Consider the following 121,896-nt stretch of genomic DNA (forward strand, 5'->3'; position numbering starts at 1 on the left):
TATTTGTCTGTCATGTGTATCTACTTGTCTGTATTATGTACATGCAGCATCCACTTCAATCTGTGGGCCTGGAAGGGGACTCCTCCCACCTGTGGTCCCTTCTGAAGATTTCTGATTTTCCCCCAAATTGGGGTTTTTGAGTTTTACCTTCCCCTTCTGGGAGGTTTGACAGGGGATGCTGTACCTTACACTGAAAAGATGTCTGTATGACTTCTTTTTTCGAAAGAAGTCTCAACATGACCTCTTTTCATCTGTGAAGCCCTTTGAGACTTAGGTGATTCAGGGCTATACAAATAAAATTTGATTGATCTCTCTGGCAGGGAATAAACCTGAGCTGGTGTGCCAGACATAAAAGAGACGACTAGATATAGTCGGACTTGCCACGACACAGACCTTGGCATCTGGTAACAGTCCTCTCAAAAAGAGTTGTACTCACTTCCAATTGCACTAAATAACAATTCAGCGTACCCACCCTTTTTGGTCACATGTGCAATGACAGTAAGACTTGCGTGATTGCTAGGAACCCCTGTCGCAATCTGAACCAGATTGGTGTTTTGTTACTGGACTTCTGATCTCGTCATTGATTGTCCATGACAAAAACCATGTTCAAACATTAGTGTGTCTTGTTTGGTGTCATGTTTTGGAAACTTGGGAGGACAGAGGGGTGAAAAATAACTGTTCCCCAGTGGCGGTATGTTGGCTCTGACCTGGGGCGGGGGGTTAAGACCTGGCAGACCCAATATATTGATGGTCTGCTGGGAATATCTGGCAGAGTCCTCTCTCAGAATGAGTGTCAACTCCCACATTTGGCAGAACTTCTTCAACGTGCTGGGGGAGTTGGGGCACCGAGTCAGAGAGGATCATGTTTCGGGCCCCCATTGTCAAGGTGACTGATCAGAGTTGTGCTCGTAAGGTGGTCAGTGGCTGTTTTTGCGGCAATAAACCCCAAACACACTGGTGGACACTAGCGGTAGTGAATTCCGTCAAGCTGAAGGAGCAGTAGCATTAATCTTCGCCTAGCTGTTTTGCCACTGCAATGCAGCATTTTCTTCATCTGACCAATTAGTCTTTCCATTTTCATTGCCAGATTCTGAATTAGAGGTCCTTATTGGCTCGAATGTTGACCAGTTTCTTCTTAACTTTTGACAGAATAATCCATTTTAGTCATGACAACTTGATCAGGCATATAACTGACAGCAAGTGGAGGGTGCAATAGATGGCTCAGTCAACGACTAGATGTCACATGCATTCCCCAAATGGCACAGCCCATTAAACTAACTAGGGTGATTTCGGGCTAATTGTTTTGGCAAATATAGGACTAGACACAAAAATTGCAATTACTTATCAAGAACTCTATTTGGGACCTCCAGAGGTAACATTTTAACCTGTTGCAGAAGTTCATGCCTAAGAATTGCTGCAGGGATTTCACAGTTGAGGGATGTGGAAAACTGGCAACTGTATCCTTCCTACCATGAAGGGGGACTGGACGCTGTGGTGCCTGAGAAATCTAATTAATGATAAGATGAACTAGCACTTGGTTGACTTAAAAATTAGGCTATGCTCGCTGAGTTACTCTAACGTCAACGAAGTCTGGCAGTCATCTGCATTTGCGCTGATCGCCAAGATATAATTCAAGAAGACGAACAAGAACGGTATGCCACAAAGCAGAGAATCCATAAGGTCATGAAAGACACCTGGTGACACCTGGTGGGTGGAGAGGTCCTGAATATGTGGAACAAGGGATCAGTGGATCATCGCATTGTTGAAATGGCATAAATCCCCAACCTTTTTATCACCATGGACCGGTCAACGCTTTAGATTTATATTGCGCTTGTGCTTTTAAAAATACAGGTAACACTGTCATTGGGGCAAGGATATACAGAATAAATAATAGCATTCGGAATGTTGACCACATTGGGGTCACCAATTGTGGAAATGCAGTAAATAATGATGCAAGGAGACAAAGGCGAGACATGTGTCTTTCTTCTCCAATTCAAAGCTAATTGTTTTTTGAAGATGCAGCAAGCTAATCGTCTACATTTTCAAGTCCATAATCCCTTTGAATCCAGAAATATGAGAACTCCCTCCCATAACATGACCTGAACCCACTATGTCAGATCACAAATAAGAGCGGCTTAGGGTAAGGGTTCAAAATTGGAACAATGATGAGCCACCTCCTGTACATAGATGACATCAAGCTGTAAGCTAATAATGAATGTGATATAGATTCCTGGATTCAACTCACAAGGATATATAACAATGAGGTTGGAATTTCATTCGGACTAGATTGAGTCTGGACAAATGATATCTAGGTGAGGGAAGATATTACAACCGAAGGGACTTAAAAACCTGAAGGCAACGTAGCGGATGTGAAAGACAACTACAAATACCTTGGCATTTTACAGGCAAATAGCGAACAAAAGGAGGTAGCTTGGAGGGCATGGCCAAATACCTAAGAAGGGTGAGGGCGATCCGGAACAGCAAATATAAGATCCAGGTCACGTGAAGAGATGCAAACCACTGATATCAATCTCCTTACAATGGACTGATGGTTCCATCCTAAGTCCAGCATCCTGAGGTTATACACAAAGAATAAAGAGTACTGTGGAAAACTGCGCATCCAGGCAACTATTCAAAAGGAAACAACAGGGCTCCAAGAATACGGCCCCTTAGTGAATGCTGTAGATGATTTTTTTCTGATTGAAAAGTCAAATTTTAACGGAAATATAGACATAGTAGAAAATTACATTTTAAGAAATGATCAATTTAATCATCCAACTACTACGTGTATGAATTAAAAGTAAAATGATTCTGTCCTTTTCAATTCACTATTTCCACTACACACACACACACACACACACACACACACACACACACACACACACACACACACACACACACACACACACACATACAAGCTCCGTCTGTTATTGCAAGCGGACAAGAACATACAACACTAATGTGTGTTATGCATTGTGTCGTATGGCGTTTGGAACCCTGCTTTTTACGCCGGGTAACATCCAAGCTCGATACTGAAACGTCGCTTTAGACCAGTGCTTCTCAATTATATTTTGCTAAGCCCCCCCCAGAAAAGAGAAAACATTTCATGCCCCCCACTTGCCACACCGACCGTAAATGATTATCTATAAACATTGATATGTATTCCTAAAACAGTACCCTTTTTAACATTGAGAAAAGGAAAAAGCAATGAACTATCTTTCAACAATTTTTTAAATTTTAACAGCATTTATACAGGTTAAAGGTTTGTCTAAGCAGAAAAATCCTCAAGTATATCAAAGTGCCTGAAAAAAAGTAGCCAATCCTTATTTTTTTCATAATCACACACAAGACAGTTTCAATTTCACACAAGGGAATTGCAGACTGCAGTGGAAGTTATATTATATTATATTATATTATATTATATTATATTATATTATATTATATTATATATTAAACTTGTATATATACTCATTCTCTGTGACTCATACACTTTGGGTGCCTTAGCCAATCACGTTCTCACGTTCATTTCCTGGTTGGCCAGCTTGAATTACCACTGTAAATTAATTATTGTAAGTAAGTATACAGCCGATATGAAAATGCACATCTGTGTGTCAAACTGTCAAATCGAGCGGGGGGGAAAAAAAAAAAAAAAAAAAAGAAATCGAGCAATGACTGAGATTCTTTTTCTTCAATAGAAGTTATTTTTTTCTTGTTTAATTATTTGTTTTTGGCTGTTTTTTATTTTATTTTATTTTTTATGTTATGCGGGCAACTATATAGCAAGGCGGATGACCGGCCAACCGCGGCCTATGCATTGGGCATCCCCACATTAGGGTCTGTATTTTGAATAGTAATGCACCACTTTGTCATTTGTATATAGGCTATGTCATTTGTAGATACAACATTCATTATAGATAACATACCTGATGTGGCCAAGTATTTGTAGGTTTCAATCAGGACAATCAATGAATTATAGCTCCCTGTAAATAGAAGAAAATGCCAATATTACTATTGTGTCACAGTAAAATTTTATTTTGGGCACTTTAGTGCCGGTGCAACCAAGAATAAAATGTTGGGTGCGGCAGCGCAAAATGTTGTAATGCACCCGATTCGTGACTTGAAAAGGATGACGATCATTGTGTCAACTATTTCATAAAATCTGAGGAAACATTGTTTGCATAATACAGTACTGTAATTTAGAACATGGTGAGCACTTGTTTGCTGCTAGGCCAAAAATACCTACAAGTTCAATTAGTAAGAAAAATTAGGTAAGCAATTTATGGAATCATACCAAAGCCAACTTTAGCCTGAAGATACCTTGCTGGAGTTACACAGAAAGAAACTCAAGGCTTACTTTAATATTAAAATTTTTAACTGCTGCTGGCTGCTCTAAAAACCACATCATCCTACTCACTATGTATGTAATATCAACAGCAGCCAGAAGCGGCGCCAAAAAACATAGATCCAGCACAAACGTATGAACTGTTAAACTAAATCACTTCAAAAACATTATTCCGGGTGCAGCCCACGCGGCTGAGTACCAGTTGATCCACGGACCGGTACCGGTCCACAGACCAGGGGTTGGGGACCACTGCTCTACATAATGCCTACCTGGACAAAGAGCACGAGGAGATCAGTCGTGAGTGAAAATAAAAGCGGCCTATTTATTTGCTTAAGAAAAAAAGCTATGGCCGTGACGACAGAGTGGGCGACCAACAGTGATTATAAAAGAGTGTGATTCTTGAGGTCACAAAAGAATCTAGAAAAACAGCTTAAGAACTGCAGGCCTCATTAAGGCCCGTGTTCAAGACTACCCTTTAAGAAAAACACTAGTAGCAGCCCTGCAAAAAAAAAAAAAAAAAAAACACTGCTATCGCAAAAGAAGACAAAGTCTGATCTTACATAAAAAAAAAATAAAAAATTTAAAAAAAAAAACACGATGATCGTCGAGACTTATGGAAAAACATTGTGTGAACTGATGAGTAAAAATTGGTGCGGGTTGTTGGGTCATAAAAGTGTATTGCGATAAAGCAAAGATGTATTGCGATATATTGGGCAATTTTTGTCAATATATAAGTCTATGGCATATATATTAATGACTGAAAAAAATAGAAGGAAATTATTAAAATAGACAAATTCTATTTAACCTTTTTCAGAACGCACACATCATTGACATTTATGAGCACACTTTAAACATTCTTTCAAAATAAAAAAAAAAAAGCATGTCCACATTTTTTTCATTTCAAGCATGCCCTTGACTGTGTTATGTCCCCAGCAGTTGGGAACACTCTTTCAGATGTCACTGATGTGGCAGAAATAAGAGTATGCCTCTTATAACGCACCAATTCATACTCCTCTTTTCCTACCGTTTTTGCTCTTTAACTGTAAACAAAAGGCATCTGTGACGTCACTTGCGTTGGTGGAAAAAAGTACGACAAAAACCAAGGAGAACTCTATTGGTATCATTTATGAAATACAGTGAAACCTCGAGATACGGTAGCTTCTGTGCAGTTTTTTTTTATTAATAATGAAAATTACTTAGCATATAAAAGAAACAAAATGAAATAGAATAAAGCAAAACTCGTGTCCCAAAATTCCCACGTCATATAAACGCAACATGAAATTCTACTGCTCATTAATATGGCTGCCTGTTGAGAAGTAGTACAAGTCAGATATTGTGCTTCTCTGAACAGAACAAAGCCTGAGCTATAACTACAACGCCTGAAACGAAGGAAATATTATCTTTGAATCATACAAGTTTTCTTTTTCTGCTGTTTGAACTCCACCTCACTGCCACTCTTGCTTTAGAATATCGCCTCACTCAAAAGGTAATGTACTGTAACATTTAATGCTGTGTTTTTGAAGTGCTTAGAATGATTTACATGTGAAACACTATTCATAATATGACAAACATCATGATACGAAAGCCACTCAAGAGTGATTAAAAAAAAAAAAAACAAGATTACGAAACGAAGGCATTAAAAATCAATATGGGATATATTGGAAACTGAACGTTGTATTGCAAAATGTGCATTACATCGCAATATATTGATATAATAGCGCAGCACTAGAGAAAAGCTTTTGGAAAGTGTGCAGTCTGTTACAGCTGGCATAAAAAATGGCATAGCATTTGATAATATGAACATGAATCCAACAAAAAAGCATGGTGGTTGCTTTGCTTCCTCTGGGGCAGGACAACTTGCTATGACAGAAAAATGAAATATGTGGTCTACTAGAAAATCCTGAAGGAAAACTTCCAGTTCAGCAGTTCATGCTAGAAAAGCCTGTTATGGCAGTGTTGAAACAATTCTGCAAAGAAGAACACCCCAAAACTCTTCCACAGTGGTGTTAGACTTATTACCAGTTACCGCAAAGGTTTGAATTGTTATTGCTGCCAAAGTGGCACAACTCACTGTTAGGTTGAGGGGGCAATTACTATTGCACAATGTTAAACACGATTGCATTTTTTACCTACCCTTGGTAAATAAAATGATCATTTAGAATCTGCATTTGAAGCATTGCTGGGTTGTCTCCATGTGGAATTAATATTGGTTTTTGTGAGTAAGAAGCTGATATAAAACTATTTTTACTCAGGTACTTGGTCAAAGTGTCAGATTACAGCTTTCTTCTTTATCCTTCCAGTCCTCTTCTCCTGGAGTGGAGAGGGGTTGCTAGATGCTGATGGACAAATTGAATGCTGCCAGACGGACTTGCACTGACTGACTGGTGCAGGTTTTGAGGTGGGCCACCTCCGTTGTTGTCTGTTGGGATGGACCCACACCGGGCTGGATTTTGATGAGGATCCTACCCAATGGAGTCTCCTGGCTTCATGATCGTCACAATGGACATGTATTGCTTTATGTGGCACAATGTTTTATTTTAGCACTCTTCATCTATTGCAGCCTGATGAGCCTGGAAGGGGGCTCCTCCCTGTTGAGCTCCCTTCTGAATGTTTTTTGTTTTCTCCAGATGGGGTATTTGAGTTTTTCCTTGCTCCTTGGGGAGCTTTGTTCAGGGGGTGCTGTTGTGTATTTGTGAAGTCCTTTGCGATTTGTTTTTCACTTGTGAAGGCCTTTGAGACTGTGGTAATTCAGGGCAATTTATAAAATAAAAAACTGACTTTAGACTTCAACTAAGCAAAAACCAAAGTAATCAGGAAGGGGCAAACCCTTCTTCACAGCACAGCATAAGTGCTTTTTGCATTTATGGGGCAGGGATGGACAAATCACAATATTTTCTTTTTTTTTTCTTTCAAATTTTTAAGATTAACAGCATCATTAGATTTTATTATTAATTTGACTTATTGTATTGCATAATGTGGACTTGTCACCCTGCCACAGACAGACAATATGACACTGACATATGTTGCCGTGTCATCATTTTTACAATGTTGCATTAAATGACTACACTGAGAAGTGATAAAAACATTATTTACATTACATAGGTTAGAAAAGAATGCCTTTATTGTCATTACACAGCAGGCATATAACATGATTGGGAGCACAGCTCTAATTGATGCATATCAAATACGACAGAGATCCCATAACTGGCAGTTAACTAAAACTTTGTGTGGATGAGGAGATCAGTGTGTGATAAGTTACCATGGGTTACATTATCGTGTATTTGACTTATTAGTTACTAGATGCATTTACATAAAGCATTCAAGAAATTAAGTTTTATGATTTAGATTTTATTTAGGATACACGCTAGCTATCTACTTGGATAAAAAAACATGTTAGCAATGATGTACTTTGTCTTGTAATCCCTTATTTTCAAACACTTTTAAGACTAGCATATTAACCTTTTGGGCGCAGGGAAAAGAGAGACCACAAAGAGGGCATTTTTGGACAAATCTAAAAATCAAAACTTTAGTCCACAAAATCTGTATTCATCATTTAGGCAAATCCTTATCCCTTGATATGCGGACCGTTTTGTCAAAGTGGTAAGGTCAGCTTTTACATAGTGACAGAAAGCCTACTGTGTATTATTTGAACATTTGCAGTTATTATTGTTTACTGCATAGACAGACTTTTTTGGGGAAGAGTTACATATGCCCAACTGCATGTGAATGCAACTGCATCTAGCATTCTTAGTGACTGAATATTTTTTAATGGCATTTAGTTGATGTTGGTAGCTGTAGGTAGTGGTAGCATCAAAAACTGGTTTTAAAGTGACAATATGTAAGATTTGGGCTGTTTTCAATTATAAACGAATAAATTCCTATAAATAAATAAAAAATGCAAATAAATATTTTCTTAACCAACAGTACGTTTTGAATATAATCATAGGTCTAGTTAACATTAAATTATATTACATGTCGGGTGGCACTCTTCCGGAGATTACCACGTTTGTTATTGCTACGGACAGCCAGAGGAGGAGTGTGTTTTGCTGCATCTACCTTAATGCCCCTAAAGCTCCCTCAGGCGCATGCGAAAAATTACATATACTCTCTTAAGAGGAGTCACAGGACGAAAATCAAGTCAGCTTCTATGCCATCACTGACAAAAAAAAAAAGACTTCAAAATAAAAGCAGAGGGCCTTTAGTGTTTATTTTATATTGCTGTTGTATTATGTTAAGTTGTTGCTTCTTCCAAGACATTTCCTGTGTTACAGTGCCCATCACATCAATACATATATGAAATATTTTATATAAAATAGAAATCATCATATTTAATTTTGTTGGCGATTACCACATCCGCCTCACATTCAATCACGAGTTCATTTCAACCTCTCTCCAGCCTTCCTTTGGGGAGTTTGCACATTCTCCAGGAGCCCGAGTGGGTTCTCTACGGGCCCTCTGGCTTCCTCCAACATCCTAAAAACATGCACGAAATGTGTATTGGACACTGCAAATTGCCCTTAGATGTGATTGGGAGTGTGAATGATTTCTCAGTGTGCCCTGCAATTGGCTGGCAACCAATTCACAGTGTCCCCCGCCTCCTGCTTGTAGACAGCCGGAATAGGCACCAGCAAGCCAGCGACCAAAGTGAGGATAAGGGGCTATAGAAAAGGGATCGATGGATCCAAGTTCATACAATCCCAGCTCAAAGAAGATTTGTTGCTCCACTACTTATCCAACGCCATGCGAGAGGATGAAATTATTACCAGCACACAACTGTAAAAATGGGCACATTGCAAGTGAACCAATTACAGTGTCGAACCCTGTACATTCTAAATGTATATTAACACGTTACCAGAAATTTATCAAAATAATCGTTTAAAAAATGACTGACATGCTTCCATTGTAAATAATCAGTAATTCTTGGAACCGCTCATTTTGTTTTTCAATTCTGATTTAAGACCTATACTCTAGCTTTCTAGCGAATATCCAAATTTCTCTTGCTTTCGAGCAAATATACTTTACATTTGAGCAAATCTACAATTCAAGTGACTTGATATAATTTGCAAATACAAAAGGAATGTTTCTGGTTCTCCTTGTAATTCTCTTTTGATACTCTGGTTTCTGTCCACATTCCGATAACATGCACGGTAAGTTTATTGTAAATTATCTATTGATGGGAAATGTGTGCATAAATTTTTATTTTAATGCATCCCTCGTGACTGACAACCAGTCCGGGAGTGTAATTTATCCTTCTGGGCTTGGCTCTAGCTCACCTTGGACCATAATAATTGTAAAATACAAATCTATAAAAATGAATGACTTTATTCAAGTTTAATGAACTGTGCGGTTCATGTGAGGATTTACCCACCGATCCATAAGTGCTTCCTATACATAATATTGGCCGTCTCTTAGCAACCGTTTGTCACTTTGATTTAAATAAACGTTAAATAATGATCAGCAATTTAATGCAGCTTTTGGATGACAGGGAAACAGGAGGATATCCTCTTGCAAGATGTGCGAGTGCCTGGTGCTGCTCACACACCGCTACATAACTGGACAACGGGTATTGTGCAACAATTGGATAACGTGGTATAAAATGGGTCTGCGGACTGTATAAAACACTTTACCTCTGAGTGGCGGGATATTACCTGACTCATGTCAAATGATTGATTTTCTATTTTTGACAAGCTCTGCCGCGTGTTTGGATTCCGGTTGACGGCTAAGAATGCTAACTAGCGCGCAACCTAGCATGCTAACATATCCAGTGTTGATATCATCCAATTAAACGACAGTGATGAATTTTGTAGTTTGGTCCTTACCGTTCAGCTGCTCCGTCTCGTCCTCGAGTCCTTCGTAGTCTCGCGTCTCAGAACTGTTGTCCTTCGTTGTTGTACTGTGTGTCGATTAGCCTCCGGACTAAAAAAATCGACTTCTTCCTTTATACTGGCGCTTCTCTGTTGACTAATGAAGCGAGGACATTAGTAGGGTATGGGGGAAATTTAGAGGCGTGGGGGTCGTCAAGTCAACAGGACGTCTTTCTCTGCTAGGCTAAAGCGACTACACGCCCGCCCTCGATAATAGTGTCACTGCTAGAACACGACCATCCTCCATCTTCTTTCCCTTTGCGGATTTTTCAGACAAAGTGCCGCAAACGTGTGTGTGGTTCTTAGTAGGGCCAATAACAAGGGGCAGGTAGTCGTGGAGAGCCCGCCCCTCTTCGCTCTATGGCGCGAATCGGCCTCGACTGCTTCCGGTCCTCCGTGGGTGCTGCTCTGTTGCAGTCGGTCCTACCTCCCTGGTATCCTGGCTGTGCAGTGCGGTCTCGACAGCTGTCACGCCTTAGGATGAAGTCCTCATCAAGATTAACATGTGCCCCTCGTGCACTTCCATACTTCAATGTTGGTGTGTTCGTTGCAGATTCACTGCTGGTGCGTTGCTCCCTTTCAGGAACCTGGTCCTTCCTTGGGCCTCAAAGGGTTAATCTGTTGCCTACCACCATTTTGTGAGCAGGATCCGCTACAAAATGGCGCAGCCTGACTTGAGAACAAGAAGTCCCCATTGGCAACTACCCCTAGTGGTGAGAATGGCTCATCATCTGGAATTATCAGGACTTTTTTTCTCTTATAGTTATTATTTGATGTTGCAGATCATCAGGTAAAGGATGATAAAATAACATGTATATGGAAATGGATTTTTAATTTTCACTAAGGAACAAAAACAAAACATGTTATGGAAAAGCACAGTGTCTGCATGGATACTTGTTTATTGCTCATCCTGTATTGCCTCAATAAAGTAAGAATGGTTGTCGTGTGTACATGAAGTGACGGACAGCAGATACGGTTTAATGTAAAACGCAAGGATCCTCTTTTGGAATTGGCTTACATTCAGTCAACTGCAAGGACTTGGGCTTTGGAGCTGTGGGGGAAGGGAGGGGTCATGGTTCAAGTCCTGCTGTGGAGAGCGCACGAGAGAGAGAAATGCTACCCGTTGCTAGTCTGCTACTTGACTACTGAGATGGTGCCCTCAAATCTGGTGCCCCCCCCCCACACACACACACACACATACACGCACAATTGCTAGCTTAGAGCTTCATAAGGCACAACACTGGCCTGTGCTCGTTTCAACCTTGAGGTTTCTATTATGTGCATTTGCAAGTGTATCATGTAGTTCTCAGTGTGGTGTTCAAATAAAAATAATACAGCAGAGTCTGCATTAAATCTCCCTTGAGCAATTATATTTATCATATTTAAAAAAAAATAAAGTCAAGCTAAATAGTGAAGAGGATAGATGAAATTCAGGGCCGAAATCTATTTCTGGAAATATGTCTGCATTGTAAATGGCTTTTAATCTTATATGGTTGTCATCAAGATAAACAGGATTGGATTGTTGAATGAAAGTGTAAGTTATATCGAGGGCCTGATGAATTGAGAAACTTCCTGACAAAACCCGACAAGTGTCTCATGCGGTGTGTGCAGAGATCAAAATGGGCGGCTTTGTATTGTGGTACGGACATCCTATAAAATCTTGTGAATACCCGCTGGTCTCCCAACAGTGCTTCAAGAGTGTCATTTTGTGCCATAGGGACGTTCAATAACGCATTACCTGTATACCCTCCATCAAACCCTTGAGCCTGAGAATGTATACAACATACAGTGGAATTTCAATTTAACAGACCCTTAACCAACGGACTTTGGATTTAGCAGACAGAAAACTGTCTGCTTCATTCAAAACACCCCAGTGTATAGAATCTGTCAGTCTGTTAGTTCCAGAACTGGGCACAACTGACCATTTGGTGCAGTGGCACAGTCATCAGACAGAGAAATGTCCATTTTTTTCTGGTATGTGACATTGTGTAACTATTTAATGTGAAGCACTTTGGGTCCCAAAGAGAGAAAAGCGCTATATATTATAAGTGAAAGTCTATTTACCATCGTCACTGGTAGCATACATTAGCCAACCACAGGCTCATGTGCCTAAGTGGTGGCCATCTTGGTAGGGGCGACGTTCAATCAACGATTCAGACATACTTGGGAATGATGTTTTCGGGGGCGATTGTCCCATCAAAGGTAATAGAAATAGGAATGGAAAAGGGACACAGTTCAAAAGAAGCACGTGGTAACTATCTTTTCAAAGCTATGGTTGTTGACTAGAGCATGGGTCCCCTTTCATCAGCATGGACTGGTCAATGCTTGAGATTTTCAATGTGGGCCACCGGGGATACAAAGTGCACCTAAACTATGACCTCACCACTAACGGGAGCCCTTAGCTCTACTGTCTTCACACAGATGAGATGTTGGGAGTCTCGAAAATAATGTTGAGGCTGCCGCCATTTGCAAGCTCATCTGTTTCGGTAACAAAAAAGGAAGAGAATCCATTCCTTGTCAGTTTGTGGATACTTTTTAGACTAAGTAGCTCTCAAAGTCCTAACTACAAGAAGTCCTTATTTCAATTAGAACTCCTGGTATTGCCAGTAAAAACTTTCTTTTTCTTCACAGTTGTAGACTCGTCACCTGTCTCTTGACAGAGCCTTTTCCCCTTCCTAAAGATGTCTGTTTTGTACTCATTCAACTTTTTGTGAGTGAAATGTTGGCGCTCAAGTGACTGAAACAAATTTTTGAGCTTTCAGACTCGGATAAGATGGAAATAGCTCATTTCAGGGGGAGCCCATACGGCCCAGTACCAGTTGATCCACGGACCGGTAACTGGTTGTGGATTGGTGGTTGGGGACCTCTGGGCTAGAGTGAGTTCTCATCATTTGGTACATATACTCATCTCATAGACATTCTACTTTTGTTAGTGTGACCTTGCTTATCATTGGGGGCTCCAAAAATACTAGAAGAAACTGAGAAAGAGAAACTGAAAGAAACAGAGAGACTGTTTTTTCCTTTTAATCCTTTTTTTGTTTCTTTTGTTAAATATAAATACATGAAATTGTTATGTTTTTTGTCTGGTCCAACTTAGGAGGAAAAATATCAAGAACAATAGTGAGGTAAACCTGCAAAAGATGTGGTCATAGCAGTTTTTTCTTTGTAAATTGTGCTCGACTTACTACAGTATCGCTGGAGGCAGCTGGGAATTAAGGCTACGGGATGGAAAATCCCCGAGCCAAGGCCTGGCGAGCAGCAAAACAAGGCCGAAAACATCTGAAGTGAGGCCGGTGCCGCCGGCCCAGAATGATGCCTGAGTTTTGGACACAAGCATACGGCATGGCTCTTCTTTGTGCTCCATGCAGGGAAGAAAGGCATATTTTGTTGACTCAATCGACGCTCCGATGGGTGGAAAGTTTTCAAAGCCAGTGCAAGGCCATCGACCCGGACTGGCCCGATTTTGGAAACAATTCAGATTTGGGGAATCGATGATGACCGAGAATCAAGTTTGAGGAGCACATACTTGTGTTTAAAAAACAAACAAACAAAAAAAAAAACCAATTTAGAGCTTCACAACATATACAGGGATTCCACATACTGCGTTGCGACACCACTCTGCTTCGTTGTGTCTCCGCTGTGTTTCTGCTGTGTCCGCTGCAGGCTGCACGACGCAGCCATGGTAATGAATGATAGTGGTTCCACATCCTGCGCATCCGCCACGCTCACTTCAACTTTACGCAGAATTTAAAAGTCTGGTCCGCTGCCATGCGCCGTGGTCAATTCTGTGGATTTCGTAACGGGGCGGAGCAGGGACGTATGCAGTGGGCAGAGGTGTGTGGCATAAGTTTCGCAATCTCTCTGGACACACTTTGTTCATTCACATTTGCTGTGTCTAACAAGTGGTACTCAAAGGAAGCTTTTTTCCCCCTCATATTGTTTGCCCTATTGCTGCACCCATGAACACCATTATGGAGTGGTTAGTGATAAAAATGGAATGAATGAATAAAAGTAAACTTACAGAAAAACATACTCTCTTCAACGTCTACATTTACTCACTGGCCCAAAAAGGCTTGTTCAGCCCAGAAAATGGTCACCGTGTCACTGTGATGCCATAAGAAAACTATAGATCCCAGAGACCAAACACCAGAGCCTTCAGTAGAAGAGTCCAACATTACCAAGGTCGGAAAAAGCAAGACAGTCAAAGTTCAAAGTCACGATACCATTCTTTATTGAAAGGGATCATCATCCATTGCATGTCCCCGCCACAAGAACGGGAAAATCAAGCAGCCGGTCTACAAAGAGATTCTGCAGCATTTGCGCAAGAAGCGAGATATATGGGATTACAACACGTCGGACAATTCTTCGCTGAGAATATCACCGTGGAGCAATTTGTACTACACCAACTGACCTAGCAACGCGGGATGTTTTCTCTCTAGGGTACACATTTTGATAAAGTGGGCAACATCGATGACCAAGATGAAACAGCAGAGGATCTTGGAAAATCCTTCAAGCATGGTGAAGAATCCTTGGAAAAGTGTGTCAGACTCCAAAAAACCTGAACAGAAACGATTTGAACAGGAAAAGTTGGGGTCAGGATTTGAAATATAGCTTTGAAATGATCAATGGTGTTTCATCTCTACAGTGCTTTTTTTCTGGCTAGAGTACTCAAGTTTTGCGCTTGAGGTGTCCAAAGTCCGAGCTGGGAAAAAAAAAGGTGAAATCACATCACAATACTCCTTTGGTCCATTGTTGCGGTCTGGATCGAAAGGGGATTCAAAAGAAAAAAAAAGGTCTGGTGAAGTTCTTATTTAGACTGTAGTTGTTACCAGTGTACTATATTCTGTAAAACGTGAGTGACGATCAATGCTCCCATTGGACAGTAATGGCGAGAGTTTCACGCGTGGCTTATACCTAAAACTGAAAGACATGGAATTCCTGTGTGCTGCCTTGCACATTTTTGCAATTCTGAGTGTCAAGTGCAGTTTTGTGAAATTGTTTGACTTTTGCAATGTTAGCAAATGTGTGCAGTTACCCGAAGGAGACAATGCGCTCCGCGTTCCTCTAACTACGCTGTTGTTAATGTGTTCAACAGAAGATGGAGGATCAGGTGTGAACTTAAGTTCATTTCTTCTGTAGTTGGTGATGGTCAGCTGTGGTTTGCATTCAGACCTCGGCGTGAACGACACTGAGTTTGTTTGGAAGCACACCAAGACCACCTCAAAAAGTGGCTCTTGACCGTGTTGTTTGATCTGCAGCAGGATTATTTATGTGCATTTATGCATGTTTATGTGCATTCACACTCGCACTAAAGTTTCGGACCAGCGTGCGAGACGCAGCTTTTCTGCATGCCAAACAGATGACTTGACTGTAATCGCACATGCCACGAGCACTCCGACGTCAACCCTAGAGTGGAGCCCGTAGGTGACCAAACATGATAACAAGGAAGAAGAGTTTAAACTTCAAATTCCAATTCATTAGAACCTTACTACTTGCGCTTCACCTTCTTACTCGCTTCACTAGGATACTGCTGCTTTTGAGGTATAACTACAGCTTGGACAAGACTGACCAGACAATCAGTCAAGACACTTGATTGGCCCTGGCACATCTTCACCCAATGAGGACAGGAGTGGATTAAAACTCCTGACCAGGAATTGAAATTGGTCGTTGTTGTGCCGGGAGTGAATCGCTTGTCTTGTAGGAGTACCCGTAAGCTTGCGTTTGCCTCCTGTTTGTAGGATGACTAAAACTGCTGGATTTGACATGTACGGTAGCCACCTTTTTTAATATTAATATCGCAGAGGATCATCTTAATCAATCGTGGCAGCCAACATCATGACCGTGACTAAAATTCGATTGTGAAGCCCTAACACACATTCTTTAAAAAAAAAAAAAAACGAAAAAAAAACAGCATGTCCACATTTTTTTTTCAAGCATGCGCTTGACTGTGTTAATATGTCCCCAGCAGTTGAGAAATTTATTGTGCACCACTTTGCAGTCTTCTTTTTCTGCAACGTTTGCTCTTCAGCCGCAAACGAAACGTCACTCGTGTTGGTGAAAAAAAACACGACATAAAAACAAAGAGAAATCTATTGTTATAATTGATCAAATATAGTGAAACCTCCAGATACAATCGCTTTTGGAATGTTTTCCTTCATATTACGAAAATAACTTAGCACATCAAAAAAACATAACGAAATAAAAAATGAGAAATCTGAAAATTCCCATTTGAAGTAAATGCAACATGACATTCTACTGCTAGTTAATATGGCTGCTCAGGTTTTATTCAGCTCCCCGGGAACACATACAGGAGCTTACTACGGATGACCTGAACACTCTGAGGAAGCCTGAGATATGACTACATTGGCAGAAAAGGAGAAAATGCTATCTTTGTATCATAAAGTTTTATTTTTCTGCTGTTTGCCCTCCTCCACTTTTGCCTTGGAACATGGCCTCAAAAGGTAATGTACTGTAACATTAAAGATGACGCTTGGAATGATATGCGTGAAAACACAATTCATAATTTGAAAAAAAAAATCATGATACGAAATACAATCGCGCGGATTATCATTGGACCCCCGGTTTATGAGATTAATCCTTTCCGCGGTTGGGCTCAAGTGAATTCGCCGTATGGCGGGCAATCCAAACCTATGTTAAGTAGCTAATGCGTGTACCCCAGGTAAAATCATCAAAAATGTATATACATATGAAAGATTGGTATCAAAATAGTAAAGTACGTGCTACTTATGTATAATGTACATATATACAATTAAATTACATTATAAAATAAAAATATCTAAAGGATTAATGTACCTTTGAGTGGAGCTGGTTATGGCCATATTCCCTAGTAAGGGTAGCCTAGGCTAGGCTAGCTTAGCTTTCTTCGTATTTGATTACCTCCAGCTTCGTTTCCATATCAATAATCTTCTTACTTCTCTAACATCATTAGCAATCATGGGACTCATGGCTAACCCATTCAAGTTTGAATTGAGCACTAAAATGTACTATGAATACGGTTCTGTAACTACTCACAATAGAACAAAGCTTTACTATTCCGCCATTTTGAAACGAGTGAGGCCGACCAATAGCAGGCCAGCATCTTAGTGTTTCCAGGACACCGACCAACAGAAGACCAGTATCTAAGGGACTCGAGACGCCGACCAATAGCAGACCAGCATTGTAGTGTCGCGTTGCACTGGAGGCAGTTTGATGCCAACAGTAAATATGAGCAATTACCTGATAACGCCTCAAGGGGGAGGCAAAACAACAAGCACAACCAACCCAACAGGTCACGACAGTTGTTGATGTTAATTGTAAGGCAGGCCAAATGCCTTAAAGAGGGAAGGAAAAAACTCAGTATTCCAGATCGTAACACGAATAAAAAACGCAAGTCAGGGATGCCGTAACCCGGGGGTCCACTGTGTATAACGAGAATAAGGCATTTCAAAACCGATATGCGATATGTTGGAAAGTGAACGTCATATTGCATTATACAAATTGCATCGCTTCATATCGCAATATATCGATATTATTGCCCAGCACAAATATATACATACACACACACACACGCACACACACACACTTAAAGCAACGGTGACCAAAAACACAAGTCTTTTCTCTATATGTTTATTTATAAAAATCGCAATGAATGATCATCCTGTTGCATTAAAGATTTAAAATAAAAAAATCAAAATATAAAAATGAACCATGGAAAGTAAAATTCTCTCTCCAGCTATTAGTTGGACTTTTCTGGTTAACTACAACGTGAGATTGAGAGGCAAAGTTCCAAACCAAATTTCAGCTATTCAACTTTGTATGTTGCACTAGCAGTGCGGAAGTGTTCAGTATTGCTCGGAGCTTTTGAAAACGCGTTCATGACAAAAAGAGATTCTGTTCTCACGCCACGCAAAATTGTACATAATTTAACGTAATGCACTTACATGCAGGAAAGCGTTCAACTCTTCAAGTGCTTAGAGGTCAAACATCATAGTTACCCATTTTTTTCTGTGCTATGAGAAGTCTGGTGTTGAAGAAATGCCTCCAGGAGCGAGAAAGTTTCAGGGCACTCAGTGCATTCGTAGACAACACTGGAATTTCCTTTATCATTTGGAGTGCGGTCCACCACGCCATCATCCTCTATTTCTGCATGACTCTCCACAGGCTTCCCATCCGTGTCAGCAGCATGAGATGATTGTTCCACACTGGGTTTTTCCCAACCGCTTGGGTGATTCTTAAGGTGAACCTCAAGTTTGGAAGCACTCACGAATTTAGCAGGACATATAGGACACTTATTGTGACATCTTTTGTGATAGCGCATGTGACGCTGATAAACATATGCCAGCCGAAATCTCTTCCCACATTCTTGACACTTATACTTGAACCAGCCTGCTTTCTTTGGTCTCATCCTGCCTTCATCTACTTTTGATGCGGGCTGCTTTTTGTCTGTATTGTGGGGCTCTGGTCGTAATAAGAGCTGTTTCATTCCTGGTTTCTTTTCTACTTCTTCTTTGTGATTCTGAGTCAGATGCCTAATTAGATCACAGCGCTGAGGGAAATCACGACCACAAATTGTACATTTGTGCATCGTACCCTTATGGTATCTCATGTGCCTAGACAAACTACTTGAATGATTGAAGGCACGTTGACAAATCTTACAGGTATGTAGTTTTCCATTTTGACATTTTGACCTTCTCCGTCGAGTCTTAAGTGTTATTTTTCGCTGATATAATTCGCTATTCTGATGCTCGATCTGATGCTCTTTAAGTGCAATTAAATTTGGTAAACGATCTCCACATAAACCACATCTGTATGGTGTGACAAAAGATGTAGTGTCAAACTTGTAGCTGCTATTCTGATCAATCCTTTCATTACCGTTCTTAAGATCAAGAAGGTTGCCATTACTGTAACAGTTTTCAAGTGGTCTATCACTATTGTTTTTGGACTTCACGTCGGTTTCAGATGCGAACGAAGCATTAGACGCTTTACCCTTGCAATGATACTGTGCGTGAATCTGAAGATCTGACAACCAAAAGAAATTTAACTTGCATTTCCGACACGGATACATTTTGTTAAACTTGTTCTCTTCATTGTTCTCAGAATTTCCAGCAGTGTCAGCGACATGACGTATTTTTTGATGAGCAACCAAAGCATATGCTTTAACGAATCGCTTTCCACAATGAGTACAGGAATGGAACCGTTCTCGTGCATGTTCTTGGAAGTGTGACTCCAGCGCATGTCCACCGTTAAAGATCTTGCAGCACAAAGTACACCTGTAACTTTGCTTTGCTTTCCAATATTGTTGGTGACTGTGTAAACTTTGCAAGCTGTTGAATAATCTGCTACATACATCGCAACGGAAATCAACCTGTGGAAGCTTTTCCTTTGCATTGATCAAATCCTTTGAGCGCTGTACATTTGGCTCAGGAAATGACTGTGGCCTTGGAATAGGAGACAAAGGTTTGACGGCAGGTGTGCAATGTGGCTGTAGTCCAGGAGATGGTGGCTTCACAGACGACTGTGACAGTGAAAGGCTATTTACAGCAGCCAGCGTACCATTTTCTTGCAGCACATATTCTCGAGGGACTTCAAATCCATTGGATGAACCATCAAAGGAAAACGATTCCAAAGGTCCATGAATGGCCATGTGGGCTAACACTTGTGTGTAGTGAGAAAACCCATCACCACACTCGGTGCAGATGAAGGTACATGGGTCTCCACTGAATTGTGTTGAGGAAACACTGTTCAACGCTTTTTGCCTTTCCATAATAAACCGATGTGGTCCATGTGCTGAAGGCATCACTTATGCGAGATGAAGAGAAACTATCCACAAAGTCACAGCGATGATTTCCATCAGGGGTTAGAAACCCAAGGTCTCAGTATCTCACTGAACACAATCCAAAAACATGTCCCCCGAAGCTGCAGATGCTCATTGGTTCGGAATCTTTGAACAGCACCTAGAAAGGAAAAAAAGAAGACCAATATCAAACTATGACAACACTTGTGGGACAAGTAATCTTTACTTTTCTGGTATTCAACAATTTACTGTATATCAACGACTGATTAAAAAAAAAAACTTCAGACACAGCCCTTTTAATTGATGTAGGTTGTTTTGAATAGTCTAAGTAGTTTTTGGACACCACGGACTTGGGTAGTTTGATTTAGTTCTGCCATTCCCTTTGCTCATTCAATACTAATAGGGAAGGATCAGAGGTACAAAGCAGATTAAGGATGGGGGGGAGGAGTAGGTGTTATTTATGGGATTACCATTAAATTGCATGATGCTCCCGAGCTTTATTTCTAACTATTTTTAAAGTTCTTGTATCGACTCAATCCGTATTGTAACCTTTTGAAATTAGACCATGGCTTTACCAGATCTCAGTAAAATAATATTAATTTGCACATAAATATAGGAAAGTGCATTGATTGAATCTTAAAATGTAATGAATGAACAAAAATGGTAAAAAGAAGTGTAGCGTGTCAGGCACTTTAATACATGATAAGAAAATGCTTTCTATAAAATTCCCCATTTACAAAGCAAATTGATTCTATTTCAGTTTGTCCCACATAATTGGACCTAGTATAGATTCCTGATCGGTCCTGTTTTCACCACTTGGATTTGACAGATCTCAATAAGTGTATAAGCAACCGTGTGTAAAAGTGTGACATCATACCATGCCGATCATGCAATACAGTGCTCCCTACAAATGGAAAACCTTATTAAAAACTGCACTATGTTGCTTTTACTCATTCAGTTTGTTCGACAGTAATACCAAAAAAGCGTACAAGAAATTGACAGCTAAGTGTTTATCTCTTTTTGTAGCATATCATTGTGCCTTGTCCACCAAAGAAGATGCAGAGAATGGCATTCTAATTCAAATGTGAACAACTGATTAAGATTATGAAGTAGTTTTTGTTTTCCCCTCAAGTAATATATTTTGGAGCTAAAAATCACTGTATAAATACAAGTAGCCAAATAACACATTTTCAATGATGAATGATCAACATTTTGATCAAAGATTTGATCAACTTTTTTTTTTTTTTTTTACCTAATCTGTGTTTAGCAGCCCACTACTTTTCTCTTCAGAAAGATCAGAGAGACAAATCTCTCTGTAAATTTGGGTCTACGAGACACATTTGTCAACTGAAACAGCACATTTGAGTCAACATTGTCAAAGTGGGATCCGTAGGAACACCAGCTCTTCCAGTAAAAAGTGCACAGTTATACACATTCATGAATGAATTAGCAGGGGTGGCCAAGTTCGGTCCTCAAGAGCCACAATCCAGCCTGTTTTCCTTTTGTCCCTTCAACTAACACATCTGATTCAAATGATTAGCTCATCAGCATGCTTTGCTGAATCCTGATAACAACGCTGATTTGAGTCAGGTTTGTTGGTTGAAGAGATACATTGAAAACACACTGGATTGTGGCTCTTGAGGACCGAACTTGGCCACCCCTGAATTAATGCTTTAATTGATAGGGACAATGCAGTCAGACATAGTTACAGGCTTGCAGCTGTGGGATGCATGTAGAGGTTAGAACTCTGGTCTCTAGTTAGGCTCTTCCATAACATTGCATTACCATAAAATCGCCAGCCTATGGGAGCAATTGAGCACTGCTACCTAGTGGCTGATTTACAGTAAGAGGCAGCTGTAACAGAGCTTGAACCTCTGGTAAACAGTGGCAACACATGCTGTATGTTAATGTCAGCGTAATTTTGTAGTTTCATAGTGCCCTAAAAAGATGAGTGAAAATGACGTGTAATTCACTCCTGCCCTCATTGGTCGATGTCGCGCCGGGAGCCAATCCTGTCTTGTGGAAGTGGCCATTTGATTGATTTTCTCGCCAGTCTTGTCCATGCTGTTGACTGTTGAGTACCTCCAGCAGCAATTTCCGAGTGAATCCCAACCTCTCCTCCACTACCCACACATTCCTCTTTGAGAAGGCAATGTTGTTGAATGTTATAGTAGTGTTGGGTGTATCGTGCCTTAATGTGACAAAAAGCTGTGTGTGGCATGCGAGTTAGAGGAATGCATGAGGCCCGTGGTTGGAGGAGTACATAAGTTGAGGATAGAAGAGAGCGTTGGGCAGATGTTACGAAGATTGCTGTTGTAATAAAGTGGAATGCTGAGTGCAAACCCTGCTTCCTCGCTATCATGTTTGTTCCACTACTACGGCTCTACACTAGATCAACATGCAAGGGCCATTACCCAGAGGGCATCTGTGGCCCTCCATATTCCCTGACTACAGACAAGGGACGGAAACGGGAATGCATAACTCTACAGTTACTGCATAAGGTTAAATAATTAAACATTTAAGTAAATGCCTGTACTGTAGTAATCTTTGTCTCAAATACATAACTGAACATACCTTTCGCGTTTTAAAAATTCTGGTGCCCAAAAAATTCCTGCGGGTGGCGGGAGGGTTCAACTTTGCAGATTTTACTTTTTGTGGAGGGGGCAGGGGGTTTTGATCTGGGTAATATGGTTAACAAACTTCTCGGGTAATGCATGTAAACATGCATTAGTGTTTCGGAAGACGAAAGGCTCATTCATCCATCCTCTATAGTTTATCAACAGGAAAGCTCAGACTTGCCTCTTCCCAGCAACTTTGACCAACTCCTCTGGGAGGATCCCAAGTCAGCCAAGAGACATAGTCTCTCCACCATAGTCTGGGTCGTCACCGTGGCCTCCTCCTAGTGGGACATTCCCGGAATATGTAACGGTGGAGGCATCCAGGAGGCATTCTGACCAGATGCCCAAGCCACCTTAGGCTGTCTCCTCTCAATGGGGTGGAGCAGTGGCATGACTTTTAGACCCTCCTGGATGACGAAGTTTCTTACCTTACCTCTAAGAGAGAGCATGGACACCCAGCGGTGGAAACTCATTTCAGCCACAGGTATCCCAGATCTTGTTCTTTCAGTTACGACCCACAGCTCGTGACCATATGTGACGGCAGGAACGTAGCTTGACTGGTAAATTAAGAGCCTTGTCTTTGGGCTCAGCTCTTTCTTTTCCACGGAAGACCAAATCAGACGCTACAACAATCCACCGGTCAATTCCCTGTCCCATCCTGTATTCACTTATTAAAAGGTTTACAAAATAGGTTAGGACCTCATCACCTAACATTTTACCGTTTTCAGACTGTGAAGAATAGTCTCAGATTTGGGGGATACAAATATTCAAGCGCATCACACTACTGCAAACCATTCCATCGAAGATTATGGCCTGAAGAAGTCAACAGCTCCACACCAACTGCAAAAATGCAGAGATGCATTGCTGAGACCCTCAACCCCCCCAAACAGGACACTCTTGACGCTTTGCTAAGGAACAGAATTGGTGACAAAGGGCAACCTTGGCAACGTTCGCTACTTGAGGTTGATTTTACTTGGAATCAGTACAACCTTCACTGAAAACAAAATCAATGTACTGCTGACAATGTGGACCAGACTCTGACATCGGTGATATAAGGATCATACAGCCCGTATCAGTGGTTTCCCATACCCCTGAAGCACGCCCCCACTGAACTCCCCAAGGGACACCGTCAAACGCTTTCCCCAAGTCCACAAAACACATGAAGACTGGTTGGGCGAACTCTCATGCTCCCGCGAGGATATCTGCTGAGGGTACAGTATACTTACAGTATGTACTTTGCGATGTTTTGGCTGCCGTCAAAGACAGAACAATGGTGGAAAGCAGGCCCATAGACAGAAAGAGGACACAACGGAGCAGAAACCTGAAAGCTATAATCGAAGTGCTAGGACTAGGACAGGCTGATTAAGGATGGACAAAGAAATATGTTCACTGGTGCCAGTAGTGTGCTGGATAGATTGAAAGAATACTTGGATCCGCCTATGAATTATTATTCTAGGGGATGAGAAGATATCTTTGGAATGGAGGAAAAGTGTGCTGGTGCCTACTTTAAAGAACAAGGACGATGCGCAGCATTCCTATTGGGGAATCAAGTTAATGGGACTCTATGTTGAACAAAACAATGTCCACATAAAACCAAAGCCTTTTTACTTTTTAGGGTATATAAAATAATTGAACTGTATTGTCAGCCACTGCTTGTTGCAGACAGTTCTTATTAGAGTAAAATATTATGGAAATCACTGTCAATCTTTACATCATATGATATTAATGTATGCAAACAGAGATGTCTATGTATCAGCAAATATGGTCATGCTCTACCTCCCGGAGAAAGTGTGTGACCAAATCCTGTGCAGTGCGAGGGAAAAACTAAAAACCTTCGTAGATCTCTTTGTTGATCTCGAGAAAATCAAAGACTTGGTACTGAAAGTAACAATGGCAATACATGAGAGTCTAGAGTGGCAGAAGTATGTTAGAGTTGTGACAGGACATGTATGAAGGTACCAGAACAGTAGCGAGGTGTGATTTCGGTGTGACAGAAGTTTGAGCTGGTGGTTGGGGTGCGTCAGGGATCGGTTCAAAGCCCCCTCCTTTTAGCATGAGTGATGACCAGTCAGATGGGGTTAGAATGGAATACCCATGGTCATGATGTTTGCAGATGATGTGGTAAAGTAAAAAACATTTAGGAGAGAAATGCTGTCCTTCCTGGCAGCTTCATCACTCTTAATATTTTTTTAATTAAAAAAAAACACACACCTCAAGGTATGTGCTAACCATCTAAGTCAGCATTAACTTTCCGACGTAATATTTAACTGGCTGTATGTCAAATTAACTCTTTTCAAATCTTATTCATCCTGGAGACTCCTGAAGAAAACCTCAACGCCCTAATTTCCAGCACCTCCAGCTTTGCCTTCTGCTGTTTTTTCATTGCCACTGTCTCTAGTCCACATATCATGTCTGGTTGGACCAGTTTTATAAACTTTCTTTCATCCTAGCACACCCCTGTCACATACTGCTGCATTTCACACTTCCCCCACCAGTTTCAATCTGCTTGGCGGGCACCGGCAGAAGCTTCCGCGTAGAAGGCAATTTCCGTGAAGTGCATGCCATGGACTGGACTCCAGCTGTGGTGGAGTTTCTGATCGCTGACATAAGTCTGCCTTAGTCGGACGTGGGCCCGCTGCACTTGCTATGTGATCCGTGTATTTCGTGATTCAACACCAGTTTGCTTCAACAATGAGAAGGAGAAAGGGGGCGAAGTCACCAATGGAAGGCAGGCATTTCAGTGTCTCTCAGCATGTTGTTTATGATAAAAAGCTTTAAAAAGAATACACTGACTGAGCACCAAATATAGCGGATTTCTGATCCAAATCGCCGGGACATGAATCTTCTTCAGTCGGTATTCTGTCAAGTGTGTTTTTCAATTTTTTTTAAAGCTCCGCATCACAAACACACTATCTTATGGTGGGCATTCAGGTCAGCACTGCCTTTTCGCGCAGTTGAAGCAAATTTGAGTTGGATGTCCTCTTCTCTGTCAATACGCAGTAGAGTTTGTTCCAGAGCAAACCTCCACCAATCAATTCTCTCTCCTTCCATTATTTCAAAATATTGAATTGGCCACAATGAAAACAAAGCGTAATGGCGGCTGCTGATACTGAAAGAATACACCCCCATTCAGCGTTAGCTAGAACAAGTTAGCACAGCACGCACCCTCAAGCTACCAGAGTACAGAGGCGGAGACCCTAGTCGCAACTAGGAGCTCAGAAGACTCCGAGTTGAGACTTAGCAGAATCTTCCCTACTTGGAACTTTTTTTTGGTGTGAACGGAAAGGGGAACTCACACTACCAGGGCACAGCGGTAGAGTTCCTGTGGTGTGAAAGGGGCTAATCTGTTGAAATTGCTGCCATAAGGCAGACACTACAGCAGCCTGAGGGTAAATACTACGAGGCTGACTAACAGCCTCTATCCACAGGCCATCAGAATTCTGAACAAATACCTCATGCACTAATTTGCACCATCACCAGTTACTTTACATTTTGCTTTACTTTACGCTTTTGCTGTATCGAGAGAATATCACAATACCCAGCACTACGCCTCCATATGGCAGCGTTGAAGCAATTCTGCAAAGAATGGTGGTCCAAAACTCCAAACTTTCAGTGGTGTGAAAGACTCATTGGCAATTATCACAATTGTTTGATTTCAGTTATCACTGCCGAAGGTGGCACAACTCACTACTACTACTTTCAGGGCACAATTACTCTTCATTAAAAATCAGGTTTCTATTTTCTCACCCCCTTTGGTAAATATCATTTATAAACTGCATTTTACTGTATTTATCCTTTGGGCTGTCTGTGTGATATTAACACTGGTTTGATGAAAAGAAACCTTTATGAGCAATAAATATGCAAACAACAACAACAACAAAACAAACAAAGAACAGGGCAGCACTGTTTACAGCATCTTTCAGTGTTTTCCTTGAAGGTGCATGTTTCTTACCATTTAAGCACTAATCCAAGTCTTAAGTTTCTACCATAGACAACATACAAAACACAAACCAAACACACATTCATGAATTCATACTTATAAACAGTCAACATTGAGGGTGACAGTTCAAGGACTTCAATTAAATGGAATTTTTTAACTCAACTGTGCTGAACTGCATCTGCGTTGCAACACTCAGGCCTTCTCTCCCTCCACCCCAAGTCCAGCACCCTGAGACTATACACTAAGCGGAAAGAGGAAGGCTGAGGACTAGTGAGTGTCAAAGCCACGGTGCAGGATGAAACATCAGAAATACAAGACTACATCAGATAGATGGCCCTGAAGGATGAACTGCTAAGTGAGTGTCTCAGGCAGCAGAACCATGAGGAGGGTGCAGAGGAAGAGGAACAGACAACCTGAAGGGACAAACCCCTATATGGCATGTACCACCTTCAGATAGAGGAAGTGGCTGATATCAAGAAATCCTACCAGTGATGACATAGTACAGGACTGACAGACAGCACAGAGGCACCAATCATGGCAGCACAAGAACAGGCCATAAGCACAATAGCCATAGAGGCTAGCATCTACCAGAGTAGACCGGATCCAAAATGCAGACCGTGTAAAGAAGCCCCTGAGACAGTCCAGCGCATAGTAGCCGGGTGTAAGATGCTAGCTGGATCAGCATACATGGAGACGCACAACCAAGTGGCTGGGATAGTATACAGGAACATCTGCAACCAGTATGAAATAGAAGTAACTCAATCCTGATGGGCCATACCACAGAAGGTGGCTGAGAACATGTTGGAGGGCCAAGGTGCTGTGAGACTTCAGCTTCCAGACTTGTAGGAACAATTTTATATTTATTGTACATTTGCCCAACCACATTGAAGCTGTTTGCAGCGAGAGACTGAACAATTAGTTAAAAGTATTAGAAGAAACTTGTGGTGGAAGAAGGTTTGGGTGGGGTCGAATTTTGCAGCTATGCCAAGGGCTTTTGGGCCCTAATCAAGATCCCTAACTGGAGGATGACGCCTGCCAAAAAAAACCTGCCAAAAGAGACGCATGAAGAGGAGTGGTTGGAGCTGATAAGCGGGCAAAATAAATGACTCAGCAAATACGTTCCAATTTGACATGTGATAGTGCTGAATAAAAAGCAAGGTGGAACAGAGGACTGCAGAACGACTGGCGAGACTATTCACTGGCTGGAGCCATTCAGTTTTCCTTGCGCAAGTAAAACTGTTTTGGTGTCTTAGCTCTTTCATTGAGTGGTGTTTTTCTACAAATGTCTAGTGGATAAACCTGACAAGACTAACAAACAGGTCCTGACTAACCAACCAGACATAGTGGTGGTGGTGGACAAAGAGCAGAAGAAGGAAGTGGTGATAGATGTGGTGATCCCAGCTGATCCCAACATCAGAAAGAAGGAACATGAGAAACTTGAAAAGTATGAAGGGTTGAAAGAGCAGATGGTCCATACAAGCAGATACAAGTGATCCTTTTATCTCAAATGTACGCATACATACATACACACATCTAGCTCCCTAAAAATGGCAACAGAACGGAGCACAAATAAAAATGAACATCTTCAGAATCTATACATTTCACGTCATTCCTTCAACTAAGGAAAACTGACATGGTTTTAAGGGCATTTACCTCAGAAACTTGTTGCTTGATGAAGAGTTCTTCCTTGGTGCGACAAGCTGCCGCCCACTTGCGCAGTGAGGAAGCAGTGGAGTTTGGAGGATTCTCAGACAATTGAAATACCCAATGGCATTAACAGATTTAACATTCAACTATTTAACACTTTTAATGTGTAAAAATTTTATGCCTATGTGCTGACTGATCATTAGTATCAATGTGCGGAGAAAAATACTAAAATAATCACACTTGGAAAGACTTACCTTACAAAATTTTTAAAATTTTGTGACCATATTCTCTATTATCTCCTTTGATTCTTGTATTGTTATGGTACATACCATGTCACCAAACAGCACACTAATTGTCATCCTTTTAATAGGCCAACAAACTAATTAAAGTTTGAAGCCATTTGGGATGCTAATGTGAAAATACACCTTGGTCGTCTGGGTGATTATGAAAAAAAAAAAAAAAAGATAAACATGATTATTATATCTAAACACATGGAATTGCAAAACTGAGAATCAATTGCTGAACGAGCTCCAGGCAGGGAAGGCCTTCTTATGGTGATAATTAGAATCTTGTGAAAATAATAATGTTTCCACTACCCCCTGCAACAGGGCCGAAGATAAATACTGACCTCTGGCAAAACCAACAACCAAGGAAAAATCTTATTATCTGTGACTTTTACATGCATGCGATTTTCTTAGACCCTTTGATAACTTACATATTTACATTTAAATGTATTTGTGAGAGGTTTTTACAAAAAACACGTTTAGGTCTCTGAAAATTAAACTTGAGCTCTTGATATATTCTAGTTCTACACTTAATTTCCATCAAAATGGTATACATAATCCATGGCGGTAGCTCCAAAATATTGCTAAGTGGAAATCCCTAGTTTAGAGAAAAACATGTTTAAAGTTTTGTACATTTATTTTTCAAATGTCCATAACATCCAGGAGTTAGGAAAAATATGTTGACCCGAAAATTTCAGGAAATTATAAGTGCCTGATGTATAGTTGTTTTATTGGGATATAATTTAAACGCAAAATAAAAAGTCCTGCAATGATAAAAAATTTATTTCGATTTCAACTAGCACTAGTGACAACAATGGGCAAGAGCCAGTATGACAGAGGGCATTAGTTTATTTTTGCAACAATGAGCTTAAGATTTAAAAAACCAACAACAACAACAACAACAAAAATACGAATGAAACCATTTAATTTTAAAATTTGTGCACTGAATATTAAACTATTTTGCGTATAAAATGAAATTCCCAAACACTGATGGTATCTAACTGTATACAGCAATTATGTTGTTTCATCACAATCTTTCCTAATACTATCATAAATTTCAGGGAAATTCAATACCACTTTTTCAGACAGATACCTTTATGAGTCCTCAGCTTGAGTACTCACCAATACGATACACCATTATCGCTAGTTTTGATACACAAAATTCACACTGCCCCCCCCCCCCCCCAAAAAAAAAGCATGTCCTATCTATTTCAATAAATATTTTAACTTTAAATTTCATAAAATTAAATTTCTATTCTTAAAATGTTTATTTTTTTTTATCTAGTTTGTGATCATATCTCGTAGAGAGTGGCCAACACTCGTATCTATACCTTGAAATAAGGGCAAGTATCAGCCCAGTACCGGCATTTGGTATTGGTAATAACAATAACGATGCTTCTCCATCTTTTTACAGCAGGTACCACTGCCTATAACTGGCTATATTGCTAACATCTTGGTAACATCAGTAGATCAACAAAGATACATTATTTTAAGTAAGCAAATCATTTTTAGACCAATGAAGCGAAATTAGATCATTTCCGGTGGCAGACCTAAAGCATTCTCACGGTAATCAGTGCCACACTTAGGTTGATAGAAAAAAAAAAAAACGGTAATCAGTGCGACACTTAGGTTGATAGAAAAAAAACAGTAATCAATGCGACACTTAGGTTGACAGATGAAAAAAAAAAAAAGATATGGGCTGGTGAGCTGTTTCTAATATACAAAACAGTGTTTTCTCGATGTATTCAAAGGATAATGGTATAATGTGACATAACCCACCTCATCCACAATACCATATGTCATTGAAATATACACCAATTCACCAAACAAAACCCGTAAGAGCTACTATGAACCACGAACTATGTTAACACCATAGAAAGACGTCTGCAGGGCAGTTAAAAAAAAAAAATCTGTGAAAATAGACCTTACCGCCGTCAGTTGAAGACTGTAGCTCCCTTCTAGCACGAACATGCCGTTCTTAATGTTTTTGTCCTATCTTCGATATGAAAATCACTTTCGAGCGTAATAAACATATTTGCAGCGAATGTGACAACGCGAGAAGAATACTGTACGCCATCTTATTTCGAGGCTTTTGTCTCAGTTTGCGATCGGGAGTTAGGCAGCGTTAGCCACCCTTAGCATATCGCCATATAACTGTCACATTTAAATAAAATACACAAGTAAAACTCTAAACCCTAAATTAGAATTAAGGCAACACTTACCGCTGCATCGATGGCATTTGTTGACAGCTTAGGGCGATTTTGTAGGTTCCCAAAAATAACACTGCTGGTTTCTAGCTGACTGCTTCCTACTACAGGCCGGAGAGCCCAACGATTCTGTGTAACCGGAAGATGGCGTCAAAATAAATATTTCCCGTCGGCAGAGGTTACGTCGCATTACTCACTACAAAATTCGCTATTATTTGATTTGAGCGAGATACTCTTATGCGCATGGTTGAAATTAAACTGGATTGAATGTGGGTACAACATTTTCATTTTACCGACGGTAGAATGTGGACTTATGTCGTGTTCACACTGAATGTTTGATATCGAAGTGCAAAAATATATAACAAAATTAACATTACATATGACATGATTTATAAAAAAACATTAAAACAGTTATACTTTCAAAATGTATTCACGGGATGTTTGAGAGATGTTTGCATGAATATATTTTCAAACTATAACTGTTAGCGTGCCCAACCTTGTAATGTTATATAACATGTGAAACGCTCGTATCGTCATCATCTCATCACCATTATCATCATCATGTAATTAGGTAAGAAACAAAAAAAATAAACATTCAATTTTTTATCAGCCAGAATGATGTCACTCAATGAGCTTGAAAAAGGAAGAAAGCTGTGTTTAAAAGTTGTCAATATGTTAACATTCAAGGTTAAGTTATAGACTTAAAAAAATATCAAAAGAGACCCTTTGTTTCCAACTAAAAACAATAGAATGGGTGGTCACAGAATAGAATAGAATAGAATAGAATAGAATAGAATAGAATAGAATAGAATAGAATAGGTCATCACCCCCAGGACTCCTCCCTTCCAGCCCTTACAATACTGTAAATTATTAATGGTGTGTTTTTGTTTTATTATTATTATTATTATTATTATTATTATTATTATTATTATTATTATTATTATTATTATTATTATTATTATTATTATTGTATACAATACAATACACAATTGAAAAAAAAAACAATGGCGGGCAACCGGTTCAGGGTGACCCCCTGCCAATGGCCCATAGACAGGCACCAGCCCACCAGTGACTCTCATGAGGTTAAGCGGCTACGGAAAATGGATATATGGATGGACATTTAACAATAACAGTATTCAGCAACAAGACAACAGAACACAACATAACATTGTGACAATTTTGTATACTTGATGCGCTGACTTTAAATGAGATTGTTATCTACAAAAATTGTATAAGTACACATAAACCTGTATCTTTTTAACATTAACAAAAAAAGCAATATAAATCAAATTTCAACAACTGTGAATTATTTATTATAGCGTTTATGCGGGTTGCAACTTAGTCTAAAACAGAAAAAAATATCTGTGCATCAAAGTGCCTGAAACCAAAAAAAAAAGAAAATGACAATTCCTATTTTATTGCAATGAAACTTCACATGAAAAAAAACAAAGCCTTTTCGCTGGGGTCATCCATGCATCATCTAACTGTCCATAGGTGTGACTGTGATTGTAACAAATGGAGACGCTTGAAAGAAGGAGTTGCACACAATTTAATTGATCATTTAGCAATGTGGCAACATGCAGGAACAATATAGCATTCACTAACAGATATTTCTGTCAGTGTTTGAACTTTCGACAACCAAACCAAGAATACACACAGCAAAAGCGAAAGGGGAAAACTTTACTCTTTTTGTGGCAGTTATTTGCAATGATTTTTTTACAGGGTCTGTTGGCATCATGTTTTTTGAGTAATTCAGACGTAACTACTTGTGTTTTCATTACCCTGACTGGTTTCTACTGTCTTTGAGTCCACATGTGTTTCGTCTTCCTGGAAAGCATGCTCCAGTGCTTTCACAAAAGATTTGCAAACCTTATCCTTAAAATCCTGTCCGATGAACACATAGAGCAGTGGATTTAGGCAACTGTTAATAAAGGCCAATCCCGTGGCTATTGGGAGCCCAAGCGTTATAATATTTTGGAATAGTGCACTTGAATACTTGTAACTGACGAGCTCCATCAGAACAAGGATGTGAAATGGAGCCCAGCAGAGAAAAAAAGCAATTATAACTGCAGCAATGATCTTAAAAGTGCGACTTCTTTGACTGGCAAGGTTAGGATTCTTTCTTAGACTTTGGATGATGGCAGCGTAACAGGAGACAATGACGATGAAGGGGAAGGCAAAACTTAGGAGGAAGCGAGTCACGGTTATGGCCTGATGGCGAAACAACCCGAGGTTAAACAGCTCGGGTGTGAAGTCATCCGAAAATACAAAGTTATTGAAGCAGTTAATTACGTCTTCGTTGAGGAAGGCCGGCCCTGTGTCCCTGAAGACGAAGTATGGAATACTTAGGATCAGAGCCGCCATCCAAACGCACACACTCACACGGGAAGCCTTCTGGACGCTGCGGTGGTTCTGGGCCCATACAGGGAACACCACGGACACGCATCGGTCAATGCTGATCATCATCAGGATGTAAACACTTGCAAACATGTTGAGGGCGCTAACTGCACTACTAAGCTTGCACATGAAAGTCCCAAAAGGCCAGTGGAATTCTAAAGCAGTGTAAGTCACACTCAATGGAAGAAAAGCTGTGAAGAGAAAATCAGCCACAGCGAGGTTGAGAAACCACACCGTGTTAACAGTTTTCTTCATCATGAATCCCGTTACCCAGATCACCACGCCGTTGCCCAGGACGCCCAGGACAAAAGCGAGAGAGTAAACAAAAATTGACATGATGTTGAGAGAATGCGTCAATCGACCGTGAGTGTTATTTGTTAGATTGCCAAATAGGTCAATTGTCTCACTGGTGTTGTCTTGAGATACAGTAGTTTGATTACTGGGAAAGACAGATGGTGTTGTGAAATCCATTGTCTTGAAACCTGTGAAGAAAAACATGTCATTTTCTCCAGTCCAAATATCCCTCAATCACTGTTCATAATAATTGCTGTTCACAGAATTATCAGTGATGCGAAATGCTGCAAGTTCCTCTGTTGACAATAAAATGGTTACTTCCTGATGTCAATATTCCTGTTGACTAACCAACAAACTGAACAAAAGAGTATGTCTTCAGATTAGGGCCCAACCATTTAAGTAGCTGGCAGATTAAATGAGTCAGTCATGACCCTTTAAACATAAAAAAAAGGCTAATGTTCATCGATTATTTTAACATTTTACCTTTATTTACCCCATCCATTCATTATTATTGTAATTAAATATAACAAATATTATAAATGATTACCAGTATTTATTTTATTAAACTATTTAACCACTATACAAATTGCAATGATGTCATTATTTGCTACACATAATTCTGTACCGTAACTTTAAATTCTTTATTACAGTATATATTTCATGAACTGTTTAAAAGGTCATTGCTCGTACCTGTCCTTCAGTTAAAAAACAGCTTACATTTTTCAACTAATGCTAATGTGAGCAATAAAATGAAGTTGGTGCAAATAATTGACTTGGCTCTCACTAGTTTGCACAAAACCTAAAATCATTTAAAAAATAAGAAAAAAAAATATAATACAACATAAATCAAACATAGATTTATTAAATGACATACATTCAACCACTGATAACACAAACACATATGGTATGGATTAATGGCCTTATAACTTCATTAAATAAATGCATTTAGCCACACAATACATTGTGTGAACCGATGAGATCCATTTTTTTTATTATTTTATTTTATTTTATTATTTTATTTTTTATTATTAATAACAATATTCTGTATTTACATTTTGCATGGATTCAGGGAAAACACAAAGATATTGAATATTTTCCGACCATGTTGAATTGCAAGCCTGATGAGCTATTACTGTACATTCTGCAGTGGTTGGGAATCTTTGGTTTATAAATTGCAAAACCAGGATTCCACAAAATTAAAAAGTAACATAGTTAAAACCAAAAATGTGTCATAATGTCATATATGTCTCTGGCAGTAAGTCAATAAGTCGTATTTACAGTAAATAATCCTCATGTTGGAAAACAAATGAAGTGGGCGACCTCGTATCTATGAGTTGTAAAGAGCTTTTTTTCTCAGCTTCAGATCTAATGATGCCGTGAATAAAAGTGCATCTAGTTAACGCAAATAACACACAAAAGAGAGATTGATGTGAAAATATACAATGTGGAACATTTAATTAACTCAAATAATTTTGATAATTTTATCTTAAGCACTTAGACATAATGATTCTTAAAGATTCACTGTCTCGGTAAAATTGATTTTTACGTGGGATACGAAACAATTTTTTTAAATACAGATTAGGTTGAGAGTGGCATTATGGAAGTGCTTTTCTATGTATTTGTTTCTTAATCAAAAGAAATAATTTCTATACAGTACTGCATATATTAAGTTACTTTCTGAATGTAACTACTGAAATTAATGTTTATTTTCAATATTCTAATGTATTGAGATGCACCGAGCAAAATATATTCTAATTATATCATATGTACAGTACCTTGCTCAAAGATCGCTTGTGGGGTCGAAATAAGACAAAAGCAGAAATTACTAAAATCCATTGCGCAAATAAAGCAACTAGTGTGATGACTCCACCCACTTTGGGTTGCTCAAATTCAGGTGCGTCACTTTAATATCACTTTTCTTGTGTGTGCAGACCTTAAAAAGAAACATGGCATGTAGATCTTCAATTTTAATGACAAACAAACATATATATATTGTTTATATGTTCAGCAAGCAAACAAAATTTGACTTTCGGGCTGTTAAATTGCAACTTCTTCCCCGTACCCTGACTTGGATGAAGCTAGGTGGCTATAACTGTTGCTGTGAAAAATTCTGCATTGATCGACTGGAGCAGGACCAGGAAAGGATGACATTTCCAGCCACACCTAAAACTATGGCACGTCATTTCATTCGTGATTACTGTTTTGTGATTGTGATTATGCTCACTCACTTGCCATCCATTGTAGCCTGACCATCATGCAAGGGGGATCTTTGCATCATTGATCTCTTACTGATCAACTCTTCCTCATTTTTCACCGATTTATTTTCTCTGACTTTTTCCTTGTTCTGATGGGTGGGTTTAGAGAGACCAAGAACTGTGGGCTTGTGAAGTCCTTTGAGACTCTTTTTGTGCCTAAGGGCCACATAAATGTACTCGATTCTTGCCCTGCTGCTTGCCTGTATCAATGCCATGACATATGCTTTCTATTACACACAAGTTTCGAGTTTTGCCTCTATCAGCCAAGCATTCCATATAAACCTTCTTGCCCTGCCTTTGCTCCTTGCCTTTTTGTGTGTCAATCATGTTTTACAATTTTAGGTCTGTTCAAACATTTCTTTGTCTAACTCAAAACAGTATCTCAGTCTTTCAAGAAAAGAAAAATCAGAATGAATAATTGGGCATTTCAGTCCAATATTTGATTTTAGTTTTGAATCTTTACTCTTGGCTTTTGTTTAGTGCATGAGTCACCAACCTTTTTGAAACTGAGAGCTACTTATTTGGGTGCTGAGTAATATGAAGGACTACCGATTTATGTGAAGACACTGATCATGTTAATGATTTATTCACAATAATTAAGGAACAGCTTTAGTAAATATGTAAATCAAGTGTAATATGTAATGTAAATGTAATTAATGTATAACTGTTTGTAAAAATTCATAGAAAATCACCAAGGTTCATCTTTTGTAAGCTAGTTGCAGAACAGGCCTATGGACTGCTCTGGTGATCTTTGGGGGCTACCCGATGCCCGTGGGCACCACGTTGGTGAGCCCTGGTTTAAAGCGATACATTGAGGGTGTATGTCTCTTCTCGAACCCTCAGTAAGTCAGATGGTAGCATTGACTCCAGATTGGTCATTATCTAAAGGGACAAAAGCTATACAATGTGCAAACATGGATGGATCATGACAAATACGTTTGCATAACAGCGAGTTTAGCAAACTTTGCTAATACTGTAGAAATTTTTATCATGCGTTTACAGTAAATGGAGATGGGCAAGTACTACAACAGCAGACAGATGGGCCAACACTTTTGAATATGAAGGCAAGTTGAAATGTTTTTGTTTGTTTCATAATGTATGTGTCTATACAGTACTTCGCCTACCTGACTGACATTAAGATATACAGTACAGATTGAAGGGATTTACATTTACACTTGCTATGAAGGATTTCACAATTATACTTGCTAGGCAATTGTTTGTTAAGACACAATAAATGTAACCAATGTTAACTGGAGTGTTTGTTAAAATCACCATGAGATATTTTCGCATTTGTGTTATGAAAAGTGTGAGTTTGTTTGCAGGAGAAAAGTGTTGGTGCTGCTTATTAACAAGGATAAGGAGGCAGGTGCAAGACGAAACCATTCTTTCACTAAAGAAAAGCTGCAGATTCACGGCAAGTTGAAGTGAACTTTTTTACTCCAACACTCGATATCCAGCGAAGGGGAGGGCACTGTTTACGGCATCTTAAGAGACAAGAAGACCACCCATTCATTCCGTGGAAAAGCAACAAAATGGCACATACACATACACGTTTAGTCACACCCTGTGGTTGAATTGTAAAAATGGCTGATTTTTGTCATCCTGCTCAGCTATCATCATGGTTTAGGATAAGTTAATGACCCAGGGCTTTGTCTGAACAACTGGCTTGCTGTTGTAGACTATTTGTTCGGAAATAAATATTGTAAATAAATACTTTGTGGTGTTGATGCAATAGATATGTGTGTATTTTAGTCCTGAGACAATCAACAAACAAACAAATGTCAACAAAGGTATTTTACATAATTGGTCGTTTACTCAAGGTGATTTTTCCTGTTCAAGTATTTTATACCCATTTTATACTGCTTTAAAATATGATTTTTACACTGTTTCTGTGTCATCTGAAGTGGCGTTGATCGGGGCTGTTGTTTTGGTTAACATTGGAGTTCAGTTTTCTTGATCAGACAATTGAAGTGTATTAGTTGGGTGGTATGGGCGTTGACCTGCAGACAGTTGTAATATCCTACTTCATCGGGTCCTGTGCAAAGGGGAAATTGCTGGGTCTTCGTAACGGCTCCAATGTGGCAATTTTTGTGGCTCTCTGTGTGAAAGAATAAGAAAATTTAGTGGTAACCATAACAGTCAACTAAAAAAAGCGAAAGTGTAACACAAGAAAATAAAGCCAGCAATGATGATCAGAAGAAGAAAAAGCCAGAGCACACATTTAAGAGGGCCAAAAAAGCAGAGCCAACACCGGACCGGAATAGATGGGAATTAGGCCACAAAGCACATGACCCTGACGGAGGCCATGGCTGCTTCTCAATAACAATATTCACATGATAGACCTTCAATTTTGGTTGCCTTAGACTTGGCAAGTTCAGACTGGAAATATGATCTTCAAGAATGGAACAAGTCTGTAAAGACGTTTGACTGGTTAGAATCTCAGCAAACTTAATGATGCAACACAAGGTATTACGGAGTCTATAGCAAAGTGAGGGGCACGCAATTCACCTCCAGGAATAACAGAAAATTTAGAATATGCAATGTAACAAAAGTGTACTTGATCCACATGATCATAAAGAGGACATGACAAAACAAGCTACATTTTCGAATCTAATTACCATTATTGTTATCAAAGTGTCACATGCAACGTGAAAACTTGCTCCTATCTATTGCCTCCTATGTGTGACGCTACTGCAGGCAAAGTGCAGCAAATTGTTCTCTTCATGAAATTACAAGAAATGCGCCACAGTGCCCCTTGCTGGTTAAATATAAACATACGTACAAATAAAACCCAAAAGCAATACAAATGTGTAAAAATGTGTTAGCGGGTCACACATTTATAAATTTTAAATACTGTACAGTAATGAGAGTAGAAAGTGGAAAAGCTGTTTTTTTTTGGCAGTGGACCCTTTTGGTAATGAGGTCATTCAGGGCTAAACAAATAAATTGGAAATTTGACTTAGACATATAAAAATATCACCACCAATTATATATAATGTTTCACAATAACTTTAAGCAATAAAACCTCTCATTATGAAATTCAAAGAAAACTTACATGGATTTATTGAGTCTGTATTGTTGAGCCACTGGAGGTCACTAGAGAGAACACATGAATGGATGTTACACACCAGCTTCTCTGAATCAATCCTGAAAAAAACACTTTTATTGTACACAATAATGTATTCATCATTTACATTTTTTATACATCACAATTATTCTTTTATAGACAGGTCATGTGCTTATATCTCCATACCCATCTAATGACTAGTTGAGTCCAGAAGGGACAAAGGATCAATTAAAATCTCTCATGCAGCTGCCATTATGAAATACTGTCATATATAATGCAGTTTAATGAAACACATGGATGGCCCTTAGAAATATCTGAAGTCATTTTTCTTGCCTTTTCTTTGGGGAAAAAAAATACAAAACAAAACAAAGACCTCAACATTTTGACAAAGCTGCTTTTTTTGGAGAGCGAAACAATGCATTTTGTATGTAAAGCGTTTGACTAATACTTATGTGGCCATGTGTAGTATACAAAGGCATGCAGGAGCTACACGGCAGTTAATTCCAGTTATAGAATAAGAATAAAAAACAGGGTTAAAAGTGCATGTTTAGTTTCGTTATTGATTTGTATTATCAATTTAAAAAAGTAACAACAACCTACATTGCCTTTGGAGTGAGGATTTGTGAAATGACAATTATTTTACAGTCACTTCAAGTAATGGCCTTGCCCCTGATAATCGTTGCCCCTCACGTTCTGTAGGTGCACCGTTCATTTTAGATGAAGGCACACCTCCCACAAATAAACACGTCTGTTTTCCCATTGGGAAAAAAAATATATGGTTTTTTTCAACTGTCGTTAACCAAAACACCAGTAGGCTACAAATGCATGTAAATACTTTCCTAAATTATTTAAAGCATATTACAAATGAGTGTCCTTTGCAGAAATATTGATGACTATACCGACAAGATCTTCAATGATGATTTTCTTTTAAGTCGACTCACCCAATAATTTTATAATTTTATTTCTTGAGAACTCAAATATTACAGTAATTCTAATTTTGTTTTGAAGTCCAGTTTCCCTTAACTTAAATTCAAACCGAGCTTGATTTCATGCATACATCTGCACATACAAAGTTGCCTGTATACAGTGAATAAGGAGTAAGGACAAACATTTGAATCAATTCTCTAGATGAATTAGACATATTATCCATTTGAGATGTGTGCTCTGAATGATGTGAAATTCCCTTCTGAAATTTTTGTTTCCATGCCGGTGTTTTGTTGAGTGTCAAAATGAGGCTGGAGAAGTCACCGCTACAGCCTAGGATTGTCGTGACGTAGCTCAACTTTCAGTAGTTGACATCACACAGTTCTCAATTATGCTGCGAACTAGCAAAGCAACAGCATTTTTTCGGTGTGGAGCCAAGTAATGCATTGTTTTTTGATTGTTCATGGCATGAAAACAACCAACTGCACCACACTGACTAAATTCTTAATCACCGCTGAATTTTGAACACATCCCTGGCTAGTGTAAAGTTGCATAGATTTCCTCTTTGGGCTGACTATACAGCTAGTCGGACACTGCAGCATGGAATAAAGATACACATATTTTAACATGTTTTCGCCTACTAATGCATCACAGCTTGGTTACAATATTTTGAACAGTCAGTGTAATCCCATTGTAAATAATGCAGGTGTGGATTAGTAGCAGTTGAGGCAAAAACTGTGATTGTCATTTACAATTACAATGGCAATGTACAATTACAGAATCTAACATGGGCAGCTTTATACCTCAGCTTCAGAAAGGGACTTCTCTTTGCTTCGACTGGTGACCATTGAGTTTGTATAGGTGTATGAGCGAGAAATCTCTTCCTGGAAAGCAGTCTCCAGTACTTTCAGGATGGATTTACGAACTTTATCCTTGAAGTCTTGTCCCATGAACACATAGAGCAGCGGATTGAGGCAGCTGTTGAGATAGGCTAGACTGGTGGCTATCGGAACCCCAATAGTGATGATGTGGTCCAATATTTCGCTCTCATAATCAGCCATGTGATTGACCAACTCAATTAGAGCCAAAATGTGGTAGGGAGCCCAGCACAGGAAAAAGGTGGCAATGACGGCAGCGATGATCTTGAACGGGCGACTCGATTGGCTGGCCAGGGTACGGTTCCTCCGGAGGCGGTGGATTATCACAGCGTAGCAAGACACGATGACGGTGAAGGGAAGGACAAATCCAAGAAAGAAGCGAGTCATGGTCATGGCTTGATGGCGGAAGTATCGCAGCTGGGTCACATGCGGCGTGACATAATCATCAGAGAAGGCAAAGTTATTGAAGCAGTTGATGATTTCTTCATTGTTGTACGAAGGCCCGGTGTCCCTGAAGATGAAGTAAGGAGTGCTCAGAATCAGAGCCAAGATCCAAACCCCCACACTCACGCACGATGCCTTCTGCACGCTGCGATAGTTCTGAGCCCACACGGGCCACACCACGGACACACACCGGTCAATGCTGATCACCATCAGGATGTAGACACTGGCAAACATGTTGAGGAAGCTCATGGTGCTGTTGAGTTTGCACATGAACTTGCCAAAAGGCCAGTGGAAATCCATGGCTGTGTAAGTCACACTCAAAGGAAGGAATGCAGTGAAGAGGAAGTCGGCCACAGCTAGGTTGAGGAACCAAACGGTGTTGACTGTTTTCTTCATCTTGAATCCAGTTACCCAGATCACCACGCCGTTTCCCAAAACGCCCAGGACGAAAGCCAGGCAATAGACGATGAGTGACATGATGTTGAGAGACTGCCTCAGCTCGGCGTGGTCATCCTTGTAGTCATACTCATCGTCGTAAAACGTGCCGTTTGCAATGTTGGCATCGGAATCGTTTATATCATAGTAAGGCGTTGCACCCACTGCGTCCATCATTGTCCTGAGACCTGCAATGGAAATAACAAATAATCAATCATAACATTATCAATTAGGAAAGGAAAAGTTGAAGAGGGTAAAGTTAAAATAGTAAAAGGAAAAGTCATAGGACCAAGTCAGAACAAGGTCTTCATTACACAAAAACATAGTAGTAATCTAACAGGAATAAAACTAATATTAGGAACATATTGTAACATTAAAAAGCAATATCGCAAACAAGCAAAATATGTAAGGAAAACTCTCATCTTTTTGCTAAAAGAAAAAGGTTGAATTTATAAGAAAAATCGAGCAAAAATTATGAAGAGCCTGAGCTATGTTAAAGTTCACTTTTCTCTTTAATGCCTTTCTCCAAATATTTTTGCATTTCTACTAAGGAATTAAGTATCCACCACAATCACCTCTCTTGTTCTCTTTGGTCCATCATCCCTGCAAGTATTTTTTGAAACAAATATTTTCTAATATCACCTGAAAAATAACATGATGATGAATAGGTGATGGTAAATAGAAAAATGCTGTTTGGTGTATTAATTTTGTTTAAAACTTTTGACTTCCACTCACAGTACAACTTTCTCTAAAATTGTCTTTAAAAATCTCAAAATGTACCTTTAGGAATTTAAAACTACTATAACTTGATCACTGTAAAGCAATTCTCACTAGACACACATATACAACCTCATTTTCAATATATTATTATTTTTATTTTTGTTGCATTTTTCATTCGAATATTGCAAGATTATTGGCATTGTTATTGTGCAACACATTTTATTTTATTTTTTTTTTAATTGTGGCTCCCAGTGCACGTTTCTTCTTAATACAATCTTTTTGGTATATTTTTCTCATTAAGATGACGTCTTTTTGTGCTTAACATAATTCATTGATGTGTGTGTGTGTGTGTGTGTGTGTGTGTGGGGGGGGGGGCATAATTGTATACAGACAAATAAGAGGTAAACTGTTTCTAAAGTTGTGCACGAGCTAAATTACACCGGTTAAAACGATGCTTAATTAACACGTCGCAATCACACCGATTACAAGTTCCAATTACGTCTTAATTGCTCATAAACAAAACAAAACAACAACATTAACAAGAACAAAAACTGTTTGATAGCTTCCTCTCTAGTGGTCGATTGTCGTCAGCAGTAAAAGAAAAAGACACAGTACCTTCCTTTGGTGCAGATGTGTTCGGAGCAGATCTCTAACTTGACTGCTCTGTGGAAGCTGCAAACCTCTCTCCACAGTCTCCCGAAAATGTCTGACGTCATCGGCCACATTGAGGCGGGACCACAGGCGCCCCTAAAACTACCCCCACTCCTACACCCCCTTGTCCTTTTATGATCTTTTTGTGCACCCAGCTCCTGTCTTGGAGAGATCAACCTTAGGATATGCAACGAAGTAAATAAATGTTTGTGCACTTTGGATGGAAGATAGTGGAAGATAGTGCTTGTGCGTGCACGCGCACGCACGCGCACACACCTACACACACCTACACACACACACTTACAAAGTATGTGAGGACAAAATGATACCTTGTCGCAGCATGTCTTTTTTTTCTCAAAAGTAAAAGAGCATTTGTTTTTTTTAGGGGGGGAAAGTCCTGAGGTAAAAACATAAACACAATCAAACAAAGTGAATCATCAGTTGCGGTATGTTGAAATGACAACCTGAAAGGATAGGGAGCTGCTGTTTCTTCGTTTGCATCAATCACGACATGTTTTTCTCATCATGGGCCAGACTCATGTTTGTTTGAGGTTAACTCTTAATTGCTGAGCGCTGACTTTGAATTGACATCTGGGCATGTAGGTAGCATATTTGTAATGTACAATTTTGGTGTGTATTTGGGAAAAAAAGACATGTGACAGGAACATCTGTCAATAATTAGTCGCCAAGCTGTTTCTTGTGAGAAAAGAAAAAAAAAACATCTTTACAGCTGTCCACTCCACTTTGGACAATGAAAGCAAAACAGGCGTGGAAGGATAAAATTATGTATTTAAGATTTACCGTAATCCTGGCGGGACGGCACGGTGGAGTAGTGGTTAGCACATCTGCCACGCAGTTCAGAGTCTTGAGTTCAATTCAGTCTCGCTACGGTCTCCCTGTGTGGAGTTTGCATGTTCTCCCTATGCCTGCGTGTGTTTCCTCTGTGCAAGCCGACTTCCTCTTACGTTCCAAATACATGCGTAGTAGGTTTACTGGACACTCTAAATTGTTCTTAGGTGTGATTGGGTGTGTGAATGGTTGTGACCTTCCTGGCAATCTGCTCTGGCCTGCTACCCCTTGACATAGGCACCAGCTGGGATAGGCATCAGCAGGCCAGTCACCCTAGTGAGGATAACTGGGGATAGAAAATACAGTAGATGGATGGATGGATGGATGGATACGTGGCTTTGTTATGAGTAGTTAAACACAGCAAAGTTTTGATGTACAGTACAAATTGATGAATGAAGGAATGAATGAACAACATGGGTAGAAATGTAGAAGGATGGATGAGAAAAACAGTAGCTGCATAGATGATAAACAAGCCAATCAATGGCTAGACGTATGAAGTATTAGGCTCATGGATATTGGAAGAATGGACGGATGACCAACAAAAAACAGACAGCTATATCATTTTATTGATAGATTTGATCCTCAATGCAAAATGATTTTGCATTGCATTTTGCATTGCATTTTGCAGCTGTAAAACTTCCAGTCCAAAGACAAAAAAAGATCTACAAAGTCGCAGGTCAGCATGTTTCTGGTCACTTGGGAACGCTTTTGTCTTCCTTAACACAACCATACATTCCTGAAACATTTGGTAGTCAAAGGCCATGCCCAAAAAGAAACATGTTGGAATCTCCAGATGGGCAGCATCCAAACAGTTCTCCGCAAACCATGTATTCCACTAAACCAGATACTACATTGGTATGCTGTACATCTGCAGGCCTCAAAACACAGCCCTCACCATTAAAAGTCCAAAAAAGAGATTAGCTTTGACCTAATTTATTTTTAAAGCATATGGTAATTCTTTCTGACAACTCACTAAAAAGGCACACAGCCTTTCTAATTGAGCGTTTCAATGTGGTGGTGTAAAAATGTTTTAAACACTATGTGGCAGAATTAAAACATAAGCGCTTGATCTAACGGATGAGATGAACATATAGAACAACACGGGTGAGCGGAATGCATGGAACGGAGTGGGAGTGTTGGCCCGGAGAGAGTGAAAATCAATCTCTTGCTGGTGTCCCTCAAGTATAGCTCTATACCTTTCTGTCAGCATTGCAGTTTAACCCTGTGGCCACACTTCCTCCCGCATACTTAGTCTTCTTGGTTTTTTGCAGCCCAACTTGCCACACATTCATACGTCTGTTTGACATGATATTGGGTTGAAGGATGATCTTTCTTTTTTTATTTTGTTTCCAGAAGAATGTTGCAAAACATGCCAAATGATCTGTTTTTTATGACTGTGCTCCAGCTACAGTATGTGATGAAAAAGAAAGAGCAGTAGTTTTGTTCGTTTGAAGCCATGATAGAAGTTTATATCACACCCCATATTCAGTCATTTCTCTAAGGGAATACAGATGAGATAATTTGAATGATTGATATTGCTTAACAATGTCAATACAGTTATACACAAAGTTCAAATGTATGTCTTAAAGCTGGCCACTTAAAAATGTAAAGTCTTGGTTTAATTTAGTAAAAACACAACCTTACAAGGGAAATCAAGTCAACATTATCTTCACAATTTGTTCTGTAGTCCAAACAAATTATTCATTTGTGGAAAATGAATTAAGTAGTAAAAACCACCTGCTTTCATTTATCTGAGGGGCGTTTATTTTGCCACTTGCCGTCGACTGAAAATGACATCACAAGCTCCCTCTGGGCTTGTATGTAGCAACCAGTAATGGCTCACCTGTTGTCTGAGTTTGGTCATGTGATGTTCGAAAGCCCTGTTTGATCATTACCTGAGTCATGAGCAGCTGTGATGTCATTTTCGGCATGTGATAAAATTTCAGTCCCTGGAGATGCATAAAACAGGTGTATTTTTTTATTTAGTTAAAATTTTCACATGCATAATATTATATAGAATATTACGTTTAGACTACTTTGCAGAATAGAACATATTGCAAATCCTGTCACCAATTACAGTGTGCGTCTGTATAAAACTTGGCAAATTATAGCCTTAAGCACAGGAACATAGAAAATGTACTTTTCCTGCCATGGTATTAAAAAATCATTAAATTAGATTTGCTGATACCTACAGTAAAGACCAAAAATTCAGACACACCTCGTTCAAAGGATTTTCTTTATTTTCATGACTTTTTAAATATACATTCTCACTGAAGGTATAACAGAGGGCTGTGCCATCCCTGTCTGATTATTGAACTATTGTTATTATATTTCTCAGGTTATCTCTAGGCATATTTTATCCAGCAATGTGTGTATTGTTACCTGCTTTATTTCTGGCTCGTGTTTTGTAAAACTGTTCCACCAATGACGATGCACATCCATGTAAAATTTAAAATGCCGGCATACAATGTTTTACAAAGGAGTCATTATAACACAATTCAGTCATACGTGTGTCACTGCATAAAAAACCCTTAAATTAGATTTGCTGATACCTGGAGAAACCCTCTTAGAACCCCCATTCGAGAAGCACTGCCCTATACAACAGCACTGTTTATTTGGCAGTAGCAGTTCAAACTCAAATTTACATCAGCTAAAAATTGTATGACTTTAGATGGATTCTTTTGAGAGGCGGGACACATAATGATGATTGTAAATTTGTTGACTTCACATCTTCATGTTGGTAAAACACAATGACACTCAAAATGGTATAATGATCAGAATTGCAAAGTAAGCTAGCAAAACCTGCCCAACCCCAAAACCAAGTCCCCCGCTAATATACAAACACAACCACACAGGAACTGATCCCTGCCAATAGTCCAGATGTGAGGGGGTGGAAGAATGGGATGGGGGGAGTAAGAAACACGAAAAGTCAAGGATTGTGTTCATTTACATGCACTCACACTCAGCTTGAGTTTGAACAACGCCCTTTTGGAGCACGTTGGAAGACTCATCAACTATTTTATCTCAGTCACATCAATAAGCGGCACTCCCACATACTGTATGCCTGCACCCGACCAAAAAGTCCGCTTCAGCAACCTCTTAAAAACTACTGTCTGCTAGAACTGAAGTCTAGACAGACTGACTACTTTGTTTAAATTAGATTGAATGCCCCTGACAAATACCAGCTTTCATTTCTGCGCTAAGATTTATTCCCCCAAACATTTTGGTGCGCAGTTGTTTCGCAGAAGCAAAAGACGTTTTACTTGTGTCTGTAGGGGATATTAATAGTCATTCCAAGGCTATAGTTTGAGGGAAGCCTTCTGAGCGCAGGGCTTTGCCAGAGTTCTTGATTTACCAACCAAACGTGCAATTATGTGTACACCACACAAATACCAATTTGGGTGTGTAGAAGAACCAGTGGAGGTTTAAAGAGAATACCAGAGCAGAATGATATATGCCGTTGGAGTATGTTGCTTTATTATTCACAATATAGAATTTGGGGAAGTGGGGGAATAACCCAAGAAGCTAAACGACAATGTATGCATGCTACTGTCTGCATGTCTTTGTGTGTGGTGCAGTGGAGCGCTAATGACATAGTGTAGTTTCCACAGTCACTGTACTGTAATTCACCCCGTACTTATCATAGCTACGCAGTGCACAACAGTTAAGCTCTCAGCGTTTTTCTTTTGGGGGCTGAGTGAGCCGATGGTGATGGAACTTCTGGATTCTGGTCACGACGGCGTCATAAAGACACAACTAGTGGGAATCTGCAGTGAGCCGAACCCTCAAAAGTTTGTTGGTCTTGTTGCGGTGCTGACTGGGAATCAGATCCTTGTCTCCCCGAGTGTGGAAAGGTTGGGGATTTTGTTTTTCAAGTCAAAATGAGTGCCAACTGTCCTTGCCCCCATTATGCCTCATTGATGTGTTCTTTTTTTTTTTTCTTCACAAAATGAACCGCACACAAGGGGAAAAAAAAAAGCTGAGCCTCTACAACCGAAACCACTTCCTTACTTTGGTCCTTATACTTTCCACCACAACGCTTGGTGCCTTCCAGCAGACCAGAGGGATATGAATAATCAACATTGGCTCCGTCTGACAGAAAAAATGCCTGGTAATGCATAAGTCATACAGTGCTTCCTTTCTCTCAAACAGTTTATTTAGAGGCGCGCTCGAATAAGATGAGGGGAGCCGGAACTGGTAAAACAGGGGACACCAGATGGTCAAATAAACACAAGTCTCCAGTCGTAGCATGGTCATTAATTCTAAAACTAACACTACAACTTATGCAGTTATCAATAATATTGGTGCTATCAAATACAAAGGGTTGGGAAACTTTCTGTTAACAAATGCCTTTATTTATTTACCCAGATTAATCACAAATTCTGCTCTGCAGATGTGTAAAGAAATAGGCATCTGGGTGTCACATGTGACAGAGAAAGTTAAAGAAACTTTTAGCACTCGGGTGACTGAGTTTATTTCTAAGGAATACTGTATTTATTTATTTTAATTTTTTGAAGCACAACATCAACTATCATAAAGAGAATATCGTCAACAATGCGTTATCTCATTGGCAACCCGAAAGCATATTTTCTCGCGCTTTATCTTGCTGTGCAGAAAACTAAAATGAGGGCAGCAGTCCATGAGAAAACAATAGCATCTATGAACTAAAATAATTGCTAATTAGCTCCATATTTTTTTTTTTTTAATGAAAACAGATGTTTATTTGTCCTCAATGGATTATGCACCACACAATAAATTGGGTTACAAGGGATGGCCACTATTTGAGGAAATAAGATAATTAGGGTATATTGTCTAAACTTTTCATAATCGTTTGTGTGGCTTTCTGTGCCCGTTTATATCTTTGCTCTTTGAACTTTATCTAGCAACAGGTGGATACATAAACAGAATCTGACAGATAGTTTAGAGATGTAGGTGACAAAGTTTGATAAAGAATGACAAATAATTTATCTTAATTTAGCAGATAATCCCCATTATCTTTGGAAGAGAAATAGGAAGGTAAAAAACAACATCTTCAGACAGTAAAATGAATAACAAAGTTCTTCAGTTTGTTGAAAATAACTAGCTCGGTGTATTCTACGATAACAGGCAAAACAAATTTGATGAAATGATTGTTTCAATCTAAGCTTAATTAAAAAAAAAAATGGCCGGTGTCTTTCACCAAATGTTAAATGTGCATATATCATTTTTATGTGTTCAAATACAATATGATATATGTGCAGACTAATGATGACTAAACCGTGACTTCTGTTATCTCTTTGTGGTGTAGTAGGGTTTTAGCTCCCACAGGTGTTATATCGCAGTTCTCTTCACTATTCGCCTGAGCAACTGGGAAGTGGTTTTGCACATTTTGCCAAATGTGGAAATAGGTTGCACATATACCCAATTGCTTGGTGAGCCACCATTGTTTTGCATATCACTGGCATCGGACTGAACCTTCGGTCACATTTGGGTACATTTAAATTGTTTTTTTCAAAGATCTATACTATTGGTCAGTGTTCTTTATACAAAACTGTGATATTATAAAGCAGTGGTTCTCAACTTTTTTACAGTGATATACCCCCTGTGAAATATATTTTCAGCCAAGTACCCCTTAACCAGTGTAAAGCATTTGGGGTGTTAAAAAAAGACTTTAAACATGCCATCAGTGTCTGATTTAGAACTTATAAAATAACTAACTTAAAACTTTACAACCTTTCACACTTCATTTGTAATGGTCTGCAAAAAGAATAATCAAACATAAGAGTCCTCGTATGGATCACAGAAGAGATTGATTATCAAAAAGAAATAACTTAATTATTTATCAATATTTGTTCACAAAATATAATCAACATGACATGTCATGTGACAAGTTGGGTCGAAGCATTCTAGTATGGGGAAGCTGGATTTCTAAAATAATGAAATTGAACTGTAACATTTGTTTAATCAACTTATATTTTCCAGAAACATTGAATGAATTCAAGAATTATTTTTAAAGTATTTGTTTGTTTGTTTGTTTTGTTTAAAATCTCGAGTACACCCTGGAGATCCTTCAAGCACCTGCGGGAGTACTCGTACCCCCATTTGAGAACCACAGTTATAAAGCTTTTAAAATGGCTTGCTGTCTTTATTGATGTAATGTTACTGACTGAATGTTAGCAATATCCGAAACATCACTCGTGGTATCATTGATCACAATTCATTAAGAGAAAAAGTTCAGTTATTTTCAGGTCAGCTTAAATTCAGAGAAATGAATTTAACAGTAAGCTATCAGTACAGTCATTAATTCATGGAATAACTCGAATAACTCAAGGTGCGGCCAATTAAAGTTGCTCTGCACTTTATTTGAGGTCAAAAACAACAAGCCATGAGCTGCAAAATGGAGACAAATGTTTATGAAAAACTGAAGTAGAACCTGCCTGTGCTGGAAGGGAATGTGTTGTATTTTAGCCTTAAGTGTATAATCACAGGGTTAGGTTCAATGCACTCTCCCATTAAGTTGTCTTCCTGTCTGTTGTTCATTATTGCCTATATGTTTATACATGAGTAACTCTTTCTGACTCATAAAGTCACCACTCAATGAATACATATTTTTTATTTAATAACTGTAAACTAAAGTCAATTATTGACTCATAATTTACAGGTGACTCACATTTTGGTTTAGAGATGTGGAAGGTAAGGTTAAGGTGACGAGCATCATGCGTGGCGAAATCGGCGTAAACAATGAAGTAGGCGTACAATAATCAGGGGTCCTCAATGCGTCGCCCGTGGTCTACCAGTCAAGCGTCAAGGTATTTTGCTCGCCTGCATAACATCACTCTGAAAAAAAAAATCTCAGATGAAGAAAAAACATCAATCAAGAAAAAAAAAGAGCATCAAACGAAAAAAAAAAAAAGTCAGTTGTCACCTGATTGTTGTTTTTTTAGTGCAGATCACATCACAAAGTTCAAACCCCCCCAGAGGAAAAAAAAACAACCCTCAAAGATAATTGGATTTAAAAAATGTTAATTACACTGTGATTGCAGGATCCGCCAGTACCCAGTGACACATCAATGAGTGTGACGTCTCATGATGCACACAAAACATAAGGTGCATTCACATGTTTCTGGCATTTCAAACTCAGGAAGATATTATGTATTTATTATTACCAAATTATAGACTTTTTTTATTAATTAATTAACAATGATTTGCTGTTACCTAATGCCTATCTTACCTGACAACAGTTGTCTAAGGAGAATAATGGCACTTTTCTCCCCACTTGTAGCACTGTTTTCAATTTCTTTTTTTTTGTTTTGTTTTATCTTGAACATGGCTGTGCTCAAACCACATCCACTTCACTGTAAACAGATAAACAATTTATGGGTAATGGAGCAGATGTCTAATGTTTGAGATGTGACGAAAAAGACCTTGAGAAATAGGAGATAAAAGCGCTCACGTTGCTGAGAGTAATAGATTGAAGTCACATTAACACTGCTGGACTGGGTGTATAAAGGGAATGAAGCTTTTGATTCTCCTTGCTCTTTGTGGAACTGCAGGTATGGTAAAAACAAACAAACAAACTTGTATACCATAGCAAAAGAGCAAAGACTTGTTACATAAATGTGTTGAATTGGTAAATTAGTGTCACCAACTCAGCCATTACCTCGCAGTATCAAACAACTATTCCGACTCCTCTTGTGACTTATTTTTCAAGGCATCTTTTGTTCTTCTTGGTAGACAACATGAGCCAAATCGTTTTTGCATAGTGTCTGTATAATAAGAGAGGGTGGAGTACAGTCATCGAGTCTATCATGTTAAACATTGCCAAAAACATGGTCCCGATTTATACGTTTCAAAAGCAGTGATGTATCGACAGAAGTCATTTCTTGATTCAACAAATCTGGCAGTAATCAGGCTTGGGTGGGGCCAGTAATACTGAACTGAGCTGTGTTTAGTTACTATTTACTGCAGATGAGTTTGGACTTTTTCTGGTAATGAATTTTAAAAAAGCCTCTCAACTGCATTTTCCATTTACTTGTGTTGCTTGAGGATCCATACATTTTTTTGGGGAGTGCATAAAATGAAAAAGAAAGAGAAAAAATACAGACATTTTTACAGATAGACAAAAAACATTTTTGAAAAGGCACACTGATGGCCGCAGATGTACAATAGTATACTATAGGTATTGAGTACACACAGCCCTGTTTTCCAGTGTTTCCAAACCCAAAATGATCATTAAAAAGAAACCACGGCACACCATCAAACAGAAATTTCACAAAAAGTGGCTACTCTGATTAATTACTTACCTCCTTCTTTCTAAAAGAGCATTTTGAGGCACAGTAGCACGTCTGCCTCATTTTTCCGAGATCGCGAGTCTGCTTCCAGGTCTGGCCTTTCTCTGGGTGTTCTCTGGGTACCATACTCAATTTAACATACTTCTCGTGTGGATTTTGCATGTTTTCCCCATGCCTCCTGGCTCTTCAGTTTCCTCCCACAATCCCCAAAACATGCATGTTAGGTGACATGCAAATTGGTGACGAAGGCAAATTGTCCTAAGGTGTGTTTGTGAGTGTGAGTGGTTATTTGTCTCTGTGCGCTTTGCGATCGGCTGGCACCCAATTCAGGTTGAAATCAACTTTTTGGAGCTTTTAACCATGTACTAGTGTTAATTCCTCAACCTAAACATTCCCAAAATATCATTTTCCTTTCATTGATGCATTTCTAAGAATTCCTCGCTTATTCTGTGCTCTCACACTGGCTCCACCCATGTGCCAAACAGAATTTATATGCACATATCATATTACTAGTTTAACATTGTGCAGTGAGTGAGATGTTTGAGCTTTTAATTTAAATGTTGTCAAGACTTTATAACTGGGACCCCCAGAAATTGACCAGGACATTAAGTAATGATTTATGCATCTTTCTGTATTGTCAAGTTGCCAAGGTTTATTAATGAAAATGTTTAATGGGCCACCTATAGCCCCTGGGCCGTAATTTGCCTATGTCTGGTCCGACCCAACAAGATATTGCTGCATTTTCCACTTACCGGTAGTTCCTTGTTGTCCTTCAGTTTGCACTCTACAAACATCACCTGTTGGACTTGTATCTGTCACTATATTCTCCATTTGTGTGGTTTGCCTCTGCAGCAGAGCCTTCTGCTGCTTGAACCCATCGATGAAAGGCACCACTTTGTGTGCCAACTGTTCTGCACTACGCACTCAGAAATGAAACAGGTCATGCAGAAAGAATCACAAATCTTGCAAATGATCCTTGATGGGGTCTTCAAGGGAAGCTGGTGACTTATTTAAGCAGTGACCATCTGCTTGGGCTGCAGGTGTATGCAACAGTGAGACCTCAAACAGACTAAACAGGTATCCATGGTTTTGAATTTGGAGCCAAGGCATTGGTTGAATGACGCCTCATCTGGTTTAAGTGGTATGGCTTGATGGCTCTTAGGGTTTTCCAGAATTTCCATGAAACCAGTGTTGACATTCTGAGTCAGTCTTTTGGTGAACTTGCTGTTGCTCATGGGGCAAAGCCATTGTTCTTTGCTCTTCCAGTGCATGGTGATGCATTTCTGGTAGAGGTTTTGGCCAAATGGCATCAAAATTGTAAACACTTCTAGGCAGATGGCGCACAGGATTTGGTCTTCACACAGGAAACTGCTGGCTGTGGTCATGTCTAATTAAAAAAATCAAAACAAAAAACAAACCACAATGAGCTCATTTAAACATCCATTCATCCATTTTCTGCATGGCTCCTTGTGTTCAGGTTCACAACATTTCCCTTCTGATGTTAAGCAAAAGCCAGACTCCGCTCTGGACTGGTCACTAAATATTTTCAGCGGACACGATTACAGACAACCATTCATCAAAATCTTAAAACAAATGTGTGTGTGGGGGGGATTGTGGTTCAATGAAACAAAAGATGAACCTATTGTTCATAATTCAAAAAGGTTTATTTTACCGCAAACTTTACAGTGCTCATTAACAAAAGAACAGCATGCCTATACTGAAGCATTTGTTGTGGCAGCATCACGCTTTGGGGCTGTTTTTACTCAGTCGAAACTGGGGCTATAAACAAGGAGGAGGAAATTATGAACCGTGACAAATAGCAGCCAGAGTTAGCACAAAATGTTCAGGATCCTGCCATAAAGCAAAAAAGGCCCACTAGGGCATAATTTGGGGTTAATCAAGGAGACCTTGAATGGTGGTAGGGGTGTGCTGACTGCCATTCAATCAAGTTTGATGATGATGAAGATGATTAGTTCATTTTAAACACAGTCACAACTCATATCACAGTTCAAGAGTGTGTGCACATTTGTGCAATTGCATTATTTCAGTTCATTTTATTTTAATTTTTAATTTTACTTTTATTCTCAAGGATCACATTTGAGTTGTCCAAGTTGTACAGTTTTATTTATTTATTTATTTATTTTTTAGTTTTTTTTTGAATACTTGTCTTGGTCTCATTGTGATTGCATCACAAAAACCTGGCATATGAACAAGGAGTGTGCAGGGTTGTTAATTTTATATATCCACTGTACATGACAGTGATGACTCATTGATGGATTTAATTTGATGCCTTGGCAATTTTCTTTGCAGCTGCCTTGAAGGATGACGACAGGATAGTTGGTGGGTACGAGTGTCCCAGAAACTCAGTGCCTTACCAAGTGTCTCTCTTCACTGGATACAACTTCTGTGGTGGGGTTCTCTTGTCTTCGGAATGGGTGCTCTCTGCTGCCCACTGCAGAACAAAGTGAGAAAAAGGATCACTATTACTTTTTTAAATCAAGTGCTTCCATATAGGAACGTTCAATAACTTTATAACGCTTCACCTAGATCCAATGTTGAGTTGCGGCTGGGGGAGCACAATATCTGGGAGCCCGAGGGCCCAGAACAACACATCATGTCGGCGAAATTCATTCGCCATCCCGACTACAATCCCCGCACACAGGACAGCGACATCATGCTCATCAAACTCAGTCGACCAGCCTCTCTCAACAACCATGTGCGCCCTGCGACGCTCCCTTCTAAATGTGCCACAGAGGGGAGCATGTGCCATGTTTCTGGTTGGGGGAGCATCCGCCCCAGTGACGAAGGCTGTGAGTCATATGACTAAAGTTGTGAAAGTGTCTAACGCTTTCTGAAAAACTAACGCCTCAAAAGTCTTAAAAAATATTTGTCATTATGTATGACATGCAGGAGAGCGACATCTTAAGCAGAGGTAGGAAAAGTAATTGGCTTATACTTAACGCAACTGCTTTTAGAGTGCATAATATAGCAATAGGTGATATACTTTAGTTTGGTTCATTTGTCAGATGTTGAGTCATTTTATTGTAGTTTAGTTTTAGTTGACTCTGGAGATGCCCTAGTACCTAAATACTAGAAAAGCTAATTTGCTTCAAGTGTGCACTAAATCCTCTCATCTTTTTATTTATTTATTTATTTATTTTTATTTTTAGCAAGGTTTCCTCATACGCTGCAGTGCCTGGATGTCCCTCTTCTGAGTGATGATGAATGCTTTAATGCATATCCTTTCCAAATCACTGACAATATGATCTGCGCTGGTTACCTGGAGGGAGGCAAAGATTCCTGTCAGGTAAATTGGAGGTAACAGTCAGTGTGTTTCTGCTATTTGAAGATGCGACATTTCCGCAATTGTCCTCTTTCATTCACAGGGTGACTCCGGGGGTCCATTGACATGTGACGGCATTCTCCAAGGAGTTGTGTCATGGGGCAAAGGCTGCGCACTAAGAAATAAGCCCGGAGTATACACCAAAGTGTGCAATTACATCACATGGATCAAGAAGACAATGATGACAGGCTAGATTTGGAAGACTGATCTGAAAACATAGCGCTGTCTTTGTGGTCTATGAGTGTGGCAACGCACAACATGTGGGTGCAAAACGAGACTAAAAATAAATCACGTGAGAACATGTGCATTTCTGTCACTTTTTCCCACACTCGCATAAACTTGTGAATTCTTTGATTTTATTATTATTTTTTTTTTGTATTTAAAACGGGTTCAGTCAAACATGATTTACAGGTGTTTTGGTCATGTCAAACCGGTTTCATTAGTGTGCCAACGCCACAATTTATAACGTTGGTAAACATTACGGACTTAAGTAGCAATCCTCGAGCTTTACCAAGTTATTGAACAGCACCGCAAACTGTGTTTTTATAAAATGGAAAATGCAAAACTGGTCATGTACGAAAATCCTGAGCAGAACACAAAATGTACAAACATGACATTTAATGTCAAGACAACAGTAAATCACTAAAGCGAAAAAATACTGTGATGCGGTACCATGCGGCTTTAAAATTGCAAAGCATGCGCACACTCTGGCCTTTCTCCATAATCACTGAATAGAGATTGAGTTCCAAATGTAGTATTTAGCCGGGTTTGCTCTACACTAAAGTCAATTGGAAGGTCATGTTTTAGTGGTTATGTGTGAACTTAAATGCAGGGGAAACAAACAAAAAAGTTGTAGTTGGTTATTTACCGGGCATGAAACTTTAAGTCTCGTGCCAGTGATGGTGCATGTATACATAATCTGCAAGGAAGGCGTGGTCCATTGTTGTATACCTAGATTACACTATAGCCTTGTTCACCTTTGCACTACAAATACTGTACCAATATGTAGGCCTACTTACTGCTGCCTTTGACGCGGACAGTACATTCTTTTTCCCAACCGTACCCCAGTAATAAAACAAACAAATAGGTGTAGCAGGTTATATGAGCAATGGAATAGAATTTGGTGAAAAGTGCAACACACCGGCATTACTTGAAGGGGAAATCAAGTCAGTTTTTTTTCCTGATAATAGTATCTATTTTCAGTTTGGTCATGTGGCATTTGCTAGCTGATTGTTGGTCGTTACTTCAGCCTTGAGCGGCTGACATGTCATTTTCAATTGAAAGCAAGTGGCAAAATAACTGCTCCATGAGCTGGATTTAAAACAACAAAAAAAAGGATTTGGCAAAAAAGGAATGGCATAACAGTCGCTCGGGTCTTAGGCAACAACATTTCACGGCTCTCCTGTTTCCGAGTTGTATTATGTGACGTTTAAAAGCGGAGGTTTGTTTGGTTCCTGAGCTCTGAGCAATTGTGATGTCAATTTTAGCCGGCAGCAGGAAGCAAAATGGTTGCCCCCTGATATGAAAAAAATGGAGGAATTTTACCACATAAGTGACATTCCTGAAAAGCAGTGTTTATCAGAATGTTGCATTTTGCTTACAGGGCTGCATTGAACATATTATTGTAAAGACGATTTTGGGTTGGCAGCAGGAAGCAAAATGGTTGCCCTCTGATATGAAAAAAATGGATGGATTTTACCACATAAGTGACATTCCTGAAAAGCAGTGTTTATCAGAATGCTGCATTTTGCTTACAGGGCTGCATTGAACATATTATTGTAAAGACGATTTTGGGTTGACTTCCATTTTAAATTGACTTTCTTGCTCGTTTTTTCTTTGCTTTATTTGTTGTTGTTTACTTGTTCATATAGTGTCAAGGCAGGCCTTGTGTTTTTCTTGTTGAATGAGAATGTACCATATTTTCTGTCTTCTTCCTAGAAGGGAAAATGCGTTCGACAGTCAGTTTGAGTCACTTTTGTGTAACATGGTTGCTAAAGGCCAAGAACGGTGTAAAATGCCATCAAAACACCACAAGAAAGTGTTTTAAAAATTACTTCTTGTCATACTTCAAAATAAAAGACACCATACCAACTGCACTCTCGCAACTCAGCTGAGTTTGGGAGTAAACTCTTATTTTCAAAGTGCGTCTACCGGAAACATATTTCCACCAAGCATGGCGGCCGCCGAGAGTAGCTGCTGGAAGGCACCCGATGTTTACAAACACCACGAACAACGGAAAGTGTGCATTTCTCGACCAAAATATCGAGAGGGGAGGAAAGCGAGAGCCGTTAAGGTAGTATTTAAAGTCCTGCTATCGCTTCTAAAGCCGACAATTAAATATTTGGGATCGCCCCGAGGTCCTGTGCGAAGTAAAGGATGGTAAACAAACCTCTTTGAAGTGTGAACAAAAGTGTCATCTGTCTTCTTGTCAGGTGTACACCATCAATTTGGAATCTTGTTACGTGATGGTCCAAGGGGTTCCTGCTATCGGAGTTATGACAGAGCTCATCCAGCTGTGTGCTTTGTACGGAGTCGTGGAGGAGTACAGGCCCTTGGACGAGTACCCTGCCGAGGAGTTCACCGAGGTCTACCTTGTAAAATTCCAGAAGCTCACTGGTTCCAGGTTCATACGACTTTTTCATTGCAATATGTACACAAGTAGTGAAAAAAGGCACATTCTTTACTTAATAAGACGTGTAAGTAATTTGAAAAATATTTGATTAAAGAACTGATGAAATCAGAATTGAACTCTTGTACTATAACCAGAAAAATATTTGAGTTCACTAACAAAGAATTTTTACTTTGATAAACTTATATTTAACAGAATATTTACCAGAATGTTACATATTCTATGATTTTTCTTTTTCAGAGCTGCCAAACGACATATGGATGAGAAAAGTTTCTATGGCGGTGTTCTGCATGTTTGTTATGTCCCCGAATATGAGACTGTGGAAGACACCAGAATGAAGCTGGAGGATCGGAGGAGATACATAATGAGGATGGCACAGAACAGAGGTGCACAACTATTCCCGAGTAATTGGGCCACACCAAAAAGAAACCCAACTACAAAACCAATAAATACTGGCAGTTTTATTTAGATAAACGTTTTTTTTACTTGAATGACGTTGCAACAAGATGGTATTTAAAAAAAACACACACACACAATAAGGTAATATGAAAAAGCTTAGTATTATCAAAAGAAAGTAACAAATACAAGAATACATTTTCTAGAACAAAGAACTATTTGTAGAAGTTAATGAAAGAATAAAGTCTACTGTAGGATTATGAAGATAAAATACCTAAATTTGATCAAAATAGATATTATATAACGACAAAAACTCGTAATACTGTCAGAAAAGGTTGTAGTTTTTGAGAATAAAGGTGTAATACTAGTAGAGGAAAAACAACTACAATTCATTCTTTCTTTCTTCATTTCTGTTTGTTCCATTAGAGGTCGCCACATTGTATTATAAGGCTTGATAGCGTCAAGATATTGGCGCAGATCGCTGATCAACAGGATTAAAAAAAACGAAACAAAAAGACAACCAACAGGATCAGAAGCTAGACTACAACATTTAAACAACATTGTTTATTTATTTTATAGGCTGTTGAACCTTGGGTTCTTGTGCATAACTTAACAATCAAGTATTTAGTATCTATTTTAAAAAATCTCATAAGCAACCCATCTAGCATTCTGCCACCTGCGCAAAATCTCCATACATGATTTAGCTAATCCTCAACTTGTCACTTTAAAAAATGATGAATAACTGAATTTATTTCATTTATTGCCCAGCCCTGCTTATGTCATTATTTTAACATCATGTTATGAATGTACGTATTTTGTGACAGAAATCACTCACAATTTATTTTTTGCTGATTTAAAAAAAAAAGAAGATATTTTCCTCTCCTGTTTGCTGTGGCACACTTTGTCATCATGAGCTTTTGTAGCTTCTGCATTCCTGTTGTTTATTTCACACTCACGCCAAACAGAAGACTTGCACAACATAGCTACGGCTAAAGGAAGTGAACCTTTTGTTTCTAAAAGACATGATTTGTATTGTCAATTACGTTTGGTTTTAGGTGACAGATATGGAAAAGCACTGCACCACTGTAATGTTTGAAGCCCGTTGCAACAAAAGGCAGCTGCACGACAAGCAACTAAAACAGAGGCACCCACTCGAGTATGTAAAATGTCAAGCTTTGTGAGGGGAACAAGACTATGTTAACCAACAAAGTCATTTACACAAGAAAGTGGGTATGATAAGATCGGGCCACGATGGAGACCGATCACAGATCTTGCACATGGCGAAAGATCAAGTACCCCATCTACAGAGTAGGATACACCTCAGGCCCGAGGCAGTGAGCCTAGCTGCTCTTCCAGGCCAAAAAAAGAATTAAAAGGAAAGGATGCGAGGGCACAAGCACACACCTCAGGTGTTGGGTAAAATAGAACAGAATAGAATGCGCGGATTGTCATTGAATAGCTTGTGTAGAATGAAATTGGCAGCATTTTATCCAAATAGCGTTGTTTGCATCTAAGTGATACAAACGAATAAATAATACATCACTTTTTGTAGCGCTTTTCTGGGCACTCAAAGATGCTTCACTATGGCTACGATTTTCATACACTCAAACATTCATACATCAGTGGTGGTAAACTACATTATGTTGTTTGCCACAGCTAATCTGGGGCAGGCTGAAGGAGGCGTGGCTGCCATGTTGCACCTACGGCCTTCTGTCCCAACCACTCGGGGTTGCTTGGTTGTGGGGTTTTGCCTAAGGACACAACAACGGATAAAGTGGGATTCAAACAGCTGACCTTTGGGTTACTGCACGACATGCTCAATTGCCTGGATCAAGCCTCTAAAAGAATAGGAGGGAGAAAAAAATCATAAATGGTTTCTTATTTTTGATTTGTAAATGGTTGTAAGATGAGCCGCCAAAGTTGTGTTTTTTCTTATTTTTAATTGCAACTCTGTATTCTTTGATACAAAGCTCGAGAGAGGGGACACCAAGAGGCAGTGAACATGAAGCCCACATCAGCAGAACCCACAGGGGAAGAACCCACAGCGGCAGTCATCTCCACTCATTTTGAAACAAGTGGCCGTGACAATGAAGCAGAGTGCTGGAATGCGGACTTTCAATCACCCTTTCCTCTACTGCCCTTACCACCTCAGGAACATCACTACTCCGCACACAACATGCACCTTGGAACTGTACCAACAGAGGACAAAATGGGGACACTGCACAACGCCATCCCTTACGTGAAAGATGAGTCAGCCCCATCAAACTCCAACTCAAGCCACGGGCGACAACACTCACATAAATCTAGACGCACACAAGTTACACTGAGCCCGAATCGGCCGTCTGCTGTCACGTTTGTACCAAGGACAACACACTCGGAAAGCAGAAAACGCAAGACGGAAGAGTTTGTGTCCCACTGGCCGGCTGAGGTCATCGGAAAGAATGAGCCACTCATTGGACCGCAACTAGAGGACGCTCCTAAAGTGGACATGGACGATGATTCGCTGAACACAACTGCCAATCTGATCAGGAACACCATGAAGCAGGTAGCACGACTCTTATGTCTTGGAGCATAGTGGACTTTACTGATGAAATTTGCTTTTTTATATTTCTATGTATATTTCATATTTTATATTTCATAGTGTATTGTTAGAGTTACGATGTCGATCAATGTGTCACTTCATATAAGGCTGCATCTAACAATTATTTTAATAATCCATCAATCTGTTAACGTTTGTAAATAATTGAATTTTTAAAAACTTTATGACCCTTTCTTCAAAGTCAAGACTTTTGTTATCATTCAATGTGCATTAAATGCACTCATACTATCAGTTTGAAAATGCAAGCATTGATCCTTGTTTCCCAAAGTAAAGTCTTGTTTTGTAAAAGTCATGTTTTGATTTTACTAAATGATAAGTTGGCTTTCATTGAGAACAAAAACACCCTGACAATATTTACTGTCCAACTGCTCAAGTTCTTTTCAACAATTCTAGGTCATTAAATGATTAATTGATGATCAGCTTGATTGATTTGTTGTCAGTCAATCAATTGAAATTTTTACCTCTAATTTCAAAGTGTATCGCATATATCATTTCTCCACTGGCGGCTTCACCAATCGTTTTGATTATTGATTAGTCACATACCATATTATATATATACTGTATATATATATATATATATATATATATATATATATATATATATATATATATTTGTTTTTTTTTTGGAAACTGACACAAATAGATCATGAGAGAGAAAAAAAGTGAAATGCTCATCCTTGTTCTGAGTTTAATTCCTTTGTAATTAATTCAAGTTCCTGATTTAAAGATGTTCTTTTTTTGTTTAGGTGGGATGTGTTCCTGAGCTCAAGCCAGTGGAAAAAAAGATGAAGCCACGGCGCCGAATTTGATCGGCGGTTTGACAATATCCCCACTGTAAATACGAATAATGAATAAAATGAGCGTTTCAAATATTACTTTGGACATCCTTTTATTTCGACACATTTTGCATGTTCTTTCCGTGAATGTCTAGTGAAAGAGTGGTAACACGCCCCGCCTCACAGTACAGAAATTGCAGGTTTGATTCCAACTTAGGCCTCCTTGTCTGGAGTTTGCATGTTCTCCCTGTGCCAGTGTGGATTTTTGCTGGGTACTTTCCTTCCACATTCTCAGAAACATGCATAATAGATGTATTGGACACTACATTGTCCAAAGGTGTGTTTGTGTGTAGGAATGCTTGTCTTTGTGTTCCCTGCGATTGGCTGGCAACCACTTAACCCCGCCTACTGCTCGAAAACGCTGGAATAGACTCCAGGACACCTGCAACCCTCACGAGAATAAATGGCTAAGAAAATGGATGGATGGATACATGAATGAGTTAGTGTGACAGGTGCTGTAGGAAGTGGATGAATATTGCATTGATAAAAACAGTTATTACTGAATGTATAATATTCGCATGACATCAGTGCAGTTGACTCTGAAATACACGCTGCTCAAAAGAGTCAATCCTCTGTAAAAAGAGAAACAAGAATTTAAGTGGAACAACATCTTCGGTGTGAAATGCTTGACAGCTGATTTAACTCACCGTGGTGTTGGGGAGACAGGTTCCAAATGCCTCAAGCATGTAGTTCACCTCTTTGACTGACTTTGAAAAGTCATCCAGAGACAGCCTGTCGTCATGGTCGTGATCCTGAGAAAAGAGATGTAGATTTGAATTTTCATCTGATTAAAATGAGTTTTTTCTCTTTGTGAAGTTTAGTCAGAAAGTTACTGTTAAAAATTAAAACAAAAAAAAATCCCCAAACCTTTCAAATGCAAATACATGTCCAGCTGTTTGTTGTTTCAGCCCTTTTTTTCTTGCAAAACGTGCTGTTCTCTAGTATACACACCATCTTCTTGAGTGTGATCTCCACCAGGTCTTTGATGCCATCATAAGGGTCCTCCTCTCCAGATAGTCTGAGGCTGTACCGCAGCATTTGTAACATCTCCTCCCTGGTGATGTACTTGTCAGCATTCAAGTCATACACTTGAAAGCAGTCTACAGAAAAAGTGTGGAACGCAGTCTAATGAGAGTCTTCCCTTGAATGCTATAATATCACCTACATTTTATTCTTTCGTCCAAGGTGCCACGAAGAAGAACGGACAGTGCCTCAATCCACTCTTTCAAGCTGACAAACCCGTCGTTGTCTTTGTCAAATGTGCGGAACACTGCAGGACGAGAGATAGGAACATCCACCATGAGTTTACAATTCTACAATTAAATTCTAGTTATCATATTTTGTCAAGATTGAATGACTTGTTCCGTTTTTTCATGTGTGGCATCAGGAAGCCACAAATATCAGTTTAAAAACATCGGTTTAAAAACAAATACACATTTAAATCTTTATGCAACTCTGAATTTTTCTTTACGATAATATGTTCTTTGTGACTCCAGTAGTCTAACAATGGTATGCTGATTATTATTGTGTTTGTGGAACGTGAAGTCAGCAGCGAAATCCACTCGTTTTCAACCATCTTAGGGGCACTCACTGTCAATTGACAATGACATCACAGTTGCTCAGACAATGACCAATCATGGCCTAGCAACAAATATAACATGACCAAATTAAGAAAAGAGATGAGCCATAGTTGGTCAATACCTGTGCCCTGGGCAACGTAATGTCATTTTATGGCATTAATACCCACACGTCCACCCTGTCTGTATTAACCCTGATCGACTAACGTAAACCTGTTTCAATCAGTGCTCAGTTTGTGCATTTTGTGCACTGAAGCAGCGTGTTTATTTAGCGACGGGTCAATTTAGTGATGGATAGCCAAGCTTCGGTATTTTGTCTTAGCGTAGTTGCTGTATTTAGCGACCTTTTGCACATGCGCAGCAAATTGTGCAGGGCCTGCGTCACAAAACCAGGTGTGATTGCTAGGAGTCATAGCTGCCTTCAACTGGGATCTTAAGTCTGAATTGTGATTTTGCAACTACTTTACTGCATGTTTAACATAACTGATAGCTGCAAAATTTCCAGTGTTTTACCATGTTTGATAAAACAGATACAACACTGTGGCACAAGTCTGTGACGTAACACGCTCTGTCTCAAATCTTCAGTTTTTGTATGCTTGTCATCTGCTCTCTCACACACTGCATGCACTTCTTCTATGTATGTGTACATTTCATTGAGGACTGTAGGGCATACTGTGGGTATTCACATTTGGCTTCTGTCCCACATGAGGTGGTAAAATGGTCACCCCCAGAGATTGATTAAAAAAAACGGTTATATCAACTTAGTTAATAGTCAGCAAACACCATATTAATCAGAATTTTGTATTTAGGCTAGTTGGACCCCATAAAAGGATTGACTTGACTTCCCCTTCAATGACACAACTGTGACACTAGCATGACTTCATAAGCAACTGTTCAAATTAAGTTAACCACAAAAAAGTAGTAATTAAACAAGTGTGTAGACTTTTAAATGCGTTGCACCTCCATCCATGATGGTGTCGTTAGTGAGTCCAAAGGTGTTGTGCAGAAAGCTTCTTAGCTTCCATCTGTCCAAGCCGCCGAGTGACCTTGCAGGAAGCGCCGGCTCCTCTAATAGCGCATGAAACTCTCTGATGAGGCATTCCACCTCTCTTTTATTGACTAGGCTCGATAAAACAAAAGCAGGGACAAATGAGCCTCGTTGCATTCATTATGCGGCTGCGGCGCATTAACAAGTCAAAAGTTACGCATTGAAAAACACCCCAATAGTTAAAGAAATAAATAATAAAGCATCGCAAAATACTCACAGTGAGCGACTTGCCTGCAAATGGTTTCGGCGAGGTTTTGTACCATTCTTTTCGACATTTTGGACTTTCTTACAGGCAACATTTTCCTCACTGTAATAGGGGAGCGCAAGCTGAAGTTGACGTGTTGTTGCCACAGCAACCGCTCAGCTCTTTTCTGCGCTTCACTGGAGAGGGTGTGCGTTCACAAAATTTACAGGAATCTTAAGAGACATAGCTTTGTTTCTTTCCGTGCACCGATGCCATTATTAATGATTTTGCAAAGTACAATACAGTCCAACGATCATACTGTAGAAATCAACAATATGTAAATATCCCGTAATATTTGATTAGTTCATTTATAAACAGTGGCATCGTTAGGTACATAGGAGCTGAAGATATTGTGCTGCGAGCCAAAGTGTGAGTCATTAGACCCAATTTGCACGGAGTCACAAAAGTGCAATCAACCGCTATGCTATGTAACATTCATCGATGCTTCCCCCCACCATGCAGTAGCTGGCGATTGCAGTTTGCTCTGATTACAATTAAACCCAAGGAGGTGTTTTTCTTTTCTTGATACTTTGGTTTTTAAATAAAAAATGATGAGCTTGGTTTTCTTACTGATAATCCACTAAAACTTTTTATGTACACTATTGCATATACAGTATAGATGTACATATAGGCTGTTTTGTTTCTTTTTTGGGGGACAGCTATGCCAACTAAATTTATAGTTTGCATCCATCCATCCATCCATCCATCCATCCATCCATCCATCCATCCATCCATCCATCCATCCATCCATTCATTGATAATAAGTACAGTAACCGAAACATTAGTAACCTAAAATTAAGTTAGACTTTTATCCCCAATCTTCCTCAATTTTCTATGTTGCTGTTGGTTTTGTATGCTTGCCATTTACTTATGATTGTTTATTTATTTATTTATTTTTTACTATGTGAAGCACCAAGAGATCTCATAGCAATTTAGCCAGTGCGCTATACATAAAGATGACTGCAATTTAATTAATATTTCTGAATACAAAATAGATTAAATGAGAGCCCTATTCAGGTCACTTGGCAGGTCCACTTGAATCTTGACGGCTATATTGGTTCCTTTTTATATAACTGAAAAGTATGAACAAGTTACACAAACTCAATTTATATCAATTAGTAGAACATTTTACAGTATAAGTTTGCACCACTCAATCCATCTAATTATACAAACTCAATTTATTTCAGTTAGTAGAACTTTTTGTAAGTTTACACCACCGAATCTATCTAATTATTTTAAACATTTGGGTTTACAGTGTACTGACGGTACAGTATGTGTGTACATAAAATATATTATTACATTACATTATATTATATGGGCCCTATATCATTTACCATCATTAACCGTGGTTAACGGCAGCCTATTCCATCTGATTTAGCGAGTGGGGCTACACCCAGAACATGCTCGCCTTCCATTTGCAGCCAGAAATCCCCCCAAAATACGGTCGGCAATAAACTAAGAATGCAACATTTTCCACTGAATACGAGTAGTCATTCAAAATGTCATCTAGTTGAAACTTGATTTTAATAGACGCCGTGCTCCAACATCATCTGTAAAGTCCATTTGAGCACATAAACAGAAAGGTCAGAGTAATGACACATCTTAGGTGACCTCCTCTTCTCCTCTCATATACTCATGCACTAGTCCAGCTGCTTCACATGACATCAGCTGCCTGGTGGCTTTCTATTTGTGTCTGTCATGGAGCGCTTGTGCTGATGGCTCAAGCAGCTCTTGTGGTTAAGGAAGGGTGTGGACCTTCACGAGCGGTCAACAGATTGGCTTGTAAAAAGAAACAAAAAAATTTCAAGCAGGGTGGAGAGGATGGACGTGTTTTTCAGTCCTTTGATGACCATTGTATGACTAAATGACGCAATGAGACAGCATGGTGGACAGATGGTTAGCACATTTGCCTTAGTCGAGATGCTCACGATTTCAATCTTCACTCAGGCTTTCTTGTGTGAAATTTGCTTTTCTCCACGCGCTTGCTTGTTTTCTCCAGATGCACACTTTCCCTCCCAAGTCCCAACAAAAATGTTACAAAAATGTCTGACAGCGGGGCACTCAAAGGCTGCTTTCTGAGTTTGGTCATGTGACATTCGTAAGATGAGCTGAGATTGGTCTGTATCTCTGCCTTGAGCATCTGTGATACCATTTTTGGTGGGCAGGAAGTGGCAAAATGGCTGACCCTTGAGATCATTAAAAAAGGCAAGATTCATTTTCTGCAAATGCATTATTAATCTGAATGCCTTATTGAGACAAATGGTGCTGCATATTGTAAAAAAAATAACTTGGCTTCCCCTTTAAAACATTTGTTTGATGTCTACTTCAAGAATGATTGTGGCAATTGTGTGGTCTTGTGCCAACAAAAAACCCATTAGTGTAATCTGTAAAAAACACACACAAGAAAGATGTCTTTGCAGTTATCATTAGCCAATTTAGCGATTTTTGTTCGTCAGTTCGCAATGTTCGTGAAGACGCGGGAACAAGTTGTTTTGCTGGCTTAAAAGCCTGAGCCAACATGATGGTTAGCTTTTTTCTTAGAAGCATGATGAAAGGTTTGTTGTTCCAAATGATCAAAACAGGTGTTACATTAAATTGATGGTAAAATTCAACTTCTACTTAGATCAATTCCAGTATGGACTCTATCCGAGTAGCCTACAAGCACTGACTCATTTATTTTTATTATACTATACTGTTTAGCAATGGTATGCACATGGTTTAATAGCTTTTCCAGTGATTTTTTTTCTCTTCTCAGTGCAAGCAATATGCAAGTGAATAAATTCCTTTATATTCATGCTAAGTTATCAAGACGGGTACGGTACCAGGAAAAAGCTTGCAGCTTCAAATTCAAATGGTCTTAAACAAATTAAAACAGTTTTAGTTCTGAACGGTCATACTCCAGCCTGTGTCCTGCATGTTTTCCAAGGTTTTCTTTGCGGTACTTCTGATTCAAATGATTAGCTAATCAGCGAACTCTGCAGGAGTTTCATATTGATCCTGATTATTTGAATCAGTTGTGTTGCAAGGAAAGACTTGGAAAATATGCAGTACATAGGCCATTATGGACTGGAATTTGACTCTTCAGGACGGAAAGGGTAAAGATGTCAAGAAATTCAAGCTTTTATCTCTTGATAATGCACGGCTGTGTTAGTCATTCGAGGTTATAAAACATTATCCACATCCTAATGATCACTGAGAAAACAGTAAGAAGTACAAGCTGTTGTCTGGACAAAACCAATTTAAAGAATAAACATGATAAAGGTTTTGTTTCACATTTTTGTCTACCAAATAATACCATCGGAATTACTTAATCGTGACGATGACCTTAGTCTTAATTTGCAATTCAGACATGTTTAAACAGAAGTAACGAGCGTTTCCAAACGATCGATTGGTATTTTATATATGACAATGAACAATACACTTTTGCTTTTAAAGTACTTTACAGTCTCTCACGTTTATTGAAGTTAATGTTGAATCCGTACATTTAATTCATTTTTGTCTCTATGTAAGCCCAGACTGTACAGTGTTAGTACTATAGCCACCTCTGGCGAAAAAAAAAGCAAAAAGATTGTCATTTTATTTTGGCACTGTAAGAAAACAGCCACCAGAGGGCGACATCCAATTTGAATAGAAAAGAAGCAGGCACTGCCACCGTGATCATTTTCAAGGTTGCTTGAAATGCTTTGAAAAGGAATGTATGAATGAAAATCAAACTGCAGAGGGAATGGGGGCGGGGGTTAGGATTTTTGATTGTACAAGCTTGCCATCTCGTATTTGGAGGGTCTTGGGAGGAGGGGCGTAAAGGTCTTGCGAGGTTGGCTGATAAAGTTCAAGAAAAGGCATTACCGTGCAGCAAAAGTGTTTTGTGGAAAGTGTGGGGGAAAAAAATGATGTAGGACAACAAAGGAGTGTGTAGGGCGCGCAAGGGGACCACCCTTGCACGGTCTCACTGACGCACGGCTGACTCAGCGGGAGCGAGGGTACATCATCACTCACTCCTCGGCCGGCGCGCACATGGCCTTGCACATCCAAGTGGCGAGCTTATAAAGTCAAGGCCCTCACAAGAACTCGCCACACAGGAGCAACGCCAGAGTGAATGCGTCGCGAGCGCAACCACAGGTAGATACACCTCGATCCCAACGGACTTCTAAGTTGATTTCGGCTTTTTTTTGTTTTTTAAAGGATTTCAGAAAACAGCTATTGCTTTTTTTTTTGTTAATATATTTGCATTTTTTAAAACAGTTTATTAAAACAGTTATAGCATTGATTCAAACATATCAAACAATATAAAACTTTTTATTATTATTTTTGTATTATTATTATCAGTATGATTAAGTTAAGTCTCTGCTATATGCCTTTGTTGTGTCTTCATATTAGACCTACATGCAGTATTTCTAATTATTATTATTAATAATATTTATTGTTGTTGCTGCAGCTTCATCCTAATGTCTCATTTCAGTTATCTCTTATAAGTGATAGTGCACAGTAAAAGTATATTATTATATACTTCTAAATCTTAATCAAATTCAATATTTGACAAAAAAAAGTATGACGTTTTTAGTCCTCTTACACTGGTTATGAAGAACTCTTATTGCGCAGCATGTTTGAATTAGTTTCCATTTGTATTTGTTCAATGAGTTGAATTATTTATCAAACAACCAAACCACAGCTACAAAGGAGTAGGAGAAAAAAAAATACAGTTCTTCTTTCTGCTGCTTTTCCCGAACATGTGTTTATGCTATGTTATTTGTTTCATTCTTTATTATTAATTTTGTATTTTCTTCTCTTTTATGCTAGAAATACATAGATAAATGTAATTCAAATAAAAAAATATTCATTTTCTTATTTGTTATTATTATTAGTGTGATTATGTGAAGTCCCTGCTATAGGATGTCACTTTCATGTGTATTTTTACATTATTATTATTTTACAAAACAGTTTCCCCAAAGTGTTTAATTTCAGTTAAATATTTATCAGAAGTGATACCGCATGAGTATAGTAGCACGTACTTAAAAATCCCATTCCGTATTAGACAACAAAATATTGCAGTTTTAGACCTTTGTTCACTCTGGGCATGGTTGACTTGTATTGCAACATGTTTGAATTAGCTTGGATTTGTAATTGTTTCCAGCTTTCCTTAAAGCTCTCTTTTTTGAATTCAGCACTGAAATGAGGTGAAAGACAAAGTGTGCCCTACTTGGCCACGCTGTTTCGTAGTAACCTGACAACGGCTAATCTAATTTACTGTATGTGTTCTTTTTCCATGATTACAAATGAGCACAGCATGCACTTTTAGTAGGTGTGGCAACCTGCTTTCATAAAGACTGTGCTTTTTAACAGGTAATCATAAAACCACTTTCTGACGTTATGGGATGTTCTTCTTCATGTCATGCTTGAACAGGTGAACTGACTGTCCATCTTGCCCTGTATATGTGCTTTCTATTGGTGAAGACACACGATGGAACTGAAACCTCTCCTCAAGAAGTTGGGTTCTATACTCAAAACCATCTTCACCTTTGTCTTCGCTGGGGGCATCTTGGGTGTGATGGTGTGGGCCTACGTCAAAGGGAAACCTCTGGCCTCATCCCCGTACGAAATCGTCTCCTTCGGCGTTTATGGCCTCCTGCTCTCCTTGCACGTACTGGTCCAGAGCTTGTTCGCCTTCATTGAGCAGCGGCGGATGAAGAGCCGGACAAAACCATGTACATTTACCAAGACTATCGGTTTTACCATCTCGGCCTACCAAGAGGACCCCGCCTACCTCAGAGAGTGCCTCAACTCCATCCGGGCCCTCCAGTACCCCTCTGAGCTTCTACGCATCATTATGGTGGTGGACGGGAACAGCGAGGACGACCGCTACATGATGGAGATGTTCAAGGAGGTGTTTGCTGACCAGGACCCTGGCTGTTACGTGTGGGACAACAACTACCACACGTGGGACCCCAACAAGATCCACCTCGATCAGGAGACCGGTGGTGTGAACCTCTATTTCATAGGAGAGGACCCTCAGCGAAAAGAAGTGGAGCACCTGATTCAGACCAAGAGCTGTGTGTGCATCATGCAGAAGTGGGGGGGCAAGCGGGAGGTCATGTACACCGCCTTTAAGGCCCTCGGATCTTCAGTGGACTACATTCAGGTAAGCCTTTGTCTTGACTTAGGTTCCACTCAGCGTGTTGGACATTTATTCAATAGCCTTGATTTCTATGTTTCATGTTCTAGTACACCCTTTGCCTTCACTAATAAGGCAATTCATTGCAGTAGTTGGACAGCTCAAAAAAGAAAAAAACAAAACAAACAAACAAAAAAAAACATACAAGTAATACTTTCCAGACAAGCTGAAACTAACAGGACATTGTTCGTAGTGAGTAGCTTCCAAGAAATTCCAGACACTTAGATGAATGGTTCTCAAATGGGGGAATGAGTACTGTAGGTATGAGTCGACACGTCAGGGGTTTGAAGGTATCAGGAAAGCCAATTTTAATTCCTTTACAGAAAAAACAAATCTTTTCAAATTAAGTGCAAATGAAATGCAACATGACACAATTTATGAACTGTGTTCCAGTGACTCCTTTGCAAAACATATGTTGTATAATAGATGTCATTAGTGGCACAGAGTTTTTGAACAAAATATGTCTGGAAATTAAGTTTTTAATGCAATCCAAAAGTTTCAAATATCAGACATGAACAGCACAACACTTTGTAAATTTCTTTTCATCCGAAAATGCTTTGGGGTACTTGACTGGAGAAATATTCCACAGAGGGGTGTTTCAGTGAAAAAAAAGTTTGAGAACCACCTACCAAGACTGTAATTCAGTTTTTACCTTCTCCTTGAGGTGGGAGATTGGAGAAAATGAGCATCAAGCTGGATCCAAATGTTTGGCCCTCGCACACGACATTTTAGACCTTCACTTTTTCCCAGCGATAACGTCTTTATATCTGGTGTTATGTCTATGCAGAGAAGCTAATTGGAATAAATTCACTGAGGTCAAGATTCAAGTTATTAATGACTTGATACATTAAGCATGCATTGTGGTAGATACTGAACTTAGGGAGTCTTAGCATTCCATGGTGACGCAAAAGTAGGCAGGTGGGAGCCTTGGATTCAGACAAACGCTTGTTACCGGTGAAGAAAAAAACCCAAACTGGATTGCCGTACTTGTGAGGACAAAGAGAAACATACGGCAATAATCACAGGCATATTGTATCAATGATATGGAATGAAATGAATGCTCAAAGGGTTTACCGCTGGCTCATTCAGGTATGCGACTCGGATACCAAGCTGGATTCCCTGGCCACGGTGGAGCTGTGCAAGGTGCTGGAGAGTAACACCAAGTACGGCGCAGTCGGCGGGGACGTGATGATCCTCAACATGAAAGACTCGTACATCAGCTTCATGAGCAGTCTTCGCTACTGGATGGCCTTCAACATAGAGCGGTCTTGTCAGTCTTTCTTCGACTGCGTCTCCTGCATAAGTGGACCTTTGGGTAAGTTTATTTCTGCAGGAGAGACCGACGCTCATGATGATCTAGAAACAGAAATATAAACGTGTCCTTCTTCCGTGTTAGGTCTCTACAGGAATGATCTCCTTCAGGCATTTCTGGAATCATGGTACAATCAGAAATTTTTGGGGACTCACTGCACCTTCGGAGATGATAGACATCTTACCAACCGTATGCTGAGCATGGGATACGCTACAAAGTAAGCCATTTTTTTTTAATACTGCCATAGTTGCATTATACAGTAGTGTTGGTCACATAGCAATAAAACACAACAACCTGTTTTAATGGTGTTCATACCAAGCTTCGATCTGTGTTCCACATTGATTTGTGATTTGGTATAAAACTTTATTGTCGAGATAAAGGTTGACTGTGAAGCCACTGAATTGCTCAAAGCTTTTTCGAGTGAGGTTCTTTCTGCCTGCTAGTCAGAATTTGTGGCACGCCATTTGTGCCCAGTGTGTCTCAAAGAAATATGTTGGCGACAAATCCATTTCTACAAATGAAAGCTAAGTTACGTAAAAAAACTGATTATGTACTTAACAAGAAAAGATGGGATGAAAATATATTATATATTGTAATTTCTTCAAAATAACCACCCTTTGCTCTGATTACTGGTTTGTACCCTCTTGATGAGCTTAAAGAGGTATTCCCCTGAGTTGGTTTTCACTTAACCGGCATTGGGACCATGAGTTATCTTGTGAAGAAGCCATAAGTCAGGTTAATACACGGCCAACAGCCAACTGTTATAATTCATACCAAAGAAAACTATTAAAATTCACGTTATGGCAAGAACCAATCAGGTAACTGAAGAAACGCGAGTGGCCAATCATTACTTTATGAAATTGAGTGAGAAAGCTTGTCCAAATGATTTAGCCTGGACTGTATGTGAATGCCTACTTGGTGCATGATTGAAGGACATACTAGATGCCTTATCATAGAACTGCGCTTTGTGATGTGTTGTTTTGATGACAAATTTGTGTAGTCCATTTTAGCTACTATTCTAAAGAACACTTTGAATGGCAACAAAAGGGGAAACCTGGTGATTTTGTCCTTTTGCATTTCACTTGATGGTAAAATGGTTCACTTGCCTAATTGCCATGCTAGCAAGCAAGTTCACACGCCGATGGTGTGAATGTGAGTGCGGATGGTTGTCTTGATATGTGTCTTCTGAACGGTCCAGAGTTGGCTTGCATTTCGCTCAAAGTCAGCTGGGATAGGCTTTATCTTCCCACAGCCACGAGGAGAAGACCTTTAGAAAATGGATGGAGTATAGACAACAGTTACGTACCTTGATTGGCCACTTATAATACAATGAAGGCAGTTCTCTGCATTAAATACCAACCCATGCAACAGTAGTTGTGGCATCATTAGCATCTTCTCAATGCTCCTTGTATTTTGTATTTTTGTGTTCGATGGCTCGTCTGGACCAATAAACTGCTTAACGTGGACTCTCCGCTGATCTTTTTCATTTGCAGGTACACATCTCGCTCCAAATGTTACACAGAGACGCCAGCTCAGTTCCTGCGCTGGCTCAACCAGCAGACCCGTTGGACAAAGTCGTACTTCCGCGAGTGGCTCTTCAACGCCATGTGGTGGCACAAGCACCACCTGTGGATGACCTACGAGTCCATCGTCTCAGGAGTGTTCCCCTTCTTTGTCACGGCCACAATGATCAAGCTGTTCTGGGTGGGCACCTTGTGGGATATCTTGTGGGTGCTCTGCTGCATCCAGCTGATTGGACTGGTGAAAGCTGCGTACGCCTGCGTCCTGCGCAGGAACCTGATTATGGTGTTCATGTCCCTCTACTCAGTTTTGTACATGACCAGCCTCCTGCCGGCCAAGTACTTCGCTATCCTCACCATGAACAAGAGCAGCTGGGGGACATCGGGCCGGCGTAAGATTGTGGGGAACTACATGCCCCTGCTACCCCTATCTGTGTGGACAGCCATTTTATTATCAGGACTGGGTTACACAATCTATAGAGAGAGTGGAGAGAACTGGTTTACTGAAGCCAGGAGAGAGGAAACACAGTACATTATCTTTGGCTGCGTTGTCTACGTATGTTATTGGCTGATTATGGTGGTTTTATACTGGGTGTGGTTCCGCAGGTCATGTCGGCCACGCGCCAAAAGTTACACATTGAAAGTGTAGGTCCGCAGTGTTCAGAGGCATTGCAGAGAGTTAATTTATTATACATATACGATATTAAATTAATTAATTAATTTTGTCTCCAATCTCAGGATAAAAAAGGGCTTTGATGCAGCTGCTAAAGCAACCGGCAGAATGAATGGAGTATTATTTAGTGAAAGAACCAGAACGTACTTTGACATCGACATGTTGTTGCACATTAAAATGAAACTGTACTGAGGGCTTTTGGCCTATTCTCTGCACTTACGAGAGCGACACATTCCCTATAGAAAAAGGTGATGGACTTGCTGTACATATGGGTTCCTGGGTACGGTGTGATTTGGGAAATATTTATGGGAAATATGTGGTTGTACATATGTGTATAGTTGTAAAAACAAAAATCAAGCCACTTTTCACAACTTTTGTTGTTGCACTGGAGTTCTGAAGATACTTTTTGCAGGGTTGCTCACTTGAAAAGCACATGTCCACCAATGTATGTATGCATTTGTGTTCCAAAGAACTCTTACTTTGGAATCCCCTTTGTCAAAATTGTGGGATTTGTGATGTGAGAATAAGGGAGTCCACTTGGCTCCCAGAGACCTTCACGGAAACTTCTGAGCCAAAACATTGAGTTCCTGATAAGAACCTACTCCCACGTTCTGAGGAACCAACATCATTTGAGCTATTTGTTCAAGGAAGCATGTATCAGGTGTGCAGCGCCTATGATTGCATGAAATAAAACAATTTACATGCATACATCGAGACTTCCCATCATTGACGATGGCCATAATGAATACAGCCATGTTAATGCGGTCATTTGCTAAAATGATTTCATTAATTAAATATGAATAAATTGCAGTATCTATGTCCGTGCACGTGTATGAATGTATGAGCACTGATTTGTTTAGTTTTTGTTTTTTACATTTAATAAAACAACTGAGGATTTGCAATGGCTTGGTAGTCATGTGAAGAAACAATGTGAACAAATAAATATTTTTCTAATGCTCGATATCTGTTGTGTTTCTATTCAAATGGCCTGAAAGCCACATACCATAAACCAGAGCTCAATAGATAGAGTGAGGTTTGTAAAACTGGAAGCATTTGTTGTAAAATTTAACTCAGGAATTCCCAGTTTTATTATCCAGTAAGTTAACATGAATTTAGAGCAGGCTAATATACTGAGAATTATTAGTACAAATAACTAGTTTTTAAACTAGGAAAAAAAATGCTCCATAAGACCGACAGAACATGAGTAACGTTTTCTGACAAGAATTTTAAAAACATAACTTAGCTTGACTGCTATCAAGCAAGATGGCCTATGTTCAGGGGCCAGGGTGACACTAAATCTCAATGAGACGTGACCATAAGCACAGGTCCATGAAGATCTCAGTCGCCTGCTTGTAACCCTCTCTGTAAGCAAGAAGGCATTATCATACCGTCTACAGTAAGCGTTTCATCAAATAAAAAGGCTGACAAATACAGAAGTTTGCCCAACTCTCTGATAATAAAAGCAGGAAGAAGTCTAGGTAAATAGCATCCTTTTGTTAAGTCACTAAATCATGCCATTTTCGTTACCGCTGCTTTTCTTCTATGCACTTATTCATAGTCTACTTTCAGGCACTGATTCACCAAGTAACAGCCAGTAGAATGATCAAATGTCACAGACAGCCATTCTGCAACCAGACTTATCCATTCAAATCCAAGTTAAAAAAACATCTATATATTCACAATTCTGCATCTTGTTTTTTACTTAATTTTCTTACTTAAAAATCTTGTTTGTGTTATGAGAGTGTTGAGCATGATTGCAAATATGTATTTAAATAAAATCATGACTGTGCACGATATAATAAAAGGACTAATTGATGACACTTTTTTACAATTTGAGGGAAATTGTTTTGAAACACATGAGAAAATGACAGGAAAGTCACAGGTGTTAAAATCTTCTTCTTGGTGTGGGTGTGGCCAGAGCGTGACCACATTGCTCCCTCTTACTGAAATTATCAGTTGCGTGCATACAACTCAGAGCAAGCGTGCCCACACAGCACCAGATATCTTGTGGAAGTAGAAATTTAGGTTAAATCTGATGTGCTGGACTTAGACTTGATATTGTCCAAAAAGAATTGTTGAAAACTTGGTCGTGTTATTGCCTGACCAATATGGTTAAAACGGAATCTAAAAATAGTCGTCGATATTGTATTTAGCCTGTCTAATGTGGTACAAACACCGTTAAAAAATAAATGTTGAAAGATCATTGACCTTGGACCGAGGATATTGGGATTCCAATTGCAATATCCAGCTAGATTCCTTGGAAAGTTGCTTCATGTAATGTGTTGACACCTCAGATGAGTGACTCAAAGAAGAATAAAATTATATCGACTTGGATATTGCTTTTTCAACAAGATCCGCGTTGGTTACAAGACATCTTTTCAACAACTTGAAAAAAGACATTTTCATCTTTCACTTTTCAATCAAATTTAGACTGGACCTTTTAAACCTTTTAAAGACATCTTTTTGACAACGCTAAAATGACGTCTTCAGATGACTTTTGGAAGTTCAAAACTGATTTTTTTTACAGGATTTTTTTTTTTCTCCAGTAGCCATCATGGGTGGTTACGCATGCGCACACCCGGCTGTTTACATTGAGCATCAACTTGGATTATTATGGCATTTTCAAAATATTTTGATGACTTGTCAGTTGATCCATAAGTCAACTTTTTTTTCTCTCTCTCTCTTGAAATAGTTTTAACACTCAACCATTTTATTGGCAGCCTGAAAGGGTGTTTACGCAAGCAAATTTACTCAATTGAATGCCATACACCAAGATGGTCAATGAGAAAAAATACAAAGCAAACGTGTCGGTGCAGAGATATTTGTTAGATACCCACTCGTTAACAAAAAGTCAATTCTTCTGAAAAAATCATAAACATGAATGAGAAAACAGATAAGGCTGTGGAGGAACTGGGAGACACCCTTCCAAGGTAATGCCATACAGTATTTAGATGGATGCAAACTACACAAACAAAAAGCAGGATCGCGTGGCACGTGTTTGGCTCACTGTTGACTTCATCAGAACTATAAAAAAAAAGGCAATATATCTAATCAGTGCCATTTGTGTCACGCTACTTTTATTAATTTTAAAAAGATCATTTTTTGTTAAGTCACAATGTATCTAGTGTTAACATGATGTCAGAAAAAATATCTTATTTTATTTGCTAATTCTAGGTGAAAAACTAAAAGAAATAAACAAACAAAAATTTGCCCGAGACGGGCCAGTAAACACTTGAGCACATATTTGTACTTTAAGATTTGGGTTTTGAAAAAAAGACATCATTTTTATCTCTCAAAGTTTTAAAAATTGCTCTCTCTCCCGGTCTCTCTCTCTTTTGCTCTCGAGTGCGACAAAACAAATGGCGTTAATCTTCTGGCATGAGCCATGTTTATTGAGATTGTTAAGATAAAGTGTGTGTTATATTGAAGTCTGACAGCTGTAAATGGCAAATCACATGCATTTATTTCATCATGGGAACTGTTTTTATAAAGAAATATTTGAGCCAGATAAGTCACTGGGCTGTATTAAAGGCCTAGTGTACACTCTATCGCTTCATTTACAACATTTTGGAAATTGTAAATAGGTTTACACCATTACTGATTGGCATGCAACAAAATAGGTTGAATGGCGAATTGACACAAATACTGTTCGTATCGGTATGACTTCACTGGAAGATGACTGAAATAGATTGGTTCAAGCACCGTTTGAAAGAGGGAGAATTTGTGCTGACAATAAAAGAATAAGCTTGTAAAGCTTTAAAACTTGGTGCAGTATAAAATATCTTTAAAAAGCCTTGACTCACACTTTCAAGTAAGAAATCAATGGTGTGAACTCAGACATCATAAAGAAGGTGTTTCCAATTGTTCAAACATTTGGGTGGCATTTGATCAAATGAATGAAGTTTTGTCCTACACTTAAGAGTCCCTATATCTCTCATGTTTATTTGTATGCTCTCAAGGTGATGGATCTACAGTATGCATTCTGACTGTAGGAGTGGCTGTGGATGGCTGCATACTGTATGTCGATTTTTATGCATGAAAAAAAGACAAAAAAAAACAACAACACCATACAGTGTATCGCGTACGTATGTAAAATGCAGCATTTTCTGGACACTCACCTAATTCCCATTAGAAAGGGAATTAGAAAGAGTATATGCCAATCTCAATTTTAATTTTCGTAGACGTAAGCCCGATTAAATGAAAATTAATCACACTGAATTTTGTTTTATCAAGAGTCCTTCACACAATCTCTTTTTAGTACATGCACACGAGACATGCCAGCCATGCAGTAGCTACGGTTATTTTTGTTTTAAGTATAGTTTAATACTATTTTGGAGCACAGTACACAGTAGCATTGTAGGGCACAATAATATAATACAACATTAATACAAGTAGATGTTTGGAGCCATCGTTCATCGACAAATAATCAAAATCCTCAAATGTTAGCCTCAAAACAGTAATTATTCTGATTTCTCTCATTCTTTGTGAAAGATGTATGATTATCTTTTGCGTTTAGTCAAAATAAGACATTTGATTTTACTTTGGAAAAGCAATGACCGATTCAATGACTAAATCAATTTCAAAATGTAATGAGTACAACATCAACAACTTGTGTAATATACCTTAGTTGTTGTTAAGTTTTTTTGTTATAAAATAATACAAAATAAACTGTAAATGAAAAACATCTTTTGTTATACATGTTAACGCAAAATATTTAAAAAAAATACTCAATTAGTCAATGGAATAATGGATAGAATAATCAGTTGTGAAAATATTTGCTAGCGACAGCCCTAATCAATACTAAAGTCTCGAATATGGCACAAAGAAAACATGTGAAGCTCTTCTGCACAGCGGATCTAAGCTTGTCTTAATATCTTAACTTCGCCAAGTGCTTGTTTGTGTCAGGCTGGGTCAGTTGAATGAAAACTCAACTTTCAAAATGCCAAAAATGACTATAGACCAGCATTCTACTTCCCTGGCAGAAAATAGATGTTATATTTAAATAGCTAGGTACGTACTCTATGTGGAGTACTGGACTCAAGCTAGCAATGTTGGCTGCTGTCACACTAAAGGGTTACGAGTAATAGAATTTGCCATGTGAGAATGCAGGTGGACACTGTTCATCCAGATGTAAGATGAGGTCAGAACCAACATGGACAGAACCACAGAATGTGAAAAACCTCACGTTTTCATCCCGAAAGTCGGTGAATCACCATCTCCGTGGTTGTCAAAACAGTTGCAGTTTGCCAAAAGAGAACATTTTGTCGTATGAGTAAAAGTTACTGCATTTCCTTGAGGCTGGCGTTGTCGTGACTCATCCGTGATATACTGGCGTTCGATGAGAGTTCTGGTCGAAGGCCGGCATCACTTCCCTTTGAGGCTGTTTTCAATTAGGGTGACCTCCCCCACCCTGTCTGGGTTTTCCTCCCTTCTGACGTCAAGAAGGAGGAAGCTTTTTGGCTGGGCTGCTTTGGTACGTATTAGAAGCACGAGTATGGGCTGTCCTCATGCAGTTGTTTAGGGGTTAATATCAACTCTGACGGCAGTTCAGCTGGAAGCCATGAACGTTTCCATACAACTGCAGTTACTGGTGTTGCATGAAAGGGTAAACAATAACACAACTGCTATCGCTGCAATAGAAGGGACAAAGTGCACTTATGATCCAAGCAAAGCTGTCAGTGACTGGCAAAAGAGTGCAACTTTCAAACTTATCAATTCTAGGTAGCTGTTTTCCTTTTGTTTGGATTAATAAATGGTCTTCTTAGGAAAGAACAGCAGTTAGGGCTACTCAGTCAATCATCTTTTTTTTTATTAATCGATGAATCTGATCAAAACATTTCAGTTTTCATTCATTATAGGACATTCTTTGGAAATCATGCCATTTTACCATTGATTGATAGTAGTATTTGATAGTAGGACTAAGTTTGTCCCTTCAGAGAAGCTGTAGCCGTAGTCAATTCCCCTTCACCATAAAGGCCCGATCCCAATACCCACAATTCCATCCATGATCCCCTCCAATTGCGTGTTCTCGTTGGCGGTGCGATAATGCAGGGCGCTCAGCTCTCGCTCTGTTGTTAAGTATACCACAGAGCTCTGCTAGGGCTCACTACATGAGCATCTTTGTTGCGAGTGTTAGCTGTGGATGCTGCTTCCTACATAGAATGCATATCACTCAATCAAAGGTGCTGTGGGGCAAAAAAAGTTACATATACCATTCACCACACCAACAGAGCTCACATCTTCTTTCATTTTTACCTTTCCTGAACTTGCCTTCCCACACTCAAAAGGTGCCTGTTCAGTTGTCTAATGCAATGAGAGCCAATCATTGTCCACTTAGGTGGTAAACAGCAAATTTGCTGCCATGACTATTGATGCAGAGCAAATACAATTGGTTAAAGTGGATGACTTAACACACACAGTTCTAATTTCTGCAGTTTTCGCATGCTGTTTGTCTGCACTCTCAAATACTTACATGTACTTCTCCCACGTCTGAACTTCGACTAGGACCGTAGGGTGTTGCGTGCGTTTTGCAATTGGGTCTGGATTGCAAGGAACGCACACTCTAATAGATGTCCATCCATTTTCTACAGCCGCTTCTTACAAGGGTCACAGGCTTGCTGGTGCTTATCCCAGCTGGCTTCGGCCAGTTGCGGAGGACACCCTGAACTGGTTACCGGCTAGTTGCGGGGAACACAGAGACGAACAATCTTTCATGCATGTAAATCAGACCTATCCAATACGTCCATTTCATCTCTAATAGATGTCACAAAGAAAAGAAAGAAAAAAACGTACATGATGGCGAAGAAAAAGTCTGACGCACATGTTATGGTGCTAAGAAACCAAGGAGAATCTAGTCTGGATGACGGCGATAGTTTTTCACCAACAACTTCGAAACGAGCAGTGTGGGTGTAATCTGTTTTCTTATAGGACAGCAAATGGAAAGTTACATTATGTCAACATAATTACTCTCTATGCAGAGAAAAAAATCAGTGCAGGGGGCAAGAGGTCAAATCTTGTGAATAATTTTTGTACTCTCCACCCAAAATTGTACACCGCCCAAAACCTTACTGTACTATATTCATCTTTTAATTCATTTAAGTAGACTCCATGGTTTTACATTCAGGATAAAGTTCACCCTTTTGGGGCTTCAGTTTTAGGTTTACATTTCTTTTGGTAATAATAATACTGATACAAAGAGTAATTTTGGTCACTCTGGTCGTGGTATTTCCAAACAAAGAAAGAAGAAAAAGGCTGTGCGGATCAGAGATCTGTCTCCTTAACAGGTATTGGAGGCGGGCAGCCGGGTAGAAACAAACAAGCTGCCGAGTTGCAGTCTGTGTTTTTTTTTTAATTTGATTTTATTTTACTACTACTACTATATTAGTTTTTTCTTTTGAAATTTTGCATCACCATTACGTTGAAACAACCACCCCCTCATTTTCTCCACTTTACACTACCCCTAAATGCTTCATCAGTGAAACAAGCTGCCAAAATGTTCCTCATCTGCTTCTGCCTCTGTGCACACCAAATTGGCTGTCACTGAAAATGGAAAATGTAAAGTCAGATGTAGTGTATGTGAAAATGTCAACATTCTAGAAAAACTGACTCATGTAATTTTGTTTGAGAAAAAAAAAAGTTAATCCATCCTTTTTATACAGTAGAACGCTTAGGGTTGTGGGTGAGCTGGACATAGAGGCAAACAAACATTCATACCTGCGCATCTTCATACCAATGGATGATTGTGAGTCTTCAATTAAGTTAACGTGCATATTTTTAGGATTTGGGAGGACGCCAGGTGCGCTGGAGAAAAGCAGCACAAGCCCAGGGAGAACATACAACCTCCACACGGCCATGCCTGAGCTCAGGTTCGAACATACAACTTCTAAACTTTAAAGCCGATGTGGCATTGTGGTTACCTTATCTTTACTCTTGAATGAACTTTAAAATGCAAAAATGTTCAGTGTAGCCTGCTCGAGGAGGTTCTCTGGGTTTAAGGGTCACCACATATGAAGTTTCGAAATCCGAACAGCACGCAATGAACTAGTGTGTTGGCTGGCACAAAAAGGCACTCACAGTTACCACCGTACCAACTGTTTTTCATGCCATTGCTCAAGTCTAAATGCCCTTGAAATCTTTGTCATAGAAATATTTATGATTTTTCTAACTTTAGATTCGCACGAGCACAGTTAATGACACAATGCTAACATTTTATGTGGTTTCTTTTTTCTCTGAAAATGCACTTAGGTACAAGTTGCTACCAAAGCTCCATAAGAAGACGAATTGGTGTCAAGAAAGTATGTTGAAAGATACATCTTGACTTCTACACAATCACTGTATGTGAAAAAAAGCTTAGTTTAACTTTAGAGTCTTGACCTATTTTGCATGTCAATGTCTACGTCCGGCGCACATTTTCCAAAATCAAGCTGTTTATTAAAACAGAGAGCCATTACTTTTTAACGCCGAAAAGATAAAAAAAAAAAAAAAAAACCCTTTTGGGACTACAATTTGTGGTATATTGATGGGTTTTATTGGCAATTTTTAAATTCTGAAAACAATGCTGCGTTGAAGCGGACTCTAGATTTGAGGGTTCTTAGATTTATGAAATGAAAGCCAAATTTATATGAACCACCTGCTGCAAATCAAAAAGGAAAACTAAAAGGGCTCATTCGATTCCATATTCAATAAAAAAAAAAAAAATTGCAAATAATATCCGATTAAAATAATCATTTTCACCCCGTTTTTGCTTTCAAACATACATACATTGCATCCATTTCTTTCTTGGATGTTTAGATGTTTTGATATTTTTAGCAAAATCATTTTTTGTGTTATAAGCACACCATAAACGTTGAATTCAAAACTACATTTGCACAACAAGCAAACTAAAATAAAAACACAATTGTAATATGGATAATTAAGGCCTGCAATAGAAAAAAAATGAACATTGAGAGATCAAATAATTGTAATCTGTATCTAAATAATCTCATTTTAATCTCACCTAAATATTTCTGAGAAAAATCATCACTCAATATTCTTTCCATTTGGATAAATTGTTATTGTGGCAGATCAAAAGTAGAGATGTCAGAGTGACAGATTAATTGTGATCAACTCATTACAAAGTTAAAGCGCTACTTTTAATAGCATTAATCACATTTTTCACCTCTAACATTGACATAAAACATTGTCGATCCTTCCAGAAATTCGAGTTTAGTTTGGCAAAGAGCTCGCTACATTAGCGTCTTTGTTGCTATCGTTAGCAGCGGCTGCAGTTGCTGTGGTGTGCTTTGCACTTATGTGGTAAGCTAAACTTGAGCTACTTTTGTGCACCCACAACAGGAGCCTGTCAGGTTATGCCAAACACCACGACAGCTAAAGAGTGTCCGCTTCAGGTTGTGATTGACCTTTGTTTTCCAACCCCAACAACTAAAGTACAAGAAGCCCGGTGCTTAAAAACGGACCTAATCAGCACACGGAAAGCATAAAATAAAGCATAAAGTAATTTAGAGGGCATTCCGTCTTCTACATACGTATTCGAGTTACGTGGTTGTCATAGGAACGGAGCGCACTGGCCCTGGAATAGCTTATTTTTACTGTTACAAATTTTTAAAGTTTTCAACTTCAGATGTTCCACTTTTCTTCAATTAGAATGTACTGTATGTATTCCAGGATCTGACTTTGCACACAAGTTCTCATGAGGACACGCTCATGAAAGGCAGCACATTGCTGGGCGGAGGTTGAACACGACAATATGACACAGGGACTTCAGTCACATTGTGCCCGATCAAAAAGTCCTTTTGGAAAAACACAGCGGCAATGTAACAATTTAGTTCCCATGCAAGTCAACCAAAGGACTTGTGAAAATAAATGGATGACGCCAAGAGCATAATATTTGCAATAATGACAGACGCATGGCAGTTTGAAACAAAACAAATGAAGTGGGCCATGGTCGCTTTCTATGACACTCTTGAAAGGAAGGCTTGAAGTCCGGCCACACCCCCTCATACAGAAAAATCTCAAATAAAAAGACTTATGACCGTGTCAACAACTTTTTTTGAACGTCTTGCACTTTACGCATCCTAATAGCAATATCAGTGGAGAAGACCAAAGTACATTCAGATGTTGATGACGTCACGCACACAGTTGACACTTCCTCCTTGGATGCCAGTGCATGTGAGTTACCATGGCGATGAAGAATACCAGTGGAAAAAGTCCAAGCAATGTCTGTGAAACGTCACGTTGAGAAGTTGAGTCATGTCTGACTATATTTAGAAATTTACAACTCCTTTTTAAAGGCTTCGCGCAGCCCGCTCACGCTCACACTTCTTGGTGCTGCACCACCACCAAGACAAGAAAGAGCACATTCTTGGCAGGACTTGAGTGCTTCCCTACAAAAAATCTCAGCGTTTAATAAATTCGACATAATAAGTCCATGACAGTAAGATTATAAGTTCAAAGCTCTTTAAAACAATAAAAGAAACAAAATTGGAACGGTGCCTTTGCATACTATTATACACGGGGGTAGATTCTGGAACAATTTAAACAAAATGTATTTGAGAATTCAAATTAAACGATTTAATTGGCAAAAATGTTAAATGTTGTATTTTTCTGATTATGAAAACGATGTCATACTTATTTCGTCATTTTTAGCAGTAAAGCGGGAATATTTTGGTTGTAAGTGATTTTATGAACTTATTTTTAATGTTCAATTAACTGCAAATTAAAACTCGCAAATGTTGGCAGATGATGCCTCAGGAGTAAATCGTAAGCTTAAAACATTTTGCCCCGATTTCATCTGTTGAGATGTTGAACTTACTCAGACTGTAAAGTCTTCTATCTCAGATGATGTCCTTACCTGCTTTTGGAAGTTACCCTCCAGTGGTCTTTTAACACTTCTTGAAAGTTTGGGGTCAATACCTTTTTTCCTAAGTTTTTGATGGCTCCAGACATTTGAAAGATAGAAGGGCCAAAACCGCAAAGGCGTTTTTCTCAAAACTATGGATTCTAACGTGGCAACTTTAAATCTGCTGTAACATTGTCAATTTCTGATCTGGCCGACCACATCATTTTATGTGGCCAGCGAAATGATAATTACGACTTCCAATTTCTGGCTAAAATACCAAATTCGCATTTTTCTTCAACTTTTACACATTTTTGGAACAGTTTTTATCGGATTTTAACATGTGTCAAATGTATTTGACTTCACACTCACAATGGCCCTCCGACAAAAACGGTAATTACAATGTGGTCCATGATAAAAATGAGTTTGACGCGCATGTTATACTGTATATCAATATCTCTGATTTCATTTTCATCAAAATATATCACACATATGGACTAACAATGTTGCTTACTCTTGACAGTGAAAATACCACAATGTGTCATTTTGTTCGAGCCATGAAGGGAAAACAAAGCCCCTCAAGGCCCAAATTCTCTGTGAAATGTAAAGGCAAATGTGATATTGTACGCTGGATGTTTGATGCGGTGCACTTCGTCCTTGAGAGGCTTTTATTATTCTGTACAGGGATCCCAGCGTAAAACACGCACTGATAAATTTGTTCAGTTAAAACAAAAATGAAAGTATTATAATGTCAGGTGACTGCCCTCATAGGCAAATTGTGAGTCCATGAGTCCATTGTAGCCGGGCCACGCAAAGAAACTGCCGGAAAAAAAAAAATGGGGCACATGAAATATGGACAAAGAAGCTCTTGACTGTAAGGGAGATGTGCTCTGACCACTATGACGCTGTACTGCATACATCACAATATAAATGCCTACATACAAACAATTACATTAAAAATCTATAAAGGAAAAGTAGATTTGTAAAAACATCTGAAGCCCAAAGTATATATCAAGTGTTATTTTGTAATATCAACAGCTTTTTCAGCATTTAAAAAAAAAGAGCAAATTTAATGATTATTGTTTTGTTTGAACAAAGATGGAACAAAAATTGATTTTGTCTTACTTAAGATAAAGAGATGCCTTTTTTTTTGACAGTGACCCATATCTTGATGATTTAATGTACTGACCTGCCAAGTATATAATCACATCCTCGCGGGTGATTATTTTATGCTTGAGGGTTCTTAATATCCTGGAGCATGAAAAGTAAAAATATGCCGCCCCGTTCTGACTTGCTTTGAAACATTGTTTTTGTTTTTTGTTATTTTTTTTAAATCAGGTGCTGGGAAACCTCCTTCTTAGATCTCAGATGCTCCACAAATAGGGAATAAATTATAGGGAATAAAGCCAATTTCACATGGACTGGAAAAATTATGGTTTATCTACACTCAAATATACGAACATTCATTTTGAGGATATGTTGGATCTATTATTGACAATGGGTGGCACATATCCTAATATTATTCATTAAAACATTTTTTTTTGGGGCACATTTTTTTATAACTAATGGCTATTATTGTCAACCCCTTCACACCAATAAAGAAACTAGTCACCAATATGTCAAAACATCATACTGCTCTTACGCATGCAAATGGGTTTTGCTTAACTCTTCAAACCTTTGTAACATTTTTCATATTTCTCTGAAACTATTCACACAAGCATACAATGTAACTAGCGATTCCCTTTTCTGAGCACATGGTAGGCTATGTCAGTTTAAGATCAGATTTTTTTGTAGGTCTATAAACAAATAGGAGTCTGAAATTCATATTTTTATTCGAGACATTCAGAACATAAAAAAAATACAAATCTGTCACCCCACTACCAAACAGTTACTGACCTCTGACCTCTCTTGTTGACCGCTATCATGTATGTATAAAGTAGATTATTGAATTATGATGCGTATTGGCATGAGGCAGTGCTTCTCAATTATATTTTGCCAAAACCCCCTTAAAAAAGAAAACTTTTCGCACCCCCCACACTCAAGGATCTGACCATAAATAAGATTATTATCTTTAGAAATTGTAGAAGTATACCTATGCCTGTACCCTTTTTAACATTAACAACAGAAAAAACCCCAATATAAATTAATGAATAATGTTTTTTTTACAGTGTTTATACAGGTTACATCTTAGTCTAAAACTTAAAAAAACAAACCAAGTGCATCAAAGTGCCTGAAACTAAAAAAAATAAATAAATAAAAGATGGAAATTCTTATTTTATTGCAATTACACTTCACATGACAAAAACAAAGCCTTCCCCCTGGGGTCATATGCGAAGATTAACCCTATAACACTCCCACCAGTGGAATTCATTCGCTGCCGTCTGAATGCCAAATTTACATGAATTTGTCAAGTAAATAATTCAACCTACTTGACAAGTCACATTGAGAACTCACATATTGATCACTGTACACACAAAAAAAGGAATGCAATGATTTTTGTTTTCTTTTTATTTGGTATCATCACAACGCTCTCTTTAACTATTTCAGAACATAATATTTGCAAGAAAATGGAAATCTGAAGGCACAAAAAGGAAAAAGTGTGAAAGTGTTTGGCTTGTGTCTGTAATAAAGAGTGGCGGTCACAGCATAACATGACAGAGACAGCGGGCATGGAGTTTGGGGAGCACCCATGCTTGTAATGTTCCAACCTCTGCGTCACCACGTACTGTATATGTTTTTGTGCGCGTGTGTGTGTGCGTTTATGTGAGATGGTGGTGAAGGGTCGATGGGTGTGGGACTGACAGTGTTCAGATTGTGGCACACAGCATTAATTATATTAAAGAAATGTAGCCACTTGCGCAGTCTCAGGCACACACACACACACATATGGACACACGCATGAAATGTAATAGCAATCATTTAATGGACTATTTTTTGTGTACTACTGAAGAATACATAGCTCAAATTGGACTTTTGATACACTGGCACACAGAGACAAACGGACATACACAAACTGCTTATGTAACGTCAGCAAGTAGGGCTTGCGTCAAACTCAAGCAGTGCACTATGGAATATCTCATGACTTACATAATTGCATTTTTGACGTGTGAGACACTTAGCCACAAACTAAATCAAACATTATTCAAGGTATCAAATAGGGGTGTGCCAGAAAATCATTTCACATAAGAATCGGGATTCTCATTTACCACTATTTATATCGATTTACTGTAAAACGTCACTAAATCGATATTGAAACTGAAAACATATGGGTACCCTTCTGTCGGCTTGGATGGAGGAAATTCAACTGCCCCGTTCTCATCGGATGCAGTCGTCGCGTTTTGCAAACTTGGGCCACACGTGCGCAAATGTAAATGCAACGTTTCACTCTGTTGCTAACGAACGGAGTTTGACCATCATGGATCTGCTGATTGAGTAAGCATTAAAAGTCGTTTTCCCTTTTGCGGGTCCCAATTACATTGAACCCGGCGTCGACGTGATTGTAGTATCACGTATTATTAATAATATTAAATATTCTGGCCACCTTCCTACTAAATAGACGAACAAAGATAAGAATAGCATTTTGTCATCTTCTGTTTTCCCTTACACCCACTATCCTCACTCTCTCACACGTACGTGAATTAAATAAGGTGACTAGGAACATATTTTCCTACAGTACAGTAAGCAAATGGTCTGTAATAAACACAAAACAAAAATTTAACATGTCTCGTGGCTTGCAAAGTGTGGTCTTCCTGAAACACCGTAGTGTGTGCTTCAAAATCATTGCCTTGTTTAGGTTGACCACTAGATGGCACTAAATTCTACACACTGTCACTTTAAACATTTGTGCATCAATCTAAACGTTTACATTTTAGCACGCGAGTCGTATTGAGATGACAAAATTATGAACATGTTCATGTTTACCATAAGACAACTGTTACCAAGAAATTAAGGCATTTTTTGCCTTGAAATTTTCTCAGCAACCCACAATAAATGACAGCCTGACAAGAATTCATGATAACACATTAGAGATATTAGCCTGTGAGTTACAGTATTTTTACGATAAGTGTGAACGTTGAGCTGAGTAGTTGAAAGCAAGGCTCACAAAAGCTTATCTTTCTTTTTTACAGCGTTTTCTCTTTTTATGTACAATTCACAAACTTTTTTACTGGAATGGCGTGCGCACACAGGTGTGTCTTATGTAATGCATGTAGGACAGGTGTGTCAAACATTTTTTTTCCAGTATCACATCAGCACTATGATTGTCCTCATTTGGCAGGCAATTAAAAGATAATGTAGTTTTTTTTTTTATGGTAAAATGATGTAACTGCCCTATGCTTTCATCTTTACTGAATTTAACCATTACTAAATAACTAGCATTAAATACAGAAATATCCAAGTCGATTTGCACAACTAGGGCAAATGAGATCACAATTTGATCGCACAGCAATAAACCTTTGCATGTTGAAGAAATAATGCATATATCATGTTGATTATCAGAAGCGGAAATCTGCATGCATTAAGATAAAACACTTAAAGAGAGTAATTTTCTAACCATCAGAATATCTTATCTTGGCACGCATCAGTATTATCAGTGTTTTATCAGCAGTTGATGAAAAAGTGAGATAACCTCAGACGCAGTGCCGCCACCTTTTCCATTTGCCCTCCGACTGGTGGGCCTGGGAACACACAAAATAAGTTAAGTCTCGTTTCGAAATCTACATTAAGTCTCTTACTTTTAAACAAAATGTCAAGATTAGGAGTAGTTGTACATGATAAGGTGCAATAGAAAGAGCGCAAAATCTCAAATCTCTGACATCCTGGAACAACCTTGCACGGCTGCTTTTAGTTTGCTTGCCCACCTCGGAACAAAACAAACTGTTCTTCGAAACTTTGAAACGAGGCTGTCATCAAAAGCACGCGAGAGATTTTGAATCCTCTCAACATGCAGTGACTGTGACCACAAGACTGCTTGGAAACGTCACACTGCAAATCAACTCAGCTGGAGACTCCCATGCCATAAGCGAGAGCTTCATTGTATTATTAAAATAGTTTCAACGAATGGGGAATTGAAGTTCATGAGACGACATCTATTTCTTATTTGTCTGATAGCATTGCATTTTCACACAATTTTATAGATAGTCAAAAGTTAGCTTTAATACACTGATGGCTTTTACAGAACAATCATGCCAAAACAACAAATTACAAATAGCATTCGTTTCATCCAGCCAAGCCAGTCACAAAATCAAACCATCCTGTACAGTAAAGATCTTTTTAACAAACAGAAAATGTCATTTGCAAAACAAAACATACGCGCCAGAAAATGCTTTTCACCGCTCACATTCCTGCAAGCAACATACAAATAAAAAATAAAAATGAAACATTTTCAGAGTGCTCAAGGAATTTGGTGGTGCTCTCTATGATGGTTAAACGCACTAGAAAACGTGGTGTGAAGGCCACCTTTATAACAAACATTACTTGAGCAAATAATATGCTGACACGACTACTTTGGCTCGCTTTTATTTTGAAGGTGTTCCCGGTAGCATGTTGTGGCATAACACTTTGACTGTACCGCAGTTGGTCATTCATAATGAAGTGCAAACGTGTTATTGGGTCATCTGTGTTTGTTATGATTTTACACCTACCAAAAAATATAATTTTTACTTTGATCTGAATACTTGATGTTTGTTTCAAAATTTCTCAAGCATAGCTGAGTACCAAAAAATATCCAATAGCTGCACAGCCCATCACATGGTAGCGACTCATCTTTGACAGAATTCCCACCCTCAGAAAGCGTTCTCACGTTTTTGGTCTGTGTTTAATGATCGGAAAAAAATACACTGACTGAGAAGCGACCGACGCAGGGATACATCTATCAGTCTAGTTCAGTACAGAAAGTTCTTCCTCATTCTCTGTATTTCTACAAGGTTTCCCATCATAAAGCATTTACAGAAAGTGTGGAAGCGCTCGCTGAAGGTGGGTGTTCCATCAACAACGAGTCAACACATCTGTAATTTGTTCAGCTTTGGCTTGTAACTAATGACATATGACAATGTCCAATGATTGCAAGAGCAGGGTCTTTAAGTAACAATATGTAAGATTTAGACCACTATTCATTTTGAAAACCAGTATAAATATCAATAAGGTGTAAATAAATGTGTTATATCCAACCAACATATTTTTTTATACATATTTGTAGGCAGTTTTGGGCAAGTTACTTCAAAACTGTAATGCATTATTTATTATTACTGTCATTTCAAAGTACTGAAGTTGGTTACATTACAATATTACTGTATTTGAAATTTAATGCATTACACTACAATTGCATTATTTATATTTCTCTCACCACCATACTGGAAATGTGGATTTACCATTCTAAATGTAGCTCATTACGCTCATTAGACATCCAGTGAAAGATTGGCTTAAGTCTAAAACCAGTAAAAATAATTTCATCTGTATTTTAAACCTTTTAACCAAGATACAAAATCTTTTTTTTTTTTTGTATTTTAATACCTTTATAACTTAGCTTCACAGCATAGCGATGCACTGTTTATTAGGCAAAAACCGTTTGCATTTTGTTGTGCATTTCACAATTTCAATGTTAATATTCAAATTCAAGATCAGTTAGTTGGGTGAGAGACAGATGTTTCAAAAATAGGTGGTGTTGGTGGGACTAACTTTAGCAGGTAGCTTACATCATTGCTATTGTGTATCATCTTGATACACATTGACCAGAACTATTTATAGACTACTATTAATAGCAATTGTATAGTGAAAACTAGCGTTAGCTTACCTTGTCATTTTTGCTCGTTGCGACTGGGATCTTGCTGACAAAGTTTCCAAATGCTGCTGAATCCACTGTGGAAAGCGGCAGCACATCCCCTGACAAATCTCCTAACCTCTTGAGGTGGAAGTGGCATCCCTCAGCGAGAGAGCGCAATTCTCCACGTGTTTTCTTTTTGCTAACTTGACGTTACTATGGCCCCGCTCTTAATGGTTAGTCAAATTACTAGTCCTATTTCGTGAAGTGGACAGCTTTTTAGTGCACTTAACGATTGTATTTTTCTTGTCTTTATCGCTGATTAACTCAAAGTACTGGTCGTATGTCCGTCTTGTGAACATATTGTCCATATTCAACCTACCGTTTCACTTTAGCTGTTGTACATCAGCAAGTAAATATTTTGGCCTGGACTTTTCTCCTCCGATCCCGTGGTGTTTTTTGAGAATTTGGGGGGGGGGGGGGGGGGGGGCACTACTTTCAGGCTAAAAATGATATATTATAAATGATATATTACTTGGGGAGCAGTCATGTTAATTTTAGCTACGGAGAGCGAGGGGGGAAAACTTTCCCCAAAGTAATTCAGCTACGTTAGACATTTTGAGCAACAAGGTTTCGGTCAAAATTCTGCCACTTCATCGCACTCATCCATCAAAAGCACTTCTGTGTTTCGCAACTTGGAGAACATTCTGCCGAATGAGCAAAAATGAGCAGCGACTCATGCCCTGATATGAAAATCAGGATATCCCAGCCTTTGCACTTGGCAGCATATGCTATGTTTACAAACAAACAAACAAAAAAAACAATTCATTTGAATATATCTGGGCAAAGGAAGGACCGGGGCTACATCTGGCTCACCCACAGTCTCTGACAGGCCTTCACATTGACCAAGATGTAAAATCTAAAATATGTGATGCCTTCAATTTTGAAATTATGATTTATGATTGATACACACCCAACATTAACAAAAGAACATTTGAAAATAAATACATTTGTGGTTCTGAAAAACACCTGAAAATCATGGATATATTTGTGGAAATAATTTTGAGACAAATCTCTCAGAATAGATAAAAACGAAGCAAAGCAAACGACAGAAAAATTGCATTCAGTTTACTGTAACAAGTCTCTCGGCTTTGGAGAAGAAATCATACTGTAATCAATAACGCTAAACAGAACCATAAATCGGAAACGGAATACATTCTGCAACAGTCTACGTCAGTGGGAAGGACTGGCTTATTATGAAACTTATAAGGTTAAAGGTATCCAGCTGAAAATGTTTCTAGACGTAAAAATATAATTTGCTGCTGTGCAAAGTTTGAATTCAATTAAAAACACCTGCTGATTATATGAAAAATGAAAAAAAAGTCATATTTTATATTTTAATTGTCTTTTTTTTGTTCCAAAATGGTATGTGTCATACATATTTATATCCAAGCCTCGCTTACTAACAGATAGATTCATAAGGGATATACTAATGTATTCATAATAAAAGATTGTGACTGAGTATTCACTGTATTTTTTTTAGAAGTGTAAATTATATCAAGAGATGACAGATGAAGTGCATCACCATTTCTCTGTCGTAGATGATACACAGAATGCACCCTAACATTAATTTTTGCACAACAGCTTCCACCTCATTGAACAGAGAAAACGTGAAACATTTGTGAAATATTGAGCAACAACTCACTGGAACTCTGAGAAAGGATTTAAAGATGACATTTTGTGGACAGAACAACAATGACACATCCTTGTCGTCAAGGCAAATGAAAAAGAACGGCAAAACTGATGTCATCCCATACCACCTAGGATGATGCAGTTTATGTAATTTCTACAGCTTCAATCTACAATTTTCTATTGTGTTTATTTTCAGTAGGGTCACCAGGGAGCGGAAGCCAATGGGGAATAAAAAAGGAAAGATCCGCTAAAATTGACCCAAGTAGCGCATCGGTCTCTTTTTAACCCAATGTGGTACTTGTTCATTGTATATTGTGCATGTTAATTTTACCCAGCTCTCATTTACTGCAGAATGGACTCAAAATGTTTTTGGTGATGCAACGGTTTTATCGCTGCAAATCTTATAGCGGTCAAGTCATAAATACGCCATAAATACTTCGTCTTTTGTAGATTTTGATATGGATGGCTGGATTTTTCTATTTTGTGTTTATTCAAGGCACTTTTGCTAGTGTTTTATATGTGCATTTATGATCATGTTTTCAGGAACTGTATATTTTAGGGCAAAAAGGAGGAGATACTTTACCCACTATGGGGAAAGAATTCAAGACATACAGTAAAATAAAAACAAAAATTGCATCATGTTTTTAAGATGTGAAAACAATGTTTCACACCTTAATATACACGGTCTTTTTTTTTTTTTTTTTTTTAAAAATCTGTTTCTGAGAAAACCATTATTCTTTTCTTTAATTTGAGTTGGTTGATCACAAGATTGATATGCAACAAAGTGTAGCTTCAGTGATATATTTTTTAACAGACGCAGTTGTAAGGATATACCTTCTGCTTTGAAACAAGTCCCAAATGCTGGCCGCAACCTTCAGGTTTGATCATCAGGAAGGATTGTGCTGTTTTTGTTGTTGATTGGCAAATAATTAAAAATGAACATTGAAACGTAACATCGTCAAAACTTGTCCTATCCAGTCCGTTTTCCAGTTTAGTCTGGCAACAAGTTTTGCTATGGTTTGCTACAGTAGTGTCGTTTTTTTGCTATCGTATCATGCAGTCGCAGCCGGGTGCTTTGCATTTATGTGGTAGGCTAAATTCGGGCTGCTTCTGTGAAGATGTAAGAGTGCCATTCCACTTTTCAGTCAGTGTCCACATAAGGGCACCTTATGACCTTTAACAATGACAGTAATCAATTAGTCGCCATTAATCTGTTAAGCTCACACCCCTAGCATTACTATACGTACAAGATTGTCTTTTATGACTTAAATTAAAAAGGCCTATACAGCTCGGATGCCACCGTGTAAAAGTACTTAAAACATTTGCTTCATCGGTTTGAAATTGTGGTTTTGAATTCAGGCTGTGTTGTTGTTGCATAGTGCTGGTAGAAGGCAAATTTGTGCTTCGCATTCAGGACATTGGGACCCAGGGCATTAAAGACGGCGAGGACATATTGGGTGGGGGTGGGGAGTAAATGAAATGATGTGATTTCAGCTTTACTGCTCAGAGACACCCAGGCAGTAGTATTATTAGCACTCATTGGATTTATTGGGATAACATTTTTGCATCTACTGCCTAATTACATAACATTTAGTCATTTACATTCCAAAGGTGCATATTTGGTATGCTTTCCTCTGTACTTAAGTTCCATGCTGACAGGATACGTAAGTGGAGACAATGTATGTGAATGTTATGCAATTGATTTCCCTCTGGCCTACTCTTGACCTGACCACAAAGGCCTTCTGACACATTAAGTGTAAGGGGTGAGGCCTTCATCAAAGGTTTATAGTTGAGTTATACCTTAGTGATGGCTAACAAATATACAATAACATTCTGTCGGATTCAAGTATTTAGCAATCATCTTTGTTTTCTGAAAGGCGCCCATATACTGACGAGAGATATAAACGATAAGGGTCAAATGCCTCTTGAAGACGATGACGTCCTCATCTTCAGAGGGGCGCGTACAATACTGGCTATTTTCTGCGTCCTGCTGCCTCTCTGTGGCCGGAAGAGTAACTACAAGCATCGAGGACACATTCCAGTCTACCAAATGAATATCGCGTAAGCAGAACTACCTGCAGGTATAAATTAATTTCATGAAATCAAACTGGAAAAAAAATATTGATCTATAACTGCGCTAAATAAAATGTGCTGGAATTTAGCTTCTTAAAGGGAGATACAGTATGACCAAAAGTGTACTGTTAAAACAGCAATTGTTTCGTAAAAAAAAAAAAAAAAAAAAAAAAAAAAAAACATACGATCGGGTAGAAAATTGTGATACAAATAAAATTGTATAATTTAAAAATAATTATTTTTATAATTAGTAACCTGTATTAATTACATAATTCAAAGTAAATATATAGATGCAGGGTGACAGACTGTTTAGTCCGTCCGCATCACAGTTCAGAGACTTCCTGTGCGGATTTTGCATGTTATCCCTGTGCCTGCGTGGGTTTGCTTTGGTTTCCTCCCAAATCCCAATAACATGCATGGTGGGTGTATTGGACACACTGCAGGGATTGGGAACAACAGTTGCTGCTATCATATCATTCCTTTTTTTTTTTTTTAATCAAATGATCAAATGATCAGCTCATCAGCAGGCTCTGTGGAACCCTGTTAACGATCCTGATGATTTGAATCAGATATGTTGACACAAGCAGTCATTATGGCGGGATGTGGCTGTCGGGGAACCAGGCTTTCCCTACCGCTCCTCTAAATTTTCCTTCGTGGGCGATTTTCTGATGTGTGTGCCCTGCAATGGCCCAAAGACAGCTGGGATAGGCTCAGGCACACCCATGACCCTTGGAGGATAAGCGCTTATGATAATGGATGGATGGATTAAATCAATTCCAAATATAATCGCCAGGACAAAGTAATAATCACAGCCTATACACCTATAGACATACACGTTTAAAGAAAAACATACTGATATGTGGATGAATTGATTGATTTATTAATTGGAGGCCATGCGTTACAATTGCTGAGTTGCATGAGATAAACTGCTCACCTTACACGGAAGGACCGACAGACAGATTCTTGAAAAGTTCTTGATAAAACATAAAAAAAATGGAATGAGACAAATTACGCTTATGAGAACAATTTGCAGCAGTAGCTCATGGATGCCCTCTCAAGCAAACGCTGCTGCTTAAGATTGTGTTTCTTCCCTCTCTAGTGGTGAAAAGATTGAACCATGACCCATTTTTTAAGAACAAAAGCTAAGGGCTTTGAATCTCTAGCTTTCAGATCACGGTTCTACATTTCGTCTGGTCTGGTCATTGCCACTTGCTTTCCCCCAAAACACGTACCTGCAAATAGCCACGATAAGACTTAGAAGGATAATGGGGAGAGGTGTGCATAAAACGTCTAAAAATAGACACATTTACTTGCCGTTCATTTGCAACGGTATGCAAATAATAACCTCATCTTACCCCAAGGAGAGGATGAGGAGCAGCAGCAGAGATGTAAAGCAGATGGCGATGAGCGCGCGTGATGGGAGCCTGAAATGCACATTGTGTAACCTCCCTCCTGGGCGCAAAGACAGCGCAAATATGTCTTGCAGTTCGGAATGGCCTACCACAACGTGGGGGGTCACTGGAAAAGGGAAACGGTCAAAGGTGTGTGATATTCAAATAAATAATAAGTCGTGTGATAAAAGTTTTAAAACTCATGTTCCACAACTATGTGCTTCAATTGGATGAACACCCACGTCCCTCACATATGTGATGTCCCTGCTGTGTGAAAGCCAAAAGGTAAGCAGAGCTGCATTGAGTTGTGTTGGATCCACAGATTAATCAAGGTTATTATAGCTAAGCAAAACTAATACAAAATCAAAAACCACCACAGCACCACACTCGGGGTGGGCCTTGTGTCAGTCAATTGGACTCGGTTGATTTTTTTTTTGTTTGTTACGCTTCATAACGTTTAAATTAATCTCCAGAGTAAAGGCTTTAAGCGACATGTCATGTATTTCACAGACTACCTTTAAGAAAGTAGTAAATTCTGGCAATGGACATCTTTTCAGAGTTGATCTCACACTGGTAGGTGCCCTGGTCTTGTGTCCTGGTGGATGAGATGGAGTAGACGTTATCCTTCCCGAATGTGATTTCTTCAAACAGCTCAAACTGCTGAGTTTTCAACTAGCAAACAGGAGAAAACAAAAACGTTTAACTCGTTCACTTGAAAATTATTTTCGACATGCAAAAAATATCCATGTACTGCAGTGATCAATTACTTTAGTACTTAGTTACCCAAAGTAATTAACTGGATTAGTGATTAATTAGAACTTGATTACTTACAGTAATCAATTACTTTTGTACTTCATTTGTTTTGTACCAGCCATTTTTCGACCCTCTTTTGGCCAAACACGTGAATTTGGAAAAAATATCCTTTGGCCAAATGCTTGAAAAAAAATGCTGAAACATTGTGTGGGATTGAATCCTTGGACTTTCAAAGGTAATGTAAAAACATGTCTTTGGAACTGAATGAATTAAAAAAAATATCTGCTATTTCAATTAAAAAAAAAAAAAATCGTTACTTCCATAAGGACATGGAAAAAAATTAAATCTCAGATTCGTTGAGTAATTGACAAACTAATACATTATTAAAATAATCCTTTGTTGTAGATCTTTAAAAAAAAACCTTACAAAGGTGTCGTTTGGTTCTGGAACAGTTTAAGAAATAATTTCTATAAAGTATGTGTGTATGTGAGAAAGGGGTGTTCTCGCTATTCAGTCTGAGAAGACTCAGCGGCAATGAAACTCACTTGCTCTGCAAACTTCCAGATCTTCGTGATCTCAATATTTTGGGGTAATGCAAATTGCACATCGCACAACATTTGAATGGGCTTTCTTTCTTCCACTGTCATGGTTTTAACTGAAAAAACACACACACACACAAAGACACACAGGCTGTACATTCGTTCCCCCGGGCCACCTTTTGCAGCCCGAAGCCTCCTTAATGATTCCACTTAAGCCGAATCTCTGAGGAGAAGCGTCGGAAGTGAGCATTAGCCGTGCTGTATGGGGCTGACATGATACCATAGCGCGCGGGATCCGACTGTCACCTTGCATAAAGAAGCCAAAGGCTTAAAGTGGAACCTAGTGCACGCGCTATAAAGTGTGGAAATAAAACCTCGCCGCCAGTCGCTTCCACCAAATCCTGACTCGGTACTAAGAGCATTTTGAGGATCAAAAGCGGAGCGTTTCCAGGAACAAGGATGCTTGGGAGGGTGAAATCAGACTTATGTAAGAACATGTCAAGTGTGGATTGCAACACTTTTTTTTTCTCACCTGGGCAGTCAAGAGGAAAATTGCAGGAAACGATTTTGCAAGCTTCACAGTCGTAATGGCTATCTGCAGTCTGATATCCTGGTTGAAATATTTCGTTTTATACGCTATCAAGAGGCCTTGTGCAAAGTGAACATTTTTAGAGGATATTTGGCACTGACCGCATGGAGGGATGCATCCAGTGGCTGAAAAGAAGCAAACAACAAGGTTACTCTCATAAGAACTGGACAGATTCGACGTGGCCGCTCACTGGTTGCTCGACCTGATAGCGTCTCGTCTTCCCCGCAGCGCGAGAAAAGCTGTGATAACGCAACCGGCCTATTACAGTGAACGCACGGAGATCTGAGGGAGCTATAATGACTCAATAGGGGCTTCGCAATGGATGAAAAGATGAAGGGAAGGGGAGGAGACCACGTCTCACCTCGAGGCAGCTTGGAGGCTTCCGCGATGAAATTGTCTGCCGCCGTCTGCAGCCTGCTCTCATACACGCTCCCTAATAGGATAGGACAAAGACGAAGAAGACAGGCGCTCTTTTCACTCCATGTTTCAAGCTGTGGGGCGTCATTTTGAAGCGTCTCAATTTCAGCGCTAATGTGATTCACATGCCTGGGTTGTCATTTAGAAGTAGTGTCCACACGTCATTCAAAAAAGAAGGCTAAACAATCACCGCAAAGTGCCAATGAGGACTAGCGTCAACATTTTTTTATTAGAAACCATATGTAAAAATGTCATTTAGGAATGATGAGGATATGCCATTGAGGAATAGGGCTGAAAAGTCAATTACAAGTAATATTAAAAAGTCATTGAGTCTGATGACAAATGCCAATTAGGATTAATGCTGAAATGTCATTGAGGAGCAATTTCAAAATGTAATTCAGCTGAATGATAAAATGCCAATTTGGGGTAGTATGAATATGCCATTCGAAGGCATGTAAAAGAGTCATTTAGGAGTCTTGTTAAATCATTTAAGAGCAGTGAAGCGTGCACCTAATGCATGACTATTTCCAGTTAATTCAAATTAAACTTACTCCTCTGACATCATCATGAGCTATTTTTGATTATGTTTAGGCTTCAAAAAGTAGATAACATGAGAATTCTAAGAGAAATACATACTACCATTCCATGTCTTAACACCAAGTCACTTGGCTAAGGGACCAGTGAGAAAAAATTAAGACTTTAATAGAAAGCACACACTTCTCAATCACGGTGCAATGTAAAACCAGTAATGTTTAATAAAATACTGAAAATCAAATGATTCCTAACACTCATTTCAGCCCATAAAAACACCTCCACATAATAAAACACCTAATAAAAAAACCTCTCGTAGTGAACATAGTGCAATGTATTATGGGAGTATTTGATCATATTAATTCTGTTTATTATGTGAATTATAGATGTTTTGCATCACATCTGGTTAAACATGTCGCGTTAGACTCACTTTATTTGGGAAATTATTAAAAATGTATTTTTGTTAAGTCTGGAAAGACACAAATTGGTTGAGTGTAATCCCGAAAAATCGAATTGATACAATAATTTCAAGTCAAACAGATTCTGTCTATCATTTTTAATAAAAACAAACGCTATTGTTTATCGGCATTATTAAAAACACCCTTCCAAACAACTGGCAGAACTGGCTTTTCGTTAAGTAGGGTGGTCGGAGTTTGCAAAAAGTAACTTTCAAAGTAACTTGTAATCTAATTGAGTTAGTTTTTAAAGCAAGTCATCAGTAATGAAGTTACTTTTTAAGGTAACTGGCAACACTGTGTTGAACTAGAGGTAAAATGTCATTTAGGAAAAACAAAAACAAAGTATAATAAAATGTCATTTGGGAGTATTGTAATAAATTGTGGAGATGTATTGTGTCATTGAGGAGTCATGTTAAAATTTAATTTAAGAACATTACTGCACGTCTGTTCGGTTTAGCTACCAGGGTTGGTTTTTTGATGAAACTCTTTCTGCAGGATAACAAATTGTGACCTCATGGCTTCCTTTAGTTTTGGCTCGTAGTTTTTCCCTGTGAACACACACACACACACACACACACACACAGACACAGTAAATGTTTTTTTTTTTCCCCCAGAAAATTATTTGTGGAAATCGGTAGCAAATATACCATGATATCGCTTCAAAGAGGTCATGCCTGGTATTTGGGCTCACTCTAGTGGTACTTGAAAAAAAGCACTGCCCAAGCATATTCAATTTTTGTTAGTCTTCAAACTATTCATAACGTTGAAGTGACACACAATATTATTTTCATGTTGGTCATCGTAATGGTACTTGGGGCACTCAGTATTTCCTTAGGTGGCTCTTGGTGTAAAAAAAGATTGACAACCTCTGATCAACCTAACTCTAGCCAAACAGAACTACCAAGGACACTAACTGCATCAGGAATCATATACTGCAGTGTTTGAATTTTTCATGAGTTGCTTAATAGAAAGTAATTTAACAAAATTGAACTAGTTAAATATTTATCTACCACCAGAACTGGGATGTTTTGATTCATGGGACACACCACATAATAACCTCAGAACTTTTATTGGCCCAACATGGTAGGGAGGACAAATTAATGTATTGGCGCATTGAGCTCCATATGTAGTTATAGCGAGTATAGCAAGATTTTTGCCAATAATTTTGAATGTGGAATTCCAGATTAAGCTTCCAATGTACCTGTTTGTCATGCATTTTACAAGTGAAAATTCTCAACAGAAACACTCAAGCCAACATACAGCAAACTGTATGAATACTCAGATTTTTTCTTTCTTTATGTGTTGTTTGACTCAATATCAGTTGCGGTTTCTGGTATGTGCAACATATGAGGTCCCCCAGCAAATAAAGGTTTTTCAATTGGAATCATGCCAATAGTAGTTTTAAGGCCTATGGGAATTTAAAAACAAAACAAGTCATTCATGAATAAATCAGTAACAAATTGTTAATTTTTCTGTCAATCACTTTACATTGGCTGCATGAGTCCACCAACCCAGAGGTGAATTTTGCCGCTGCGGCAGTTTGTTAAGCCTGCTGACGGTGCCTAACAATGTCACTGTCTGATGATGGACAGCTATGTCAGTTGTATCGAAGAATCGGGAATGGAAGGGGAACCGAATCATTCAGATTGGAAAGTTTCAGTGGTAAATTTCCAATCCTAGTTGACCGTGTGAAAGGACGGACAAAAGAAGATTGTGGCCCCCTCGCGGTTACTCAGTAGTCATTCCCCGCTTCTCTCGGTCGACTCCGCTATCCAATCTGCATCAGGTTTGCGAATGGGCTTTGACTGCTGCGTTATTCATTTTCTTGAGGTTTTTGGAAAAAAACGTTATGTGAAAAAAAGTATATAAGATGCAGTTGCTGGTTAGAAAGGTTTTTTTTTTTGGTAACTTAATGTGAAGTTGGCAAATAGTAAAAAACAAAAAAAATCAGTCAAGAATAGTTCTTAAGATTAGTCTAAAAATAATTCTGCTTAGGTCCTGTATTTTCTTAATGATTTTTTTTCAAAACGATTCTGAAGACATTTTAAGATTTTTTTTTTTGATCCAGCTGTTCAATCCTAGGTAATCTTATTTACTTTTTGTGTTTGGCTAAAGGATGGTCTAAAAATGGCTGGTACTACATGAGATATTTAAGTACTCTTTAGTACTACATTAGGTAATTAAGTACTAATGTTATTTCTTTAGGTAATTAAGTACCAGTAAGTAAGTAAAAAGGTAATACTTTAGGTAAATATGTACAAACGTACCAGCAATCATTTACTTTAGGTACTTAAGCAAAATAACTTATTGCTTAAGGAAATTAAAGTAGTAATTGATACATTCACCATTTAATTACATTGGTATTTACTTACTATATTCTTTATTTGAAAAAAAAAAAAAAGATAAAAGAGAGCCATTAGGTTTGGCACACACACTTACCTAGTCATACTTTTTTTGATCTACATTTTAAAAAGGTCTCAGATCTTTACAGGCAAAGTGGATTTTTCCTTTATGCAGTTATAAGTTTAAAAGTTAAGATCTTGCAGACCTTGTTACTTTTGTTTTGCATGCTTCCCCCAGTAAAGAAAAAAAAATGGCTTGAATCCCAAGAATGACGTCACGCAAGTGTAACCAAAGGAATACCTACCGACTCTGGCGGCCTCGATCACTCGAGGATTGTAGTTGAACAGACGGTTAATAATTGTCTCGCATGCTCTTATGTCCCTTGAAGTAGAAGACCCTTTTGCTTGGTAGCCCCTACATATATCAGTAGTTTCCTGATCGGTCACAAAGCACTCAAAGCAGCCCATGGACAGCCTGAAAACACTAAACAACATCCATAAAAATAAAAAGCTCAAAGCGAAAGTATACATTTTTAGATATTAAGTTCAGAAATTTAGTAAAAATGAGCAACAACGCACGCAAAACCAATGAGTCATCACCGTGATGTCACAGGTTCATCATACCTTTGTGCTTTATGATGAATTTTATGTCACTAACGGGGGCATTCACCTGACACTAAATTTTTCAAGAATTTCTCGTGCACGTACACAATACTTGACCATTGCACAAATATGATGAGTCAGATTTGCTTGTTTGGTAACAGTTGCACTTTAGAGGAAAGTAATTAAAGAGTGATTTTTTTTTTTTTACTGAAGTACACATATTTAAATCTTAGTTGTAATCTCCTCCCTCCCAGGAGTTCTATCTACGCTTGTCCCCATTGGTTGATCGTCAACACCGGGAGCCAATCACGTATCTTGTAGCCCGCCACACTCACGAAACACACACACACAGAGTTAGGTCGCGTTGTAAATTCTGATTGTTATGTTTGGTCAGCTACAGGCTTCACTCTAATTAGACTTCCGGGTACAGCTAATATAACCGTGGCTCTCCGTGAGACTACAGCCAAAGGGATGGGAATGAGAAGGGACAACAGTAAATTACTAAATAAGGTTTAATAATTTAAGATTTTAGTAAATATGTGTACTGCAGTAGTTCGATAGTTAACTCGTATGTTTGGCAAGCGAGGAACCTGCACAGCACGTCTTACTCTTTAATGAAAAAAAAATCTGTGCTGCACTGCGGACACGATACAGGCGCGACGTAGCAAGGGATAACTATCTGTTGCTTCATAGAATTGAAAAATGCAACTAATTACGGAAAATGTATTAATGGTTAAAAAAAAGTTGCAACTTAAAACTTATATATGACTGCTATGTAATTGCTTGTTGAGCCAAATTACTTAATGAAGGTTGTGTAGGTCCATTGACCATAATTATAGATGGTATGTGCATCATTTATACAACGCTCCCCGCAACTTACGAACTGTTTTACGAACATTTGGGAATACGAACACAGATGAAATGATTCATTCAAATTTGAGTCCGATTTTGTATTAAGCACCTACGTCTTTCTGCCACCGACACTGTACAGCCCTGCGATTGCAAACAAACCTTCCACCCAGTGTCACTTTCCTGACCTTTTTGCCGTGACTTGTGAGTTACCTGAATGTTCAGACCTCATCAGTGCAGTCTCGTTTTTTTACACATACGAACAACTTACAAATTTGCCTAAGGAAGGGCTCTTCGGAATGTAACGTGTTCCTAAGATGGGGAGCGTCTGTATCAAGTACATTTTTTTTCTGGCTTCCTGTGTATTATTATACTGACATACTCTAAAACCAGTTTGGTTAAATAATAAATTTGGGGACCTTTATAGGTTTTTTTTTTTTTTTTTGCACAAAAAAAAAACCTCATCTGCATCATAAACCGAGAGCTACGGCAGCTAAACCAATGATCATAAATACTGTACTTCTTTATCATGTACTGTTCATGGTCTTTGAGTACGACTCTTCTAAAGTCTAGGTGTCATGTGGTATTGTGCTGCCTCTCACAGGTCTGCTGTGGTAGTTTTCGCCATCACGTCTACACCATCCACTTCAGTACATGACTACCCCATCCCCTACAAGAGAAGTGAGCCCACCTACTTAGATTTTCCCCGTCTTTCAAAAATCACTCAATATGTTAAAAATTGTTAGGTGCGGCCCAAGGATTCCCACATGCATAATTACGAAGCGCAGATTCCCGACACCCCTCTCCCATCTTTTGTCTTCTCCGGTCTACCTCAATGCACCAGTTTTACTGCAGAGCAGAGAGATGGAGTGAGGCAAAGAGGGGTGGGGTGGGGGGGTGGTGGTGGGTGGGTGGGGGCGGGGGGGGGTTAATGCTGATGTATATATGGGGAGGGACGGGGATGAAATAAGGAAGAATGTCAGTAAGAACGCCTCAAGAGAAATAACGCCCTGAAGTCTAACCGGTCGTCCAGGAGGAACAAAGGAAAGCAAGCGGGTTCTTGGTGGCACCGAGCAAATGAGGCAAAATGAGGCAATGAAGGAGCAAAGGCAGCCAAAGGGACAACAGGGAGGGGAAGAGGAAGGGGTGAGCGAGGCCACAACTGACAAAAGGGGGAGATCGAGCAGGCGGGACTACAAATCACGCCGACCGCCTCATCACATCCTGTATCCCCCACTTGTCTACCATCCTCCCTCCTCACTATGGCTGCGTCTCCATGGCAACCAGACAGGGTGCCTAATACACCAACTTAATATATTTCCAGTTGCAGGGTGAGCGGGCTACTAATGCGTTCATCTGTCTCGGCGCAGACAAGCCAATCAATATTAGACAAAAGTCTGCTGCTGGACTGCCAAAGTTTGCAAGCGCATGGGGAAAATCCCAAGTGTGTGTGTGTGTGTGCGCGCATGTTTGTGTGTGTGAGAGAGAGAGGGCGGGCGAGGGTGGGAGTGTTCAATCTGTCTCTGATGTGTATGCTGCCAAGGGCACTTTGATTGAATCTCGTTATGTCCTACAACACTTAAAATGTGCTTGTTCACATTTTATTATAAAAAGCTATTTTATTTGTGCGCAAGTTATTTTGCGCTAGTTATTTACTCAATTGCGGGGGCTGGCAGTCCAAAATTTTAACAAACATTTTTAAATAAAATAGATGCAATACACAAAATAAAAAGTTTTAGAGTAAAAAAAAAAAAAGGTTTTCATTTTGCTTATAAATATATGCAGCAAATCATCATAACCCAACATAGCCTGGGTACAAAGCTCAATTCAGGCTAGAAGTGAGGATTATTTTGATAATCTTTTATCTGCGAATTTTGTCAGATTTGTTAATTTTTTTTAGAAGCAAGTTTTAAGTGTGATGCCTTTATTTGAAATATGCCATTTTCTCAAATTTAATTCTGATTCAGTCACGGTCTTAGTTGAAATTTAGAACATTAGGACAATTTTAAATTGACTAAAGTATCCAAACGAGTTGATAACTGATTAGTTGTCAATCCATTGTTCCACCAGTCATTAAAAAATGTAGTAATGCTTCACTACTTTTTCCTGTAACGCAGGGAAATTTGAATATTCATAGATAACAATTAGTTTGTAACACAAATTAAAAAAAAAAAATAAAAATTTGCTTCAGACTCTCCAAACTCCTGCAACAATTCTTTTCAAAAAAATAAAAACTATCATGCTCTTAAATTATAATTGTGATGTGGGGTCCAATAAATCTGCTCAGGACTGTAATATGGTCAAGGAATATAAACATGAATGAAAACACATGAACTACCCCATCATGAGTCTGGTGAAAAGATAATGATCAAAAAAGACAGTTTCTCTCATGAAACATCAGGCATTCGTTTTTAGTCAGCAACTGAATAGAGCTTGGCACTTAACTTTTTAAAATGTTTTTGTGAACAATGGATTGAGGCAAGTACAGTCAAACTTTTTTCATTACCCCTGTAGGAAAGGGATGCTGTTTGCAAAAGGCATGTGTCTTGTGAATGACATTACAAGAAAATATGCCATTTCCCCCCGACACGAGTGATAATTAACGAGCCCTACTTACGTGATGTCACTTGATGAGAACATGAATCAGTCTGCATCATAAAGTCACAACTTGCTTGACATTTTGAGGGCAAAAACGTACAAAGAGGTAAGAGTGCTGACTGGTGGCAAAAATGGCGGGGTTGCGGCTCTTGGCTGTCTTCCTTGGCCCCGTTTAGGGTGTATGTCACAAAGCCAGCCAGTAGAGTCACCCCCCTGAAAGGCAGCGTCCTTGCCTGGCCTCAGTCATGTGATCAAAACTTTTGACTGCCACACAATCCAAAATGGTAGGTTGCACACATGGGAGAGAGAGACCAAATGGGATGCGTTGTTGGAGACATTTGTGGGCAGAAGCAACATTCAGACCTGAGGGGCTTGGGCGAAACTAATCGAGCCATCTACAGCCTGCGACACAACGCAATACAAAAAACCCGAGGAATCATTGTAAATAGCTTGCCAAAAATGTACCCAAAAATGTCCATCATACTGAATACATGTTAATAAAATGTTGCTTTTTTTTATTAAATGTGGTATTAATTTCGGAGGACCTTAAAAAATTGACAAGATCCCTGATTTAAAAGGCTGAGAAGTTATTTCGCCACATCCTGATAATCAAGGTTGTAGTTTTTAAATGCGGGTCTTTCTAATTTCATGCCTGAGCTGAAAGGTTCACACATCACACAGAAAACAACAATTGCAGCTTTGAAAGGAGTGTTGAAACTGAATGCAGCCCTGTTCCCGAGGACCTCACCTGTGACCTGCTTTGACCTCACAGGTTAAGGGTCTCAGGGACAGAGGGGCATACTGGGAAATTAAAACACAGCTTGGACGGCAACGACAGGAAAGAAAAAGGGACCCCTCGAGAGGAGACGCCAAACAGTGGTCGCAGCGCCAAGACAAAGACATGACCTCATCTCACATTTTGGATTCTGCGGCACCGACCGACCCGTCTCCTGCAGCCCAGTCGGCACACCGAGCGAACAATCGCCACGCCATCGCGTCCGTCTTCGTCAACATAGCCATCTGGCTTGGCAAGGCGCCATTTGATGGACAACTAATGCGAGTCAGGGCGGGCACAAAAACATTTCGACGCAGTTGATTAATCGACAAACTGCCGCTTCTCTCGGCGGAGTGAAATATACTCAAAGGGGTGACGGAAAAGACATCACACTTACCTTGCGGAAAAATACACGGTGCGTCAATCGCCACGGCTGCCTGTTAAGAAAATTAAACGACGCTAAAGATGAAGGATTTACCATTTAAGTCGACTCAAACATGCGCCTGAGTCGTGGCCAGTCCAATTAAGAACATTATAGACTGGCGCCCCACTCAAAGCTGGGCGGCTTGTGTGTTAAAAGGCACATAAACACATTTAATTGCCTTGACGTCATAGCATGAAACTTGACAGGGACGGCGCGTTTGTGTTCATGTGTATGCACGGGCGGCTCTTGGCCGAGCCTGATGGTAACCAACCTGTAATCCTTTAGTCTCGGTTCGTGATGGAGGGGGTAGAGTCGAGGCAGCTGTGTCACACCTGAGAGACGACAACTGCGTCAGACTTCATTCACGTTCACTAACGTCTCCAAGAATGAACACGCGGCATCGAGTAATATTCCTCTGTCAAGTTCACCGTCGCGTGTTACAACATTTAACGGGACCGGCGTTTAAATTCTTTGTCAGCTGCTCACTTGATTCATTCACCTGTCAGATTCAATAGCGGCGCTGTCTGAAAAATTTTACAATCGCTTGACAATGACACTGGACTATTTTTAAAAGGGATGCAACACTTCAAAGTGACAAAGACAATTACAAAAAAGTCTTTCCCGTAAGAATTACCTTCCAGTAGCACTTTTCCTCGCAGGTTGCGAGCGCGCTCCTTCGGAGCAGCCTCCTCTCTCCTGCTGCTCGACACCAGATGGCGAGCCCAGTGGCAGGTAGCTCACAGGAGGGAATATTGATTGCGTTTGCTGTGTTGTGCTGTTGTGTGTCTGCCTACCTGACGGAACATCCATGCACCACTGCAACCTTTTGTCTCTGCAGGGCTGCCGCCACAACGCTGCAAAGAAGGAAGTGACAAAGAGATCAATGCTTACTTAAACACCAACTAACTAGCCATTGCGTAGGATATTCAACACTTGGAGGCGACACACACCAAATCATTTACCCTCTGTGTTGCATTCAGTCGCCACGCGCCTCTTTGCATCACAAGTATTATCCCCTCCTCCTTTTTCACCCTCTCTCTGCATCGTCCCTCCGTGTCCCTCTTTTTCCCCGCACGTTTTCGCAGCCACACGTCTGCACACACCAGTCTGTCAGCCACTTGCATGCGTGTTTGTGTGTGCGCGCGCGCGCGTGTGTGTGTGTGAGAGAGACAAGGGAGATGGAGGGCGGGAGTAAGAGTGCAACGAGTGCACAGATGTGTGTATTTGTGTGAGACTACGCAAGAGAGGGCGCATGCACGTGTGTGAGAGCGACGGAGAGGGGAGGGGTGGTGGGGTTGGTGGCAAAGCCGCTAGCTAGAAAGTGGGGATGAAGGGGGAGGGTCAGAATCCACTAATAGGATGAAAATAGAGAAAATATGAAGCGCGGGGGTACAGTGAACCTTCAGGGCTGATCTTTGCCGACTCCTACATGCGCCAATCGTAACGACATTTTGTCATGGATGAGCAACTCCATGGTGCTAATGTTGACCGATGTTTTGTTAAAGATCATCTTGATAAGACACCTTGTCATGTCACAGGTGGAAAACAGTAACCTTTGGTCAAAATGAAAACGTCAATATGAAGAAAATCAAAGAACTTCAGTGCACGTAAAAAAAAAAAAAATGCATGATGCCACATCAGGGCAGTTAGCATTTTTAGCATTTTTACTCTGCACACATGTGCCGCTTTTCATTTGGTGTTTTGCCAACAAGAGGCAAGCAGTGATGAGCAACATTTACGTCACTTACTTCAAGGGGGATATACTACTTAACCATTTTCAATAGTGAAAAGTTAGCACCAGTAAGTTGTCGATACAAAACTTAGTACCAGTATGTTGTCTATAAAGTTAGTACCGAAATGTTGGCTATATAATTTTATAACTAAACTCGAAAATGTGCGATTCCTGAAAGAAATTGCGTGTGGAGGCATATGTGCTGAAGGGAGAGGAATGGTGGAATGATGTTGAATGTTTGAATGGGTTGAATCTGTGAAGAAATGTGAATATTACAAAGTTGGAACAGTTTGAATAGACCAAATAATGCGGAAGACACAAAGCTGAAAAACGTGAAAATTGTGTTGGAATTCAAATTGCAAAAAAATTATTAATAGGTGAAAGGAAATGTATAGCAGTGGAAAGGACAATCTTTAATATATAAAGTAGGAACGGTTTGAAAAGGCAAAATAATGTAAAAGACACAATGGAAAACTGAAAAAAATGGAAATTGTGTGGGTATTCGAATTGCAAAAACATTGAATTGATAAGTGAAAGGAAGTGAATGGTAATGGAAAGAACAATCTTTAACATATAAAATTGGAACGGTGTGAAAAGGCCAAATAATGTCGAAGATACAAGAGAAAAACTGAAGGGGAAATTGTGTGGGTAAAACATGAATTAATAGGTAAAAGGAAGTATATGGCAGTGGACACAATCTTAACATATAAGGTTTGATCGGTTTGAATAGGCCAAATAAATAGAAGATACTGGGTAAAAACAGAAAGTGGAAATTGTGTGGGTATTCGAAGGGCAAAAATGTCACAATAGGAGAAAGGGAGTGTATGGCAGTGGAAAGCACAATTTTAACATATAAAGTTGGAACCATTTGAATAGACTAATGTAGAGGTTACAAAGGAAAAACTGAAAAAGTGGAAATTGTGTGGGTATGATGGGAATGATCCATAGGCGATATGAATGAGTTAAATGTTGTGAATATGAAATGGGAAAGCTCAAAATATGAAATGTTAAATCTCCCATTGGGAATGAATGGGAAGCCCTCACATTGGAAATGAATTGTTAATTATTAAAAGGGTGAAAAATATGAAATTATAGGAAAATATTGGAAATGATTAATTACTGAAATGATGGGAGTGATCTCTAAGGTGAGATGAGTGAGCTAAAATATTGAAAATATGAAATGTAAAATCACCCATTGTTAAGTCAATAGGATTTTTGGTGTGGAAAACGGAATTGTGGGAAAATGCTAAATAATTGGAATGAGAAAAATGGACGTGCACTTCTCACAAATAAGTGGAATAATATTATATTGAATGGTGTTAATCGGATGAACTGGGAATGAGTTGAAACATAACAAAACATAACCAAAAAGAGGAATAACGTGTGTGAAGGCTTACACATTGTCCCTTTAAGTTTTTGGTACAGACCATAACGTACTTGTTTTAATGCAACATACTTTATGCAGTTATGTAGTCATTATATTTTTTAATTGATCATAAATGTATTTATCAAATAATTATATAAAATCTATTAGCATTTTACTTGTGAAAATGACTTAATCGTTAAGGATCCCTTTAGATAACTTGGATTTGGGAACATACTTTTTATTTTTTTTAAGAACTAACAAGTTCTTCACTGATACACATGCGGCTGTGTAATATTCTGTAACTTATTTAATATTTAGATTTTGCTTAAGTAAGCCATTTGTTTTGATTCAACAAGAAACTTGCATTTGGGCATTGTGACGGGACTCTTTTTACCAACTCAACAAAAACATGACCAACATTTTTGGCATCCCACTATTAAAGACAAATATCATCCTTTAAAAAAACAGATTACAAATTTGACAGCACCTGAATAAAGCACACACTTCAGTTCAAAATCTCCTGATGATTATGTTTTACAATCTTCTCAATGGGGACCATCATTTTTGTTCAGGCCTGTTTTCATGTCTTTGTTGTGTTGCTGTTTTTATTTTTTTCATACTTGTATTGAGCCAAGCTGTCATTTTTAAATATTCTCAATGCTTCACTTTCATAAAAATCTTTGCTTTTCTTTCACTAACAGATGAGTTCCAGAAATTTTGTCCATGCATGGCCCCAACTTCTGACAATTATAAGCAAAAACAAGCGAGAAAACAAGTGTGACTCACACTCAGAAGAGGCAGTCTTGACCTCACATTTAAGCTGTGTTAAGAAATTAGTGCATGAACTAGTTTAATTCAGAATTAAAAAACAAACAAAAAAAACACTTGTATGGTGCAAAGGTGTAAGAAAATTAAGCTCACGAATCCAAAAACCAACTACTGTACTACGCTACGAAGCTCTTTATTCCCAATTTCTTGCTCCAAGCTATGACTCTCAAAATACTGTCATTTCCCCATTGTTGTCAACCGTTCAGCCTCAACGAGTAGCCAGCTGCAACTTTCACCCTACGGACTCAAAAACATGACTGTAGACCTGAATGTGCAAGCACAATTACAATCCGAGGTAGGACCCAGGCTGAGGTAGGAAATTAGATGTCGCTGCCTCTATGTCCCTCTATCTGCCCCCCAGTCTTTAGGCAACCATAAAACCAGAGCCCACCTGCTACTTTAGACTGATCCCAAACCAACCGCTGCAGTAGTTTTCACCACAGTACCATGTTCGCTTTGTAAAGATTGATACCATTTTGGTTGTAGTTACAGATCAAAATGATCTGTGTGAGTTTGCCTGGCTGATATTTGATATTTGATGCAAAATCAGTGATCGGTTCAATTTACAGAGCGATCACTGATATCATTGAATGGTTCCTTGATTCCTTGAATTTGACTTGGAATGTTTCGATTACTTGATTAAATCTTTAAATCCCGTCTAAAACACATTTATATACGCAAGCATTTAGTTAATGGGTCTGTCTGATTGCAGCTTTCTTCTTCTCCTTCTTGCCCCCTTCTACCGGCTCGGAGAGAGATGATTTGAACGCCGCAATTCAGCTCTGATCGACCATCGCGGGTTATGAAATGGACCGCCTCCTCTGCGGCGTTTTTGTTGGGATGGACCCACTTGGCCGGACTGTGGGGAGAATCCTGGCTGGTGGCTTCGCCTGCTGTCGAGACATCTTTGCACTGGACATTTCCTGCCTAATGTGTTCATCTGTATTTGTGCACTCAGCATCCACTTCAACCTGTTGAGCCTTTAAGGGGGCTCCTCCCACCTGTTTTCCCTTCTGAGGGTTTCTCGTTTTCCCTAAATTGGGGTTTTTGAGTTTTTCCTTCCCCTTCAGGAAGCTTTGATGAGGGGATGCTGTTGAGTGTTTATGATGAAAAGAAGTCTCTTTGTGACTTCACCTGTAAAGCCCTTTTGAGATTTCAGTGATTCAGGGCTATAGAAATAAACGTAATTTGATTTGATTACACCTTTTTTGCACTACTGGGACTTTTTAGAGTTAAAGCAATTTTTGCTATCAAATAATTTCCTTGTTGGCTGTATTTACTTGGTGCGATAAAGTAATTCAGTTGCAATATAGTAATTTGATTTCTGTCATGTTTTTATTTTACATGACTGAAGTTTCACACTGTCTTGCTCATTCTTGAATTCCTTCTTGAGGTCATTAATGTTTTTACCTGTTTACAGTGGTGTGGTGGTTGCTATACAGCGTATATTCACTTATAAGCCCCCTCTTTCTAACTCCCCGATTGCCTGTTTTCCCTCAAGGCTGGTGAAACCGTAACCTGCTGTGTATCTTTATCGGTTTTTGGTATGCTAAAGATTGTTAAAACCATGGATAAATACATACAACACATATACAATAGAAACCTTTTTGATACCCTATAATCTGTACAGAAGTATACACAGTAAATAAACAAGTTAAATAGATATATTTCCCCATAAAGTGACCAGATACTGTAGGTGGTTGACAGTTGTTTTTAAACTTGCTGATAGGCAATTCTGATTGGCCCCCCAAATCCTAATTGTGCAGTCTAGTTTTTGTACAGTCCGTAAAAAATTGCGGAAAAGTCTCTTTTTTTAAATCCATTTATATTAGTTATGGGCTGATGGTTTACACATTTTTTTTCCTAATTATAAGCGTTTGTTAAGATGCCCATTCAAATCTGACATCTTGAGTATAACACTAAGAGTTGTTAACCATGAAGCTTTTAAAAAAAAAAAAAGCTGAAAAATACACGGCCCTCAGGTGAACTACAAAATGACGGTAAATACAATTTGAACCATTTGATCAGAGGACTGTTCGACTGGGCGAGGAGACATTATACTGTGTATAATTAAGTGTTCAGACATAACATGAGCAGCGTGTCACACTTCTATACCTCAGTTGATAAAATACATTTGTAGTTTCCATTTGGCCTATAGGTCTCAGACGGCCACTATGTTTAACACCAATGTCAACAACAACAAAAAGACCATCTTCTAAGAAAAGTAGAGTCAGCTTTAGCAAGGATTTGCAAAGCCCTGCTGCCGAGGCAAGAGTTGACGTGAGGGGAATCAATTAGGACAAACTCATCTTCACCTCTGTTAAAAAGGCTTTCAGATGAGGATCTCATACATATGCATAGTCACTGATGCCAACCTTTTTTTCTGCTGGAATATAGGTTAGAAAAACAATCTACACATTCATAACTCCTGATGAATATTCACGACGCAGCGTGTTGTTTTTAGACCTACATGTATACTGCGCGGGTTCATCTACGTTCAAATTTGCCCCGGGATGCTTCTGTCTGGATGCACGTCTGCTCACCTCAATCTGATCACTTTGCACCGAAGTAGTGTGCAATGCAGGTCATTAACGCCAACATTCAAGACTACACATGCACAAAGACTGCAGCCATCACGGGAGCCATTTTGTCCTGAAACATTGAGCAAAGGCGTTTCTCTTAGGTCGGAGCGTAACTCCCGGCCACATAGAGAATGTGACAGTCAGGTGTGTGTGTGTATGTGTGTGTGTGTGTGTGTCAGTGTGTATGCGTGTGCCTGCGGCTGTACTCTGCAGTGCCACTATAAGAGACAAAGCACTCGGAGTGCTCCACAGGGATGACATCACCAGTCTGGGATGGTGTCTGCCTTGTCTGTCTCAGGGTCGAGACGCACTCATTTTACGCCCCAAGACCGTAGACGCCATGGCAGGAAAAAAACAAATGTGGCATTTGCAGATGCTTCAAACGAACCAGCGCTTATAATTTGCAATGGACTTTTTGCTGCAAACTTTGAGAGCGGCGCATGAATAAAAAATTAAACATAAATAACGTTGGAAATGTGGGACAGAGGGAAAATGAGGCAGACGTTTAGAGTTGCGGCTGTCTATCCACCTTGCTCATTATCCTTGGCCCACACACCTCACTACTGTCAGGTGTTCATCTGTCTCCACTGGCAGGAGGGCGGCGTGCTGCAGGGATGATAAAGACGACCGGCGGTGCCGAATCAGCACTATTCTTATAGATGCCCCTTTTCTGGGTGGTGGGAGGGGAGACGGCTATAAGGCACTAAAGTCGGCGTGTACTGCAAGCTGACAAACTGAGGAAATAGGAGGAGGAGGAGGTAAGGTTATTGGGTTGAAAACCGGAATAAATTAGTGAGCGAGAGAGTCAACAGGGTTGCCGGGGACGGTGGAAAAATGACCATGGCAGCGAGCGAGAACAAAGTCATTGACAAGGCCGCTCTACTTGCTGTATTAGGGTGGAAAAAAACATTGAATTTACTGCCAAGGACAAACAATATCCATAGCAAGGCCGTCTACATACATGGTTGGCTGGCCTGGAGGAGGCTCTGAGCGTTTGAGCTTGGGCTGAGTTAAAAATAAGTTGATAGTAAAACCGATATTCCATTCCGTAGCACAGTATCGAGTTAATGAGTTTTTTTTTTTTTTACTCAAAAATGGACATGACTTCTCATGTTGCGAGATTTCATCACCGCACGAAAATAGCGTATCCAAACAGTGTGGCAGAAGCAATAAAATCATCAAGCTTGAAGGCAGATGTCTGCAATTTTTTCAGTTAGAAAATATGAAGACGGCACAAACTTTGTGAAGACTGTCACATGGAATTGAAAATCTTGACTTTACAATACGTTTTATTTTTTTCTCTTTTTTTTGTGTAACACAGGTGACAATTGTTCATTTCGTAGACCTAAAATTTAAAATGGCGTTAAAAACAAACCCCAACTCGGTTCTATTTACTTACTGTGGCAAATGGAATCTGCTAACTTGGCAAACAAACTTTAGAGGACAGACTAAAATGGATGTTTAAGTAGTGTTAACTTAAAAAGTTGCTCAAAGGCCCAGACATTTGCAAAGGCAAGTTCAAACACCGTATTAGTTATATATATTTGCCGTGTCATCTCAGAGCAAAATAACCTGCTAAAGTTACCTCCACAGGGCCTTGCAAATGCTGCTGGAGTGTGGCACTATGGGCAAGAGACACATTTTGAGAATTGTTTCTCAGATGTGGATAGGAAGTCTAGAAAACCAATTGTTATTTTTTTGGAGGGTGGCGGCTCTTTAATTTGAAGCTTCAAAGACACAGGTCTTAACAGAGCAGTCTGCTGGTCTGGAAGTGTGTGCAGGTACAAGTGAAAGAAGATTCTTAAAGGGCCGCTGTGTAAGATTTGACCGTTTTTCATTACGGACAGCATGAGTTGCTGCATTTACCATTGTCTGTAGCTATAACAAAAATGGCAGCCTCCGGAGAAGTGGCCCCTCCCCCCCGTGTAATATAATTTAATAACTAGACCTATGATTATATTTAAAACATACCGTTGGTCGTTTTATTAGCACATTTTTGAAATTTATAATTTCAATTAGTCCATTTTAATGAAAAAGGGTCTAAATATTACACGGTGTCCCTTTAAGGCTATGGAAGGGAGGAACTAGAAGGGGGTCAAAATACAATATATAGACGTCTGTGTTGTTGGAACTCACTTTTCTGTCAAGGTTGTCTCATTCTATTCTTTTTTTTTTTTCATTGTTATGGCAAAGTGGTCAACCAGTATTAAAACAACATTTAACAGAATGCTGTACTAATACTGGCACAATACTATTAGTTTTTTTTTTTCTTATAGTCTTCAAATAGAAACAATTCTCAAATCTTGCCACTTGCTGGTCGATGTCAGATTTGATAGTTATTTTCAACAGTTGTTTTTCTGGAAAAAAACCATATTAGACTATTAACTATTAAAAGTTTTTAAAACGAAGTATGTGTTGATTTTATATAAATCAACAGTCTTTAAAACTGTTTCATTCATTCCAATATTTTATTCAAGTATTACAAAATTTATAGTTATTAAAATGTAAGTTACTGAAAATACAATTAATTGTGAACATTTTAACTGGCTAAACGTGTAAACATTTTTAAGCAGTTTGAATATAAAAAAAAAATCACATTGATTTCTTGTGAATCAAAGGCTAATGAATTCAGCGAATTAGTAAGGATACCAACCTCCAGTTTGAGCTTTAGTGGAATATAAAGACTAATCTGCCACGGACCGAACATCTTTTCAGAAAGGTTTTCCACACGACACATAGAATAATCATAAAAACTTTCTGATGGCTGTGAAACGGCTACCGTTAGGCCCGGAGGGCATAATTGACGCAATATGAACGCAAATGAACGAGTTACGTCGTTATCCACAAAGCGATGTGCTCGCCGAGTAACATACTTACCTCTCGGCCGGGGGTACATTAGACGTGGCAAGAAGTGACTCCGCAGGGAAAGCTAGAAGGTTGTACAGTTATCTCCGTGCTGTTTATTATGCGAAACAATACAACCAACTACCTCACGCTGCAGAGCACAGACGGTCGAACTGCACCCCCAGACATCATTTCAAGAGTGTAGAAACGCAATTTTTTTTCCAAGTCCATAAGTGGGTTAAATGTATTCTAAGTCACATTTCTACGGCATTTTGAACGTATGCTGTCTTTGCACTCATATGCCATCTGTGCCGAAAAGCAAGCAGTAGATTTAAGACTAACACGTAAAAAAAAAAAAAAAAAAAAAGTGACTGACACAAATACACTGAGTGAAAGTTTGTCATCAATTAATAAACCACATATTTACAGCTATCATGCAGGTGAGCGTACGACCGAAGGTTTGATTTCATGTTCATTCATGGACTACTCGTGTATTTTTCTAAGCATCTGACGCCCTCTACTGGTGGCTGCCCCTCATTGTTACTTTAATGCCAAAGGGCTGTTGTACTATTTGGAAAACCAGAAATGACAGAAATTTGGTGAAAGATAACGTCAATATTTTATCAAGTTCAAACAGGCATAGTCTGAAAAATGACCCAACACCAAAACTGCCTGAAAGCACTTCAGGGGCTCATATTTATACTTAAATATATATTTATAATAAAATATATTTTAAAAGTAACACCCTTTAAAAATATTTACTTTTTAATATTTCATGAAAATCCAAGGGAATATGATCAATTTTGGTCGGTTGTAGATTCATTGTCATTATCCTAAAAATCCAGTCTTCCCCATATGGGACAGGTTTCTTTTACAAAGTAGTTCTGTTTTGTGATCACAAAAGAGGACACCTAATATTGATCACTTTTGTGCACATTTAGTTCTTTTGATCTCAAAATAGTTCAAGCGAGGCCACTCGACAAATGACGTTCTTAAGTCAAAACAAGCAATTATGGCTAAGCACAGTTTTATGTATTTATTTGTAACCAGTAACACTTTGCCATGGTCCATGGGTACATCCCTGAAAAAAGGTTGAGAACCACTGTTATATGAACTATTTCTTCTATTAAATTAAGCAGCGCTATGACAGCGCTTGCATTTTCTCAGCCTTTACACTGTATTGTTTATGACCAATTTTATCTTCACTTTTCTTTGTCATTTTTACAAATCTCCATATCAGCTCTAATTTAACGTATCACTCTAATAAACTCACAACTGTTCTAGAAACTAATAAAAGTAATACTTTTTGCAAGATCTGCCACAGCGGCGCAGATGTGGGTGACAGCGTTTTGACAGACAGCAATTAATGTCCGTGAATAGCTGTCAGTCGAAGGCAATCAAACAGAAACAAGAGTGATGGCTGCTGCAGTGTCAGCCATCTTTGGTCATCCCATAATGACGCATTTTCAATGTAAAGCAGCTGCTGGCAAAACACAGTATACGTAGGTGCACTATTTGCATGACAAAATATCAAAAAGCAAAGAAGCATTTTGAATACAGATGACATTTGTCATATTCGACCTTCTGTTGAACTTTGCAGTTATGAGTTTACAACATGGAAAATAAACCATCATATGGTAAGACTTTCATCCCATTGTTTCACATTGCTACTCCTACACTGACCCTTCTGCCACCCCCACCACTCAACACACAAGTCCCTATTGCCCGCCTCTTACCCTTTTTGCCCCCTCCGTCAGCATTTCGCGCCAAGTCTTTAGACAGCTCTCACCGCCTCTACCTTAGTTCCCAGTGTGTCGAACATTCGTAGTCAAATCACGCAGAAATGCTGTGTAATTGTGCCAGTGTCAGCCATCCTTCTCTCGCATCCTGTTTCCTCTGCACTTTATAGCAGCAGGCTTGTCTGCCAAAAGGCATTGCTATGGACATTTTCTTCGGGGTGATCCATTAATGAGGCTTTACTTCAAGGTTTCGCTTAATTATAATACTCTCTGGCTTTGACACAAGTTGGCCTGCCTCTTTATTTGAGATGATGGCCATCGTGCTTCAGAGACATAGAAGAACTACATAGTAAATGATGCGCATCGCTTTGAAGCTTTGAGTTTGCGGCGGTGATTAAAATGATGGGACATAGAGATTGGGGTAGCTATGCTGAATGTTCGGTACACTTTCAGCAAGTACCAAAGCAGCGGGGCCAATTTTCACGATCAAACATCCGTGTCCTCACTTCCCCTCCCTCACAATGCAGCAAAAGTGCGACATGTTGCAAGGCTGATTTTGTTTTCCTAACCAAGCTCCTAAACCAAGATGGCAAAAGGAGCGTTGCCATGGGAACCATTTGCCTGGCAACCCAAACAGCCTGGCAACTAGCCAAACTGTTGCTATGGCACAGATGTGAACCTATACATGCTTAGTTGCAGCTGTGATTGGCCAAAAACATGTTACCCACAACTTTTTTTTTTTTTTTGCCAATTTTCTACACTTGACAATAATAGCTTGTTACAATATCTCTAAAGAGTTCATCTTTAAGAGTTTAAATAGTCAAACAGAGCTGTGTGGGTGTTCTTCACTTTTTGTGCTGTGTGTGTGTTCTTCACTTTTTGGTCATAAGTTTCATTGAGTAATTTGACACGCACAGACAAACAAGCTCACACATAACTCCAAATTTAACCTTTGCGGGTAATGCCATTGCTCCTTTAAGTACATACAGAACACGCATGGTCTTATTTATTGAGCCGTAACTCTGCAGCACCAAAGCAAACAAGCGCTTGTGTCGGTGCCAAAGTGAAACAGAAGACTTTAAAGTGATGAAAGTGTAAAGTACAAATTGTACCTTACAATGAAAATATTTTTGAACAGTGACGTACATATAATCCATCAAATCTCGCCAATTGCCTTGGATTAGGTCCTCCACAATCATTATCATCTTTATTTTGACTAGAGATAGCTCTGCTTCATGTATTGTCCTGTTTTCTTTAATCCTGCTTTTAAAATGTCTTACTACGGTTTATTGAGTCAGCAAAGCACTCGTTTCCTGTCTAGGAATACCTCGGCATACCTGTCTAGGTATATCTCGTCAATTTGCTTGTATTTTGTTTAACCGTTTCCTTCCTTTCGTTTTGAACAACATGTTGCCTGCTATTTTTCTTGAAAAAAAATATGAAAACCTAAAAAGATCAAGTCTAGTTCTTTGTGCTGATCCTCACCACAGTAATGCATTGTTCCTTGGCATACTGTATATCTAACACCTTTAAGAAAATTAGGTTTTCCTTCTATTCAAACGTCAGGGTCTTTGCTCTATGAGGAAGTGGATAGGAATAAAAAATACTGACAGGTCACATGCATAACATCAAAAAGACCTTACCTTCTGCTGCCTTCCTGGTTCTCATGAAGCAGGTGAACCCAAGCCAGAAGGATGAGATACAGCTGAAAAACACACACAAAAACAGGTGGAGTTTATCGGGCCTGAAATGACTGGTTGACCAAGAGGTCACAGGGTCAAGATCTGCAGCAGCAAGTGTCACTGGACAAGACCATGACATTCACGAGCTGCTCAGACAACGTCATCTAAAAATGCGGTGGAAAATCCATTATCTTTGGAGCCTGGCGGAATACTAATCTTTTTAGCGTATTATTGTGTGGAGAGCAGCTAAGTCACATAATTCACAAAACTCACAAGTTCAGGTTACCTATGGTCTAATTATTTGATCAAATAATCCAATCATAGCCAAACTTACTAAAACATTTTCAAAACGTATATTATCAAATGTCTACAAAGATTCTCAATGGCATTTTGGTGAAAATGGCTCATTTGTGTTTTGACTGTTTTCTGAAACGACCATGTACTGATCGGTACATGATCCGCCTTTAATGTCATACAATTACTGCTTGACAGCAGCTGGGAGAACATGGCTGCTGGAAATGCGGACAAACAAGGCATAAACATAGTGCAGTATTAAACTTATGATATCTATAAAGCATCTAAATGGAGAAAAAAGCGCTAAGTCTACTGCTTCGGTCTGACTAATAGAACTTCAAAAGAAGCAGCCAAACAGCTTTAGCTGTCCGACTACACAATGAGCATAATAAGTCCCTGCCTGCTGGGAGCTGCAGCCTAGTTCATTTAGCCATGTCCGTGCACATGTGTCTTTGTTCGACCGCCAGCTTCTCAGAGGCTCCCCACCTTCTGCCAGCTACAAAGCGGATGTATATAGGAACCTTTTGGACCTCAATTTTACAGAGGAAATGCATCCCCCTCCCTCTCTTCCCTTCTATTTGCTCCTCACATGTAATGCCTGATTGACCACAGCACCCCTTAAAAAGGTCAAAGGGCAGACAAAACAGTCTGGCGTCATGGCAACCTGTATGCCACCAACCAGAATGTTGAGGGGAAAGCAGGGGGGCTCAGATGAGCTGTCAGTTAAGCCTTTTAAGAATGCTGCCTTGTGTTTAGACTGCTGTGTGTAATACAGAAACACACACACACACACACATAATGCACCTGCACCATTAAAAGGTCGCTTCAAATCTGTACCCCAGAATAATGAAGTCAAATCCCACCGAGTGAAGCATACAAGTGGCCGCCTATATAAGTATTGAGATGATGCGGTGACGTGTGTTCGCCTCTGTACGTGCACGCACTCCTACGTGTATATATTGGCGGGCTCGGGCCCGGT

At 39.2% G+C, this 121,896-nt stretch overlaps 8 protein-coding genes and 2 long non-coding RNA genes across 13 annotated transcripts; 4 read left to right on the forward strand and 6 right to left on the reverse strand.

Moving 5' to 3' along the window:
* Nucleotides 1-9,849: 9,849 nt before the first annotated feature.
* Nucleotides 9,850-11,547, forward strand: LOC148425500 (uncharacterized). Of its 2 annotated transcripts, XR_015865078.1 has the most exons (3): nt 9,850-9,905; nt 10,513-10,770; nt 10,853-11,547. It is a non-coding gene; the product is annotated as an uncharacterized LOC148425500 (long non-coding RNA). The 2 variants fall into 2 exon arrangements; XR_015865077.1 differs by having other exon boundaries at nt 9,856-10,770.
* A 2,619-nt stretch (nt 11,548-14,166) lies between these two features.
* Nucleotides 14,167-30,886, reverse strand: LOC148425501 (uncharacterized). 2 transcript variants are annotated; one of them, XM_088411913.1, is made up of 3 exons: nt 30,711-30,886; nt 18,201-20,159; nt 14,167-14,764 (listed from the first exon to the last, which is right to left on the reverse strand). In XM_088411913.1, the coding sequence occupies exons 2-3, from the start codon at nt 20,000-20,002 to the stop codon at nt 14,749-14,751; spliced, it is 1,818 nt and encodes a 605-aa protein (XP_088268039.1). In that variant the 5' UTR covers nt 20,003-20,159; nt 30,711-30,886; the 3' UTR covers nt 14,167-14,748. The 2 variants fall into 2 exon arrangements, with proteins under 2 accessions (XP_088268039.1, XP_088268040.1); XM_088411914.1 differs by lacking the exon at nt 14,167-14,764 and having other exon boundaries at nt 17,817-20,159; nt 30,711-30,883.
* A 1,542-nt stretch (nt 30,887-32,428) lies between these two features.
* Nucleotides 32,429-35,222, reverse strand: LOC148425502 (chemerin-like receptor 1). The gene is made up of 2 exons (XM_088410778.1): nt 35,162-35,222; nt 32,429-33,574 (listed from the first exon to the last, which is right to left on the reverse strand). The coding sequence occupies exons 1-2, from the start codon at nt 35,220-35,222 to the stop codon at nt 32,448-32,450; spliced, it is 1,188 nt and encodes a 395-aa protein (XP_088266904.1). The 3' UTR covers nt 32,429-32,447.
* Nucleotides 35,223-37,453: 2,231 nt separating this feature from the next.
* On the reverse strand, nt 37,454-42,785 carry LOC148425503 (chemerin-like receptor 1). Of its 2 annotated transcripts, XM_088410793.1 has the most exons (4): nt 42,725-42,785; nt 40,436-41,577; nt 38,697-38,737; nt 37,454-37,739 (listed from the first exon to the last, which is right to left on the reverse strand). In XM_088410793.1, the coding sequence occupies exons 2-3, from the start codon at nt 41,564-41,566 to the stop codon at nt 38,735-38,737; spliced, it is 1,134 nt and encodes a 377-aa protein (XP_088266919.1). In that variant the 5' UTR covers nt 41,567-41,577; nt 42,725-42,785; the 3' UTR covers nt 37,454-37,739; nt 38,697-38,734. The 2 variants fall into 2 exon arrangements, with proteins under 2 accessions (XP_088266919.1, XP_088266918.1); XM_088410792.1 differs by lacking the exons at nt 37,454-37,739; nt 38,697-38,737 and having other exon boundaries at nt 38,815-41,577.
* Nucleotides 42,786-50,310: 7,525 nt separating this feature from the next.
* On the reverse strand, nt 50,311-51,136 carry LOC148425504 (uncharacterized). Its single transcript, XR_015865024.1, has 3 exons — nt 51,042-51,136; nt 50,820-50,943; nt 50,311-50,425 (listed from the first exon to the last, which is right to left on the reverse strand). It is a non-coding gene; the product is annotated as an uncharacterized LOC148425504 (long non-coding RNA).
* On the forward strand, nt 51,015-55,523 carry LOC148425505 (trypsin-3-like). Its single transcript, XM_088409905.1, has 5 exons — nt 51,015-51,141; nt 54,190-54,343; nt 54,427-54,689; nt 55,050-55,186; nt 55,266-55,523. Exons 1-5 carry the CDS (start codon nt 51,102-51,104, stop codon nt 55,413-55,415), a joined length of 744 nt encoding a protein of 247 aa, XP_088266031.1. The 5' UTR covers nt 51,015-51,101; the 3' UTR covers nt 55,416-55,523.
* A 1,833-nt stretch (nt 55,524-57,356) lies between these two features.
* LOC148425506 (RNA-binding protein 48-like) lies at nt 57,357-61,709 on the forward strand. Its single transcript, XM_088410831.1, has 5 exons — nt 57,357-57,515; nt 57,655-57,845; nt 58,092-58,237; nt 60,218-60,792; nt 61,593-61,709. Exons 1-5 carry the CDS (start codon nt 57,396-57,398, stop codon nt 61,653-61,655), a joined length of 1,095 nt encoding a protein of 364 aa, XP_088266957.1. The 5' UTR covers nt 57,357-57,395; the 3' UTR covers nt 61,656-61,709.
* Nucleotides 61,710-61,782: 73 nt separating this feature from the next.
* On the reverse strand, nt 61,783-64,662 carry LOC148425507 (calaxin-like). The gene is made up of 6 exons (XM_088411117.1): nt 64,525-64,662; nt 64,220-64,378; nt 62,848-62,952; nt 62,634-62,782; nt 62,330-62,434; nt 61,783-62,254 (listed from the first exon to the last, which is right to left on the reverse strand). The coding sequence occupies exons 1-6, from the start codon at nt 64,604-64,606 to the stop codon at nt 62,207-62,209; spliced, it is 648 nt and encodes a 215-aa protein (XP_088267243.1). The 5' UTR covers nt 64,607-64,662; the 3' UTR covers nt 61,783-62,206.
* Nucleotides 64,663-68,620: 3,958 nt separating this feature from the next.
* Nucleotides 68,621-74,294, forward strand: LOC148425508 (hyaluronan synthase 1-like). The gene is made up of 5 exons (XM_088410875.1): nt 68,621-68,670; nt 70,003-70,687; nt 71,810-72,035; nt 72,117-72,249; nt 73,526-74,294. Exons 1-5 carry the CDS (start codon nt 68,648-68,650, stop codon nt 74,199-74,201), a joined length of 1,743 nt encoding a protein of 580 aa, XP_088267001.1. The 5' UTR covers nt 68,621-68,647; the 3' UTR covers nt 74,202-74,294.
* A 22,145-nt stretch (nt 74,295-96,439) lies between these two features.
* Nucleotides 96,440-103,185, reverse strand: LOC148425509 (sperm acrosome membrane-associated protein 6-like). Its single transcript, XM_088409421.1, has 9 exons — nt 102,907-103,185; nt 100,721-100,807; nt 99,215-99,286; nt 98,955-98,978; nt 98,797-98,874; nt 98,271-98,380; nt 97,488-97,644; nt 96,937-97,099; nt 96,440-96,813 (listed from the first exon to the last, which is right to left on the reverse strand). The coding sequence occupies exons 1-9, from the start codon at nt 103,130-103,132 to the stop codon at nt 96,753-96,755; spliced, it is 978 nt and encodes a 325-aa protein (XP_088265547.1). The 5' UTR covers nt 103,133-103,185; the 3' UTR covers nt 96,440-96,752.
* Between the last annotated feature and the right edge of the window lie 18,711 nt (nt 103,186-121,896).

This window comes from Hippichthys cyanospilos, chromosome 3, assembly GCF_059441005.1.
Source record: "Hippichthys cyanospilos isolate Australia breed blue-spotted pipefish chromosome 3, RoL_Hcya_1.0, whole genome shotgun sequence".
NCBI lineage: Eukaryota > Metazoa > Chordata > Actinopteri > Syngnathiformes > Syngnathidae > Hippichthys > Hippichthys cyanospilos.

Excerpts from the sequence above, each read along its gene's own strand:
- LOC148425501 (XM_088411913.1), bottom strand. The coding sequence starts at position 20,002 with ATGCCTTCAGCACATGGACCACATCGGTTTATTATGGAAAGGCAAAAA.
- LOC148425502 (XM_088410778.1), bottom strand. The coding sequence starts at position 35,222 with ATGGATTTTAGTAATTTCTGCTTTTGTCTTATTTCGACCCCACAAGCG. Across the intron at positions 33,575-35,161 it reads ACAAGCGATCTTTGAGCAAG|GTTTCAAGACAATGGATTTC; the intron begins GTACTGTACATA and ends TTTTCTTCACAG.
- LOC148425503 (XM_088410792.1), bottom strand. The coding sequence starts at position 41,566 with ATGATGGACGCAGTGGGTGCAACGCCTTACTATGATATAAACGATTCC.
- LOC148425505 (XM_088409905.1), top strand. The coding sequence starts at position 51,102 with ATGAAGCTTTTGATTCTCCTTGCTCTTTGTGGAACTGCAG. Across the intron at positions 54,690-55,049 it reads CCGCCCCAGTGACGAAGGCT|CAAGGTTTCCTCATACGCTG; the intron begins GTGAGTCATATG and ends TTTTATTTTTAG. Across the intron at positions 55,187-55,265 it reads GAGGCAAAGATTCCTGTCAG|GGTGACTCCGGGGGTCCATT; the intron begins GTAAATTGGAGG and ends TTTCATTCACAG.
- LOC148425506 (XM_088410831.1), top strand. The coding sequence starts at position 57,396 with ATGGCGGCCGCCGAGAGTAGCTGCTGGAAGGCACCCGATGTTTACAAA. Across the intron at positions 57,516-57,654 it reads GGAAAGCGAGAGCCGTTAAG|GTGTACACCATCAATTTGGA; the intron begins GTAGTATTTAAA and ends TCTTCTTGTCAG. Across the intron at positions 60,793-61,592 it reads TCAGGAACACCATGAAGCAG|GTGGGATGTGTTCCTGAGCT; the intron begins GTAGCACGACTC and ends TTTTTTGTTTAG.
- LOC148425507 (XM_088411117.1), bottom strand. The coding sequence starts at position 64,606 with ATGTTGCCTGTAAGAAAGTCCAAAATGTCGAAAAGAATGGTACAAAAC. Across the intron at positions 62,435-62,633 it reads AGATCACACTCAAGAAGATG|GATCACGACCATGACGACAG; the intron begins GTGTGTATACTA and ends CTCTTTTCTCAG. Across the intron at positions 62,255-62,329 it reads CCTGTCTCCCCAACACCACG|AGGATTGACTCTTTTGAGCA; the intron begins GTGAGTTAAATC and ends CTCTTTTTACAG.
- LOC148425508 (XM_088410875.1), top strand. The coding sequence starts at position 68,648 with ATGCGTCGCGAGCGCAACCACAG. Across the intron at positions 68,671-70,002 it reads CGTCGCGAGCGCAACCACAG|ACACACGATGGAACTGAAAC; the intron begins GTAGATACACCT and ends CTATTGGTGAAG. Across the intron at positions 70,688-71,809 it reads CTTCAGTGGACTACATTCAG|GTATGCGACTCGGATACCAA; the intron begins GTAAGCCTTTGT and ends TGGCTCATTCAG.
- LOC148425509 (XM_088409421.1), bottom strand. The coding sequence starts at position 103,132 with ATGTATACTTTCGCTTTGAGCTTTTTATTTTTATGGATGTTGTTTAGT. Across the intron at positions 98,875-98,954 it reads TGGATGCATCCCTCCATGCG|GATATCAGACTGCAGATAGC; the intron begins GTCAGTGCCAAA and ends TATTTCAACCAG. Across the intron at positions 98,381-98,796 it reads TTTTCCTCTTGACTGCCCAG|TTAAAACCATGACAGTGGAA; the intron begins GTGAGAAAAAAA and ends GTGTTTTTTCAG.